Below are 144,179 nucleotides of genomic sequence, written 5' to 3'. Positions count from 1 at the left end.
ATTTTTTGGAGAATGACTGCTCAGCCGAGGGTCAGAATTCATAGGCCTAAAGTACAGTTGGGGTAGGTGTTAGCTCGGAATTGATGTCAATTCATGGGCGGGTATGAATGCATAGAGTGTAGATTTTTGACCTTTTGAATGTTGATAGATTTGTAGTGGAATTCAGAAATCTGCATTAGGCCTATCCATATTTCTCTGAATTTTTTTTGGAACAATGGCTGATCAATCTAGGTCAGAATTCCTAACCGTGAATTGATGCCAAATTCATGGGCAGAATATGGTTTATAAGGGAGGGGGTGCTACTAATAGAGTATGGGGGGCTATAATTCAGATTTCTGCATTGGGTTACAATGTACTTAACCCAAAATTTTTTCCCTGCTGATGAATCAAATTTTGGTGATGTATCAATTTTTTGTGCTAAGTACCTCGTCATTTGGTCTGCTTCCAAGTGGCCGATGACTCAGAGGCCGAAGTGAACTTTTGTTGGATGAGGACCTGGATGCCAAGCTGACCAGGCCGAGCTGGGGGAAGATTAGGTGCCAAGTTAACTGGGTCGAGCTGGGCAGGTTAGCTGACGAACTGACTGGGCCAAGGTAGGCAGGTTAGGTGACGAGCTGATCAAAGGGCCGAGCTGCCTGGTGGCGAGCCGGATTGATTGTTGGGCTTCTTAGTTCTTTAGAGACCTGCAAGGAATCAATGTCAGAGGACCCGGGGTGGCTAACCCGACGAGGTCGCTCCGATGCTTAAGTCAATACTCTCATAGTAGACTGCGAGATAAAAATCACAAAGTATGAGAGCTAGAATATGCTTACATGCCCCCCTATGCCATTGGGATTGGTGCCTTTATATAAACATTGTTTGGCGTGGGCTTCATGCACCGCATCCAAGATTTCCAAGAAGTCGTCTAAGTGGTCCGAGATTCCCTGAGGCAACCGCCATGCACATTGACAACCCTCCGGATCGTTCGACAGGTCACGCCTGGACCAGGCCGCCAGGTGGGACACCATCAACTTGGCTAAGGCAAGTTGTTGCCTAAGTGGTTCCAGGTGTCACCTAGTTGTTCCAAGGTGCCATGTTGTGACGGATCAGCCACCATCAGCACGCCATCTAAGTGTCTTGGGTTGGGTCCTTGTACTCTTTTTTGTAAAGGGGGGTATGCCAATGGAAATTATGTAAATAGTAGTATGAATATTCAGTATTTTGATGTATCATTTTGTCACTCTCCCAAAAGCTTAACGTACTCTTTGAGGGGAGGTAGGTAGTCGAGTGAGCTCATAAGCGTGTAAAGGTTAAGCACGAGATCCCCTCGACACTATACTGTGTGCTTGTGGTTACCACTGATTAATGCAATACAAGTTGCCTTTTGTCTAATTTGTGTGCCTTCTTGTTGCCTTTTGTGTGTTGTTGCTTGCATTGTAAGCTTTCTCGACCCAATCGAGCGCCGCACGAGACCTCGTCGATTAGCCCCGTGACAGTTGGTATTAGAGCTTCGTTGACGCTAGCGGTTGTCAAGCCCAACGAGTCCCTGTCGTGCCCCACAACAACACTCGCCCAATGAAGAAGCGATATATGCTAGAGGAGATCCAGGAATGGATCTCATGGGTTTATGATGAGGACGATCCTAGAGGTAGCTCTCCCAAAGACAAAGGCGTCAGCTCAAAGCCTAACAAGCATGACAAGTCAGTTGACAAGCTTCGACCATGGACAAGCACATCATAAGCTGTGAAGCAGTGGTTGGTGAAACTCGGGACCGTGTGGACGAGCTTCAACTCAACCTTGAGACCGTGGCAGTGGTTGTTGGAAGATTAGAGGACCAGTCTAGTGACAGCTCCAACAAGCCAGACAACCCACTAGAAGACCTGGTGAAGTGCCTACAGATCCAGCTCGACGACTTGAAGGGCGAGGTGACCCTTCTGAAGAGACTAATGGCCAGTACAGCCAGTGCACCTGCTGCTCCAGCCCCTCCAAAGATCAAAGTCCGTGAGCCTACCTCATATGCAGGGACCCGAGATGCCCGGGAACTTGACAACTTCTTATGGCAAATGGAACATTATTTCACCATTGCCGAACTCTTTGAGGAGGCGGCTAAGGTGCGTACTATTGTTATGTATCTTACTGATGTTGCTATGTTATGGTGGCGCAGGAGATGTGCCGATGCAGAGCGAGGATTATGCTCCATTGATACCTGGTCCGTGTTCAAGAGTGAGATAAAGTGCTAGTTCTATCCAGAGAACGTGGAGTACCAAGCCTGTCGGAAGCTCAAGAACCTAAAGCACACAGGTTCATTGCATGAGTACGTGAAGGAGTTCTCCGCACTATCGCTCGAGATCACGGACATGTCATACAAGGATTTGCTCTTCAACTTTATGGACGGCCTGCAACAACGGGCCGAGCTTGAACTCCAGAGATGAGGTGTGAAGGACCTCGCCACAGCCATGGCCGTTGCTGAACAACTGGTAGACAACAGGCAACCAAGCAAAGACGACCCCAAATCCAACTCATATCAGGGCCAAGGGAAGATAGGAGGTGATAAGAAACCTTACTAAGGGCCCAAGGGAGACTCCGAGCCAAGTAAACCCAACACTTTTAAGTTCTACAGGAGACCTGAAGGGGACTCTGGATACAGGGGTGGCCAATTTGGGAAGAGAACACCTCCCTCACCATGCTTCATCTGTGAGGGAAAACATTGGACCAAGGATTGTCCTAATCAGGGGAAGCTCAATGCCTTGCTTGCAAAGCTTAGTGATGATGAGCACAACGAGGAGGAGAAGGAACCAGAGGAGACAAGAATGGGGGCTTTACGAAGACTCAATGCAATGAAGAAGAAGGCGAGCCCGCAAGAAGCACCGAAGTTCAAGCCGAAGGGACTGATGTACATAGACATTCGCTTGAATGGTAAGCCCACAAGAGCCATGGTGGATACAGGTGCTACACACAACTTTATCTCTATGGAGGAGGCATCCCGAGTAGAACTTGCACCTACCAAGGAAGTCGGATGGTTGAAGGTTGTGAACTCTAATGCCAAACCCATACAAGGTGTAGCTCGTGGTGTGGTCTTGCAACTTGGTGACTGGGAAGGGACAATAGACCTCTCAGTCATGCCCATGGATGATTTTTAGGTTGTTCTCAGCATGGACTTCTTAACTCAAGTAAAGGCGGTGCCCATGCCCTTCCTCAACTCAATGTGCATATTAGAAGATCAGGCTCCTTGCATGGTTCTAGTTGTGCCAGAGACCAAGGCCACCCCCATGATGCTTTCAGCATTGCAACTCAAGGATGGAGTGCGGAAAGGAAAGACCACTTACCTAGCCACATTGGTGGACTCCGACCTACCTGACCAACAAACCGGGCATATCCTGCCAACAATTAAAATGGCGCTAGAAGAATTCCAAGATGTCATGCCTCCCACATTGCCGAAGAAGCTTCCCCCAAGGAGAGACGTTGATCACAAGATTGAGTTGGAGCCTGGAACCAAACCACCGGCACGCCCGCCATACAGAATGTCTCCTCCCGAATTGGCCGAGCTACGAAAGCAGTTGAGTGAGTTGTTGGATGTTGGGTTGATTCAGCCTTCTAAGGCCCCTTTTGGAGCACTGGTCCTGTTTCAAAAGAAGCATGATGGATCTCTTCGGCTCTGTATTGAATGCCGAGTTCTCAACAAGCTCACCATCAAGAACAAGTATCCCATACCTCTGGTGGCCGACCTCTTTGACCAACTTAGCAGGGCCAAGTACTTCACCAAGCTAGACCTGAGGTCGGGGTACTATCAAGTGCGTATAGCCGAAGGGGATGAACACAAAATAGCTTGTGTTACCCGATATGGGTCCTTTGAGTTTCTTGTCATGCCCTTTGGGCTCACTAATGCTTAAACCTATTCATGGGCCGGGTGGCCCGATGGGCTGGCCCGGCCCGGCCCGACCCCCAAACGGGCTTGAACAAGCTTTTTGGCCTGCGGGCTTAACCTCAAGCCAAAAAGCCCGGCCCGCATAAAATTCGAATCGGGCTCGGGCTTTGCCAAAATAGACTGGCCTGAGCCCGGCCCAGCCCGACCTATAGTTAAACCTAAGTAAACCCGGCCCGCCTATAGTTAAACCTAAGTAAAAACCCTATGTGATGTCCATTTGAATAAATTTTTTGATTTGAGAATGTTGTTGATTCACTTGTAGGCCCATTCTTCATTTAAATAGGGGAAAAACATCTAAATTAAAATAGAAAATGTCCATTTGAATAGGGAAAAATTCGAATTTCTTTTATTAGGTCGGGCTTCAGGCTCGGGCTCGAGCTTCGGGCTTTTTATCAGGGTCGGGCTCGGGCCCAAGTTGTAGGCCTGTTGGTCGGGCCGGGCTTGGGCTCGGGCCTAACATTTTTCTGTTAATAAAGAGTCAAAGCCCGGCCCGAGCCCGGCCCGGCCCGGCCCATGAACAGGTCTACTAATGCTCCAGCCACCTTTTGTACATTGATGAATAGAATATTTCATCCCTACCTTGGAGGAACATGTTGACCACCTTCGTACTGTTTTCCAGGTTTTGCGAGACAACGATCTGTTTGTTAAGAAGGAGAAATGTTCTTTCGCCATGGAAGAGGTGGCCTTCCTCGGCCATATAATTCGAGCAGGCACAATCAGCATGGATCCAGCTAAAGTTAAGGCCATTCAAGATTGGGCACCTCCCACCAGGGTCACCGAACTTCGCTCCTTCCTTGGCCTCGTGAACTACTATCAAAGATTCATCTCTGGATTCTCAGCACAAGCCATTGCCCTCATTACTGAAGAAGACTAGCACGTGGACCTGGAATGAATGTTGCCAAACAGCTTTTGATGATTTGAAGAGAGCTGTCTCGGCAGAACCTATCCTCGACTTGCCTGACCCTAGCAAGCCGTATGAGCTACACACAGATGCTTATGACTTTGCCATTGGTGGGGTCTTGATGCAAGAAGGACATCCCATCGCCTATGAGAGCTGCAAACTGAATGATACAGAGAGGAGGTACACAGTGCAAGAGAAGGAGATGACAGCCATCGTCCACTGCCTCCGCACATGGTGACACTACCTGCATGGCTCCAAGTTCGTGGTCAAGACTGACAACATAGCTACTAGTTACTTTCATTCACAAAAAGAAGCCGAGCCCTAAGCAAGCTCGATGGCAAGATTTCCTAGCGGAGTTTGACATGACTCTAGAATACAAGCCAAGGCCAATGAACAAGGTTGTTGATGCACTTAGCAGGAAGGCCAAGCTTGCAGCATTATCCACAGGTGAAGGTCCCTCTAAAAGCCAGATCAGACTGGACCTCATTGAGTGCATCAAGGAAGGACTCCAGAAGGACCCCATTGCTCAGAGTTTATTGACAGCTGCTCGTGAAGGGAAGACTAGGCGATTTTGGGTTGAAGAAGGCCTTCTTCTGAAAAAGGGAAGACGGATATTTGTACCGAGAGTTGAAGATTTGAGGAAGACTCTCGTACGTGAATGTCATGACAGCTTATGGGCAGAACACCCTAGGTGGTAGTGTACCTTGGCACTTCTACAACATGCCTACTATTGGCCTCATATGGAGGAAGATGTTCGAGAATACACAAGGACATGCCTAATTTGCCAACAAGACAAGCCTGAGCGTGCCAAGCCACTTGGACTCCTACAACCTCTTCCAATGCCCTCACAACCTTGGGAGAGTGTTTCCATGGACTTCATTAGCGGTCTTCCTAAGGTGGGAGACTATGCATCCATTATTGTTGTTGTTGATAGATTTTCCAAGTATGCCACTTTCATCCCAGCACCAAAGCACCTTTCAGCTGAAGACACGGCATACCTTTTCTTCAACCACGTTGTAAAATATTGGGGAGTCCCATAGAACATTGTTAGTGATCGGGATCCCCGATTTACTAGTGCTTTCTGGACAGAGCTATTCAAGCTTCTTGGTTCAAACTTGAACTTCTCCAGCAACAGCCATCTAGAGTCTGATGGTAGAAAGAGAGAATGAACTCTCTCCTTGAAGAGTACCTCCGCCATTTTGTATCAGCTACACAGAAGAATTGGGTTCGATTGCTGGACATTGCACAGTTCTCTGTCAACACACAGAAGAACTCCTCCACCAATCAGAGTCCTTTTGAAGTCATCACCGGCAAACTACCAAGATGTCCGTACAACATCGTCAACGACCATCAAGGGAGAAGCCCTCGAGCCTTCACTTTCACCAAGGAATGGAAAGAATGCCTTGACATCACACGAGCCTCATTAGAGAAAGCCTCCAAAAGAATGAAGAAATGGGCCGATTTGGGTAGACGACCCGAGAACTTCCAAGTAGGTGACATGGCCTTAGTAAAACTCCATACCCATTGCCTTAGGTTCTTTCGAAGAGTACACCTCGGGCTTGTGAGAAAATATGAGAGACCCTGTGAAATCCTAGCCAAAGTAGGAGCATCAGCCTACAAACTTAAACTACCTCCTTGGCTAAAAGTACACCCTGTCTTTCATGTAAGCCAACTTAAGCCCTACCATGCCGATAGCCAAGATACCTCCCGAAACCAAAGCCAACACCCACATCCATCCTACCAACCACCCAAGAACCGATCCCTTGACTCCACCCTCAACCATAGGTTGTCCCAATCCTCCCAAACATCAGAATGGGAGTACCTGATGAAGTGGAAGGGACCTGTAGAAGAAGTCACCTGGGAGCTTGCAGAAGACTTCCTTCCGTTCACAGTGAAGCTAGACGAGTACCTGAGGAAGAATCTTCGAGGACGAAAATTGAATTGAGTGGGGGAGACTGTAACAGATCAGCCACTATCATCACCATCAGCACGCCATCTAAGTGTCTTGGGTTGGGTCCTTGTACTCTTTTTTGTGAAGGGGGGTATGCCAATGGCAATTATGTAAATAGTAGTATGAATATTCATTATTTTGATGTATCATTTTGTCACTCCCCCAAAATCTTAACGTACTCTTTGAGGGGAGGTAGGTAGTCGAGTGAGCTCATAAGCATGTAAAGGTTAAGCACGAGATCCCCTCGACACTGTATTGTGTGCTTGTGCTTACCACTGATTAATGCAATACAAGCTGCCTTTTGTCTAATTTGTGTGCCTTCTTGTTGCCTTTTGTGTGTTGTTGCTTGCATTTGTAGGCTTTCTTGACCCCAATCGAGCGCCGCACGGGACCTCGTCGATTAGCCCCGTGACAATGTGTCACAATATCATTGGAGGGCCAAATCCACCCTCATCATTTGCCCCCCAATCCCGAGTTGAAAGTAACTCGGCGAAGGGAGTAGATTGCTCCTTTTGGCCTGAAATGACTAATTCGATGAGCTCGTAAGCGTCGATTCAATTCCTTAGGCTCTAGGAGCGACTTGCAATCCACTCTCCTTACCCTTGATTTTGCCCATGCCGAAGAGGTGACTGGGTCTTATGTGGTGCCAAAGTCTTTGTCAATTCGGCACTTTAGCCCTTAGGCTCTGGGAGTGACTCGTAGTCCACTCTCCTTGATCTTTGATTTTGCCCATGCCGAAGAGGCGACTAGGTCTTATGTGGTGCCGAGGTCTTTTATCAGCTCAACACCTTAGAACTACGGCTGCGCTGCATCAGCCTCGTTAGTGACGTCGGTTACCCATTCCTACAAGAAGCTACTAGGAGCTCAACCTACGGGGGCAGCACTACTGACTTTAGGTCACCAACTTGCACGGGAACCTTGGAAGGCTCGACTGGCAGGGGCGTCCATGCAGTCTGTTGGCCGCCTACTCCCGCGGAAGCCATGAAGAGCTCATCTTTGTAGAGGGTACCTCGCGAAGAGGACTAATGAGGCTTTATCCAAGTTGAAATAAAGTTGGTAGAGCTGCTTATTGTGTTGGCCATCAACTTCCTACATAGTCTTTGAGTTCATAAAAATGTAAACTAGAAAGTGAGAGCTTTTAGTTTCTAAAAGGTGAGAACTTAGCTTTCTGGAAAAGAGGACTTAGCCTTTTGGAGGATGAGAACTTGGCTTTTTGTAGCGTTTCCCACAGATGGCGCCAATTGATGAATCATTTTTTTGTGCTAAGTACCTCAGCATTTGGTTTGCTTCCAAGTGGCCGATGACTCAGAGGCCGAAGTGAACTTTTGTTGGATGAGGACCTGGATGCCGAGCTGACCAGGTCGAGCTGGGGGCAGATGAGGTGCCGAGTTAACTGGGCCGAGCTGGGCAGGTTAGGTGACGAACTAACTGGGCTGAGCTAGGCAGGTTAGGTGATGATCTGACTGGGCCGAGCTAGGCAGGTTAGGTGACGAGCTGACCAGAGGGCCGAGCTGACTAGAGGGTTGATCTGCCTATTAGTTGCCGAGCTGACTAGAGGGCCGAGCTGCCTGGTGGCGAGCCAAATTGATTGTTGAGCTTCTTAGTTCTTTAGAGACCTGGAAGGAATCAATGTCAGAGGACCCGGGGTGGCTAACCCGGTGAGGTCGTTCCGATGCTTAAGTCAATACTCTCATAGTAGACTGCGAGCTAAAAATCACAAAGTATGAGAGCTAGAATATGCTTACTTGCCCCCCTATGCCATTGGGGTTGGTGCCTTTGTATAGGCATTGTTTGGTGTGGGCTTTACGCACCGCACCCGAGATTTCCGAGAAGTCGTCTAAGTGGTCCGAGATTCCCTGAGGCAACCGCCATGCACATTGACCACCCTCCGGATCGTTTGGCACGTGGGCCAACTTCCAAGGATCGTGGGAGTGTTAGGATATGCATGCAGAATTTGTTGGCGAGCACATCTCGCAGGTCGCTAAGTCGGCGCTTGTGCCAGGCCACCAGTTCGGCGCCTGTGCCAAGTCGCCAGGTCGGCGCCTGGGCCAGGCCGCCAGGTCAGTGCCCATGCCAGGCCGCCAGTTCACGCCTGGACAAATTGGCTAAGGCAAATTGTTGCCTAAATGGTTTCGAATATCACATATTTGTTCTAAGGTGCCATGTATCACAATATCATTCGAGGGCCAAATCCGCCCTCATCACCTGCCATTCGTGATTGATCATATAACCAAGATGGAATATTTCTATATAGCAATGATTATTATATAGAAAAAAAATAGAAAACACAGACTTAGTTTTTTCCCCTCTTTTGCTTTTAATCTCAAGCACCCACTCTCTTCTTGAGCTGTTAAAATTACATGGTCACACTATTCAAGCATTCTGCATGACATGCCAGGTTTCTATTGATGCTAATAAACCATTATTGCCACTCAAATAATAAAAGATTTCAGAAACTTTCAATAGGTGTGTTTATAGGTTAGTAGTTAGTATCAAGTGGAATATAATTCTTGAGGGAGCAAAATCCTTTTCTTTAATGGATGGTCTCAATTAGCCATGTGCTGTTCTCATGGCACTTTTTCTAGAGGAAGGTGGATCCCACTTATAAGATAGTTTGACTATGTTAGCATAGAATATGATGCCAATTTTGTTTTTTTTGTTTTTTTTTTTCTGCCACCGACTCAGAATCGCAACTATTCTGACCATTTGTTTTTAAGTTGATAGGTTGACCGTTCAGGTTATTGAACGGGTCGACGGTTCGATCGCACGGGTTAATAAGTTGTTGATCAAATTAATGGCTTTTGGTTAAAGATCGGATTAAGGGTAAGATGGAACCGATTGCCTAAATAATTTTTGAGTCGAACAGTCCAACCGTTCAACTCAAGAGTGGTTTTAAAACACTACAAAAAGGTCCAGTAGTTGTTTTAAATTGAGAATTTCCTTGAGCAAATCAACCTATTTCTGCCTCATGGATGGATCTTATGGCCGAATCCAAATCTGGACAGACTGGACCTGGTCCCCAAACCAACACAGAGCTCATTTCATCCTCACATTGGGAACATCTCATGCTGGTGTTGGGAGCAAATCCGAGCACCTTATAGCTGATCCAAACTAACCAACAAAGGTATAGGTGACCCCTTGGATCAGCAGAATTGGGATATGCTCCTTACATAGGTTGCCTCACATCGACCTCACATGCACATCTTACCATGCATTGAGAACATCTTCTGTGAATAATAATATAATAAGTATGGGAGATGTTCCCAATATATGGTAGGATGTGCGAGTGAGGCGCCCTGTGTGAGTAGCATATCCGGTGTTGGATCAGCAACATGTTGAATCTCACAATCCATATTACCCTTTCTTTCACAATTAGTGTTAGTTGTTCAAGCCATGGTTTTTGAACCATCGATGACCTGGATGGTCAGACCTTTTGGCTTGGAAATTGTCCAGTCAATCGGTTTCATTTCACCCTTGAATTAGAATTTTGCACAAAATCATTGACTTGGTCAGCAATACACCGACCCGAGTGATCAAAACTGTTAATTCATTCAATCTGGACAACGGTTTGGGCCATTTTTATTTTATGAAATTACAATGAATCATCCATTTGAATCGGGCAATTGAATCATTGACTTAAAAACTGAACTGATGACCAAACCTGTTTCGATTCCAAATCGATTTTTAAAACATTAATTCAAACTTTGAATACATAAAACCTGCCTACAAGCAAGCCTAGATTGAAATTTTTCTCCACAAAAAGAAATAGTGGATAGAGGATCTTAGAGATTCTTTCTAAGCTCCAAACTAATTTTCCAAGTACCATATTTTTTGCTGATGACCCTTTTTTGTTCCTTATAGAGAGGAGGCATGAAATCAAACTTACCTAACCATAGATCGGGCCTCACATCATGTTCACCCTTCTATGTCCCTACCCCATGAACTACATATATATCATTTAGGGATATTCACTAAATGGCCTAACTAAAATCATACTATTAATTTATTAAATGGGTAAATTAGGAGCTTCATACAAAGATCTATCTATTGCTGGTGTACGTACATGGACTTAGGCGCTGAAAGCACTGAGAAATACGCATATGGCGTAATAACATAACCAAATTAAGAATTCTGCGTAGAGAAAAGCAAGAAGAATGCGCATAAAAACACCTATAAGCCCGAGCGTCGATAGCCCAATACCGAAAGGAGTTCGCGTCTCCGCCCCACCGTGCCTCGCCCCACAATTGCCTCCATACAACGTGCGATTGACACATGCGGTGGGGCGTTCCCACGTGTGGGGCTAACGGGACCTTTTAGCCCCAAAATGATATCAAATTCCCATATTCTCGCCCCCTGAACCTCAAATCATTGACCCCTGTTTTAGCTCAAGCTCGGATCTCCACGCCCCCATTTCTGGCATCGATGATTGCTCCGGTCATCAGGTAAGCTCCAATCCTCGTTTTTTGTGTGCGTGTTTGATTTTTTCATTTTAAATCAGAGAAATCCTCCTTTGATGTTTTGTTTTTCATTTCAAACTAGAGATATTTTTTACCCTCTTCCACCTCCCTCTCCGACACCGACGATCGCCAATGTTGAAGAGGGAGGTGGAAGAGGGTAAAGAATGTCTCTAATTAAAATGAAAAATACAACATCAAAGGAGGATTTCTCTGATTTAAAATGAAAAAACCAAACACCCACACAAAAAACGAGGGTTGGAGTTTACCTGATGATCGGAGTGATTTGAGGTTCAGAGGATGGGAATATGGGAGAAGCTCAGACTTTGCCCTTTTGAGATGATTTTGGGACAAAAATCCGTCCTGTTAACCCTACATGCGGGAATACCCCACCGAGTGCAACTGAACAAGTGTCACTCGCACATTTTGTGGGGCGGAGATGCGAACTCCAACGAAAGGCCTAATGCGCAAAAACCTACACATACATTCAACAAAGACTCATATCTCGCAATTTACGGTAGTGCCACAACGTTGTACCAGCATATAACATCTCCCGCTCAACAATTCAGCGCTTTTGAGATGAGTTGTGATACCACGCTACTCATTGTACAACGTAGTAATTCATCATGCTTGAGACAAACACGATTATAAGCGTAACCAACAACACTCCAATTATGCCCAAGGCTAAAAAGAGGCTCGTACTCGTGTGTGGATTCTAAAATTCTATTCATGAATCTCCCTTCCCTCAACCAACCAGTTAACATACCTATCACAACAAAAGATTTTCTTTCTTATCATATCACTTTCTATTTCTCTCTCTCTCTCTTATTCTCAGACTTTCAGACACTTGACCACCACGATCGATCATGGAGTCTACGCCACCAATAGCTATCATGTGGAGGGGAGGGATTTTATTGCCAATCCCTATATCAGCCATACAGCTTGTATTCATGGTTTTTACAACTAATAATAGTTGTTCAAAGTTTTAAGTGTTCTTTTAATATTAATATAAAACTTACTTCATTACTTAATTTGCACATTGGGTCAAAATATTATCATGAACACAATGGGATGTAAAGTGTAGGGACTCTTTTGAGTTCCAAATTAATTTGCCAATTGTAAAATTTCCTAATTGTTCAAGGATGATCACCACATGACCCAAAGACCAAAGAACCTGGTCAACAAAATGTTCCTTAATGAGTCAAGTAGAGTGTTTACCCGAGTAACCTCCCATAGTTTTTGCCACGTAGCGGGATAATGTAGTTAATCCTCCAGCCCACGTCAGCTCTATTCTTACATTTTCTTGTTGTTTCTAAATTTTGACAAGTAAATTTGGTATTTCAATAATACAATACTTAATCTTGCCCAAGATCATCAAGAAAAGGGAGGAGGGTTTATTTTGGTTGCATGGCTATTATTATTATTATTATTATTATTATTATTATTATTATTATTATTATTATTATTGTGTAATAAGAAGTCATTCACCACAACACACTTGAACGGAGAACACCTCTGCCCTAATGGTCCATTTGGTTGCTGAGAAAGGATGGGATGGGAAGGAAAAATTTATTTTCCCATTCCTATCACTCTGAATTTGGTTGTTGATACCAATTATCCCATCAAATCTGCTTCCCAATTTTTGGTTGCTGAGAAAATTTTGCAAGATGATTGGATTTATTCCACTTTGATAAATTCATGCACTCTTCAATTTCACAATACAAGATTTATTTGTTTGTAGGCTGACATGGCATAACAGTATTTGAATATTGTCACATGTCATGTTGACATGGCAAAATTAAAAACTCTTAGATATTAAAGATAATAGTAATCTTTCACTTGGAACCTGAGCCCAAATAAACTCATTAATCTGAACGCAAGCTCATTAAATTGAAGAAAATAATTATTGGCACTACAATCAATTTCATTTCAGATTTTTGGGCTGATTATCAAGTAAAATGGGCATTCAAATGGCTATCAATCAAAATGGGTGAATTGCTGATCTAATAACATATCTAGAAAAGAAATTACTTTGTTAGGACCAATACCTCATGAACAAATTTAAATTCTTGTTAGATTTGCAACAAATCACTTTCAGTTTAGCAGATCTAAATAATAAACAAGGGTTTAGAGCAAAAAAAAAAATAATAATAACAGGGGTTTAGATCTACATCGACAATAACAAGGGGTTAGCAAATGAAGAAGACAACTTCGAAGACAATGGAGCTGACCATCGCTGGAGATGAAGAAGATAACTTCGGAGTGTTCACTTGCTTCGAGATCCCCTCTATTGTTATTTTTTATAAATTAGACTACTAATTTAGTTGAAAATAGAAGTGTTCACTAGGTGGTTCAATTCGGTTGTAGATTGTTTGGCACACCAAACTGATCTAATTGGGTTGGGGAGTTGGTCACTCAAAACTGACCAACTCGAGTTGTACCAATCAATGTTTTAAAAACCAACCCAGAGACCGACCTGCTTTTGCATTTGGGTCATAGTCACTAGTTCAACCGTTTGGGTCAAATGGGTTAAACTGTTCCACTTCAGCACTTTATATATTTTAACTTTCACTTAACAAATTTTGTGCATCACATGGGTCCCCACTAGACTTGGAACCAAGGTCATGTGATGGTTTGAACAGTTCAACTAGTCGGATCAATGACGGGTTGAAAATATTGGTATTGATTTGGGTCAATTTTAAGTTTGGTTGGTCAATTCAAAAGACTTAAACTTAAACACTTCAATCTCAATACCTATACTGGATAAGAAAAGAGAAGGAGATTTAGAGATTGAAATCCAGAGAACTCTAGTTCCAAGTAGGCGACAAAAATACACAATATTTTCATAGAACAGCAAATCAAAAAACCATCAAGATCAACCTTCAGTGGTTGAAACTCACAACAAGAGAATGGACATGTGACAGAGAACAAATTGCTCAGCTCTTTACAAAATCCATGCAAGATGTTGGAGCAATTAGTGAAAACTTGACTACCCATCTCTTCTCCTTGATTCCCACCCCACCCTCTCAAACCAACAAAAAGATAGCCTCCTATAGTCTCCAACCTATGATGAAATATCCCTAGTTGTCAAGCAAATGCACCCACACAAAGCTCCAGGTCTGGATGGGTTTAAAACCTATTTTTATCAACACTTTCAAGACATTGTGGGTCATGATATACATCAAATGGTGCTTGATTTCTTTCATTATGAACATCTTCCCAAAGAAATCAACAATACAAATCTAGTGTTTATCCCAAAGAATTACGACCCTATGGACACCTCACATTTCAGACTCATTAGTCTATGTAATATCCTCTACAAAATCATCTCTAAATGGTTGGTGTCTAGAATGCAGCCAATCCTAAAAGATATCATCTCCCCTTTTCAATCTGGGTTCCTCAAGAACAGACAAATAACAAATAATATCATTTTAACCAAAGAGATACTGCATTTCATGCACAAGCAAAAAAGGGGAAGGGCATCATAGCTCTAAAATTAGACATGTCGAATGCATTTGACAGAATGGGATGGGATTTCATTATGGAAACACTCCACAAAATGGGCTTCCTGACAAAATGGACCCAGCTCATTCATTAATGTATCTCCACCCCAACTTTCTAAGTCAAGATAGGAGGAAAACGCTATAGACACTTTAAACTGCAAAGGGGTTTGAGACAAGGTGACCCTATTTCTCCATATCTATTGATTATTGGAATGGAGATTCTAACATAGTTACTAGTGTGTACTAAAAAGGAAGGTCACATAGAGGGTGCAAAGATTTGCAGAAATGGCACGAGCATCACTCATTTGCTATTTGTAGATGATTGCATTCTTTTTTGTACGGCGGAGATGTCCCAAATCAGAATCTGATGGCAAATTCTCTTCATCTTTGAAAAACTTTATGGACAAAATATCATCACACCAACCACTAGTGGACCGAGCTCTAGCTAAGGTCTCCTCATGGAACTCTAAACTCCTATCCCAAGCAAGTCACACAACTTAGATCCAATTAGTTCTTCAAGCAATCCCAATCTATTCGATGCAAACTTCAATACTAATTCAGGGGGTGCATTCAATACTGAACATGGTGATTAAAGATTTTTGGTGGCAGGCGGGTGAAAAGCAAACAAACCACACAATCCGGTGGAACAAAGCCAATCAACCAAAGCAAAGAGGTGACTTGGGTTTTAGAAAGAGTATGGACATTGATGTGGTGCGATCCAGGCACTCCTAGCTGGCGGCTGATTGGCTCCTTGTTGGCAACGAGCGGCACCTGAAAAGATGAAAGGAAGGATTCCCGGGGATTTGCCCGGTGGGAATACTCTGATGCTTAAGTTAGTACTGTGTATGGGGAGTAAAGAGAGAAATGAAAGCTAAGAGTGGAGGTCGCGCTTTATCACTATATTCGAGAGGTTAGAGGTCTCAAGAAGAAGTTTCTCCTCTGCCCTAAGGGCTTTTATAGGAGCACTCTTGCGAGATCGGGCATAACCGCCACTGGGTCCCTGCCACAGCCGTTACCTGCCAGGGCTGCGCAGGTGGCCGTTGGGACGTACTCCTTACCCGGGTGAGTGACACGTCCCCAAAGTGACAGGCACGCCTCTGCCTACTGAGAGACGTGGGCGCAGACTGTCGAAAGGACAGGGACTGCGCCATCAGTTAGGGATGTGGCTCAGTTTGACTGGTACGGCTTATTAAATAGAAGCTTCCTGAGGAATGCTCGTGCGGCCCATTCGCAAGCTACTTTGCAATGAGGTTCGAATACTTCAGAAGTACCCTTAGTAGAATTGGTCCTCGGATGACTTGCCTTGTTCGGGAGCTCGGGCGAGCTGGCTTTCTTAGCTCGCAAGTTAAAGTTTGCCTCGGAATATCCCTTGAGGTGGCTCGGGGGACCCGGAGCTCGCATTGTGGCGAGCCCCTCCTTTACCCCGCTACCATGTAGCAAGCTGCTTTATGGGCCTATCACTTAGCCGTACTGGACCACAATGTTGAGCTGTCGCTTACGCTGAGTCAACGTCCACGTGTCGCCGTTTCATAGGTCGAGTCAAATCATCCTTCATAAATTGCCCCCCACTCCTCGGGCTAAGAGTGCCGCCTTAGCGCAGGGAGTTTATGAAGCGCAATGGACTGATTTGACCGAAATTCAAACTTGATTGACTGTCTTCAATAAATGCATTTGCGGGAATCAAGAGATCTTCTGACTTCTCTGACTTTTTGGATTCCGAAAACGTGCTAAGGTGGCCTTTAATTCCAAATGTCATGCGGCTGCGACTACCTTAATCGTGGAAGATGTGCCACCAATCGCCTTCGATTTTTAGAAGGCGTGCGGTCAGGGCGCCCGCGGACCGTTGGATCTGCTTTGATCCGGGCCATCGGTTTGAGAGGGCGAGGGCTATAAATGGGGAGCCCCTCTCGTCCCTATCTCCGTCCATGCCATATTGCTTTGGACTCTGAGGTCGCGTACTTCGCCTAGTCTACTCGAGTTCCTCAGTCCGCTCTGTTCCGTCTACTCTGGTGAGTCCCAATCACCGTCAGCCATGTCTGGGTACGCATGCCATACCTACCACAGGGGCAATAGCTAAGATGATGATGCTCCCTCGAGCTCGGGGGGAGCCTGGGAGCATATCCCGGAGGCTCGGGAGGCCTCTGGCGACATGGCGTCCACTTCTAGGGGGAGGGAGCCTGATACCTTTGGCCCTTCCTTAATGACAGTGGAGAGACTCAGGTCTCTGATCCGCTACTTTCGCCTTCCTGGGGACCCGGTTTACAACCTCCCTACTGGCAACTTCCCTTGGGAGCATGGTCCCAATGACATAGTGATCTTTTAGGAACAGCTCGAGGCTGGCCTGCGTCTTCCCCTGCACCCCTTGATAGTGGAGGTGCTGAACCACTTCAACATCACTATTGACCAGCTTCACCCCAACGCTGTTCAAAACATGGTTGGGACTATATCCCTATGTCACGAGTACTGCCTCCCTTTAGACGTTGACATTTTCGCCTCTATCCTTTGTATAAAGAATGCTGCTCCTGGGGTTCCTCCAGAGATGCGCTTTTACTATCTCTCTCCCTGCCGTGGCTACATGCTCTTGTACGAGCTGCCGAATAAGATCCCCGCCTGGAAGCGAGACTACTTTGTGGTCCGTAACCCCTAGGGGTAGCCCTTCCCCACTGCTTGGAGGGGTGCCATCCAGGACCCCAGGGCCGAGCTGAACCCTGAGATTCGGAAAACGATGATGTCCTGGGCGTCGGTAGGCTTCCTTTGCTCGGACTACTTGGCCGAGGAGAAGCTCGTGCAGGCAGGCTTGAGCCCGGGTAGGTCGCGTAGTGTCTTGTGACTATTGTGTACACATGCATTTTGCTTCCTATTGGACTAATATCTTGTGGTCTTTTGGCAGCCATCATGCCTAGTGCCGATTCGCGCCGCCTTCTCTCGGGCAGCCAGAGACGCCAGGTGAAGAGGACGCGCCCCGACCGGACCCCTCCTTCGGGAAGCACTGAGTTCGGGGCTGCCGAGCCGGTCCTGCCCTCTCCTTCGCCCGAGGTTCCGATGCCCCCTCCTGAGGGGACTAGTGGGGTCAACCCTGCGGGAAGCGAGCCCTCTCTACCAGGGGAGCCCCCCTTTAACCCCCTTCAGCCCCGTCCTTACCCCCAGTTCCCAGTGGGAAACTGGGAAGGGGTAAACGATTATCTGGTAGCTCGCCGAAGGAGTCAGAAGGCAATCAATAATGACGAGATCGCTCAGTGGGGAAACATGGAGCCCGGGGATCTCTCTGCATTCGCTGCCCACTGCATGGTGGTAAGTGGCCTTTTTCCCTTTTTCCCTCTCGTTTTGCCCTTTTTCGCTGTCTTCTGATCTTCTTTTTCGTCGATAGGTAAATTCTGCCATCCATGCCATGGCTCTCCAGACACACATCCATCGTGTCGATGCCCTCGACCAACGTGCTGCCAATCAGAAGCTCCAGGTCGAGCTCGACCGGATCCGGGGTGAACTCCATCACAGTCGCAAGGGGAGCGAGTCTCAGGAGCTGCTCGTTCATGACTAGGAGGCTCAAATCGCTCGGCTTACTAAAGAGAGCGCACACTATAGGGAGGAATCGTCGAGGATGGCGGGGGAGAGGGAGCTCCTCAGGCAATAGGTGCGGGACCTGGAGTCCACTCTTCTGAATCAGACCCAAAACTTTGACCAGATGGTGGAGGCTGAGCGAGAGAAAGCAGTCTGTGATTTTAAAGACTCCCAGGAATTTCATGACCTCCAGGCGGAGTATGGCTCGGGTTCGTACCGCTTAGGGTTTAAGCTCTGCCGGTGGCTGGTTCGGAAGAAGTTCTCTGGGCTTAACCTCGACGGCATTACTATGAAGGGTCTGTCCCCCGAGACAATAAACCAAGCGGATGAAGAGGAGCCTGACTCTCTGGAGGATGAGGAGGCGGATCCTTGAGGTGGCATTTCTCTGGGCTTCTGTGGCTTCCGAGTGCCGTAAACTCGATCTTTCACCAGTTTTTCGGTTGGGCAGTTGTGCCCTATGATGATCAAACCTTTCCCGAGCTGTTTAGCTCGGTTACTACACTTGTTATTTTCCTTTATTGCATTTGTTTGTTTTTTTTTTGACAATGAAAGTCTCTCCCCTCTTATGAGTATGATGAACTCCTTTTATTTTGCTAAAGCGATCTCATCATTTGGGTTATTGAAGTTACCTACCCAAAGTAGGGCTCTTCGATAGGCGTTCTCCCTATTTGTCACGTTTAGGGCCTCCGTGGCATACCGCGAAGTGATTACTGCGTACGTCTGAACTAAGCATTGGTTGGTTATCCCTTAGTTCGACCGACGTATCGAGACGAGCTATGCTTCGTAGGGTTTGAACCCGAGCTGCTTACGCTTTTAATATTTCATACTTTGCCTTCGCCATTGAGGTAGTTGTCTTTCTTCACGCTGAGGTCTTAGTTAGCTCGGTGTTTTGGCCCTTAGGCTTAGGGAGGGACCCATAGTCCGCTCTTTGGATTCTTCCAAGCCAAAGTGGCGATTGGGGTCTTCTTGTGCTGAGGTCATGTTAGCTCGGTATTCTGGCCCTTAGGCTTTGGGAGTAGCTCGTGGCCTACTCGCTTCTTACAGATAATATTGCCTCAAATTGACAATATTCCATGCTCGAGGTACTTGTTTCCCTTCGAGGGTCTCGAGCTCGTATGTTCATTCCCCGAGCACTCGTTTCACTCAGTAAGGACCTTCCCAGTTGGACCCGAGTTTGCCAGTGTCGGGTTCAGGTACCATAACTTTACGAAGGGCCAGGTCGCCAACGCGGAGGTTCCGCTTCTTGACCCTGGCATTGTAGTACTGAGCTACTCTCTGCTGGTAGGCTGCGATCCAAATGTACGCGAGATCCCTTACTTCGTCGAGTAGGTCAAGGTTGGTGCGTAGCTCATCTTCGTTTGTTTGATCACTGTATGCTTCTAGGCGCAACGTAGGTACTTCGATCTCTGCGGGGATCACTGCATCGGTGCCGTAGGTGAGATTGAAGGGTGTTTCTCTCGTGGCGGTTTTCTCCGTGGTCCGGTAGGCCCATAGGACACTGGGTAGTTCATCTGCCCACAATCCTTTAGCTCGATCCAGCCGTGCCTTTAGTCCGCGGAGGATGGCTCTGTCCGTGACTTCTGCCTGGCCATTTGCCTGAGGGTGCGCGACTAAAGTAAAGTTCTGTTGGATCCCCATGTCTCGGCACCAGTCTTGAAATTTGATGTCCTCAAACTGTTTGCCGTTGTCGAAGATCAATACTCGAGGTAATCTGAAGCGGCATACAATGTTCTTCCAAAAGAAGTTTTGGACATTTCAGGCTGTTATTGTTACAAGGGGTTCGGCTTCTACCCACTTGGTAAAATAGTCCACTGCTACCACTAAGAACTTCCTTCCACCCGTTGCTGGTGGGAATGGCCCGAGTAGATCAATGCTCCACTGTGCAAAGGGCCACGGACTGGTGAGGTATTTGAGGTCGGCAGTGGGTTGGTGGTGAACATTGGCATGTCTCTGGCATTTATCACATTTTCTAACGAGTTCAATGGCATCTGCCTTCATCGTTGGCCAATAATACCCTTGTCAAAGCGCTTTCTGGGCGAGGGCCCTGCCCCCCAAGTGTCCGCCACACAGACCCTCATGAGGGTCGCGGAGTACGAGTTCGGCTTCGGTAGCTCGCAAGCAACGCAGGTAGGGGAGTGTGTAGGATCTCCTATATAACCGCTCGTCTATCATGACGTATTTAGCTGCTTGACGTTGCACCCTTCTGGCTGCATTGCGCTCTACAGGGAGGGTCCCGTGTAACAAGAAGCTCATGAATGGGTCAATCCAGCTCGGCTCTGCTTGAACGGCGGGAGCGACCCCCTCTGCCCCCCCCCCCCCCTGAGAATGCTAGGCCGAGACAGGTCCTCTATGTACACGGTTCTCATGGTGATGTCATTAGTGCTGGCTAACTTGGACAGGGCATCGGCCTCGATGTTCTCCGACCTAGGGATCTGTCTGATGAAGTGTGACTGGAAGTTGAGCAGGACCTCTCTGACTTTGGCTAAATAGGCGACCATGGTCGGCTCGCGTGCTTCGTACTCGCCCGTGACCTGGTTGACCATGAGCTAGGAGTCGCTGCAGATAACGATGTGCTTGGCTTTTACTTCTCTGGCTAAGGCTAGTCCGACTATCAACGTCTCGTATTCTGCTTCATTGTTAGACGCCTCGAACTCGAAGCGTAGCACGCATTCTAGTTTCATGCCGCTTGGGCCGTGCAAAACTATTCCGGCACCACAGCCCTGTTGGTTCGAGGAGCCATCTACATGAAGGATCCAGGGCTCCTCATCCCAGCTCACGGTTGGCCGAGCTAGAAGAGGTGCCACACTGGCTACTACTTCACGGGATTCGGACTCGACCGACCCGGGAGCTTCGGGCTCACCCGAGGTGGGAGCCTCGTGCTCAACCGGCCTGGGAACTTCAGAGCTGAATGTGCATTCGACTATGAAATCTGCTAAGGCTTGGGCCTTAATGGCAGTTCGCGGCTTATACTGGAAGTCGTACTCGCTGAGCTCAACGGCCCACTTCGTCAACCGACCGGAGACCTCGGGCTTAAGCAATACTTGCCTCAGAGGTTTATCGGTAAGGACGATAACAGTATGAGCTTGGAAGTATGGGCGGAGCTTCCGAGCTGCAATTATCAATGCGTATGCTAGCTTTTCCATCTCCAGGTATCTCGTTTCTGCTCCCTACAATACTTTACTAACATAATAGATGGGTCGTTGGACCCGATCTACTTCCTTTATTAGTACCGAACTGACCACCTCGTCGCTTTCCGAGAGGTAGAGTTCTAAAACATCGCCCTCATCGGGCCGGGTTAGGGTTGGCACGCTAGTAAGGTATTCCTTGAGCTCGTCGAACGCGAGTTGGCAATCCTGGGTCCATTCGAACCCTTTGCTCTTTATTGCCTTAAAGAACGGCAGACAGCGGTCCGCCGACTTAGACATGAAACGGCTTAGGGCGGCTATGCGGCCATTCAACCTCTGAACCTCCTTCGGTTTCCGGGGTGGTTTCATGTCTAAGATGGCCTTAACCTTATCCGAGTTGGCTTCAATGCCTCGCCGGTTAACGATGTATCCTAGGAACTTACCCGAGGTTACACCGAACACACACTTGTTTGGATTCAATTTCATATTGAACTTACGCAAAATTTCAAAAACAGAATGCAAGTCTTGTATTAATTCATGTGAGAATTGGGTTTTGACAACCATGTCATCTACATAGCATTCTACTTTTCTGCCGATTAACGGCGCAAACAATTTATTTACAAGCCTTTGAAAGGTTGCCCCTGCGTTTTTCAACCCGAAGGGCATAACCTTGTAACAGTACAGGCCGAATTCAGTGATGAAGGCAGTCTTTTCTTCGTCCGCCGGGTCCATCTTGATCTGGTTATAGCTCGAGTAGGCATCCAAGAAACTTAGCAACTCATGCCCTAAGGTCGCGTCTACCAAACGGTCGATTCTAGGGAGCAGGAAGCAATCTTTCGGGCAAGCCCGGTTCAGGTCGGTGTAGTCGACGCACATGCATCACTTGCCGTTGGCCTTCTTTACCAGGACGGGGTTGGCTACCCAGCTTGGGTAGTGGACTTCTCTTATGAAGTCCGCCGCGAGGAGCTTCTCGACTTCCTCGTCGACCGCTTTCCACCGTTCCGGGGCTAAGTTACGTTTCTTCTGTCTAACGGGCCTAATTACAGGACCGGTGTTCAGCTTGTGAGTTATGAGTTCGGGGTCTATACCGGGCATTTCCGTCGCGGACCATGCAAAAATATCTAAATTTTAAAGTAAAAAACTTACCAGTTCGGATCGTAGGGGCTCCTGGACGGAAGCGCCGATCTGGAGCGTCCGAGCTGGGTCTGTTGTTGAGGTTGGGACCGCGACTGTTTCTTCCGTGGGTGCGGCTCGTTCTTCGCCTTGCTCCGTGGGTCATTCCAGTTCAAGGTTATCGGCCACCTTGGTTTTCCCCTTTAGGGCGGAAACGTAGCACTTGCGGGACTCAAGCTGGTCGCCCTGCGCTACTCCCACACCGAAGTCTGTTGGGAACTTCATAGCCAAGTGGTAAGTGGAGACCACCGCCCGTAGGACATGGGTGATCGGTCGACCTACTATGGCATTGTAGGGAGAGAGGGTTGCTACCACTAGGAAAGTGTGTTCGAATCTGACCACACAAGGCTATGTGCCGATCTCTACAGGTACTATTATTTTCCCAAGGGGCCGGACTTCTTCTCCGCTGAAGCCTACCAAAGGAGTGTCTGCGGGCTTCAGGTCGCTTCTCTGCAATTGGAGTTGGTCAAATGCGGCTTTGAAGAGTATGTCGGCCGAGCTGCCCGAGTCGACGAGTATGCGCCTAACCTTGAAGTCGTTGATTCTCAGCTTTATTACGAGCGCGTCGTCGTGGGGGTAATGGACCCCTCGCGCATCGTCTTCTGTGAAGAAAATTGGCTCTTCCGTTCTCGGCCGCTTTGGGGGGTTTTGCTCCTCCCGGGTGACCTCGCGAACCGACGTCCGAGCTACCGCTGAGGTGCACCCTGCAACGATCGAACCTCCCACTATCATGTGAATGGTTCCCCGAACTGGCCTGTCCTCTGGAGGCTGTCTCTGTGGTTGTTCGGCCGGCCTGCTACTGGACTCGGGAGCGTCTTTACCGTGCTCCCCTTGCCGACCTGTTCTATTACTATTATTATTGTTATTATTATTTTGTACAAAGTTTCTCAAATATCCGCGACGGATGAGCTCCTCTATCTCGTCACGGAGGTTTTTACAACTCTCGGTACTGTGACCGTGGTCCTTGTGAAAACTGCAATACAGACTCTTATTTCTTTCATTGGGATTCCCCCTCAGACGGGGCGGCCACTTCACGTACAGGGCGTCCTTGATTGCCATCAGGATTTCGGCCCGCTTTGTGTTCAGTGGAGTGTAGTCAGCTCGGTCTGGTGCAGGAGCTCAGAACAACTGACCCGGCTTTGCACCCTGAACTATTTCCTTTTTTTCTTTGGGTGTCCTCTTGACTGGAATGTTCCCCTTCTCTCTTTCTTTTTTCGGGTGCGCCCTCACCCATCTCGTTGATCTCCTCTTCAGTGGCTATGAACTTATCCGCAAGCTTTAGAAACTCGATTATGGTCGCGGGTTGGTTGACAACCATGTGCCACTTGAACTCTTTGTGCTTTACGCCCTTCTTGGCCGCTGCTAAGCGTACGGCGGGGTCCAGGCACGGTATCTGCATACAAGCGTCGTTGAACCGCTTGATATAACTTCGGATGGACTCTCCCTCTCTTTGGGCTACGTTGAAGATGCTTTCTTCAGTCCGCGGGCACTGTTTGCTGGTGACAAAATGGGACGTGAAGTCTTGTGCGAACTGCACCAAACTTCTTATCGACCCGGGTGCCAAGTTCCGATACCACGTGCGGGCTGCTCCCCTGAAAGTAGTGGAGAAGGCCACGCACATGCATGACTCACTGGCTCGCGCCTGGTGCATCTATGACTGAAAGACGTCTACATGATCATTCGGGTCGAACAACCCGTCATACTTGTCAAGAGGGGGAAGCTTGAAATCCTTGGGCATCGGGACTACCAAGAGTTCGGAGGACAGGGGGGACGAAACCGAGAGGAGGGGAGCCTTGGCTTTGGCCGAGCCTACCTCTTCTTTGCCCATGAGCTCGGTCAAATCGCGGGTGACAGATCGGCGAGCTCGGCGGCGGCGTCTCTGCTTCTTGGTGGGCTCGGCGTTCGTGCTGCTCACCTCCGCGCTATCCAGAATGGTTTGCACCGGGAGTAGCCCGGTCTGCTGGTGATGGTTGCGGACAAAATGGGCCTGCTTAGAGTCTGTTGCCAGTATCTTGAACCGGTTTTCAAGGATCAGGGTTCCGAACTTCGACTGTCGAGGCAACATTGACCTGCCGAGCCGGGGTCCTCCCGACCTGTCCACCCGCGGCGAGATCGGGGTAGCCGGTCTCTCCCGTCTGCCGTGGGGAGTGGCCTGGTTTTTTGGGAGATTTTGGGGGGCCTCTCCTCGGCCGAAGTGCTCGCTTTGGCGGCGAGGTTTGGCCTGCTGCGAAGCCAGGTGCTGAGGCTGTTGAAGCTGGGGTTGGGGCAGCTGGGGGAACTGTTGCTGATACTGGTACTGGGAGACCTGATGCAGCACGTGTTGTTGATAGAGCTGAAGTTGTTGGAACTGTTGCATTTGGGCCTGCATGGCCTTCATGCACTGCATCAGATCCTCCAGCTGGTTCGGGCTGGCCGTTGGGGGCACGACCGAGGGTTCGGTAAACGTCATTCCGACTGTAGCGGGGAGTGGGGCGATGACAGGTGCCATTGTGAGAGGCACGTTCAAGCTGGGGATTCTGTCCGCTGAGAGGGGGACGATGAATTGTCTGATACAGACAATAGGAGACTGGGGTTGCTCCCTGGAGTTACCCATTTCCGTGCTTCGTCCGACGTTGCTAGAGGAAGCCATGAGCGCTGGGTTGTTTCAAAGAAGAAGAAGTAAATGAAAGAATTTAAAGAGGAAGGCCTTTTGAAGTGATTCCCACAGATGGCGCGATCCGGGCACTCCTAGCTGGCAGCTGACTGGCTCCTTGTTGGCAACGAGCGGCACCTGAGAAGATGAAATGAAGGATTCCCGGGGATTTGCCCGGTGGGAATACTCTGATGCTTAAGTTTGTACTGCGTATGGGGAGTAAAGAGAGAAATGAAAGATAAGAGTGGAGGTCGCGCTTTATCACTATATTCGAGAGGTTGGAGGTCTCAAGAAGAAGTTTCTCCTCTGCCCTGAGGGCTTTTATAGGAGCGCTCTTGCGAGATCGGGCATAACCGCCACTGGGTCCCTGCCACAGCCGTTACCTGCCAGGGCTGCGCAGGTGGCCGTTGGGACGTACTCCTTACCCGGGCGAGTGACACGTCCCCAAAGTGACAGGCACGCCTCCGCCTACTGAGAGACGTGGGCGCGAACTGTCGAAAGGACAGGGACTGCACCGTCAGTTAGGGACGTGGCCCAGTCTGACTGGTATGGCTTATTAAATAGAAGCTTCCTGAGGAATGCTCGTGCGGCCCATTTGCGAGCTACTTTGCAACGAGCTTCGAATACTTCAGAAGTACCCTTAGTAGAACTGGTCCTCGGATGACTTGCCTTGTTCGGGAGCTCGGGCGAGCTGGCTTTCTTAGCTCGCAAGTTAAAGTTTGCCTCGGAATATCCCTTGAGGTAGCTCGGGGGACCCGGAGCTCGCATTGTGGCGAGCCCCTCCTTTACCCCGCTACCATGTAGCGAGCTGCTTTATGGGCCTATCACTTAGCCGTACTGGACCACAATGCTGAGCTGTCGCTTACGCTGAATCAGCGTCCACATGTCACCGTTTCATAGGTCGGGTCAAATCATCCTTCATTAGACATGAACAAGGCAGTTTTTGGGAAACAAGTATGGCGACTCATCTCCTCCCCCTACACTTTATGGAGCCACTTCATGAAACAAAAATATTTCCCAAAACGAAGCCCATTTCTAACCCAAAAAAACCCACAACTTATCAATCTGGTGGCATTTGACACTCAGGATTTTGAAAGAGATCAAACCCAATATATTGTGGCAAGTCAGCACAGGGGAGAAAATATCAATCTTCTTAAATCCATGGATCCCGACCATCATAGGAGGTATACCCTACCCCAATAACCCAATCCTTGTACAAAACAACAACCAGCTTGTCTCAACATTATTAAACCCAAACACAGAACCTTGTTTGAACTCTTTGATAGCCAAACAAGTTCACACATTGTTCAAGCCATCACTACTAACACAGAATCAAACCATGACAATATCATATGGAAACCTAACACCTTGGGGATCTACTCAGTCAAGTCAGCTTACAAAACTATCAAAACCCAACAACCATCTTCCTCACAAACCCACTTCAGCTGAACATCCCCTACCGGTGTATATATAGGGATTTTGTTTAGAATTATATTATCCTTTGTGCCAAGTCAACAGAGAAACCACCCAATCCCTTATACAAGGGCGGTCTGGTGTGAAGCACATGTAGTCTTGAGTCCCGTTGAAATAAATGAAGAGGAAGATACATTTATTTATCTCCATAAAAAAAAAAAAAAGTGGTGGGACAGGTTGACATGAGTTTAAACACCTTGCTGGCAAAGGTTGCTTGTATACTATCATATGTCATCTGGAGAGTGAGGAAAGAAAGTCTTTTTTAAAAATTCTCACATCGCTCCTCCTAAGGATGTCATACCTAGAACCCAGTCAAGACCATTGCATGAGATGATGAGAATCACACAGAACTCAGCCTCTACACTACAAATTCATATGATCCAATTTCAGGTTTTGTACGTAGTAGGACAAGCTCTCATTCTGCAATATCCTGGTGCAAGCACAAGTATTGCTAAAGGAGAACCCTGCCATAGACAATTATGATGCAAAAATCAGAGCCAGGCAACCAACCATTAACAACAAGATATTTGTGTTAAAAAATCTAACATTTTGTAAGACAAAAGCCAACCAAGAAATTGGATCCAGTAGCTCCTGAGAAGATTGTAAGGCCCTAAGAATTTCACTAACAAAAGACCTATTTTATTTTAGGGTTGTCAGTGTTATTTTATATTGAACGTGTCAAAAACAGGATATACTTAAATAAAATAGTTTTGTTAATAAAATCATGGAATCTATCCAACTCCAATCTAAATCGTGAAGAAGACAAAACCCCTTATTTATAGGTATAACCGTAACACTTAATACGTGTGCGTCCTCTGGTTTTATCATGAACACGTTGGAATGACCTTACTCCGCTTGGATCATGCTGGTCCCTACCGTCTGATTTGTGAGGCCCCACCCCACAATCTCAAATCAGAGAACGTGGGCATTTACGGATGAGTTACAGTCTGAGTCACGCTTGAAACTTGTAGACTCTGTGTTTGTTTTTTTTTTGGACTCTGTCCGTGTTTAGTGTTGCGACTCACTTGCCGTGTTGGTTGGTTCAACAACTTGAACGAATTATGAATATGAATATGAATTCCCTCTCTCTCTCTCTCTCCAATAAATACAAAAAACGCGCCTCCGTCCGTCCGTCTGTCTATCACCCACCACATTTCCATAAACCGGGGGGCTTCCAATTCCAACCTGGTTTTCGCTCATACCTTTACCATCCTCATCTCTCCCTCCGCCCTACTACTCTCTCTGCAACTTCTGTTTCGGCTTCGACTTCTACGACAAAAAAGACAACATGGTAAAGTTTTCTTTTGGGTGCTCCACATCCCTAATTTCTGATCGATTGGGTCCGACTGGTCATTTTATGACTTTCCCCCGGAATCATGACTTCATTTTGCTTGCTTTGTATTTGTGTTCTATGGTATTGATGTGGGTTATTATGTTGTGCTGATAGTTTGATCTCTTCTTTTTATGCGTTGTCTTCTGGTTTTGGTTGTTAAAATTAAACTCAACTTTTTCCTGTGGGTGGAATTTCGCATAAGGATTTTCTTTTTAGGCTATTTTTAGCTTAATTTTTATTCTTTATATTGGCTTCTCTGCGTAGAATCTTATTCTTCACGTCGTTGCTGTCTGCTTGTGAATTTCATCTATTTTCGCAGATCACACTCAATTCTTGATCCCTTTGTTTCTATTTTGGATTCTTAATTTCTTATTAGGTGAATTGACATGAATAACGGCATGTATGCTGAATCTATTCGTATGATTCCTGTTTGTTGATAAGAACCCCCGCCCCTTCACCCTCCCGAAAAAATTAAATAAAATAAAATAAGATAAGATTGTATTGCTATGGTTTGCTAAGTTAACTGTTTAAAATTATGCTTCATTCTTCTGTTATTGTGAACAGTGCATAATTCCTTGATGAATTAAATAGGCATGCCTTTTAGGTATTTCTTCAAGCTTTTAGTTTTTATTCTTTAGTTGGTTCCCCTTTTAGAGGTCTGTTGGTATTCGGGAAGAAAAGGAGGTATGAGTATGACTTGGAGACACCAACAGGACTAAGTTAAACCAAACTTTAAGGATTCAAACAGGATAATTTTCTATGTATATCTAAGTCAATATGTTTGCCCAACTTTAATGCTATTGTTGTGTTCTAAGTTCAACTAGCATGGAAAAACATCTTATCTTGTCATGAGTTTTGGGCTTTTGGACCTCTGCTTTCAAACCTAGGTCGCTTCCATTATTTAGGTTCAGAGTGGACTTGTAGTCAAGGTTTTATACATCAATCGCATTATCTTGGTCCAAGCATTAAAAGGAAAATACGTTGTGGGAACATACACATGTTGTATAAATGTTATAAAAAATTCATGAACCATGAAGACATTTGGGAAACCATAAAGAAGAATGCATTAGCATCATATGAACTGTTGAAGGAGATGTGGAAACACATTTAACACTCGCTATTATAACACAATCAATAACTTTTTTTTTAGAAAACAAAGAATAAGAATATCAAATATCATAGTTGAGATTCTAGGGCTCAATATGACACATCAACATTGATTTTTTATGCTATAAAAGTAAATGCAAATGACCTACCAAGCTCATTTGTGGACCACCTGAACCTACAAGTTGGCATCTGGCACCTTGTACCTCATTGCCTTAGAATATCTAATAACCGAAGACATTTTCTGAATCGGATTAATTAGTTTTTCCGTTCATGATATACCCTATTTCTGTAACATGAAAATGATTATATGGCCAATCTAAACCATCTACCAGATATAAGACTCTTTAGATTGCCCATCTACTCACTCCAATTCCATCCCACTCCTATACCTCACCTCGTATAAGAGCTTCCCCTAAGTAGCATTAATTATCAATGACCTAAATTTTTAACTTAAAAGTTCCTATGGGGAGCAAAACACAAAACAAGAAGTACTTTGCATTAGCGAACTGGAAAATAGTATGTACGGCCAAGAATAATGGAGGTCTGGGTATTAAAAATCTTTTGATGGTAAATATGGCCAATCTTATGAACTTAGGTTGGAAGCTTTTAAAAGATAATAGTGACAATGGGTTAGAGTAGTTAAAAATAAATATATGAAACAGGAATCGTTCCTAAACCATAAAACCCAAAGGGCCTCTTGGGCTTGGAAAAAAAATCATTGAGGAAAAGGCACATCTAAGGAAAGGAATCACTTGGAAATTAGGGAATGGTGAGACTTGTAAAATCTGGAGTGGTACCTAGATTAATAAGCGGCCAATAAGGGAACAACTAGATGGTATCGAGTTCACCCATCTAGATGAAGAGGAGAAGATTAAGGACTATATGGACTGGGAAAATAGAGAATGGAACCAGAGGAAATTGGAGGAGAAAGTTCCACGTTACTTAATAAAATGGATCAAAGCAATCCATATTACCTTAAAACAGGAAGAGGATTTTTTCTTATGGGGAGAAAACCCAGATGGAAATCTGATTGTGAAGTCAGCTTACAATTTTCTAAGGGAATCTAAGGGAAGACACTAAATTGGATAATACAACCCTTAGAATTATCAAAAGCTCAAGAAAGGTGTCATGCCCGGAAAAGATTAAAATCTTTTTATGGCTCCTTATTTTAAACAAAATTCCTTAGAAACAATTGCTAGCTATGAGAGGGCTTACCACAGACATGACCTTCCCTTTATGTGGCAAAATAGAGGACCGTGACCATATTCTTATCAAATGCCATGTGTCATCTCAAGTATGGAGCTTAATGGGGACTGATATCCAAAGACAAATGAGGGATCCAAATTGGTAATTAGTAGACTGGTGGCCAGAGGTGTTAGACCACAAAATTAGTAAGGAGAATCCTTGGTTCCTTGAAAGAATAGTCTTCATGTTTTGGTTCCTCTGGAAAATTAGAAACGAAAAAAAAATGTTTTAGGAACATAACGATGGATCCTCCTACAATTGTTAAGAAAGCCTGGGAATACATGAGAGAATTCATCGATGCAAATGGGATTCCAATCTCAATGAACTCTCACAATGGCAAGGTCCTAAACTGGATCAGATGGACCCCCCTCCTAATCCAAACACCATCAAAATTAATTTTGATGCGTGAGCCAAAGAAGATGGCTGGTGTGGTTATGGTTGCATGGCCAGAAATCATCTAGGATCGATGATGATAGCAAAGATGGGGGGAAGTTGGAACAACCACCATCACTTCAGTGGAAATGTGGGCTGCACTCCAAGCCCACAAGCTTGCTGTACTGGTTGCTTCTCACCACAGATGCCTATTGATTATATTAGAAGGAGATTCACTCCTCGTGGTCAAGATCCTCCAAAATCAGGCGGAAGCTCCATGGACGTGCCAATCCGTCTTTAGAGGAATGCAAATTTCTAGCCCTCAACTGTAATGTTTTGAAAATCGTAATTGTAGAGAAAGTCTAATCGAATCGAATCATGAATCGTAAGATTATTTCTATTTTTTATAAACTTGTCAAAAAATTAAATATAGATATAACTAAAGGGTAAATATATATAGGAAATTAACTTTACCCTATTTTTAATCTATATATACCATATATGTACCTAAAATAATAGAATTTACCACTTATACAATAGTAGCCTGAGATGACATAATCAAGTTGGAGTTGAAAGTCAAACAAATCCACATATAATGACATAACCAACATATGATGGAAAATAAACTCAATTTCTAGTCTTAAATAACGTAAATAAATCATTTTCTAGTAAGGGCTTTAAAAAAATCTCCCTTGACAAAATTAGATATAAACAAAAGCATAACAAACTAGAGAACTAATTCTTAATTGAATTTATTTGAATCATATAAATCGTAAGATTTATGAACCAAATCGCAGGATTCAAGCAAAAATCGTAGAAGGATTCGGACATAAGATTTGAATCAAAACCCTTGGGATTTATGATTCAAATCTTGAATCGTATCGTAAATCGTAAGATTTTGACAACATTCAACACCCATGCCAAGATTGAATACTCACACACATGTAGGGAAGGCAACTTTGCTGCTGACTGGCTTGCGAAGAAAGGAGTAGAGAAGGAAGATGAGCTCGTGTCAAAGACCTAAGTTACTTGGTTCTCCTTGATGCTGCTGGCAGGGCTCTGCCCCGCTGGTGTTATTGCTTTCTTTGTATCAAAAAAGAAAGAAAGAAAATCCATGGTTGCATGTTTGTGAATGGTAATTTAATAGCATATGTAGTTACCTATATGGTTTTTGTGAATTATTATATCTATACTATATAAAGTAGATAGTTGCCTTGTATTCTGTGCAGGTCATAAAAGTAAAATCTAAATACCATATATCATATATGGTGAATACTTACTTGCCTTTACACTAGTAATTGCTAAATGCTAAAAAGAGAATAGAAAACAAATTATGAGTACACATGCCAAATTATTTTATTTGCTTGTCATACCTTACATGTGAATTGAATGTATGTTCTTGCAAACACAAGGCATTTTTTATTGTCCTGAAACATGATCTACCTATAGTTGTAATTAGTTCCATGAGGCTAGCATAATTGTTCACATAGTATTTAGTTAAGGAGTTTTTGCAGATAAATTTCTCAAGGGATTTACTATACAATGGGTTCAGACCAGGAAATCTAGGAAAGAATAGGAAAAGATAAATGAAATCATATACTACAATGGCAAAATTTTAATATCTGATGAATATTTCACTATATTCTGTTATATTTTTCTGAGGGATAGAAAATTAAAATTCTGTGAGGACATCTAATTTCTTAAAAATGTAGAAATTCGTTGCAAAAATTAAAACAAATACAGACTTCTATGTTCATATATTTATGAGCCTTAAGCTCCATGATGCTCTCTCGTGCATTTTAAGGTCCTAGTGCCTCATCTCACACCTCCACATTTCTAAACACTAATTTGTATGTATCTGGACATATGTGACTAGCATTTAGCAGTTGCCTGGCATCCAAACCATACCTGCCATAGATTTACATGCTTTGGGTTGTTTTATTGAAACTTTGGTTAATAACCATAGAGCATTGTTAATATGAAGTGGGTTATAAAATAAAAATGTCCATTATTTTAGTTTTGGCATTTTTGATTGCTGGTTGAGTGTTATACAGCATCTTAATCATGGTAACCAAAATGGATTTGCATTAGATGAATATTTTCTTGATCAAGCCATTATATAACCAATCCCTTACCGTTCCATGAGCTCATGGTTGTGTATGATGAATTGACTTTTGACAGACTACCTCAAGGCGCCTTGCAGACAGGAAAGTTGCCAAGTTTCAGAAAAACATCACAAAGAGGGGAGCTGTTCCTGAAACCTCAGTAAAAAAAGGATATGACTACCCGGTTGGACCAATTGTACTTGGTTTCTTTGTCTTTGTGGTCATTGGATCATGTATGCTTCTTTCTTCCTAGTCAGCATCTTTTCCATTAATATCTGAAGTCATCTTTAAATTTTTCTTTCTCAACTGTGTTTTGCATGGTCATAGAAGATCTCTTTCACTAGAGCATCATAAAATTCATATTGGGATGAGACCAAGAGATTGTAGCTTAGTAGCACTAGTGCAGAGTTTCATCCTCTCATCAGTCACAGGCGGTAAATAGCAGTTTCAGGTCATCATCATCTAGGCCTTGTTCCAACCATATAGGGTTGTCTACATGAATTCCAAAATGTCGGAAACAAGGGGTCTAAATAGGATGGCAACCCCATTAGTAGGGAAAAGAAGAAATTTTAGAAACTCTGCATGACGATTTGCCCCTTATGGTGAGGCAAGTCACAGAAACGTTAACCACTCTTGATTGAAGTGTTCAACGAGGAAAGAGTCTTTTAATTTATCTCTTGATATGGTATTATAGTAATAAATCAAATCCTAATGTAGTAGTAGATCGAACTGTCATTTATTGTTATTTTTCCCTGTTTGCTTTTCTGCTTGGATTGATATATGTGGATTTCATTTGATATCCATGCCTGTAATTCAAGTTTGGATAATTTGTGTTTTTTTTTTTGACTTAAAACATGATTACTCTTGGTTTCAACCATATTAAATAAGTTCTGAGCTTTAATGTATACCTTTATTCCATTAACATTCCTAATTGTTTACCAATGTAATACCTAACGAGTTTCAATAATTATTTGAGAAGCCTATGAATGAGGTGGAACATGTTACCGCTTATCAGTATCAAAAAAGAAATAACATGTTACTACTTACCAGTATCTTACGATGTAGCAAATAAATTGTACTTGTATCAATCTTTGTTGAGGCGGACCCATGAATTCAACTACTGATAACTCTTACCAATTCCTAGTAACAATTTTATGCCAATTTCCTTGCTGGGATAATTCACTATTGGCCTTTTTTTTTAAATGCATTCATTATTGGTCTCACTCCCCATTCTGTTTACCTTACGTATTGTCATATGATACCATTAAGAGTGATGCAACTTGTTTTGTTAAATATAGCATGCATTGCTGCATAAATGTTGTGCCCATGTTCTAAATATTTGTTTCGTGGGGTTTAGTGGAATACACATTAGTGCCTGGCACAATGTGCCCCACATGCACATCTCAGCGTACATTGGGAACATCTCCTGTACTTGTCATTGGGAGATGTTCCAAATACACGGTTGGGATGTGCTATGGGGCTTTGATGTGAATTCGATTTACTGGTATTGGTTTTGATTATTATTGTTGTTGTTTACTACCTGTGCTAGTAGGGGTCATTGCTTAGCAATGGTAAAATCTCAGGCTGACAAGTGTGAGAATGTAAGATATGAGAGCAGCAACTTTGTTTAGAAAATGCTGGTTAGGTCTCTAACCGGTCCATCACTCCATCCCTCCCAAGTACCCCAGTAGATGAGTCCAAACCAAACATTGGATAACGTCCTTGGTTGATTCCAATATATATAGTAAAACGATATTGTTTGTGGGTGTTATGAGACTACTTGAAAATGCTTGATGGATATGCGTAGTTACTGGATAGAACTGTCTATGTATTTTCATTGTGCACCCCCATTCATACTAGAGTAGGAACTTTAGTGAAAAGACTCCACACCTGCATTTCATTGCCTTGAATATGGAAATGTTATTTGTTTTTCTGTTTATTTTTTCTTAATTTACCATTAACCTGTAGCTTGTACCTCGGTACACAAACGGTAATTGAAATCTATTATAGGGATAAGCAAGTGATCAATTCTGCTTCAGAAGTATTGATTTAATTTCGTTGGTTTTATGATTTGCAGCTCTGTTTCAGATAATTAGGACAGCCACAAGTGGTGGGATGGCATGAGAAGATGGAGAGAGAGAGAGAGAGAGAGTTTGGCTGGACTGGACATGGGTATTGTGCTGTGTGAATGGCTAACCTAGAAAATGGCCGTGTTAAAGAAAGAGAAGTGTGTACTGTGTACTAGAACAGCAGTTTTGTTATTAAATAAAAATAAAATGCTATCGTCCCCCACTGGATACTGTCGTTTCCTTGCTTGGTAAAAATTCTTTTTGCTGAGTTTTAACTATTGCAAGCTTACAAGTTGATGTTGTAATAGTCCATCGCCGTTGCCTTTCCTAGAGTTTTGACCTCTGCTCTCTCTGATTCCTCGTTATCAATGCTGACTGCCAACTAAACACGCTCCGGAAAGTTGATTTTGCTACGTAAAAAAGGCTAGCTAATTAGCCTGTTCACTTTTTAGCCCAGTCTCAGCACCGTGCTACCGTTTTTATTTCCATCAACTTTATTTTTGTTCAAATTATATGGTGGTTTACATGTTTGCCGAATTGCCGCTGCCGGGAAAATAAAACCTCTCGGAAAGAAGAAAAATAATGTGGTATGTAGGTCACATGTATCATGTATGGTGTCGAGAAAACATTCCCTTGGATGCAAAGGTAGATTAGACAGTGACCAAAATGAGAGAGAGAGAGAGAGAGAAATGGTAAGGTGTACGGGCAACCAGTTGCAAGTGAACAGGAACTCCCTGTTCGTCTATCTGTCTGCCTGTCTGTGTTGCACCTGTTCGCTGTGTGGTTCAGAGCCTGATATTTCCGTATCGGTAGGGGGTGGAGTGGACAGTGGAGGGGTTTATTAATCCTAACAGAACAAAACATCTATCATCATCACCCATTTATTAGACCGGGCACCTGAAAGGCTGAAAGTGATCCACCACACTTTCTCCCCCTCTCTTGCGTTTTAATCCGTTCAGAAATCAAAACTACAAATGGAGGTTTAAGTTGGATCATATACATACACTGCAGTCAGCAGCTCAAGTTGGGGTCCTTTCTCGTTTGGGCTGGGGGTGGATCGTGCAGACTGCAGGGACAAGAATTCCCTCGTCCCGAAAAAAGAAAAGGAAAAACAAATGAGATAAAATTTCTTTTCTCTTGAGAAGAAAAGCCAAGGGAAGGGAAGCTGGACCGGACACCGGACCTGTAGACGCTAGGAAGAACATTCAACGTCAAAGACAGCTAGCTAGTTAGCTCTATATTCCGAGGGTCCCCTCCCTAGTCCCTACCACTACCACCCTCACTTGTCCCCCGGCCCTCTACATTTATTCAAAAACTCTACAAACAATACATAAATAATATATTTTGCAAATATTAATTAGAATGATGTTTGTCCGCCTAAACAATCTTCAATTCAAATCCTTATAACTACTATCATCACCAAACGCCATGAAAATCAAATCCTCTCAAGTCTTTCTCATTCATCCCATCTGGAACAAAATAACAACTAACTGCATGCTTCAAAAGACTATGAGCAAATATTCCTCTTCCTCCTTTTAGGTATTAATCCAAATCCAAATAAATGTTCTCATCATCTTAAATACTAAGATCAAGAATAAATAATACATGATAGTAGCAATGCAATGAGAGAAATGCTATGCAGGCAGCCAAGCAGAGGGACCTTTCTGGTCTTCTGCAATAACACATCAATCGGCATGCACGTTTAAAAGAAAGAATTCGGCTATGGCTTCTTCTAACCTGCTTTATGGGTTGGTAGAAAACAACAAACTAAAATAGTAACTGAAAAAACAAAACACCCTCATTCTGCTTTTAATGGCGGAGTACTTCTCAATCTCATCACTCAGTTCTCACACAACGTTCAGGTCGATCTCATGACTCACACATTCACCGGTTTGCAGAGAAACATAAGCGACGAGGCCGACGCATGGGCATCACCATCCTTCCTCGCACCCAGCCTCTCATAATAATCTATCGAGAAGAGCGACAGCGAGAGTTGCACCTCGTCTCGAGTCCAGACCCTCCCATTGCCTCCCGAGTAGTTGGCCCCCGTTCCTAGACTCAGTCTGGAGAGCCGACTCAGCACCGGGCGTAGGCAGACCATGTAGAGACGCCTATAGCCACCAAGGGCCGCCACCACCGGTCTTACATCCGGCGTAGGAGGGGATACTTGGCGGAAGCAGAGGTTCTCCCAGAGCGAATCATTGCGGCAAATGGAGCACCAGAGGCGGCAGACACAGGCAGCCACTCCCAGGGAGCGCTCATCCAGTCTCGTCAGTATCTCGATGAGGAGGTCTTGGTGGTCGTTGATGCAGAACTTGGTTTTTTTCTTTTTCTCTTCCCCCATATATTTAGCTGGGAGTTGGCTGGCGGACTAGTTCTTTCATATTTTAAATAGCAGTGGCGCTTGGAGTGAGTAGAACGAATATGATTTATGAATGAGAGAGAGAGAGAGACCGACCGTAGTGTGGTAAGTGGTAACCGATAGCATTTGAATGGGTTGCAGCTAGCGTTAATGAACCAATGAAGGGGATTTAACGAGAGAGAGAGAGAGAGAGAGAGAGAGAGAGAGACTTGCTGGGTTTCGTGGGTATCGAGAGATGAAGAGAAAGGCCAAGGAAAAAGTTCCAAAGCAAGAACTGGAACCAATGCCATGCTTTTCTTTATTGCTTTTATTCTTTTTTCTCCTCTCTTCTCGGCCTCGGGTGAAGCAGTTTTATTGTTTGTTGTTTTCGTTGTTTTTATCTTGATTGATATCTGTTTTAATTACGACGACAAAAACGAGCTTAAGTAAGTCCTGTTACGAGCCTACGATGGAAGGATGGACTGCTGCTGCTGCTTCAGACTATCAGACTATCAGAAATTCCAGAGATCTCAGTAAGAGATATTAGATGTTTACTAGTCGACACCTAAAGTTTGGGGTGGAACTGCAAGTCTGGAAGTGGTGGAACTCACACACGCATAACCCCAATTAAGAATATCTCAAACAGAGAGCTTAATTCATGCAGATTATTAACACTAACTGGGGCTAATGCTAATGGGTAATGGCTAGAGCTCTAAAGGCCTAGAGTGATGGCACTGGCCATTACAGAGTATGATCTCAACCGTTGGATTTTCTGGGGGACCAGTCGGATACCTAAGTGAATTGGGATTCTAAAGACAACATCAGGTGATGAGTCATGAGTGGTGACCCACCATCTTCATGTTCCTTTGCGTCCTACTCCATTATTAGTTATTCCTTTTGGTGGGTCTTATCTTCTTCTTACTTCAACCCCTGTTATGATGATACTCCATGACCCTCATCAACCCAAAAAATTAAAGGAATTGAAACCCGGCCTCAGCCTCAAGATGAGTGGTCACGATACCCAAACTGAGTGGGAAATTAATGGGATGACGATCGAAGAGCAGCCATAGATCTTCATTTTTCTTTTCTTCAGCATTCACCCAATTAATTGATCGTACACGAAAGCATGTGAAGCAACCAATAAATATATTCCTTCCAGCAGCTGCTTGACGCTCTAGTTCTGGCAGTGGTAGGAAAACAACCTCAATTAGTGTAGCAAGTTATTCATCAGTAGTCACTGTTAGTTGTAGGCCTAGCTTGACAGATGATTTCCCACACACAACCAAAAAAATAAAGAAGAGAATGACTATAGACTGAATAGTCATCTTCATAAAAAACGAAGAAGAAAGAAAGAAAAAAAGACTGAATGGTCATCAAATCAAAACGTGAAGATTAGTGTCTTCTTTCCAAGGAATACATATCCACTAAATTTCAGATCAGTACCCTGTACTCTGGGCCTCATTTCACTTTGTTATCCAAATTTCAAAATATGGCAACCCAGTACCTAAGCTCCCAAAATGTTCCAGTTTAGTCCGTGGCATGTGAAGAGATGCAAATGGCCTTTGGGTGTTATCCAATTTTCTTTATCAATCATCCAAATGCCCAAGTCTAAATGCTCCGGATTATACACCAATGCTTTATGCTTTGGTTCAATCTTGATTCTTGAGGAAGAAGATAATGAACAGGGTCTTACTTGGAAGGATAATTTTGATATTTTTAAAATCGTACATGTCATCACAACGATACAATAACTAATCAAATGCTCACAGCAGGGACTAAATTGGTATTAGATTGGCACATTTTAAAATTCGGGTACCAAAGTGAGACTAGGCCCAAAATACATGGTACCAATCTACAATTTCCTCCTAATTTATACTTGTTACCAAAAGATAGATAGTCCCTTGCAGCTCCACTGGGCCGGCCTGAGGTACCAAAGACTCCTTTCCTTCTGCCTCCAAACAAAATAGTATATGTGTATTACAGCCAAAGCAAGTCTGACGAGAGATGAAGAAGCATTATGGTTTATGCATATGGTCGGGTAGGACCCAATTACTTTGTCCCGTGGAATAGGAATTTGGCATGGAAAGGAAAACCCCACTCCTGCTTGGAGGCTCAGACAGAAAGCATATAAATAAAAATAACAATAATAAAAATGGGGGGTTTGAAATTGACGTTGTATCCATAAAGGAACCTGGGGTTAATGGTTATACCCCACCGACCATGCATGCATATAGTAACTACAAGAGAGAGAAAGGGAGAAACTCAGAAACTCTGTAAAGCACGTCATGAGTGGTTGTTTTGTTTGGGTTGGACTTGTTTGTTGGACATATCAGAGATGCACTGCTCCCGATTCCGATGCGTAGGAATTTGATAATAGCAAGATTACAAGAGGAACCCGCAAACTACGCCATTTCCACATTCTCTCACTCCCACCCATTATTCCTACTTTGTAGTTTCTATTGTTTGTGTTTGGTTTGTGGGTTGTGATGATCTCTCTGGTCATCTTATGATCGATTTAGTCTTGTCATCATCATCATCATCCATCTCTGTTATACCTAATTGTATCTGTTTGCCCTTCAATCAGCTCTCCATCACAGCAACTATGGGCGGGCTTCTTCCATCCGTGGTCCCTTCATTAGAGAGGAATTTTGGTGACTTCTTATAGCTAGTGGGGAAAAGAAAATACCATATTGAGTCTGCACTGTCAAAGACTGATTAGTTTGTTCTCATATGAATGGTCTCTATGATCTCTGCTTAACATGAATATCAAATTGATTGGTGGACTTTTCTCTTTTTTTATTTATTTCTGAAACACCAGTTATGAATCAAACTGCTGGTTTTTTTTTTTTTTCTCCCTGACCCATTCTTTTACCATCTCAGTGGTGTACAATATTGTCATAGATATTGGAGACAAATAATTTAAAATGTCCGTATTTTAATGTGATGTTACTAGGAAGTAAAGTCAAAACTCTCATCAAATAATGTAATTAATTATTATAATAATAGTAAGAAGCCTAGATGGTCAAACCTTCATGGCTTACTGTTCTGTTCCCATTAATTAGATATTAAATAGAAATCCAGTTCAACAAGTTGGGTTTATTAGAACACAAGATAAGCAGTAAATCTGCTGATCCAATGCATGATTGCAACTTTTAATCTTCCCTTACCTTTAGGGCATAGGCTAGAGTGTAGAGATCCCATCTCATTTTCCTCCATTCACACCTCAATTATGCATAAAAAAACCATACTTTATAGAGCACAGCAATTAGAAGAGTCAAGCAGATTTAAACAAATCATATCCTCCAACTCTAAGGAGACATTCACTTACCCATTATTTTAAAGTTGAAATGGAACAAAGAAAAAAAAAAGTAGAAAACGAAGAAACAAACAGGCGGATAAAAAGGTAAAACAGCGAAGCGAAAAAAAAAACTTGGATAAGAGACCATTAGAAGATGGTTTTTGGGTATCATCAGGAGGGACACCAAACCCTAACTGCTCTCTTAGCCAGAAATGTTTGTAGTGTTGGGTTGAGATGGGTTTATTTCATTTCGTCTCGATATTCCAACTGCGTCTTCTTCTAGTAGTATATGTATTGTTGGCTCTTGAGAGAGAAGCAGATAGCTTTTTGTGGTTTGTTGGGCTTTCCTTGTTTTATGAGAACATTTTAAGAGGAAAACTCTCTCAGTCAAAGATACAAAGTGAAGCCGACACAGAGCCAAACGCCACCTGGAATAATGATTTTCTTACAGTATCATTATCAACACAGGGTAATTAACCACTGTTCTTCAGGGTTGATGAACTTAGAAACAAGAGGGGTTACTATATGATCGATTGCACTCATATACACCACCTGACCGTTACAGTTTGAAAGGTTTCCACTCATATACCACTTGACCGGAGATGGGTCAGTGGTAGCAGTGGCCTTTGAATCAACTGTAAAGGGTTCATCAGTCCAAAGAAAACCAACACTTGAAACGATGGTACTTCTGTGGTTTATGGGTTGACCCATGAGGCCATGACCCATCATCGAAAGTTTTACCAGCTTGGCCTCTTGGTCTACAACTTGTATTCAGTCAACAGCTTTAGTCAAACAGTCAAGCTGCCCGGATCAGGGTTGGGTTGAAAAAACTGTCTTATGTAGGTGTTTGTTTCGTCTGTAGATTTTATTTTTTATGTATTAATAGACGGGATTGATGCAGAGTACTTTACAAGAATTTTGCTCAATTCCACATCGGTTACAGATTTCTAAAAAATAGATATTGGCATGTATCTTAGCTTTGTACATCGTGGTGAACTTCTTGTTTAAGTTGGCTCTACAACCACAGCTGAGACGACTTCTGAGCTTTGACTGAATCTGGATCATCAACATTTGCACAAACTTCTTTCTCAGATGTATCATCATTTGGCATTATTCATGGTTTCATCTTTTTAATAATCTTTGTAAGAATTATCTTTCGCAATTTCATTAGTTAATTTAGTATCCTATTTTCTTGTCTTCCTTTTTTTTTAATTGACAAAAGAAAAAGGCGTGCAACTTGTCTTCTGCTGGTAGAATAATTTTCCAGTCATCTTAAGACAACACGTAATAATTTTCTCTTTTGTCTATCCATATGATTTAACCAAAATAATTAATTTGATGATGTTTAGTTGGAACTTGGAATTTAAATGCATAAAACAGCATCTTGTTGAAATAAACAGATGTAAAATTGAACCGAGTACAATATCTGCATTGCAAATAAATGAAACCTATATGGCTGTGTTTGGAAACGACGAAAATAGAGTGTAAATTCCGGTTCAGGGTAAATTTGTATTCTGATTCATTTTTGCTTACGTTTGATAACATTACATTTATGTATTAACAAATGATAAAAAACATATTTTTCACTACATATTTACATCAATAATAAGATGTCAAAGTAATTTGCATTCAAGTGGGCTTTTGATAAAAAAAAGGCATATGTTTCATTAGAATTCGTATTTGTATTCATTACAGCTTAAAGTCTGTTTGGTAAGAAGATAAATTTGTGAGTGCAAAACTAACCCAATTTTACAATTTATGACGAACCTTTTTACACACTACATATTTACAGTCACACTTATTTGCACCGTTTCCAAACACAACCTAAGTGAAAATTAAGAAATCAAATAAAATAGACTCAAATCTTCAATTAATCATAAAACTTCCTCAAAATGCTTCCGAACAACTATATATGAGAAATAAAACCGTACCTTAAGACCCAAGTCCTACTTAAAACAAACCTTCTAAAATACAAATAATTAATTAACTTTCTCAAATCACATCAAATTTGGATGAACACTTGGAAAGATAAACAATCCAACAACAATACCTAAATCGTGAAGAATAATACATAATATATTTTATTTTGAACCCACAAAATCATGTCACATGAATAGTGATGATGAATCTAAGATACCCAACATCACTAAAAATAATAAAAATATCGTATTCTAATTCTAACCTGAAGAATTTGACCATCTTTGTCCTACATCATTTGGGCATGTGAATACAAATTCATCTACTATAGCAGTATACAAAATGATTTGTTTATTTAAAGTGGAATGGTGTTGAAGAGCCAAAGATAACCAGAAGAGGAAACGTTGATTTGTAGTGACAAATTAATGATTAGAGAGAAGCTCATAATTTAATTTGGCAATTAATAGATTGGATCCTGTGACTATTCTTTTTCTTTTGGGTATTACATAGCACACACATTAGAGAGAATTCAGACGTGGGGGCAGAACAGGGTGTCCCTTTTTTTATAGATGAAGGAAAAAGAAACACTAAATCTGTATTTGGTTTGAAGGAAAAAATAGGGAAAGGAAGAGAAAGTTAAGGAAACCTTTACAAACCGTGTATAGGTTTCCCTACTTTTTCCTTCGAAACAAACATAACCTAAACAGAAATCAGAGGTTCAATACAAGGAGTGCTGCCCCACCACGACTGATCCCTTACCAAATCTTTTGCTATTGAGCTAAAGTGTGAACAGTCCTATTCTCAGACCTAGAAATAAACTTAAATTAATTACAGACAAATACTGTTTCAGAGTTACAATTTGATCTAGAAAAGAAAAAGGAGTCCCAGGATTACCCTCCCTTCTTCCTCCAGCACCATAACAAAAGACTTGGATGTATGAAAGACACAAAAACTATAAGAGATTCCATTAGGTTGATGCACGCCTCCATCACAAATGAATAATGAATGACATCAAAAGGAAAGTTGTCATTCAGATCAAAACACACATGAGAACAAATATTAAGATTATTTTTCACACCAATCTCCCCTTAAACAGCTAGTTTACTATATCAAACTAACAGAAGATAGAATCAATCAATCCATATTTGATCAAGTAGAACAGGGTGTATTTGAGCATATATACAGAGAACCTGCAGTGTTCTACATGTTTGATCGATCAGATCCCTCTTTTCTGGAGTGACGCCCAAGTTTATCTCAACTAAACTATGGATGGAGTCATAATTTAATGGGTAGAGTTGAACAACATTTCAAAACTTGCTTAGTGATCATTTCAATATACGAACCCCATCTTTATTTAGAAGGGGATTAAATCTTACGTCCATTATTGCACCAGCTTGGTAGTATAATTATTTCTTTCAGTCCGTTTTTAATTTAGAGATCAAGAAAACAGTTCAGTTTGAAAGGTAAGATAAGTACAACCATTTTCACTTAAATCAGCCCAACCAAATATAAAATCAAAACGCCTAAATGGTACTTATGTGATGGTGTCTCTTGGGAAAACAGCCACATTACCAAATACCCTAAGGTATCTTTATATCTATACTATATAATGTGGATATAATTCTTGTTCATCCTTGAGTGTTTAAAACACACAAATGCTAGAGAATTCCGATTAGCTGAAAGCAAGGCTGTTCAGTGGGCTGTGAACCAATGATAATGTTTCACACCAATAATAAATTGACGGGTCTCACTGTAAAAAGTATGGGTGCATGCTATGTAATTTTATTATCGTCACGCATCAGCATGCGTGGAACATTATCATTGGCTCCACAGCCTGCTAAACAGCTAGTTATCACCTTCAGCTAATCCTTGCTCAATGTTATAACCTTCTAGTCCACAGTTGACATATGTCCTTGATTTCAAATAAAAGCACATGACATCTCCCACAAAAATGGGGCCTAGAATTGAAGATACCCGACCAGACCACGGTACTAATAAGGGCAACTTAGTGCCGGACCACAATCAGCTGTGAGCTGTCCGTCGTGAAAAAGGCATGGAAGGAATAAAGTTGTTAGATATGTATTTGGCCTTGTTTTCTTATGCTAAGAGAGTACGAGTGGCTCCGCCAATGGCTTTGAATTTGAATAAAGTTGCGTGGTCTACGTTCAACCTTTTAACTGAGGAAGAGTTTGGATATGTGAAACTGGGATTTTTGTTAAAGCAGATGGTTTTCTGTCAGTTTTGCCAACGAATAGACGATTAAGTTCCAATTTGGCAGAAAAACTTTGGCTGTTGGGGGCCAACAGCCAATGCTTTGAGAGCTATTTTTGGCAAAAAGTCATTCTTCTACTAAGGTTATGATTAGTGATTAAGTGGTTTGAAAAATAAGCATTTGCTGCTTATTAACAACCTATTAAGCTCTTTGGTGACTCATTTGTCAAATCACTTATTGGGACAACGATGTTTGGTAAACTATTTTTTTCACAACAAACTTATTTTAGTTTAAATGACAAATTTAGCCCTTATTTCACCCACACATAAACAATGGTCTTCACATATTATATCATACATTTCAAAGAAACTCGCCACATCACCACATTGCGATACATGAGAATCCAAGTGGGCCCACACATGCTATATAATAATAATAATAATAATAATAATAATAATAACAACATCAACTATTCATATTAATAATAAAAAATAAATTGAAGAACAACAATCACAAATGTGCAAAATAATTTTAGCAATTATTCCTCAATTCGGATTATGCAAAATGTAATCACATAACAAATTATTCATATTAAAAATCAAGAAAAAAAATCAGATTATGCAAAATAAATAACATCAAAAAATTCAGCAACCTCATATTTCAGCACATTATTAGCATAATTTTCAACAAAAAAATTACCAAAAAAATACTACTTATTCATACACATCATCACACAAGCAATGCACATAAAATGCTCACAATATTTCAGTTTTTATCTCTAAAATTTGAAAAAAAAAAGATTTCAACACTATATTACACCAAAAAATCGAAAGTACACTAGAAACGATGGAGGGTTTTCATTTGGGATGACTTACCTTCAATCAGCGGCGACTGTATGGTGATTTCTCACCGTTAAACCCCTTTGAAACCCGGATCTAAGAACAAAAAAGCCAGAAGCTTTCCAGACGTTAAAACCGTCCCAAAACCATGTGGAGTCGAGATTAGGAAGGAGAAAAAGGTTAAAAGTGGTAAACTGACCTAATCACCAGCCGGTTTCTTTGTCATGCCGGTGGTTGTCGGTCGCCAATAAGCCTGGTGTACCACTTCTGGGTTGTCTTCTTTTCAAATGAAAGGAGGAAGAGGGTTTTCTCCTTGTGGGGGCATTATTGGCATTACATAAAATAGGTAGGTATTATATAGATTGTCCCATAAAAATCGAACAAGCACTTCTTCAACAAGTGCTTAAAAAAGCCACTTGAGTGCTTCCTTTTAGAATAAATACTTATTCCCGACTTTTTTGCCAAATAGGAATAAGTGCTTATTTATCACTTAATGTGTCATCCCAACACTTCTTATAAATACTTATAGAAATAAGCACTTAATAGAAGTGAAATCAAATAGGGCCTTAGTGAGTAAATTAATTTCTTACCTGAAAAAAAGCTATTAAAATTAATAAGGCAAATTGTCCAATGAACAAGTTTTTAAAAAACAAAAGGGTCTAAGGCTAAATATGGTAAACTCACTAAACAAAAAGAAATAGGTAAATACACCTACTTGGGAAATACTTATCCAAGTTAGGGGTGCAAATAGATCAAATCATGATCCAATCCGATTCAAAGTCTTATCCTATTTTGTAGGATTCGGATATCTCCATTTTGGATTTTCAGATCGAATTGAATAATAAGATCCACTTTTCAATATAACTCTATGCCTTGTCAAATGTTTCCAAACCATAAATTCCCTTTTCTTTATTTGTAGGACAATTTATACTTTTCATTAATATTAATAAAAAAGTATTTGTGATCATGCTCTTCTGACCAAAGATCAAGATCATTAAAATTGAGCTTCAAATCTAATCAAGATCATTAAACTAAACATATGGTCAATTAGGTAAAAAAACTTATTGAGGGTGGACATGTAAAAACTAAATATATGGCCAACAAGTCTCCCAAGAAATACTGGAAGGACATGTAAAAAACTTATGGAATATTCAATCCCCATTAACAATGAGATTTATTGAGGGTGGTAACTTGGAGTTTATTTTCAAAAATCTTGAAGACAAAAAGAAGGCTCTCGAAGAAGGGCCTTGGTTCTACAGATCTAGCTGGTTACTATTGGATGAATGGTCTGACTCATTTACAGGGGTAACAAAGAAGGTATGGAAACGTGTATGGTTATAAATTCACATGATCCCTAAAGGTATGGTGGAAGATAGTCATGTTTGTTTCTTAGCCCAATATGCAGGAAAAGTGGTACCAAAACAGGAGAAGATAAGAACAAGGCATCTGGAACGTGGGCTTTATGTCAGGAAAAAGGTAGTCATAGATCTTCAACATCCCATGTATATAGGAAGATTTATTATCTATAGTGGAAAACCAATGTGTCTCCGGCTTTGCTATGAACAGCAACCAAGAACATGTGCCAACTACAGTCTAGTGGGATATGTATGGACCAATTGTAAACATCTTAACACCTCTGTACAAGATTACAAATCACTTGGAAAGTCACCCCATCAATAACCCAGGAGAATGGTTAAGAGCATATCACCGGCCAGATAAGCCATACAATATTTCTAACTTCAGTCCAGTGTTTCAAGCACCAAGTACTTATAAAATCCATCACAGTGATCAGGGTTCTAATGAAGATTCGGAAGATGAAGCGGGTGGTCGGAAATGTAATTGTATTGAACACCCAACACCTCTACAGTCAATGATTCACAACTTGATAACTCAGTGTCAAGCAATAGAGTCAACTCAGCCTCAAAAAGAAAGCAACAATCACCCAACACGTGGTAAATCCTCAACTCTACATAAACACCATGCAGAAGACAATCCTATTACTTCCATACAATCCCAACACTTGGAAGCCAACCCTATCCCATCTCCCGCTACACGGAATCAACATGCATTAGTCCTTCTGAAGCTCACTCACATCTGGCTCCAAAGAAGAGTCCCTTGGTAAACCCCAACCACCCTCAAATAATCATGGCATCCCATGCACAACCCACAAGCCAATTTTTACAAGATGGATATAAGCAATATTACATTACAAAAATTGGGGGAACAGGGGTCCTTGACATGCGCACCATGAAACATAAATGGGGTAGACCTTTTGGTATCGCTATAAATGAGAGCCAACAAAATTTAATCACAATTCAAAATAGACAATTTGTTAACTATCTCACAGATCCCATTCAAGCATCTCAAACACAACCAACAGAAGTACTAGAAGAAAAAGGTTCAGGAAAGATGAATGTAAATGATTTGTACGTCCAATGGCATCTGGACAGCTAAATGAACCAAGAGCTCGCAACTTCTAAGGCAGTAAATCAAATGGCAGAGTTGTAGTGGGTAATCTCTATGCTAATTGATAACAAAAGTCGTTCAATTCCCACATCCTCTAGTTCCTCAGACCCATGCGAAGGTACACCAATATTTACCACATTCTAATATATTTGTTTTACTTCTCTATTCTTGTTTAATTTTAATCACCCGACTTGTGTATATCTGTTCTAGAATAACCACAATAATATTGGCCTGGAACATCAAAGGGATGAATAATCCTAAATCAGTAAGGAACCTACAAGCTCTATGTCGAAAGGAAAAACCTGACATTCTTTTCCTTAGTGAAACCCATCTCTCCCAATCTAGGACTAAAAACCTAGCAAAAAAAATGCAAATACAATAACCACAATGGTAAAAAATCCCTAGGTAAATTAGGAGGTTTGTTCTGTGGATGGAAGGACAACATATTGATAACGGTCCATGACACCCAACGAAATTGTATACATCTTACAATGGGTAATTACTCTATTCATAAACAATGGGGCATTATCTTCTTCTATGGACATCCACAAAAACACAAACGAAAGGAAATATGGGATACTCTGAAGAACAAAATGAATTCTATAGACAAACCCTAGATACTCATGGGAGATATCAATGGTATTTACCCACCCCATGACCACAAAAACTATCAAGGAAGCCCACCCCAAACCTTAAAATATATGAAACAGTTCATAAATATCTTTCAGCTGGTGGACTTAGATTTTGTGGGACCCCCATTCACTTGGACAAATGGCCAACATGGGACTCATAAAATATTAAAAAGAATTGACAGGGCTCTAGTTACACCCTCCTGGTTACAGATCTAATCCACAAACAATTCTCTACCACTTACCCATAGTCTCCTTAGACCATGGTTCTATTAAACTATCCACTCTTCCTATAAATGCTCAAAAGAAATCATAATTTCATTATCAACCTTTTTGGACAGACCACCCAGACTGCAAACACATAATTGTTGAAGCTTGGAAATCTTGTAAACAAGCATTAAAGGCATGGAATAAATCTTCTTTTGGGTATATACAACACCACCTCCAAACCCTTGCTCAATAAATTGCCAATCTGCAACTCAAACTTTTATCATCCAGGGAAGAACAACAACTAACAGATTTGAAAAGACAGTACCAATATTGGCTACAAAAGAAAGAACAACTCTAGAAGTTAAAATCTAGAGAACTTTGGCTTCAAGAAGGAGATAGGAAGACAGTTTTTCCACCACATGGAAAACCACAAAAACATCAAGAATGATATAGCTTGGATCAAAAAGCCAGATGGAGAGTGGACATCAAACACACAACAAATAGCTAAGGTTCTCAAGCATTCTATGGAGGTAATTAGTGGAGTACAAGAAGATTTCAATCCAAGCTCACTCTCCAATATTCCCCTTCCTTGTATCTCACATGAGCAATCACAAATTCTCATGCACCATCCCACAATGGAAGAGATAACTACAGTAGTTCAGCAAATGAACCCACATAAAGCCTCAGGCCCAAATGGGTTCACTACTCATTTCTATAAAAAAAAAAAAAAATAGGATATTGTGGGTAAGGACATTTATGAACTCGTCACAAATTTTTATTACACTAGGAAGTTGCCAAAATGTATCAATATTACCAACTTAGTATTTGTTCCAAAAGATAACTCACTAGTGGATGTATCCAGCTATCAATCCATCAGTCTGTGTAATGTCAGCTACAAGATCATCTCCAAGTGGTTAGTCATGAGAATGCAGCTGATTTTATAGGACATGATCTCCCCTCACCAATCAAGTTTTCTAAAGAATCGAAAAATCACAAACAACATCTTGCTAACAAAAGAGATCCTATATCAGATGAAATCACGAAAAAAAAAGGGAAGGGTGCAATAGCTTTAAAACTAGACATGTCGAAAGCTTTTAACCGAATGGGAAGGAATTTCATCATAGGGGTACTAAGAGCCATGAACTTTCCAGAGAAGTGTAATCTTTTATACCAATGTGTATCTACTTCAAGGTTCTTAGTCAAGTTGGGAGGGGAAATATATGAATCTTTTCAGCTCAATAAGGGGTTACAGCAAGGAGATCCACTCTCTCCGTACCTCTTCGTAATAGGTATGGAGGTCCTTTCCCAATTACTGCTAAAAGCCTCAACGCATAACCAACTCCAGGGAATTTCTCTAAGGATAGAATCCCCATCACACATCTTTTATTTGCAGATAACTGCATCTTGTTCTATCGAGCTGATCTAAAACAAATAAAAGAGCTCAACAAAACCCTCCAACACTTTGAATCCCTCTTAGGATAGAAATCCAATCCAGGAAAATCCTCAGTAGCATTCAATGTTAGTGTGCTGAGACACCATAGAAAAATCATCAATCATGTGCTCAAAGTGAAGCAACGATTAGTTGGGACCAAATATCTGGGAGTGAGGTTGTATTCACATGATAGAGAGGCTACCACACAAAAGGACCTTCAACAAAAAATCTTATCAAAGCTAAAAGCTTGGAGCTCAAACCTACTATCCCAAGCCGGTAGAACCACCCTTCTAAAGTCAGTACTCCAGTCCGTTCCACTATATCAAATGTCATCATCAACTATACTCCCTCAAAAATTCCATAATTCTTTGGACAAATGTGCCCATGATTTCTGGTAGAACCTAGGCCACAATCAAACAAGACACACCATTTCATGGAACAAATTATGTCTCCCCAAAGTTTGTGGTGGATTCAGTTTCAAACAAAGTGCTTTTATGAACAAAGCATTATTTAGTAGGCAGATCTGATGACTGGTTGCATTCCTAAACAGTTTGTGGATCTTTCAAATAAAACAGAAATGTTATCCCAAAACAGGCCTATTTTCAACAAGAAAAAAAAAAAAAAAAAAAAAAAAAGAATAGCTCCCCATGGTGGCGACAAACCCAGAAGCTACTACCAATCCTCAAACCGAATATCATGTGGATGATTAAAGATGGGGTTAATATATCAGTTTTTTAGGACTCTTGGATGGAAGGGTACCAAAATCAGCACAAAATGAATATCATGGATCACAAGTTAAGGTGTGTGACTTATTAAGGCCAGGAGGAGAATGGATCCTATCATCTATACAACAACATGTAAATCAGCAATCCATACCTCATATATTAGCCATCACTCCAAACAGAGAACTAGAAAAAGATACAACTATCTGGAAGTTGACAAAATCAAGAAAATACACAATCAGTTCAGTGTATCATTTCCTCTCCACAGAAGTGAACTCATCATCTTCAACTTTTTTTTACTATAAACCATTGTGGAAGCTTAAAATCCCTTACCGTTTCCGATTGTTTATTTGGAAAATTTTATGGGAAAGGCTGCCAACTAAGGACAAAAGTCATCACTGGCTATCCCCATCAGATTTAACTTGTACCTTGTGCTCAAGTGAAACAAAATATTTACATCACCTATTTTTCCACTATCACTTCACTAGAACAATTTGGTGCTCAACCTAGGTAGGACTAAATCCAAACAAAATAACCGACCAGCCAGCCCATATAATTCTTTTGGATGGTATCAAAAGCTCAAGTTATCGTATTCAATAAACAGAAGTATTTGAACTCTTTGGAAGAGGGTGTGTTTTATTCTATCTCATCTGGAATGCTAGAAACAAAAAATATTTTGAAAATCTCACATACACCCCTCATGAATTACTAGAAGAGTGGAGAACTTATCAAAAGTTAGATCGGCAACAGTACTTGAGAAGTACTACTGATGTTCAATGTCCAGACAATCCCCCCAGAGGAGTGGCTACACTACAAATTGATGGTTCATATGATCCTTTAACAGGAAGTGCAAGACAAGCTTTCATCTTCCAACAATCGCCAAGAGATAAAGCCATCTTTGAAGGAAAACCATGTTGGGCCATCAGTTCTTATGATGCTGAATTAAGGGCTTTAATCGCTAGTTTAGAGGCAACTTCAAATCAAGTAGTAGATATGGTAGCAGTTTACAGTGACTCTAAGCAACTTATATCCTTTTTGCAGAATATGTCCAAACCTAGCTTCTGTATTGAAAGTCTCCATCAGCTGCGGATTGCAAAACTTTTGAATGCTTTCACTAAGCCTTTTTTGATGTATGTAAATAGATCTAACAACCAAGCTGCTCACACTTTAGTGTATATAGCTTATAAAGCAGCTTATATCCTTTTTGCAGAATATGTCCAAACCTATCTTCTGGATTGAAAGTCTCCATCAGCTGCGGATTGCAAAACTTTTGAATGCTTTCACTAAGCTTTATATATATATATATATATGTAAATAGGTCTAACAACCAAGCTGCTCACTCTTTAGCATATGTAGCTTGTAAAGCAGCTTATATCCTTTTTGCAGAATATGTCCATGCTTTCACTAAGCTTTTTTTTATGTATTTAAATAAATCTAACAAACAAGCTGCTCACACTTTAGCGTATGTAGCTTGTAAAGCGGCACTATCAATGGCATCTAATCCAGACAGTAACTTGTATGTAAATATTAGCCCTATAAATGAATGAGAATCTGCCTCTTTTAAAAAAATCAATGCAAATATCTAATCCATCAAAATGGTTTCTAAGTCAGTGAATTAATTTCAGCCATCATGTATGCATCAATATTTCAATCAATTTATACCATCCAAATAAAAAGCTAAGAAGGAAAGAATCTATGCAATCAAAATGGAGAGCAATATTTAATTATGACCATCCAAGTATGCACAACTATTTCAATTGATCTCAGCCATTGAATTAATGCATGAAGTTTTCTGAAAATATCCCGGTTATGTAAGTGATAAAATAGACAAAATTTAGATAGTAAAAATCCATTAAAATGATGTATCAAGCTAACTCTAGAATGTATTAAATTGCACCAAAAAATTCTGGTACATGAGATTAATCCACCGTTCAAGGGTACCGCTTATCCTAAGATTTTTTTTGGTTGATTTGGTACATTATATGGATGGACTTGATGTATTGAAATTTTGGTATATTAATTGGATAATTGAAATTGGTAGGATAGATTACATGAAATTTAGGTACACCAACACCATTTGAATGGTTGGTATTCATTAATTAGTTTTAGGATTTACTCGATACTTTACTTCACATAGCCTAGATTTTCTTATTCTAGAGATTTTCATGCGTTACTTAGTATGGCTGAGAGCCTGAGATTAACTGAAATCTCTGTGCATCACTTACAATGATTGAGATTGATCCATTGGTCTTCAAATGATATTATATTTTCTTCTCTTGCAAGGGAAGGTGGCCCTTCCTTTCACGGTTTTAAAAACCGGATTAGACATGGAACTGTTTTGGGGACTGGTTCTCAGGTTGAATGGTCAGACTGTCCAGTTTGAATGGATAGCCCATTCGAATATAAATATATAAATATATATATAATTAAAATAAAACAGCTAAAATTTATTGTCCAGGTAAATGAGTCAACGGTTCGACCACCTAGATCAACAGATCATGACCTTATCAACGGTTTTTGGCCCAAGAGCGGTTTTAGGTTGAACCAAAACCAGTTTACTGACCAGTTCCCAGGTCAACCGGTTCGGTCCAGTTTTCAAAACCATGCTTCCTGATATACACGATAGAGGATTTCCTCCCCACAAAAACCCTGCTGGCACTCTCAAAGTACTGATATGCAACCACAGATCGAGAATCTCCCTATGAATTTAGCACAGACGAGACGTATGGGAGATATTCCCAATATTGCATGCAGAGTTTATTGGTAGATTGCGATTACTAATACACGTATTTCGCTTCAGTAATTACTGCCGTAAGAACTGCTTTTGGATAATATAGTATTGTACTGCTATAAATCTTTTTAGTGGAACCAAGAAACGTCAAGACCTCTTGAATGCAATGCATAGCCCCACACCCCTCCCACTAGTAGCCCTCTCCCCCCTATAAACCACATCCTGCCCGTGAATTTGGCATCAATTCACGGTCAGGATGCATTCCCCCTGTACTATGGGGCTATAAAATTCTGATCTGGGCTGATTGATCATTCTCCCTAAAAGATATTTTACGACAATTGAAAGACAACAACTTCTAATTGCACCACCACCACCACCACCATCGAACCTAAAATAGCAAACTGCAAGTCATCGGTACTTGAGTCCTCACAAAATGAGAACCCTAGTACAATTATCACCATTTCGTCATCATCAAGCTACTCAATTCGGTTAGATAGAGCCTCCTCCCATCGGCCACATAAATATCATTTACTTGCCAAAGGTAGAACTTGACCTGCCAGTATACTCACCAACTAGCTTTGCAAACAAAGAGGACTTGTTCTCCAACAATTTGGTTGGGGAATCATATTCCATGACAAGGCCTGTTCAAGATTACCCATTTTGAGAATCAATCACATTTCAAAACAAAGGGAAGAAATGATTGGGTATAATAATGACATTCTATTGAACTAACCGTGATCGAGAAGTAGGACCCTGTCACTGTCAAGAACAGATGTTATCCGATGTGCAATTGTTACGACTGTACAGTCTGAAAAGTGCTGCCTAAGTGTGTGCTGAATCAAGTTATCAGTTGCAGTATCCACTGATGCAGTAGCTTCATCAAGCACCAAAACTTTACTCTTCTTAAGTAGTACTCGTCCTAGGCAGACCAGCTGCCTTTGGCCCATACTCCAATTCTCTCCATTCTCAGTCACTGCAACATTCATACAAACATTAGAAGCATAGTTAAGTCTACAGGTAAACGCTGAGTATTTTATTAAGTAAATAGGTATCCAAAATGATTAACAGAGGTTTTGCTCAGTTATGTGGTAAAATGAAGTTATCAGGCAACTTAGACATTGCAGTGAGAGATTAGATTAATGTTTGAATAACAAACCTGCAGAATTAAGCTTCCCTTCCTTCTTCCTTACTTCTTCTCCTAGTTGGCACCTATCTAGAGCCTGAAACAATAGACCTGTGTATCAGCATCCACCCATGCACCATTGTTTAAATCTAATCCAAGATGATTAAAGAGGAACAATCAGGATAGAAGATTCGTAGTTAAGAAAGAGAACCAGGGCACACATATGCAATTATTGAAATATGCAAGGCTCTGAGCTAGGGATCTACTATGAACTTGACTTTGTCAATGACTAACCATCCAAATGCAAAAGATAGCAAATGGTCCAGAGAAATCTACACTAGCCAAACAGTAAGGATTGTGTGACCAGGATAATCTTATCAGAGATCTCATAATTAGATACTTGTGGAAATCTAATAGCATGTCTTCCATACAAATGTGCTATGAAGGATAGTTTTTCCAGAAGATCTAGATTGAATATTATCATCAAAATGAAACAAACCCACCTCCCAAATCTGATCGTCTGTGTACTCTTCAAGTGGGTCCAGATTGCTTTGCACTGTCCCCTCAAACATGGTCGGATCTTGTGGAATGATGCTTAATCTTGAACGCAAGTCATGCAGTCCAATTGTAGATATGTTGATATGATCTATAAAAATCTGTCCAGATGTAGGTTCCACAATGCGAAAGAGTGCCTGGATGAGAGTTGACTTGCCACTGCCTGTTCTCCCAACAATGCCAGTCTTCATTCCTCCAGGAAATGTACACGTGATACCTTGCAAGACAAGTGGTAGGTGTGGAGCATAACGCACCTACATCCACAATCACCACCATTTAACCATGTATGTTAATGAGGAGTAAAGAAGCCATTCATGGACCCAGACATAGTGTGATCAAGTATTAGACAAAAAGTTATATTTGGAGTAGGACATATAACTCAATGGAAAGTTGGCTGGTATGTGACTTCAAAAATCCTGAGTACCTCCACATTCATGCTTACACGGCTATACCAAAATATCATGGTACCAAACACTTCAACTGATAACTCTTGTAACACAGTATATCTTATCATAAGAAATTGCAGCAATTAAGGCTTCATTAAATATGGATGCAAAGACTGTTGCAAGAAAACAATCTTAGGAATAAAGTAAGAATCGTGATATTAGCATGTTAAAAAGCCAATTCATACCTTACCTGCTGTTGGACTTTCAAATATCAATAGTTGTGTATAAGTTATCGATATCAGTATTTGTACCCTATCTATACATAGAAATATAAACAAACATTAAATAATTCCAATTAAGTCATTGGATTTATTTGGTATCATAGGTTAAAATTTGATCAGTTTTCATGATTCTGTCCATCTGACTGATAAATTTCCCCATTTTTATTAAATAAGACATCTTCCTGTTAGCTCCATGATCATAAGAATTTGACAAAAGTTTTAAATGCCAGCTGTGAACCTGACAGAACCCTCCTTTATTCGGGCTTGGGATCGGCAGTGTAAGACAAGCTCACACTGGAAGAGTTCATGATGATGATCTTCCTGTTAGCTATAGCAGTAATGTGAAAGTTGAGTAAAATAAAACTTTACATTACCTGCAGGTCGCAAATGCCAACTTCTCCATATGATGGCCAATCCCTATCTGGCCGATTTGTTTCTATAACAAGAGGAGGTTCACTGGGGATAGACATGTACTGAAGTATTCTCTCAACAGATATAATTTTGTTCTCAAGATTACAGAGATTCCATATGACCCAGGCTTGTATCATGTTCAAATTCAGTCCATATGTCACTGTCAAACCAGCAATGCCTAAAAGAAGAAATAGAAGTAATGAGATTCATTGTTTGTGTAGTTGGTCATTTATAGCCATTCAGATGTGACACATGGGATCACAAATGGAACCAATATTACCTGGATCAATCACTCCTTCTGGCACAGAAATTAAGAAAATCAAAGAGAAGGCAAATGTGATGGATGACAACATATCCAGGCGGAAACATAGCCACTCCATTGCTGCAGCAACATGGAATTTGGGCCGGGAATATGCATCAATCAGCTTAAGATTTGTGTCCATGAATCTCAATTCCTGATCAAAACCCCTGATTGTTGTTGATCCTGAGATTGATTCAGAAAAATATTGTATAACTGGAGCTTTGCATACACCAACCAGCCTTGCTAATTCACGTGCTGTAGATATGTAGTAATGCTGCAACATAATGACTCTAAGTGAGGCATACAATGCAAAATAAATAAAAAAATAAAAAAAGGACGATCTTTATCAAGGGTTTATTCCAGCACTGGATCAAGGTTGTTCCATCTGGAGTGCAATAAAGTGACAGTAGACTGCAGGAAACAGGTGTGTTACATGATGTAGAAGGCCTTAATCACCCTACCAACACCTCATTGGCAGAAGGAAAAAAGGCTTGATGAGGAAACTTTCATAACTACACATTTCTAAAATGAAAAGCAAGTTAATTGTGACAGATTTGATAGGAGTAGGACAGCCTGATTTGCTAGGAATACTATAAAAATGGAAAGCTAGAAGTGTAGTTATAGGATTCATATGGGTGGTTATGCTTGATATGAAATGTTGAACATTGGAAAAATAAAGAACTGCTCCATCAGCAATGTCAATTGTCAGCACTCAGCAGCAAAATTTGAAACATCAGTATAAGAAGATAGCTCCTAGTCCTACAGCAATAGGGATTGGGCATAACATGTAAGCATAATTATAGATTGAAATTTTCACTGGACTGGCAAGTTTGACCGGAAGAGAATGTCACTATGTCAGTCATCTTGTGTGTTTTCAAATATTTTGTTAAGGAATCCTGACTCATCTCTAATTGCAGACCTAAGTACAAGAATAATATGATTTGTTACTTCAAGTCTTGGAAAGAAGAGAAGCCATAAGCATTACCTGATACCAAATGCAGGTCGCAATTACAGGAATAAATATGATGAAAACCTGCCATGCTACCTGAGACATTACTGCAATAATTCCCACCAATTGTATAATTGAGAAGGCAAATGACCCAATTTGATATGGAATATTCAAATCAACAGCACTTTGATCTGTAGAAGCCTGTGAAAGAGAAGGTACACCACTTCAGAAAAATACAAAACCATATTATCATTCAAATAACCTATCAGGAGCTTAGTTGGATCCAGAAAATGTGTATATGAGAATTTCCTCTTACCCTATTAAGGATGCGTCCACTCGGAGTAGAATCAAAGAATGACATGGGAGCACGAAAAATGCATAAATGCATCTTATTGAAAAGTAGTGTGGCTGTCTTATATCCAGCTGTTACAATAAGCATGGCTCTAACAAGAACACAAACAGAACTCCCAAAGGCCAAAGCAACAAAGACAAAAAGAAGAGTTGAACCCCCAACTGGGGGTTGCACATCCTTTGACACAGGAGCTGCCCAGGCCATCCAGTAATTGCTAGCAATTTGAAGGAGCTGAAAAAGTATCTGTGCTAGCAAAATCAAAGGCACAAGAGCTCCTTTATACGCTGTGGTGATATATTTCCAGTAGACCGAAAAACCAACTCTGCCCTTCTCTCTCTCTTCTTCCTGAACAAGCTGTCCTTTTCCCCCAGTCATTTCATCCTTCTTAACATTTTGCTCTTCTTCTTTGTCAGTATACTTCTTCCCACTTTGCATATCACTATATTCCTCATTATTACCTGACGTCTCGGAAGCTGGCTCTGTCTGCATAGAATCAAGGGATGACAAAGCTGTCTTGTGTGCACCCACCAGTTCCATGAAGTCTGTTCCCAAAGTGAGAATTTCATCATATTTTCCTGCTTGTGTAATTCTTCCATCTCTCATAACCTGAAAAATAAGAGAGGGTAAAACAACCCTTCAAATTGAAAAATTGAAATCAAAGTTAAGGAAGAAACAAGATGAAAAATCCTCACCAGGACAAGATCAGCAGAAGGTAAGAACTCTACTTGATGGGTAACATAAATCACTGTCTTTGAACTCAAAAGCCCGAGTATACATTCCTATCATACAGAGGATGGATTAATATCTAAATTTTTGGTCATGAGATGCCCACTTACTCAAAAGAAGCAAATCTATGTAGTAGTAGTAGTAGTTTGTAGACAATCAGTCAAAGGACGGAATGACATAAAATTCATGTAAGGGGAAGAAGAATTCAACATGATATGCATATAACTATATTCTGCTTATGAATATTGTTATATATGGTCCAGAATATAGCAGCTCAAAGTGAAATGTAAGTGATACAAATACAGCCATGAAATTAGGAACCACAGAAAATTTACCTTGAAGAGATGTGTTCCTGTATGAGCATCCACGGCACTAAAAGGATCGTCAAATAGATAAACGTCAGCATCCTGGTACAAAGCACGTGCAATCTGTATCCTTTGCTTCTGTCCACCACTCAAGTTGATTCCCCTCTCCCCTATAACTGTCTGATCCCCGAATGACAGAATTTCCAGGTCCTTCTTCAACGAACAAACTTCAAGGACTCTCTCATACTTCTCTCTGTCCATTTCCTTTCCAAACAATATATTCTCTTCTATCTTACCACTCTGTATCCAAGGCGACTGAGCAACATAAGCCTTTGTCCCACACAACTTGACAGTCCCAGATACCTTTGGCACTTCCCCCAAAATGCAGGAGAGCAAACTTGACTTTCCTGAACCAACGGTACCACAAACAGCTACCCTCATGCCATGGTAGACTTTGAAATTTAGATCTTTAATTGTAGGGGTGGGGGAAGAGAGATCCCAGGAGAAACTCGCATTGCTCATCTGGATGGCAACCTCAGAACTATTTCTTGGAACCTTCTCTATTAAATCAGGCTGCAAATCATCAAGACAGATGAACGAAGCAATTCTGTCTAGAGAAACTTTAGTTTGAACGACCATGGAAATTGTGTCTGGGAGATTATAAATGGGCTCTTGCAATATCCTGAATGTTGCAAGTGCAGATAGAATCTTCCCTGACTCCAGTGGGATCCCCATGAGCATACAGGACCCAAATGTGACCACAGCCACGAATGTTGGGGCACCCCAGAAGACAAAGGATGTCATGGCTGATGTATAAACAAACTTCTTCAACCATCCTGTCTCATTCTTCCTAAGCTCAACTACCTTAGACAAGAATTTCATCTCCCATCCCTGAAGCTTTAGAATTCTCATGTTCCTCAGAATCTCGGATGTTGTCTTCATCCTCTTATCTTTTGACTCCATTAATTTACCCTGAAATTTCTTTTGCAGTGTTCCCAAGGGAATATTGGCCAACATCACAAGTACAGTGGCCACAAGGGCTGCAATTGAAGCAAGGCCAAGACTCTTGTACAAGATAATTAAGGCTAGAGATACTTGAACAGGGACCATCCATAAGTCGTGCATGTACCAGCTAAAGTCCCCTACCCGCTCAGCATCAACAGCCATGAAATTGATTATCTCCCCACTAGTGTGACTCTGTCTAGAGTGACTTGAGAGCGTAAGACCCTTCTTGTAAATCATTGCAACCAGTGCAGCTTGAGCCCTAATCCCAACCTGTTGCACCCTAAAGAACCAATGTCTCTGTGAGGGGCACTCTATGAGCTTTGCAACAAGGAAGGCAGAGACCAAAGCATACCCTTCATTTCTGAATTCTCGACGGCCATTTAGGTATTGCACGAAGGTGTCAATAAGGTATGGACCGACATAAGAAGAAAACGTGTATAAAAGTGCAAACAAACCCGTCCAAAGGATTTCCTTCCACGCTGAGAACAACAATGCTTTGACCAGCTTGAGTGTGGTTACCTCACCAGGACAACTATTATCAGATTCAAGTTTGTTTCTGAAAATCGGGTAGACCACATTAACACTATCGTTCCCTGCAAGCTGCGGAACATCCTCAAGATCTAAGGTTTTCTTGTTACCAACAGCAAGCAAAGGGCCCATCCAAGAGAAAGTAAGGATACTAATAAGGTTAGCATTGGAGTAAGGGGTAATGTTTTCAGTTCCAATACCATTGTTTGACCTATCAATACTATTGCTTCTGTTAGCACTGCCGTTTAAAAGAGGCTCTTGAAGAAGGGTCTCTTCTCCAACCTTCCTCCCTAAAAAACTTACACAAGAAAGGAAGAAACCAGCAAGAACTGACACAATGTCCGAAACCCAGAACTGCGTCGGCAAGGATGGACTTTTTCTACAGTAAGCAAGGTCTACGATAAGGTTAGAACAAGACATAAGGGAATAGAAAACCCACCAAATTCTGAGTAGGACGGGAAACTTCTGGATAGTTGAGTGAGAAAATTGGAAGTGCAAGTAAGCTGAAATGGCAAGCCAAGTAATTGTTTTGAGAACTAAATCCGATAGGGTCACAAGTTTTTCATCAGACCAACCATTTCTATACCAATAAAAGTAGTTTAAAACAGAGAGAGTAAGATTAAACAGAGATAGGCCGAAACAAGAGAAAAGGGTGAGCTTATAATATAAAAAGTTTCCGTTAATGAACCTTTTCTTTGATTCTTCAGGGATAGTGGTCTTGAGCCTCCTGCAAGCCCAAAACACGAATAAAACAAGTACCAAAACAAGGTGTGATGAAGCAGAAACCAAACCTCGAAAGATGGGTTTGAGAAGAAAATCACTAGCGGAGTGCATTATCAGTGTAGAAGAATGTGAGAAGAAGATAGACATATCGGGCCCTGATTCGTCAAAAACACTCCTGCTAGCAGTTGTTCTTCACTTAGGTTTGTTTTCGAGTCTATTTAGCGAAGAGCCGATTTGTGATTTGTATATATAGAGAGAAGGAAACCAGAGAAAGTTGTGGTAATAGAGTTGATAGACTATGGAGAGAGAGAGAGAGTCAATGACAGCTTGTTTGGCTATAGAATACGTGGTGCGCAAGACTTCAGTTGGAGAGGAGACGGAGAGAGCGAAGGTGGGAGGCCGAGAAAGAGAAAGGATGGTTCATGGTTACTTGGTTAGATGGATTAAAAATTTAAAATAAATAAAGGATGTCATGGCTCTCCCCATCTCCAAGGAATAATTAATTTACCTATATACCAAAAAAACGAATAAAAACACAGGAAAATTGGAGACATATACTGATATACATACAGAAACCGAATCTCCTCAAACCATGGTTCATGGTTACTTGGTTAGATGAGGAGTGATCTGATTGGTATTTTATGAAGTGTCGGACTCTATCAACGACTTTACCGGTTTATGCGGGACCCACGCCTCTGATATTTGTTTGTATTTTGTAATGGTCCCATCTTACATCTTCGAAAGGAAACTCGCAGGCTTATGGTCCATTTATCAAACATCTCGTATGCATTCGCAAACATGTAAAACGACATCATACGATTCTTAATGAGAATGGAGACACAGGTATTACAGAACAAAGGAACAAAAGTAGTGGAGCTACCTTGACTTGGCTGCAAATCTTCTGTAGTGCTTGCATAAATGAGACAAACTTGACGAATAGTTTATGGTTTACCCCAAAAAGAAACAAGCGAGTGGTGGGGTTTATTTGGACTTCTTATGGGAAGGAGTGGAGTTAGGTCCCCTCCTGCCCTCCAATCTCCATCACTGCTCGGGGAAACTCCATTCCTTCCATTGAAAGGTTGTCTACCGCTGTCCGCTGCCGCTGCTGCTCAGAGAAACTCGACGCTATTGGAAGGAGTGGAGGTGCACTGCTCATGGGGTGGGGACAGGGGACAGAGTAGGAGCAGGAAGCAGAGTGCAGATGAGCAGGGAGTGGCGGAGAGACTGTGGGTACATGGATTTGATCCCGCGCCTCTCTAGTGAGTCGTGACCATTGGAATTTGGAAGTAGTGTGTATACACTACAGGGTTAAGAGCCCAAGTTTCGGTACTGCATGACTGTCGTTTTACATTTTAGCCAGTGGAATATTCGCTAGTGATGAATCAGAGAGGTTGTCAATTCAATTGTGATACTTGGATTCATTTCATGATCTATGGCATTGGCTATGGCACCCAATCAGAGCAGTCCTCAACGTGGTTATATTTAACCCGGTTTTTTCTTTTTGCATGATTTTTCAATGTTTTCGAACCGTCCCGGTCAGACCGTTTGGATTGGAAATCATGTAAGCAATTGATTTCGTTTCAATCCGGTTTTTGGTTAAAAGTCGTTGACTCGTTGATCCAAACGATCAAACCATCGACCCATTCCACTTGGATAATAACTTTTGGCCATTTTTATTTTAATTATTATTTATGTATTCTTAAAATTAAAACAGGCTGTGTTCATTGGAACCGGATGATCTGCTAACTGCTGCTGCTCAGCTCGTTGATAAAAGAATTGAGGTGGACAATGAACCTGCAGTATCCCTGCTCAGTCACAAAATTTGTTGCCACCGTGGTCGCAAGATTTGTATGAAAAGGTGCCCCTGTGGCCCTGTTTAAGCTTTATGATGACAAATTAATCATGAAGATCCAAGGTGGTTGTTGGTTGAAGCAAAGACCTAGCATTGAAATTTTTCCTGTTTTGATCGGGATTTTGGGAGAAATGGATTTGGCCATTGGCATCGGCCCTTACCTTACATACTTCTCAGTCATGTATTTGGAACATTTCCTCATGATATTCACAATGCACGGTGAGTTATGCACATGGGGCACTGATCTGAATTGAATTCATTTGCTTTTCATGGTTCATAAACAAAAGCAGAAAAGTGTCGACATTGTGGACTTTTCCATTACTTGATCAGAAAGTTTTGCCTTTTAGACTTTTCTTGATAAGAAAGTTTTGCCTTTTAACCACCCACAGGTCCACTTTGGGTAACTTTGACGACGACGACGACTACGTATGTATGATGTGGACTATGGTATGCTTCCAAGAATAAGATGTAAATGGAGCCATCAATTAGACTTCGGAGCCCAATAATGAATTATTTATGCAGAGTAATGTTTGAGTAGCACATTACTACATTTATTTGATTGAGAAACAGATCGTTCAGCCTTCATTCATTTCTTCTTTGTCCCTCCCTTTTAATACATTTCACACTCATAGTGACACCACCAGCCACGACAAATCACATTGTAGATTAGGTACTGCAGATAGTGATATCTCGCGAGGCATGAGATTTTATATCCCCCAGCCAATCCGGACTCATGGAAACGTTATAATGAAGTCACTGGCGGAGCACGGGAAAATCCTAAATCTATCAATTAAATAAATGAAAATTTCACCAAATTCAGTAATTATCATAAATTATGGTTATTTTAATGAAATTTACTGTTAATTTACAGATTTTTAATTTATAGTTAACGAAAATGTGTTTGTTAATTAACAATGAATTAAAATTAAGGTAAATTTATGTTTAACCCCCTCTTCTATTAATTAAATTACTCAGCCATTGGCTCAGGACCCAATTCACTGCCCAAGCTTGGCAAAAATGAGAGACCGACCATACATGAGCCCTATCAACAAAGAAAATAACCTTTTTCTCGAGTTGGGTGAGCCAATTCAAATGCAACCCAACCATTATTTTATTAATGGGTAACATTATCAACCTTTAATTGGCGTTTAATTTAATGAAAATAAATTTTAAAACTAATAGATTTGTATAATCATCTGAAGTTACTTTTCACGGTCATATAGAAAATTCCAATTTTTTTCAAGAATGGCCATTGATTAATGAGTCATGGCTTTTTTTGTCAAAATTAATTATTATTTATATATTAATTAATTATTAGTTGTAGTTCAATGCCCTACTTTACGCTAATAGCATTGTTCTTTCTTGAACCTTCTGACATTGTTGCATGATTGCATCTACACTACATGATGAAAATGTCAAAGTTACCAAATCATTTGAATGGTAAATAGGCTTTTAAATTAATTATTCCCTATTACATTGACCATAAAGTTCATAAAATTTGTATTGCTTTTTTTTCTATAATTGTAATATATCTTATTGAAATTTATATATATATATATATATATATATATGATAAGATTGAACTTAGTTTGGGCTCCAGCTGGGCTTATCTGAGAAAGCCCGCAGCTGAGCATGTCAGCTTAAAATTTTGTCCAAACCTAATAAAAAACAGACATATGAGACCAACCCGTTAGCCTACCCGGCCAATGAGCAAGTCTATTGCCGCCCAAATTCCACAAACATATCTTTTCTCGACAAAGCTAGTCATCTAACAATATGTTAAAATATTTGATGCCTCGCCTCATTCAAAAACGTGTTTTTGTGCATTAACTCTGATTTATGGCCAATTTAAACCCGAATGTCCTTTCTTCTTCACCCGACATCACATATGGCTCAATCCGAATACATTTAGTTATTGTATTACCGGCTAGATCAATCATAAAATGGTTGGCGCTTGGAGTGGACCACTAAGGGAGATCACAAACCTCTCCACCTGAGTCAGAATACATGAGAACGAGAACTAACCAACAACAAAAACCCCAAGTATGAATGCAAAAACGCAGGCCGAGATGATCCAAGAGTTCTCAAGCAAGAGCTTAAGCAGCGAGCGGCGGGTCTCCAGTCACTCGACCCTCCTTTTATAAAGCACTCCAATGAATGTGATCTTTTCCATCCAACAGTCACAATCACATCTCTTCGGTTTTGCATGCCAACGAGAACCAAGATGATCCCAACCTATCGTTCCTCTCCGAGCTAGATGCTCCCGCAAGCCTTGAATCGTCCGTCACCTTTACTCACGAACAAAAGCACGAGACTCACACCCAAGCAATGAATACATCGAAAGTGATGTAACCAAATCCACCCATGCAATCATATGAGGACACATGGCACGCCCGCAAGGATAGTATCTTCATCATGCAAGCCTTTGGGGCATCATCTTTTCATCCTCAAGTTAATGCAAAGCCTTAATAACAAGCGTTACAATCTCAGCTTTTCATCCTCTAGTTCATTTATGGCTATGGCTGAGTAACACTTAACCATGTGGTCAACACCTTAATACTCTCACTCTTAGTGGCGTCCGACATGCAGAGTTATTACCAAGAGCTCAATACACATACGTACACTAACAGTATGGACTCAGTGTCTCAAATAACACTTTTACACTTTTTAACTCACTTAATTGCTCTTGCATTCCAACCACTTCGGTTTCCTTTAATCTTTTGTTGACTTGACAATCGAATTCTTCACCCCCCTAAGACCACACCCCAAGGCCCTAACGTTTTTTGTACTTGTAGGCAGGACCCTCAGCCTCTCATCACCTCAAGAATTCCAACTTTAACCTTCAAGTTGTCTTTGATAGTAGGATTGTTAATTGGACTGGATCCGGTCAAATCCAATGTGAGTCCATTACAAATGGGCCTGGTCCAATCCAGTCCAATGAATATTTTGAACCGGTCTAGAGACTGTCCAATCTGTTCAAATTCATGTTAATTTAGATTAGTTTCAACTCAAACCTGGTCCATTGACACCTATGTTCTTATCTTCTATCAATGGATCAGATAGTGGCTCAATCCAATATAAATTCAATTATGGACTGATCAGGTCCAATCCAATATTTCATATTGATCCGTTCAGTCCATCCAAATTCAATGTCTTATTAGTCCATTCAATCCATCCAAATAGATTTTGATTTGGACAGAATCCAACCCAAAATCGATCCGTTGACACCCCTAATTGATAGCATCAAAATCCCAAATAAAATAATTTAAAATTAGCATTAATGCTCCTATCGTAATCAATATGACCCGAACATAAATAATCACCGTAGTCGAATCCAATCATAAGACCAATGGCCTTGCCACGAATTATAACTTCACTGTAACAGAAATCCTAACTAGGATTCCGTGACCTTTAATTTTTAAAAACAGACTTTTACATGGGAATGCCATGCTTTAACTACAAAAGAGACGATCAACGCAACTTTTTCAAAACCTATATAAAGATCAAACTAGAAGGCTCTCGACTCCCTACTTTCCCCAATGTATACTATTATAAAAAGTACAAATGAAGGTGTGACTTTTATTGAATACAATATTTGTACTTGTGTATTTAGTATATTTCTAATTATGAAGATTAAAAATATAATTTTAATTAATGCTGTTCATCTTATTTAATCTCCTTTCATTAAGTCTTATATTTAAGGTATTAACTGACATTCTCTCTTATTAAATCATATATTTAAGTTATTTTTTTCACTAATAAATGCTACTAATTAGATCAATGTCTAATACTTTTAAAATGTAAACCCATATATTTTAAAACTTACTCCAAAAATCCTAATGATGACTAAGCAATTCAACCATCCGAATCAAATTGGTCAACCTAAGAAGTCATAGTCAAATAATAAAATCTTTAAACAAAAATAATTATAGAAAATTACAAAAAATATAGAAAAAAATCAACACATTTATGATATTTTTCTTAATCAAATTAAAAAAAATAAGTGTAATAAACAAGAATTATGTTTGTTGATGATGAAAATTAAATATATAATCCAAAACTAACCAAAAATAAAATTATTTTCTTGTTTGCCGTAGATCAAAAATTCAACTTTTTGGCCAAATGTGTCAAACTTTAACGTCATAATTAAATAATAAAAATTAATAAAACATAAAAAAGACAAATGAAAAAATACACAAGTTTTACAAAAAAGCATTTGGGCACATGTATAATATCATATATTTATCATATTAAACAAAAAAAAGTTTATATAACAGAATTATATTTACACATAAAAATAAAAAATTAGAAAAAAAAATATGAACACATCTATACTTGGCAATTGGGTTGGGTGGGTCAGGTTCGAGTTGGGTCAAGTTACTTCGGGTTGATTTCGGGTTGTTTTAATTTTGGGTTGGGTTGTCAAATGCTAGACCCTAACCCTAAATATTCAGGTTAGAGTTGACCCATGGGTCAATTTGGGTCATCCCAAAAAATAATTGGAATTTAAAAAAATAAAGAAAATTTACATGAAAAATGTCAATTAAAAAAAAAAATTAACCTTAAAATTTCAAATATAAAATAAAAAACTTGAACATTTAACAATTTAAAGAGTAAAGAATAAAAAGTAAAGACTAAATAGAAAAAATTAAAGAGTGGAAACTTCTAACAATGCATAAATAATCCCAATTAGACTTAACAATCAAATAAGCAGGTTGACCCATGACCCAACCCAGTTTTTTCGAGTCGGGTCATTTTCGCATTCGGGTAGCTAAATATGAGACCCTAACCCTATTTTTCCGGGTTGGGTTGGATCGGGTTCACGGGTTGGGTCAAATTTTTGCCAAGTCTAAGCACATCTAGTATTCTATATTTACACTAATACTAAAAATGTGAACAAAATTGTAAAACTCTCTTTTGGCTAAAATACACTTTGAATTTAACCCCTATTTAATTATGAGGTTTAAAATGTAATTTGAACTACTGTTTCACTCATTTAATTCCCTCTCTTTAAATCTTACATTTTTTTTGATAAATAAACAAAAAATATATACTAAGAATATAAAACATTATAAACAGAAGAATCTACCAATCATGTAAGCCTATCAATGATACCCAAAAATTTACAACCCAATACGAGGCATTTATGAAATTGGATTTGAATTTTGCAATCTTCTTCAAATTAATAATGTAGATCTATGGATTATCTATCATATCCATAAAGCTATTACAACTTCTTCAATAATTATTTTTTATATTTTTATATTTTTAGCATTAAAAATAATTAATAATTAATTATATTTTATGATTTAATCACAAGGATTAATTATGTTATAGGTCTATGGTTAATCCTATAAAGCAATTGAAATTTCTTCTCAAATAATTATTTTTTTGAATATATTATATAAGATTTATTTATTTTTTATAATTTTTAAAAACAAAAAATAAATCATAATTATTAATTACATTTGCATTTAGAAATTGTGCAAATGCATGTTTTATGATTGGATAAGATAGTTAGGCTCTCCCATCCCTTAAAACTTAAGAATCATAGTTTATAAATTATAATTAAGCATAATTTTTTAATGAAATTATAATTGACTACAAGGTAATTTTTTTCATAAAACCATTAAAATATATTAATTTAATGTACACACACCTAATTAAAGCCTTATATTTAGTGTTATTGATGTATTTTTATAACTTATTGAAGTATTTATAGTGTTTTCATGCATCTATGTGTATCTTAATTTTTCTAGAATACACACGTGTATTTAAAGCATATCCTAATACATCTCTTAAAATTACCTTTCAAATACAGTTGATGTTTCCAAGAGATTGGGAAATTGCTAAATGTATCCATTGTGATTAATGAAAGATTGAATTTTATGATTAAAGATTATAAGAATAGATACGTGATATCCACATCATCAAAAGGAAGCCTTTACTCCCCAGGAATATGACCATCATGGCATCATCTAACACATGTTTCCAAGTAGCCACAAGGAAGAAGAATTAAGTGGAAAACAGGAATTTCAAGGTCCCAACCAAGAAGACTACAAACAATGAACAAATTTGATGTGAATTGAGATCTGCTCCTCACATAGTGCGCCTCACACCAACCTCACAGCCACATCCCACCCTGTATTGGGAACATCTTCCCATGAATAATACATTGAAGGACTGGAGATGTTCTCGATGTGCAGCCAGGACATGCTGTGAGGTCAGTGTGAGGAGCAGATCAGGACTCTTCAGTATCCTCTTGGGTAATTTACACAAAAAAAAATCCACATACTTAGAAGATCTTAACCCTGCGCAATGGTGCTCTGTCAAAGATCATTTTCTAACCATTCAAAATAATGTAAGAAACTAGACAACTGCAATGTTCATCAGGTTGATTTTTTATGAGCCAAATTGATGCAATGAATTATTGGCCTCTATCCAATATATGTATCTATATGTTGCAAATTCTCAACAAGGTCTGCAGCAATAGAGCCCACATCTAATTGATATCAGACATCTATAGATCATTATGAATGATATAGTTTTCAAATACAAAAATATATATTTAGCAGAAAGGAAGCCTTCAACAAAACACAAAAGAATTGGGGGGAAACAGAAATAAGAAATGGCAACTGAACTAAAACCTGATGCCAAGTTTCCCATTCAGAAAAGCCTATGATGCATTGGCTTTCCATTGGTGCATTTGTTCTCATCTGATCTGCGAGCTGCAAGAGCAGCAGTACTCCCCAAACGTGGCCTCTGGCAATATTCAGAACTCTTTGACAGTTTCTCGCCCTGAAACCCTACAGCATTCTCTTCCCAGACCTGTATATCGCTCTCAAAAGTTTCTTCAGGTGGTGAATTGTAGCCCCTCATCTCAAATTCCTTTAAGAGAATAATTTATTTATTAAACATCAGGATTTCCAAATAATAAAAAAAAAACTACAGGGGTTATTGAATCCCCATAACTACAAAATAAAAAACTAGAAACATGACAGACTGAAAAATAAAGAAGATTCCAAAGTTTAGGGGCATGTGTACCTTGGATTTCATCATGGAATAATAAGGTGTCAAGCAAGGATTCAAATCCTTGAGCAACATGTCATCTGGACTACCAGGGGTTATTGAATCCCCAGAACTATATTCCTGTGCAGTCTCTCACAAAATTAGAGACAAAATATACAAATAACTCCAGATGACATTAGAACTTTCAGGCTCAAATTATATTTCCCACGTAGTTAAAAGGAAAAAAAAAAGAAGAAAAAAAAACGATGATTCAATTGTAATAGAAAATAAAGGAACTCCAGAATTAAGCCATAAACACTCTAAGTGTATTATAATGGTGCATGTTTGAACTTTGAATTGTTACTAGTTCACAGTTTTAAGTGCTCAATGCATAATGATATAGCCAGATGATTCAGACTTTTGTCCCATGACAACCTAATCCATCACATTCTATCGGTTGATCATAAAGTAGTATACTAAATTTAGGTATTGATTGTGTTAAATTCATTATCCATTTAGGCCACTTTTTCAACGCAATATATCTTTGTTGAGTTTTGGCTTTGAGCATGAATTCAAAAGCAAGTAAGCATTTATTAACAAGAATGAGTTTCTCCAATCCTCCCATGCAAAAAATAGCTAGCGCATATTCAGCAATATTAGCAGCAATGGTTTAATTAAATGTAAAAGTTTCAGGTATCAGCTTGAATTGCAGCTTGCTTACCAAAGAATTAGCCGCTTGTTGATCATATGATGGCGTTTTTGGAGAGTTGACATGACCTTCAAAACATGCCCTAGCTGCAAATTTATCTGCTTTCACCTGTTTAATGAATGCATATGTTAAAATTTGAAGCCTAAAGGCCCTAAACCAATAAAGGAAACAAAAACGCTGCAGGCCTTTCACAACAATAAAAAATAAGTAAAAAAATGCATTTCTTTGAGGATGGAATCAAATTCACATTTTATAACTTCTGGACACGGTCCAGGTTTGAACATGACAAATTAACAGTGTGTAAGTCCGGGTTTGGGCATAGTAGATTCATGCTAGTAGAGGAGGTTCCCAGATTGTGCTATGCGGAAATATGTACTTCATCTATCATAGTGGTTTCTCATCTACACTCGGTGCTCAATAGCATCAGCTATTTCTGTTGGGAGAAGTCTTTTTACACCTTTGACAAAAGGGAATGAAGTTCTACGAGTGGGGTAAGCAAAAGGAACAGTTTGACAAAGCAAAACTAAGCGTGCATTTCCAAATCATGGTATCCCAGAGTTTTTCCCTCAGGGGCAAGCTACAAGCAATTGATTCTGCCGTGTGTTTGCAAATGAAAACAATCCCATAGAATTAAACAATCAAATATTCCGGTCCTAGTTGGAAAGGTGTCTTGGAAAATAAAAACCTGAAAAACTTTTGAGCTGCAGAATATGATGTTATGATATTTGTGCAATTCGTATCATAAGGATATACCTCCGCAAGATCCTCTGCAAGAATTTGGAGCTGCCCTGTAAGAGAAGTGACTTGTCTTTGGAGAGTTGGGATGAGTTGTTTTGCCTGTTTCAGCTCTGAGCCCTGCTTCTCCAGGAGTTCCTGAAGTTGGGAATTCATAACATCTGGGAATAAAATGGCACTCTTTAAGGACTTTATCTCTTCCCTTTGCTTCAAGCACAAGTCTTTCAACTTTTCAACCTGCGGAAGCGCAGGAACAGACATGAAGTATCAGAGAATCTTCAGTTCTGAAGCTTAACAAATGCATGTTCAAAACTTTCATGAAACCAAAAAAAAAGGCATCTAAACCAGTTTTTGTGATTTTAAGGTCGATAACACTAACAGTATAAACTAATGAATCCAATTCCGATGGTATCTTCTACCAAAAGGAAAAAACAAGGGCAAAACTCAAAATAAAAAAGAGCCTGATAATAACGAGAATCTCTGGGTCTATAATGCTGTAATTTGGGATCACATTGGAAATTCTGGGGTACAGTTGCAGCTAAAAGGAAAAATGATTAAATGCTGTCATTTGTAAATTAAACAAAAAATTGAAAGATAAATCTCATACAGGCATGAAGTTTCTTTCTCATAGGATAAAAGCTCGAAATAAGTGATAAAAAAAAAATAGGAACAGAAATACACAGGAAGAAAATTACCTCTCTATTTTTCTCCTCTAGCATCAATTTGAGCTCCGAGATCTCCATCTCATACTCCTTATTCTGTGTCAGTAGTTCTCTCTCGCTCCTAAGCACCATGGCTAATGTCCTGGTATTTGACTTGACCTCCGTCAATGCCTTTGCCTCAATTCGATGTGTTGCTGAAGAACCTTTCTGGAACAATTTCCTGGGAAGAGCAGAAAAGGTTGAGCCTTTAGCTCCCGTCTTCTTCAGATCCTCCGCAATAAAATCAGCTGGAATAATCAGTTGCGTTTTATTGGATCCCGTCTTGGGCATTGATCTCTTCTCCATGAACTTCTTTACCATAGCACTCAAGTTCTGCTCGTTCTTGACCTTAGGCAGAGCTAGATCAGAACACTTTGTCTTAGAAAGAATGCGAGAGGAATTTTCCGCCATGGAAACGGGATCGGGCGATCCACGTCGGTTGCCTGAGCCGGCGATTAGGCGTTTGAGAGCAGAACGATTCTTGCTGGGGTTCTTGAGCTCGGACGACGAGGAGGGATCAGAGACTTGAGAAGACGCTGAAGATCGAGAATCCAATGAGGGATAACGAGAGGAGTGCTTGATAGAGGCCATGTTCGAGAATGAGGAACAGAGAGTAGTAAGGGGGTTTCAAAACGAGGGTTCAGATTTGAGAGAGATCATAGATTTGGAAGAAGAGCAGAATACGAAGTTATGAATGAAATGGAAAAGATTTAGAGGATTAGGATAGGAAGAGGCTGAGGGTCTCCGTGAGTCCCGTTAACAGCCCTCAAGAGGAGGCTCAGGTGATGCCTATGAGCCATAAAGACTTGGCAGAGAAGAACTCATTGCAGCTGTCTCTTCTGTTGGCGCCGTCTCCATTCAAATTTTCGCATTAAGCGCCCGACTAGCGTTGTCTTTTCGTTTCCCTTATTGGCCTTACATTCCGCATTTGAATACAGATCGCCAGTTATACAAATCCATCCTTCAGCACACATCTAGAATCTTTGCCCATTTCACATAATCACATTGTTCCAGATATAGGCAGTAAGATGGATTTGTACGTACCCCACTAGCCAGTAGCCACTACCCTACCCGGGGTAAATAATTAAAAATTATTTTATAGTTAATCTAATTAATCATTCAATATATAAAATTAGTTAAATAATAATCTTTTTAAATAATTAAAAATAAAAGTAAATATTAATAAAATAAACCTTAAAATACTAATTCTTAATTAATAATTAATTAGATGATTATAAAATTATTTTAGTTATAGTAAAATATAAAATAATACAAATGTTACTAATTAATTAATAATTATTATTAGGGTGATTTTCTCACTATTTTCCCTCTTGCAACCAAACAATGAAACATAAAAAATTTTCACCCCATTTTTTCTTTCCCATCTTTTTCTGTTTCCCACCATATTTTCCCGTTATCGTTCACTAGTCCCTACTATCATATTATTTCTGGCGCTGGCACAGGCATTATTATATGGATGATATACAGGAGCAAGACATTCCAGGAGACAACAAGACGCTCCCACTGAACAAACATCACGGTACAATCATGGTTATTCTTCATTATTAACCTGATGGGATCAAATTCGATTGTGTATTGATTGTATTATTCAATTCCGATCTAAATCTGAAAGATCTGAATTCAATTTGGTGTATGAAACATACTTCCCTTGCAGGTGGTTTTTGCTTATTTTGGTTTAGTTCATTGAGAAGATTCAAAATTTAATTACCACAGGATTTTAAGCAAATGGTAATGGGTGATGTTGCCTAGGGATAGTAAATAATAAATAGGTAGGTTCTACTTAAAATCTAATGGAACCGACCCTGGATTGGCCTTGAACCAATTCTATATATCCACAGGCTTTGATCAATTTATTACTGACTCGTGGATTTTGGTTTCATAAAAGACTAAAGTCTAAGAGTAAGTAAGAATATTTGCCATAATGATGCAAACTGGTTGAGCTGTTTAATTCGGACAATTGAACCACTGACCCAAAAACTGGTGGTCACGATGGTTCCATTTTCGGGTCAATTTATAAAACCTTGGTTGGCTCCAATGATCCATCAACATATAGCTTCACCTCGAATTGTATAGACAAATCTTGTTGAGGAACCTTTATTAACTATTGGGAATTGAGGTTATTGTATTATCTTCCAGGGGTTTGCTTTCTCTCCATGAAAAAACTTTCCTATTCCTTATATCCCATATGGCACATAAGATAGAAGCAAGCATGAACGTGTAGTGATAATACTATAGCCCATCACAACAATTGTGTTCTCTCCACCACTCTAAAATGTTAAAGAGATCAATGCCCCCCAAAGAGCTTGGGGTTTACCCTGATTTGAGCTTATAACCAAACTACTCTTGTTAGAGAGCAATCTAGAAAGAGATGATATGGGTTTCTGGTGAACCATTGCAAAAGGAACAACTTATGTCAATTGACTGCCTTAGGTGCCACATGTTTGTCTTACGCTTTATTTTCTTTCTTCATGAACTTCATATGAAGAGTTGGCATCGAAAATGGGCATTTAGGGTCTATTTGGTTCAAAGTCAAAATCAAAATTGGAACTGGAATTGGAATCAGAATGGTCTATTCCCATAATCTATTTGGTTTAGACAAGAATGGTAATGAAAATTAGAATCAACATGAATAGGATATCATTCCCAATGGAGGGGGAAGGGATGGCCATTCTCTCAAATGGGGGAATGCCATTCCACTATGAATGGGAATGGAAACCCGATTCCGCCCAACCAAAAAATTGGAGCCATTCTGATTCCGATTCCAAACCCCTAATCCCACGAACCAAATGAGACCTTAAATTTCCAAATTCTTAACCATTTGATGGTGTGGTTTCCCATTTCATTTTGTTAGATCAAGAGCTAGTATGCTGATTTTATTGAAAAAGTGTCATTTTGAATCTCTTTCCACAAGAGATTGTTTTCTTTATGGCGTAGGATTGGCATGTTGTTGATTGCCGCAACACTCTCGACCTTAGAAGTACTATTTTAGCTTGTCAATATCCCATGACTGATTTGGTTTGAGGAAATTTTCTATCGTCCTTTTGTTTGATGGGAATGTCATTTGATGCTTTAGCCCGAGTTTATGATTGATCAACCATGGGATCCAAGGGCCTTCTGGAATGTCTATTTCCTTCTCATTCCCAAGGGTCTAACAAAAAATTTTTATTAACACTTCTTTTAGCTTTAGAGTTGCTTTCCACCATGGTGAGTGACTTGGGACTGCCTTTCTTTGGAAAAAAGCTTTTATTATTCCCCAAGTATTTATCTTTTATATGTTGAACCCACATGTTGTTGCTACGGGTGAGAAGCCTCCACATTTGCTTCACAAAAAGAGATTTATTTACTTCTCTTGTGCATCTAAAATCGAGACCTCCCAAGTGTTTTGGTTTGCAAATGCTCTCCCAACTAATGATGTGATTTCCTTTCCCACTATTTCCACCAGAAATTCTTTTGTAATTTCTCCATTTATTTGTGTATTTTATTTGATAGAGTGTCCATCATAAATGCAGTATTGGGGAATGACTTGAGCTATCTTCTAGCTTATGAGAGGGCCCGGGCCTGCCCAGCCTTTCATTCTTTTTTTTTTCTATTTTTTCAACCATCTCTTTATGACCTTCTAGCTTGTGAGAGGGCTCATGCCTGATCGCAAACACTTGTCATTTAGGCTCATAGCATTTATTTTGAGATACTTGCTAACAAGTCTCTGATGCAGTCTAGGGGTGATTTTGCTAAAGGGGATACTTGGTTTGCTATAATTTATTTTCTAACCCGGACATCCCTTCAAAAGTCGATATGAGTCTCTTCAAACTTTGAAGATGGTTCAAACCAGCCTTGCTAAAGACAATACAATCTTCTACAAAAAGTAGATGAGTTAGCATTTTCCCATTCATTAATACTTCGATCTCTTGAATTTAATTTCTCTCCATAACTTTTAGAAGCATGGTTGGAAAAACATTCATTCCTATGATAAAGAGATATGGTGAGAGCGGGTCTCTTTGTTGGAGTCCTCGATGGGACTGAAAATGTTCTTCTACTTCTCCATTCAATTTGACGAAGATCGTATGTGTTGAAATGCATTGTTCAATTAGGTTGCACCATTTGGTTGGGAAATTCATTCTATTCAACACAACCAAGATATAACTGCAACTCATTCTATCAAAAGTTTTTTCCATATCAAGTTTAATGGCTACCCACTTTTTCTTCATTTTTTTCTTGCTCATATGGTGAAAAAACTTGTACTTTAAAGAGGATGTTGTCAATTATGTACCTTCCACAAATCCTGCTTGGTTGGGTAGAATTATTTTGGGTATGAAGGGTTTTGCTCACAAGGGCCTTTGCTATTATTTTGTAGAAAACAATGCAAAGGATAATGGGCCTAAAATGCTATTTTTTTAGCTTGGTTTTTGGTATAAATGTGAGAAGTTTTTCGCTCCTGAGAAAGCTTTTTTCACTAGCTTGCAAACATCATTGTCTACCACATTCCAATATTTTTGGTAAAAGTAGGATACGAAGCCATCAAAGCCTGGTGCCTTATGGGGTGCCATGGAGCTGACTGCTACTATAATATCTTCATTATTGGGAACACCAATGAGAGTTAAACCCTTTTCTTCTGAGATTGTTGGTAGTTCTATGTCTTCAAGAAGACAATGGCTCCTGTTCTCTTCTCTTTCACTACTCTCCAAGAAATGATTTTTTAGAGCTTTTATTTTTTTTCTTCTCCATTATTCGATTCCCCTCCTCATTTTTCAACCACTTTATATGTGCCCATCATCTCCTACTTTTTGTTTGGGGATGAAAAAACTTGGTGTTTTTTATCTCTTTCCTTTAACCACAACTTTATGGATTTTAACCTCTAGAGTTGTTCTTCCCTATGCAACCATTTTTCATGTTGACTCTCTAGGGGTGTTCTTTTTTCGGATTTTGAGATGGGGGAAAGTTGGTCAATGGGATTTTGGTTCCCATTGACCAAGAATCCCATGTTCATTTTTTAGATTTGTGGGACCAGGGAAAGTTTATTTTCCGGGTAAGTGATACCCATCTCCAAGGTGGGTAAATAACTTGCTCACTTAGGGGGAAAGTTGCAGACACTTGAATGGGACAAAAATGTCATTTTTAATAATGGATTTTTTGTGGCTAAAATGGCCATTGCCTTTAACCACAAATTTATGGATTTTAACCTCCAGAGTTGTTCTTCCCTATGCAACCATTTTTCATGTTGACTCTCTAGGGGTGTTTTTTTTTCAGATTTTGAGATGGGGGAAAGTTGGTCAATGGGATTTCGATTCCCATTGACCAAGAAACCCATGTTCATTTTTTAGATTTGTGGGACCAGGAAAAGTTTATTTTCTGGGTAAGTGGTACCCATCTCCAAGGTGGGTAAATAACTTGCTCACTTAGGGGGAAAGTTGCAGACACTTGAATGGGACAAAAATGTCATTTTTAATAATTGATCTTTTGTGGATAAAATGGCCATCGCCTTATTTACATGAGAAATAAAATATCCAAATAAATGTTTCCAAGGAAAAACTTACCCAGGTAACTACATTTACCCAGGTAAATAACTTACCAAAAAGCGAACAGGGCCTCTAAGTCTTCTATTTCCTCATGATCTCTTAGGTTTGTGGTTCCACTTGTAGTTCATTGTTGGCTTCCTCAATATCAACTATGTTCTTGTAATTTGTTTTATTCCAAGCTCTCAACTTGGATTTGAGGTTTTTGAGCATTGTTATTGTTCGAAAGGCAAATAAACCTTGCAACTCAAGACCCAGGAATTTTTAATTATTTTGGCACATTCCTCATGCTTTGACCAAAAGGGAAGGAAATGGAATTGTTTTGGGGTTGGTTTCCAAGAGCAGGGGATTGTGATTGGATTTCAAATTTGGTAGGTGTTTAACCGTTACTTCTCCACGTGGAATTGTGGAGATGTTTTCCAAAACACAGGTGCAAGTGTTATGATGTTGGTGTGAGTGACAATTCAATGAGGATGAATATAGATTCACCCCTTTAATAGTTTAAAAAAATGGTCATTGTTTGAATGAACAAAATACCTATATCCTTTAATTTACAAAAAAGAAAGGGAGAAAAATATCAATTGCATGTTTACTCTAATCTATTTACACCTTATTTGAAGGAGGCCACTTCATATATGACCAAAATCCCCAATATTAAGATCATTTACAAAAGATCCATTTCTAGATAAGAATGTGTTAAATCCCTGATACATAGAAAAATAAATAAGTTGTCTGAAGTCAAGAAACTAGAGGTGTAAAGTGAATTGTGCTATGTTGGAATGTCACAATTTTGTGGATCATTTGTGCCTTAGCGGTTTGTGTCTTAGGCATGCCAGTTTGACTTGAAAACCCTAAATGGTCAAGCTTGGCATTACCCACGACATGTGCCCAAGCAGGCCCATGGTGCGGGGTCTGGGCTAAGCTGGGCAATGTCTTTTTCTTGTTATATATATATATATATATATATATATATATATATATTTGCTAAGTAAAGTCTAAGGATGATACAAACTTTGGGAAAAAATTTAACAAGTAAGAAAAATACAAAATACAAAGTAGACAACAAATTGAAGAGAAAATTTCAATTTTTTTTATTTCATTTGAATTTAATGAATACAATGTTCCACCTCCATCTATGTAACTTTGATCTACATCATTAGCTTTTAGTAAAACATTGTGAGAAGTGTCATGTCCTTCTTGATCTTGTAGTTATTTTCAGCATCCAACCAAATCCATCAAGCATATACACATCCCCAGACTTTCATCGTTCATGCAACTTCTCCTGTTGTCTAGTACCCTAGTACCTACACTAAAACAATACTCTAATGGAACTATAGACACCAGAGGGTTTAGTAGAAATAATATTTTATATAAATTGCAATTTGCCAATCATCATCGACTATAAAATCATGAAATATTTTTTTATTATAAAAATTAGTAAGAATATATTTGTATGAAATACAACACTCTAATATAGAATAAGTATAATTCCACCTATATTGAGCATTTAATACAAAATTTCTATAGTTTAGACTGTATTTTTTACATAAATATTTAAAATTTTGTTTTCTTGTACCATAACTTTTAATATATATAACACAATTTCTAATTTTGGAAATATGATGAGAAATAATATTTAAAGCATCTTGAACACATAATTTAAGATGCAATATGCACATCTAATATGATATAATTTACCATTTAAACATGATTTTAATTAAGGTTTTAAAATATTTACTGTAGAATCTTACTATCATTATTAAAACTAATAAAAAAACCTTTATTTTAATTTTCATAAGTATGTATAGTATTTAATGATTAATATACTTGCAACAATTGTTGGGCCAGTATGTGTCCATTCAAGTCTTGTAAAACTTAAAATTATTTTTTGCAAAAGCCAATGTCCATCAATAAAATGCCTTGTAACGTAAATATAACTTATATTATATTTGAAAGTTTAAATATTAAATATAAATGCAAATTTAGAATTAAGAGTTGACAACGTAGAAATTAAATATTGTTTATATGAATAACTAATTTTTAAAGCATCTACTCTAATTGTATTGTCATAAACTTTTGAAATCAAAGATTTATTGATTGTTGTAAAAATCTTTATAGTCTAGAGTTTTCAGCTAATAAAAATAATTGTTCAACATGTACAATATATTTAGCTAATAATTGTCTCATTTTGTTGTGTGAATTTTGAAAATTACCAAAAAACCCATGCCTAATTTGTAATTGAATTTGACTATCATCATTTTTTTGAATGGCCATATGTTTAGTCAAATGGCTAGTTCTACCCTTGCTATTATGACTATAGCCACTCTTGCATATCATGCAAACAACTTTTCTTCCCTTCTCCTCAAGAGTGTCAATAGTAAGCATTTCCAAACTAGGCTAGACAGCTTAGACTTTTTTCTTCCCTGTAGTAGTAATACTAGGGGTGGCTTCAACAACATCAACCATAGAACCATTAACACCTATATTGGTGTTGTCGTATTGTGACTTTACATCCTTAAAGACAAACATGTTGGGAAAAGGATTTTGAGAGGAACTGACAATTTTTAAAAATTATAATATTAAAACCCTAAAAAATTAAAATTAATTGCAACTTACTCGGTCCGATGGTCTAAAGTCCCAATTTGATTTCAATTGATGAAGATTTTAGGCCTCCCAAATTAATAACTTGAGATATTTAAGAAAGCGTGTATAAGAAGTATGAGAATGATGGAGGTAAAGTTTATTTATAGGAATTGGAATTAATTCAATTAACCAAAAAGCCCTTTTAAACTAGCCATTTTAGAGTTATTACGAGGGTCCATAAAGTTAATTATTACTTTAAAGTACCCCCTAAATTAGATGTTATATATATGTCAGGGGGTTTTTTCCCCAAGCTAGCTGTTTATAGTTGTTGGGGAGTATTTATGTAAAAAACCCACCAAAAAGCAAAAAATAGTCATTGGAGGCTCTCCAATGACTATATTTTAGCAGGTCAGAGCAACTTGTCTTGGGTTGTGTCAACAGGTCATGTCGTGCTGGGCCACAAGCTTGTGCTAGCATGACCCACCTTTTTTTTGTCTTACTATGCTGACCCATGGGCCTTAAAACCAAGCCCAACACAACCCATGGGTATGAGTTTGAGGCACACCCATCTTTACATCTCTAAAAAAACACCAAAATCCAAAGTTGTCTTGTATAGACAAAAGTAGCAGCACTACAAGAAACTCAAAAGCTTGATTCCAAGAGGAGGGTTTGGTTGAATGGGTGTTAAAACTTGTTTTAAGTCATTTGGCTCTATAAGTTAACAACATTTAAGCTAAGGTGGCATTTGATTGCACTTTTCAAATGTCTGAATCTGAAAAAGTTGCTTTCGAGACGCCACCAAGCGTTTGCTATGCCTTCTTATTAGAGATTTGAAATTGGATTTCAAATCTTAATTTCTAAGAGATAGAGCGGTTGCTAAATGGTTCATATGTAAATTAGAGGTATATAAAAGACATAAATGCCCTTAAAAAAATTAATATTACATGTTTTTATCCTTCATGTAACTCGTATCGAACATACACTCTCTCTGTCTCTCTCACTGCGAGTTTGCAACCTAACGAAGCTCCATCGCCGCTACACACACTCTCTCTCTTCTGTATTCCCGCCACTGCCGTTGCAACTTACAACGGCGGCGGTTCCTTCTCTCTCTCTCGCTCCCCTGCCTTCCCATCGAAACCTACACCCAAAGGATTGTGTCTTATCTCCCAGCTCTCGGTTGCAATCGTTAGACACTATTGTCGCTCAAAGAAGTCATTCTCTGAACATAAAACAAAGCAGATTGAGCTCTTCCCTACAACAACGAATTAATGAATTTAGGCCTAAATCTCTTCAGAATGATCGGAACCTAATGGGAGACAGAGAGCCGACAAAGAACCAACCAGCTTCTATGAACTCCCATCGTCAGTCCATGTCTATAAACATTTCTTTGTTGGTTATTTAGAAATCAAATAGGCCTTTGCTGGTTTTAATGATTGTCATCTTTCATGGTTTTCCTGGTTTTACTGTTCATTTTGTTTATTCTTTTTACTGAAGTTTAAAATTAGTTGAATAGAAAGGTTAGAAAGTTTTGAATTCTTTGCATATCATTCTCCTTCTATCAACTGTTAGACTGAACTTTTATATGCTATATTAGCCATGGCTACAACTCGTAATAGCATCTGAGTTACTCTAATGTTAATCTAAATTAGTCTAATATTTTAGTATCAGGTTAGCTTTAGTTTTGTGATTTGAGTTGCGTAGCTATTGGGTTTGGCTTACTGAGATTATTGGCTATTTGATAACAATGAATTGTGATTTCAGAGAGCCTCCCATTTCCGGGAGTTTGCCTACTATGAATGATCCGACTACCGAGTTTGGACGAGGGGGCAAAGTGGTCCAATTAATAATTAATTATTTCATTAATTTTTAAACATTATTTTAATTTTTATTTGTGTAAAATTTTAATTATTAATTATTTTAATATTTTTTATAGTCATTAATTATTATTTTTTTAATAATTTCATTTAATAATTTATTATTTATTATTTGTATTGTTTCAATATTATTTTGAGGTTGAAAAATATTTTTTTTATGAGATAATACAAATTGAATTCAACATTTCCAAATAGTATGTTTTAGGGGTAAAATAGTAAAATCAATGAATTTCATATGGTAAAGGGTTGATCGAACACAAACAAACTTTTGGATTCAGAGCCTCTAAAAAGTAGAAAAGCATCTATGCCCATTTTTCAGATTTCAGACACTTTTAATATATTTTTAACTTTTCATACTTCTGATTTCAAATTTTATCAAACGCCATTTAATTCTCAAGGAGTACAAATACTAATATATAATGTAAAACTTGTATTTTGTTTTATTTTATATGTATTTATATTTACATACTTATATTTGTATTCTTTCTAAATTGAGCCAAGTGACATGGTGGCAATTATAAATAGAAACCATTTTTTTAAAGCTAATGGAAGAGGTTTTAGTAAATACTCCAGAATAGAGGAAAGAGTTCAACTATGATAGGGAAAAGATATGATATCCGAAAATAGTAGCTAGCAATTAGCAAACACGAGCAAGTGAGTTCAATTTCAATTTCGTGCTCTAGCAAAGAAAAAAAGGAAATTGTTTAAAACTCACAATAAGTTTTCAACATTTCTCTTAAACTTACCACAACTTTTCAAAATGTTTAAAACTCACCATGTTAGTAAGTTTTTATTTTCCAAAACTCACATTCCGTTAGGACCGTTAATGCTTCTTAATAGAGGTGTCCATGTTAGCATAAATAACATTTTTCATGACCAAATTACCCTTGAATAGTGAGTTAGAGGAAAAATGGTTTTTTTCGGTTTTCAATTTTTCTAGTTTCTTTTTTTGCATTTTTAGTGTTTTATTATAATTTTCAATGTTTTTTATAATTTCTGTTTTTTACATTTTTCTATTTTCTACGATCATAAATTTTTATTTGCAATTTCGGTGTTTTTTCTGTAATTTTTGGTGTTTCTTCTACATTTTTTATTTTTTGATTTTGTTTTTCAATTTCTATAGTTTCTATACTTTAAAAATAATTTTTTAATTTTATTTGCAATTTCTATAATTTTTTATAATTTTTATGTATTTTATATTTGATTTTTTTCTTTTTTCATTTTTAAATATTAAAATAATAATATATTAATACCCATTAATTTATTTTATATATATTTTATATTTTTCTATGAAGGTTAAAAATGAGAGCAGATTTGCTCGTCATATCGGGCGCTTCATAGGCACCGCACACACATATCCTTCTATAGATTGGGAACATCTTCCGTACTTATTAGTTATTACTCATGTGAGATGCTCCTAATGGACGGTGGATGCGTCTGTGAAGCGCCCATTTATGAGATGCAGATCCCGGATCAAAATAATAATATATTAACACCCGTTAGTCTGTTTAACGTCAAGTTAACATTAACACGGTGACTTTAGACATTTTGAGTTGAAGAGAAATGCTGGAAACTCATGGTTTCTGCTCGATAACAATTCGAGATGGATGCATGTCGCTGCTCGATAACTGGGGAAATCTAGGGTTTCTTTCTGCTACACTCGTCTGTTTTACTCTTTCACTCACTGCTAAGTGACAACACATCCATTCCCCCCCCTTATTTGCCCTAACGAAGTCATCTCTCTCTCTGTTGAGCTATCTCGCCAGTTAAGAAATAGATGGGACGCTATCGGGGGGTTCCAAATTCAGCAGACGAGGATCCGGGTCAAAGGTATGCAGCCTTATATCCGTTTTTTTTGTTCTTTTTTATTTTTTTGGTTAAGTACCTATTAATTTGCTGGAATTTCGAGCTGATTTTCAGTGAAGTCTCTGCTTCAAAGTTTATTGCTTTCTCTGTTTGGTTAAATCAGCTTTGCATGGCATATATTTTTATAAGTTCCTTTCGATTATGTCCTTAGTGTTGTCTAATTATGTTTCGAAGCTGTTATGGTGTCTACTTTTACTATGGTGTATGTAGCCAGTTCTTTTTTGAAATGTCTAACTCTGTTCTGCATCTGACTCCCATAAACTACGATTCAGTGATTGATTATATGGTGCAATTTATTTTCAATGCAGTTTCGAGAGTTTTGGTTTTATTCATTACACTTCGTACTTGTCATAATTTTGTATATTATTTTCTTGGCAGTTGTGGAGCAAAGACACTGATTTGTAGCTACCTGTTGTGGTTTATATGCAAAAACAGACCTGCACTTCTTAGATTGTAGAGCATAATTTTAAATTATAGGCATAAATCCCAGGAAAATCTATGTATACTAAGATTACGTTTTCCTATTGCCGATAAAAAAGGATTACATCTTCCTGTTATGCTATGCATTCATATTGGTATTTTCATTTATATAGCTTATCTGCAATTTCTTTAGATGGTTGCCCAGTTGCTCCATTGCTTTCTAATCTATATTTTCTCATTAAAGGACCGAGTTATCTATTGTGGATGCATATGGTATTGCATTTTAATTCTCAAGTCTTCTTTTTTACTGTATAGCATTGAACAATCAAATCCTTGAGTTACATATATTTTAAGTGGGTCCTCAGTCTGAAATGAATCATCTTATATCTCTTTAGTAGGTCAAAGAGAAAAAAAACTGCTTCAAGTGGAGAACATTTAGATTCTGTGACTACAGGTACGTTTATCAGTAATATATCTATAAATAGAAAAGAATTCATGTCATTGTTAGTTGTGTGTGGATATAGTTGACTATGATAAGTAGGCTCTAAAGCAACTATGCACTCCGGATATCTTTATCAGAACTACAATATGAAAACCTAGATACATTGCATGGTTCTAATGATCTAGCCAAGTTGGTTTTCTGCATTTTTTTTTCCTTTTTTCTTTCAATTAGTAGGCTTTCACATGTGTCACTACTGTGAAGTGGTACATGCCATCCTTGGCGTGTTATGGCTTTGGTGTACCATCTTTTTTCTCTACCCAGTTATGCAATTTGTGCACTTTTAAAGATATTTTAACAGAAGCTAATGTTTGGTAATTGTAACTTAGCACTTGAAATTGTTCATTCAATCTATTGCTTATTTAGTTACTTGTCAACCTTTTCCAATAATAATTGCAAGTTTTACTGAGACAGTTCAAGGAACAAATGAAGGAAAAAGGGCTTTATACCACTGCAATTATTGCAATAAAGATATTTCTGGGAAGATTCGTATCAAGTGTGTAAAGTGTCCTGATTTTGACCTATGCGTTGAGTGCTTCTCTGTTGGGGCTGAGGTTACACCTCACAAGAGCAATCATCCTTACAGGGTTATGGTTAGTCACATGACTCATAAAACTCTTCCTTCCCATCTTTTTCTTAAATACCTCACTGGCTTCTATATTTTTGGCATGATCTTGCATGGTTTATTGAGTAGCTATCCATCATTTTTTGGTTGGCAAGCTGGGATAGAACATGAAGTTATGGATTTTCATTGTTGCGGTGTCATGATTGTCCATTTTAACTTGTGTGTTTCCACTGGATAAATCCATTTACTTTCTTAGGGAGTTAGTTTCCTGCTTTCTACTAGTTAGGGGCCTTTGGTAACAGCTGAAATGGTTGAACTGAATGACTTATTGCTTTATCTTACAGTGGATAAAATAATTAAAAATAAAATATGTGAGGTATAGTAAGCAATCCAGCTTCAGCTTCAGCCATTAAGGGGCTAACAACCTCCTAATAATTTGTTCTTTTTTTGATAGTTTAATAACTTATTCGCTAAAGGACAAGCAATAAATCATTCAGTTCAGCTACTTAAGCTGTTATCAAACATCCCCAAAATGCTACTCTATTACACTTTGGGTAAATGTGAAGTGGTTGTATTTGAAACTTTGAACTTTGAACCTTGAGTACACTCCAATTCACACGCACCTTACAAACTTAGAAAGTAGGCATACTCATAAAAAAAAATTAAAAAACACCTTAGCAAGTGGGCATCTACAGTTTGGATGTTATTGCCAGTAGATATGCCTATTTTAGGGAGACTGGGTGGTTGTTAGTCTGAACTCTGATGCTTCTGAAGTCTAATAAGATTTTATTGAAAGAAGAACTTTATTTTTTAAATGTTTGAACAGTACACTTTTGAAATCTGATTAGACTATAATGTTGCACTGTCTTCTTTTTGAAGATGGTGTGATGGATATTCTTGCCATTACAAAAGTTTTAGAAGGTTAAATCAGTGAAGGATTCTGTGTACAACTAATAAGTGACAAGTGGTTAATTGGTGATTGAATCACTTGGTTACAACAATAAAGTTTCAGAGAAAATTGGTTCTTCTATCAGAGGCATAACTAAACACTGAAAGGCAAATAGCCACTTATCTAATTAGCTTCAGATGTAAGTGGCAATGTTTCAGACTTCCAAATGCCACTTAAAAATCATAGTTGCAAACATGTTTTCACCTTTCATGTAGACCAATTGGAATTCAGTTACCTAACAACCATGCATTTTTCCTAAAAGAAATTGCTTTTACCGGACAAATTTGTTCTTTCTTTCTCTCTCTCTCTCTCTGAGGCCAGAAAACCAAGACTGCAGAAGCTTGGGTGTTTTGAAACAATATAATGTTGCTTTGAGTTTCCACAGTAATCTGATGTCTAAAAAAGTTTTTACTGGTTATGCCTGTCTGTAGTGAGATCAGTAAATGAAAGCAGCAGCATTTTTGACTTTTGAGCTCCAGACATTCCATTCTTTTAGGGGTCTTTACGCATTTTTTCAATGTTTTAGGGAGATACCGTCTTGATGGATGAGTGGTAAAACTAGAAGGGACAGGGTCAGAAAGGAGGTAATGTGAAGGAACCTAGGAGTCGCTTCAATAGGTTTTAAAATGAGAGAAATTAGGCTGAGATGGTTTGGTCATGTGCATAAAACATCATCTACAGAACCTGTTAGGAAAAAGTGATCTGTTACAAGTTGAGTGGGAAGGGCTTAGATTCCATAGGAAGCTTCAGAACCTAAAAGAGAAAATCAAGGAGTGGAATCTTAATAAGTTTGGGAGATTAGAAGAGAGGAAGATAAATTTGATAAGTAGAATTGAAGAAATAAATAAAAAGGAACTTATAAAAAAAAAAAGAAATAAATAAAAAGGAGGAGTCAGGGTTGGTGGAAGCAGGGGATAAGGAAGAGAGATTTAATTTGAGAAGAGAGTTGGAAACTACACTCCTAAGAGAGGAAATGATGTGGAAGCAGAAATCAAGAGTGCATTGGATCAAAGAAGGGGATGGGAACACAAAATACTTTGACATGATTGCGAACGGAAGGAAAAGGAAGAATCTGATCTCTATATTAGAATTGGAGGATGGCATAATAACTAATCATGATGAAATTGCAAAGGCCTTGGTGGATCATTTTAAATCGATTTTCAGAAGGCTTCTATCAGTAAGATGGAAGTTAGAAGGATTAGACTGGCCAGTTTTAGAAGGTACTGTAAGCAGTAACTTGGAAAAAGAATTTGAGGTGGATGAGGTAAGGAAGCAATCTTTTCTATGGACCACTCTAAAGCACCAGGGCCCAATGGATTCTCTATGGCTTTCTACCAGGATTGTTGGGAGTGGATTAAGGGCGATCTTATGCGAGTCTTTGAGGAATTTTATCACAGAGGGATTGTTAGCAGGGGGTAAATGCTACTTTTGTCACACTGATCCCAAAGAAATCTGGTGCTTGCCATCCCAAGGATTTCAGGCCAATCAGCTTGGTAACAAGTCAGTACAAAATCCTAGCCAAGGTTCTCTCTCTTCTGTTAAAAAAGGCCCTCCCGTCAATAATCTCTCAATTCCAAGGTGCTTTCATCCAAGATAGACAAATTTCAGACCAAATACTCATTTCCAATGAATGTGTGGAGGATTTCAAGAAATCAGGTAAGAAGGGTATTGTGTGCAAGTTGGATCTAGAGAAAGCCTACGATTTTGTGGATTGGGAGTTCCTGATTGACAGTACGGATTTGGAGTAAGATGGTGCAAATGGATTAAGGGTTGTCTAAAATCTTGCCACTTCTCAGTTCTAGTAAATGGTGTAGTCAAGGATTTCTTTGGGGCCCAAAGAGGAGTGAGACAAGGGGACCCACTTTCTCCCTTTCCTATTCACAATTCTAGTAAAGATGCTTAGTAGACTGATTTTGAGGGCGGATGAGAGGGGTCTTTTAAAGGGTGGAGAATAGGATGGGAAAGAGTGGTGGTAACTCACCTACAATTTGTGGATGACATCAGTATCTTTTGTGAGAGTGGAGGCGAGTTAGATGCAAGAAACCTAAAGGTGCTGGTGAATCTATTTGAAAAAGTGACAAATCTAAAGGTGAACCTCAATAAAAGTGTGGTGGCGGGGATCAACTTAGCTCTAGGGAGCTAGGCTGTTTACGGAGTGATTGCCCGCTAAGGTATCTAGGTCTTCCCCTTGGGGCAAATCGTAGAAACCTTGAGTTTTGGAACCCAGTAGTGGAAAGGTTTGAAAGGAAGTTGGCGGTGTGGAAAAGGAACTACATTTCTTTTGGGGGTAGGATTACTCTCATTAAGTCAACCTTAGCAAATCTTTCGGTGTATTACCTCTCGGTGTATTGCATGCCTCAGGCTATTGAGAAGAAGTTGGAGAGGATAACGAGGGACTTCTTGTGGGAACCGGGTGATAAGAAGAAAGATCGTTTAGTAAAATGGGAACTAGTGAATAGGAGGAAGGAGTATGGAGGCTTGGGATTAGGAGATTGAAGGAAAGGAATAAGGCGTTACTAGGAAAATGGTTATGGAGATTCCCTTGCAAGACGGACAGGTTGTGGCTAGCATACATGGGCTCTTAGAGAGAATGGTTGGGATGCTGGAGTATCTTGTAGAGCTTCTAGCGCATCACCATGGAAAGCAATTCACAAACTCCTTCCACTGCTGCTCAGTCATGTTAGGTTTGATCTCAATTCAGGTAACAAAATTAACTTTTGGGAAGATGTGTGGGTGGGTAACTCTCCTTTGAAGACACTGTTCCCCTCAATTTATGCCCTTTCCTCTCTTAAGAACAGACCGGTTGCTGATTTCTTAACCCCTTCTTCCTCCCAGTTTGGTTTTGCTTGGAATTTGTGGCTTCGTAGAGAGTTTCTGAGATGGGTTTGGTGTCCTCTCTCCTTCAGCTGCTAGATGGGGTGTTTCTTGATGCCTCCAAACAAGATACTAGGCTTTGGACCCCTCACCCCTCTGGAGCCTTCAGTTGTGCTTCCTTTTTCAAAAGTCAAAACCTTGTCTACTTCTGCTCAACCTGGGGTACTATTTCCAGTCCAAGAAGTTTGGTGTCGCCCCATTCCCCCCGAAAATGAGTGCTTTTTGTTGGGAGGTCTACCATGGTGCAATTAACACCTGTGATCTGATGCAGAGGAAGAGGCTTGGCTGGTGTCTTTCTTCTAATTGGTGTTGTTTGTGCGAGTCAAGTGGTGAAACTGCTTTTCATATTTTTGTCTCCTGTCCTGTTGTTAGCTGTATTTGGGACTGGTTTTTCTCTCTCTTTGGATGCAGGTGGGATACCCTGATGAGTTTGGAAAGGCTATTCGACTCCTCCACTTCTAGATGGACAAAAAGAAGAGGTAGAATGCTATGGAGATGCACTTGGGCAGCAGTGCTTTGGGTGATATGGGAGGAAAGAAATCTGAGAATCTTTGAAGAAAAGCAAAGATGCAAGAAAGTGCTGATAGAAGGGATCATGATAAAGGTGATTTTGTGGGTAAAACCTGTGGGATTGTTCTCAGATTTTACTGTGGATGATATCTTCAGAAATTTGAGGACAGTAGCTTCCTCTTCATCAACTAAAAAGAATGTTTTGAGAGAGTGGGATTCCCCTGATTCTGTCTTCCTCAAATTAAACTTTGATGGAAGTAGTTTTGGCAACCCAGGAATATCTGGAATTGGAGGGGTGATAAGAAATGATAAAGGGGCTGTTGTGAGGATGTTCTCAGGTCCTATTGGAAGGGGAGACTCCACTACAGCTGAACTAAAGGCAGTGGTTTTTGGGATACAAAAGGCTATGGAGTTGGGAGTGAGAAAACTGGTTGTGGAAGGCGATTCCAAAGTGGTCATAAGCTGGTTAAAGCAAAATGAAAAGACTCCCTGGCTCTATATAAATGAAATTAAGAAGTTTAAATGCTTTTCCAAGGACATGCAGTTGTTAATACAGTGGACTCCAAGAGCGGCAAATGGCTTTGCAGATCAGCTAGCAAAACAGGGGGTTAACAGGGAACATTGTTTCTGGGCTCAGTTGTAAGGCTGGATAATTAAAAGTCGATAGTTGGCAAACTCTAAATTCTAGTGCGGTAGCTGAGGCTATTCATTTCTGTAATCTTTCTAAATTTATAATGAAATCTTTTTTACTGATAAAAAAATGTCAATTAAGAAAGCAACAATGTAATGATATGCAGCTATGATGTGGGTAGATAAGCAAGTTATGTGTAGTACTTTAAGTGAACAATAATAAGCATAGCAATATAAAGTCAAATACAATAAAAGCAAATTGGATTCTTATAGATTTTAGAACTGAGCCTGAAGTAGAACTCTTCTTGAAACTGTTCTGTTACAGTAATAATGGCGTCAAGTTGGCCTCTCAATCAAGCTACAGCTCAAATAAGAGAGAAAGAACCATAAGTCCTTCTTGGACCCCCTTCCTGCTGGTTATATAAAGTTGAACTTTGATGTCAGTAGCATTGGGAATCCAGGATTCCAGGGCAATCAGGTATTGGGGGGATTTTCAGAAATGAAGGGATTACTATAGCCCTTTTCTCCGGCCCAATCGAAGAGTGTGACTCTCTTAGGGCCGAGATTTCAGCACCCCTGAAAGGGCTCCAAAGAGCAAGAGACCTGGACATTAGGAGGCTGATTATTGAAGGAGATTCGGAGGTCGTGGTAAGCTGGTTAAAGGAAGATAAGCCTGGATTATGGAAATATAGCAATGAGAGAAAAAATTTAATTGGTCGGCAAAGGATATTGAAGTAGAATACAATTGGGTTAAAAGAACTGCAAATTCTTTTGTTGACGGGCTAGCTAAGCAAGGGGTGAATAGGGATTCTATGTTTTGGGCTTCTTTCTAATTCTGCATTTTTTCTGTGCTTGTGGGGGAGTTAAGACAATTTACCTCACTCTGTTTGTAATTCTTTCTTAGTTGAATTCAATGAATTTTTGTTATTGATCCCTACAAAAACAGCCCCCTTCTCTTTTATACGATTCAATGGCTTGTTGGGGAAGCCAACTAAAATAATTACACATAAGACCCTTTAATGTCCCCTAATCACAAAGAACTCCTTAACCTTACAAACAAAAGTAACTTCAAACAATCCCCAAAAGATAATTTTTGCTACAAAAAGCACCCAAGGAATCATCCTAGATGTAGATTTTCTGTCCAGTTGATTTCTCCTGAACTAAAATGGCTCTTGTGTACGATCTTTAACAAATATTTTTACTTATCAATAAAAAATTGTTCTTGGTTATAAAGATGGAGGAGGAAAGGTTTGTAGAAACTGCAAGATGGAGGAAAGCATTGAAGATTGAAGCAAAAGACTTCATCTTCGAAGAAATAAGGATCAGAGGTTTGCAGAGTTTGAAGACTAGGGAGGCAAAGAGAGCCACTGTACTGCTGGAAGGTCTTGAAGTGATTGGTTGGATGCAGAAGTTTGTTCTGGGAGCAAGTTCTAAAGGTAAACACGTGAACTATATGGAATTCAACTTAGATGGAAGACTTCAAGTCCACCAAAGGATTGGAGGGGTATTGCACAGATGATACTAAAGAATTGAACCTGCCAAAGCCGATGGTGATTACACCTTATGAATCTCGCTCGTAAAGCTCTCTGATTGATTTGGGTGAAGTTGAAGTAGAGATATCAGCTTTAAATATGCACTCAGAGTTTGGTGCTGTCACAGTCTTGAAATGGTGTCCTCTCTCTAATACCAAAAGTTTTGAGATTGAGGATAATGTAACAGTCACTTGGGTTGCCCTTCAATCTGTGATGCAAGACTAGATGGTGTCTTTGGTTACGATCTTCATTCAGTTGTATTGAATCTAGGCGGAGTTAAATCCAGTGACATTCCAAGGAAGATAGAGGTTGTTTTAGATGGGTTAGCATACCCTGTTTGGCTTGCTACTTCCATTGAAGCTCATCTATGGAAGGAGGGGCGAAAGGAGGAAGATGAAGAGACAGAACATGCCTGTTTACGTGGGGTGCAAGGCAGAGAAGTTACTACAAAAGAGGCTAAATCAACTGAAGAAACCAAGAAAGAAGAGAAAAAAGAGAATAATAAGACTTGGGGAAAGGTTGCATGGCAGGGTAGGCAGAGGAATGGCAGATCCTATGTTCAGATGGTGACAGGAGGCTTAAATGGAGACAGGCACATGCAAGAGTTTCAAAATTCAAAAGGAGTTGAGCAAAGGTCGGTTAGAGATCAGGTTTCAAACCACTTTTGTGAGCTGGTGCAGTCTGGTCTAGTGAACCGAGGTCGATCACATGAAGATTTAAGTGATCACATGATTGTTAAAGAGGTTGGGGGTCAGGGCCCAGGTCCATCTGAAAACAACGGGCCTTTAGTTTTGATCGGGCAAGATGTATTAAAAGGGGTGGACCCAAGCATAAACAGGCCACGTGCATCTTTAAGAGGGCACAAGACCAAGGGAAAAGGGGAGATAATGGACACAAAAGATGGTCTATCATTGTCCCCTTTGAGCAAGACAAGCCTGCCACTGCTCGCAAGGAAAAATTCCAGTTTCAGTGGAACAGAAAATCTGAACTGGGCATGGGTTTCAACCTCTAAGAAAAAGGTAACTCCCCGAAACGATGCAATCCAAGGTTTAAGAAGAACCCGATGACAGTGGAGACAGGGTGCTCCTTCATTCCGGAGACGGTAAACCAGATTGTTACGGACCCTTTTGAAGGCTGTGCAACGGAGGACGAAAGTAGTTCGGATTCAGACTTTGAAGACTCCTCAAGTATTAGAAGCGTGGAACTTACAAAAACTAAATCACTTAGTGTTGATGAAAGCTTCCACAGAGCTATTATTTTTGGAAAGTGATGACTTGGAACTTACAGATTTAGCCCATAAGAAGCCATCTCAAGTTCTTTTCTTACCTAAGGAAGTGGAGAATTCCGCAGATTTTATACAGGAGAGGCAGGGGATATTGGTTCCCAAATCTGCTCCCAGTCCGCTAGAGCAGCCCGGCATTGATAGAAGATTAGAGGAACAGGTCGCATCTTGGTTACTGATCACAGAGTCGTCAATCAGGGGACAACTCTTTAAGGTAGATTCTGATGCCAGGATTAATATAGTATTCTGAACATAATGGGAACCCGCAATCACCTCTTTTAGAAAGATTAGCCGTGACTGTGTCCACTCTTGTTGGTTTTTCAGCATCATTGCCCTCTTCCCACAACCTTTCAGGTAATTTTGTCAATTCGTTGTTTGGTACTGTTGTGGGTTTTGTGCCTGGAACAGGTACCTTAGCAGCTCAACTTGAAGCAGCGGCTGTGGATGGGGAGTATTTAATTGGGGATATGGAGGGTAAAGAATAAGAGGAAGAGGTGTGGAAAAGGAAAATCCAAGAAGAGGAGTTAGAGAAGATTTGGGATCAGATTTGTGTGTATTTGGGGGAGTACAAGAAAAAGAGGAATTGGTAGGAAAGTATGAATCTCAAGAAGGTTCAATAAAGACGGCGGTTCAGAGCAGCAAAAAAGTTGGAGATGAATCAATCTTGGAAAAGCTGCAGAATGAGGAACTAGAGAGGATTTGGGGATAGATTTGTGCTCTCCTTGAGGAGTATAGGCAAACAGAGGAATCATTGGAGGAAAACCAAGGAATATTGGAGAAGTAAAACATATCAAAATTAGCCTTAAGAAAATATGGAATAGTTAACAACCAAAGGAAGAAGAAAAGATCAGAGGTGGAGAGGTTGATATCAGACATAAAAGGAGATTCGGAATTTAGCGGAAGAGGGGAGAGAAGGAAAGCCTCCAAGTAGGGGCTTGATCAAAAGGGGATGCCAAATCTTTGTCTCCATGAAAATCATCAGTAATGTGAGGGGGGCTCAGGAGTGCTAGGAAAAGAAGGCTAATTAAAGACCTCCTTAGAAGGGAAAGGCCAGATATTGTGATGTTATAGGAGACCAAATTAGCTGGAATTGATAGAAGATGCGCAAGAAGCATATGGAGATCTAGAGGAATAAGTTGGGTTTCTGCACCTTCTTGGGGGGCTTCGGGGGGTATTGCCACCTTTTGGAGAGAGGATGCTGTGGGGGTTTTGGAGGAGCTAATAGGTAACTTCTCAGTGTCGTTAAAATTCAGGATGGTAGAGGATGGATTTACTTGGGCACTAACTGATGTGTATAGTCTGATCGGCCTGTAATCCTTTGGATGGCTTGCATCACTTTCTTGGGTACTAAAGCAATGAAAGTGGAATTTAGACTGGGGTTGATCACTCCTTTGGTATGGAATTCATCGAATACCAACAATATGTCCTCCTTTAGTATTTCCTCCTGAAGAATATAATCCTCTAACTGTTTCCGCAATCTCCATCTTTGTTCCTAATCCTCTACAGTTAGGCAACCTCTCCCTTCTTTGCTGTCCAAGTCTTCAATCTGTGTGATCACATTCTGCTTCCTTTCCTCCAATCTCCCAAACTCCAGTAGGTTCCATTCCTTGATTCTCCCTTTCAGATATTGGAGCTTTTTGTGAAACTGCATCCCATACCACACCACTGTTAGATTGCTCTCTAACCACCACCCTTCAACCTTCTTAATAAACCCTGGGTGCTCTAACCACATGTTCTCAAATCTAAATGGAGTGGGACCCGCATTTCTCACCTCCTCCTTACAAAGTACAATAGGCCAATGATCAGAGGTCACCCTCGGGAGTGCTCTAGAGTTTAGATTCCCTCAATGTTCTTCTAGGTCATTCGAAAATAAGAATCTGTCCAGCTTAGAGCAAATTGGGTTTGGTTTGGATATTGGACCATGTATAACACCTTTGTGACAATGGAATTTCTTTTAATTCAAAAGCCTTGATGAATTGGTTAAGCCTTCTCATACTTGTGGTGCTCCTCTGCCTAGGACTGTTAGTTTCTGCCAGAAATCTTGTTACATTGAAGTCACCTCCTAAGCACCATGGCCCATCCCACAGACCCCTTATGTCTGCCAACTCTTCCCATAATAATCTTCTTTCTCTGTAATCATTTGGTCCATACACATTGGTTAATACCCACCCAAATCCGTTTTCTACTTGCCTAAATTTCAAGGGGACTGTAAATTGTCCTATCAGTTTCTCTAGACCTTCCACTACCTCATTCTTCCACATTGTCACCACACCCCCTGCTGATCCCCATGAAGGTAAACCGCCCAACTAATCCCCTTACTCCACACACTCCTTGCCCATTTGATATCAAATTCTGCTCTTTTAGTTTCCTGTAGTAGTACCATATCGGGATCCATTTTCTTGATGGCCTTTTTTATTATTGCTCTCTTTCTTGCACTACCCAGTCCCCTCACATTCCAACTAATAATCCTCATTATTTTTTTTTGCTAATCCACCCCTCACACCTATGTGTTAGACAATGATGCCCTTAGTTTCAATTAGATTGATGTACTTATTGACATTTATTGTAAATGAATAAAGTGCATAGTTGATTCATTTTATTTTGGTATGTTTCTGTGTAATACCCTTAAACTGGACACTAATTAGACTTGTGTTAATTTAGAATCTTCACAGCCGTTGGATAGACCTGTGAAGGTTTATCCTGCCAAGGCTAATACTAATGTGCTGCCAAGAAGGTTGGGTGGCTTGTCTCAGTTGCCAGGGTAAGACCCAAAGCATATGTAGTGTGGGTTTTCTTGAAGCCCTGAACTAGACCAAATTCTAGTATTGCCCTGGACCTTGGAGACAGATGGGCAAAATTGGAATGTTACACCTGACCCCTAGATTCGATTATGGTACTGCACTAGGTGTCGAATTGGGCTATCTTTGATATGCCAATCAGTTAGATCCTTAACCGGGTCAAAACCTGGGTATGTTGGGGCAGTCCAAGAATTCACCTAAGTGGGTGATCATAATGACAGGATCAGCCCCTTTGTCGGACAAAGTGAATGATCAGGGAATGCACTCTCTCTAATAGAAACCTAAACTGCCAGCAGTTGATTTCAAAGTGTTGAGATTTGTTTTGCAAAATATATTTATATAGAGATATACATATATATTATGGTTTCACAAAATGTTTGCAAAATGTTTTAATTCCCGAGATCCATGTGAGTAGAGAGTGCAACACTGTACTTTGCAGCCGAGTGAGAGGTCCTCTCTCGTCGGGCAGTGTTTGATCATTATGGGCTAAGAGGTTAAGTGTAAGGCCACTGAGGGTTATACCGAATGGGCTAATTTTGCATCTGCCCACAGTCCTTGGGCCTTCATAAGGTGGCTGGACCCAAGGACCATTTAGTGTAAATGTTGGGCCCATTAAGAGCCCATATTGATGGACTCAGGGTTTCATTGTGTTCTGCAGTGAATTTGGCCAGGCTTTGTAACAAAGGCTGGGCTGAGCCCATGTGGCTGATGTGTAGATTAATGCTAGGGTCCCACGCCATACACAGAGAGCCAAACTAGCCAGCATTTAAAGGGTAAAGTGAGCACTGTGACTTAATGGGCCTAAGGCCCATTTCGAATTGGGCTTAAGTGATTTAATTAAATGGGCAAATTTGGGTTTATAACCTGATTAGGATTAGCAGTTGGATAAGATAAGTCTTATCCAACTTGAGAGTCCAGATCCAAATATTAGATTTGGATCAAGAAACTCATTCCTAATTGGATTAGGAAGCTGATCTAGAGAAGGTTATAAATAAGGGGGCGAATTCTACAGAAAGATAATTTCTTCTCTACAATCTTTTTCTTCCTCTGCTCTTGCCGCCCTACCTAGTTCGATGTCCACCACTTGGAGTGATCAAGAACTGTTCTTGATATTGTTTCTTGGTGAAGAAACAATATGAAGTCGTGCTCAGACAACCCTATACGATTCTTGCTGAAGAATCACAGGTTCTTGCTGAAGAACCCTCCTTGCTGATCCTGCCTCAACATTCGCTGTCTCATCTTCAGTGGAGGTGGATTTGGTAACCTCTTTGAGCGTGAACACCTATGTTGGGAGGAGCTTTTGCGTAGATTCCGTATCATGTATTCTCTCCCTAATCATGGTTTCAGATTTGGTCTGGTTTGTTTTAAGAACGAACCTTGAAAAATGCAGTTTTTCCAAATCAGGGAATAGGATTCCCGGATGGGAGAAATAAATTTTTGAAATTTCGCCCAACCTCCCTGCATGGTTCGGCCATCCATATGATGGATCTCCCATCCCTTCCCTATGACCCTCACTTACTTCCTCTCCTCCTAACCCCTCTAGCTCTAGAGCTTTTAACTCCTGCCACTTCCTTCACCATGCTTCCAACTTCAGTCATTTTCTTCCTTTTTGACTTCTTCTTTCTTTTTTTGTAGGAATACTTTTAGCTCATTTGGATCTTTCAGTTTACACCCCAGTTTCTCTATGAGTGCTGCCATAGAGTCCTCACTTGCCAGCTCTTTTTTGCCTAACTTTCTAGTTTTCTCTTCCTGGCCAAAGTCCCCACCTCTGCCTTCTTCCTCCTGGCTGCTCCCCATCCAAGTCTCTTCTACCCCTTCCTTCGGATAGTTATTCTCCTCCACCTCAATTATCATGTTCTCACTGTCTCCTAGAGTTCTGTTGCTACTAATTACTTCCACCTCTCTTTCTACCTCCCTTTCTAAATCCTCCCTAACTCTGCAACTATTACTTGCCACTCCTCCACCTACCCAGGCTGCAGCCTCTGAATTGGGAATGGAATCTGGCACACAGGACACAGAGCAACCATTGCTACCAAAAACTGAATGGACACTGTTACCTGGGTTTAGCTGGAAAGGAATATGGGAGCTGGATTTGGAAGCAGCTGGATCCTGAAAGATTGTGTGATTGTCAGCTAACTCCATGGCTCAGGTCTGAGGTGTTAGCCTTCCTGTCTCTTTCGTTATACAGTGGTCCCTCTCTGTACCCACCTGTTTGTCCCTCACTGCTGCGTTTCTGCTTTGCTTCAGGGGAGTCGTAGACACTTCCTTACTAATCTCCTGCCCATTGTCAAGCTTTGGTAAGGGAACTTCTAAGGACAATTCATAATCTTCGCCCCCAACAATGTTCTCCTGGTGTAGAGACCGTTCTGATTCAGATCCTTCTCCTGTATCTTCTGAAAACAAGGTACCAAGATTCAATCTTGCTGCCAAATCTGCCTCTGATAGCTTGTCTATCTCAGTACTGCCTATACTGGACTGATCATCCGAGTCCTCTTCCAAATCTGGGTCTTCCAGCTTACAATTTACCCAGCCCTCGTCGACTCCCTCCTTTTCCTCACTGCACTCCCTTACATACCTGGGTTTGGATGGTCTTGTGCTGAGTAGCTTCCCCTTGAGAGATCAGGCACCGATCTAGGGACCCATTGCAGAGGCCCAACTGTTCTCTCTTTTTGCCTGGTTGAAACAGAGCCTCCATCGCAGGTTCTCTTCGAAGAAGAAGATAGACGCATTTTAGTGTCTGTAATCCCCTTCAATTTGTCCTGGGCCACGTGCTCACTTAAACACTCACGTGGCCCCAGGACCGAAGCCTTGGTCGACCCAACCGCACCTCCTACCGGTTCAGATGCTCCGGCCCGCATTAAAGCTTTAGTTGGTCTAGCCCTCTCCTTAACCACATCAGCAAAAGAGGCTCGAGCCCCACAACTTCGAGAGATTTCAAAAATTTTTAAATTCTTTTCTTTAAATGGCTTACGTGACTCTTGGTTTTTCATTTGCACCTTTTCAACTTCCTCCTTGGGTCTCTGCCTCTCTACCTCTAGTCCTGCCAACACCTGTCTGCCACATGTGACCCAACCCGCCACGTCACCTTCATCTTCAACCTTGGTGCTTCGTCCCCATAGCTCCACCTCCATCTCTGAAACCAGCCATATCCAGTACAAACCTTCACCAACAAGAACTTCGAATACCTTTGGGATCAATTCTGGTTCCACCCCTTTAATCCTCACCTCCACTACTCGAAGATCCTGTATTTTGCATTCCTCCAGCACTCCACCCAGCATCTTTACTATGTTTTCCAGGATTGATCTATTCCATAGATGGAATGGGAGTCCAAACATTTTTAGCGTTAATCTCCCTCTGAATGGCTTCACCTCATTACACAAAGGCTTCCATTTCTGAACATAAACCAGCCCTTCTTCCCATTCGAAAGTTGTGTACCCTCTGTCAACCCCATCTTCGAAACTTAGTATTGCCTTCCGGTTTGAAAATGGCTTCAAAGTAACCTCCGAATCTAGCTGCAAATTATTCACCCCAGCTTTCAACAGCTTCCTCCAATCCTGTACATCCTTACTGGTAGTAACCACCATTTTCTTCTCCCATTCGTCCTGTTCAGCCTCAACCCAGACTTTTAGTCCCCTGTTTGGAAATGCTACTGCCTTTCCGCAGCTGAATGGTTTCTGCTTTAGGGCCTGAATCGAGGACTCAGGGATACTCTTAGTGCTGCTCTGTTCTTGTTTGTATTCTATTTGCAGATGATTATCAACCGCAACAAGGAATTTCTGCAACTCCACCGCAAATATCATCCAGCCTTGTGTTTGCTTCCCTTCAGGTAAGCAGACCATTTTCTTCCGGTCGCCTAAGTATTCTGTGATGGTAATGAACCATCCTTTCTTATTACATGGTCCACACTAAGGCAGCTCTTACACGTCTCCACAACAACCTTCCCCTCTTCTTTGGCCAATTAAAGAATGTAGAGGCAAGCGAACTGTGCAAATTTGGTAGAGGGATCCACGTACACCCAAACAAAGAAAAGAACCAGTCCCAAATGGAATCCCAAATGGAAGAGACAAATGGGCAGGAGATTAATAAGTGATAGCAAGACTCTCCATTGGCCTTACAAAGAACACATCGATGTGGGGATCAGCACCAGCTTTGCACCCAACTGCCATGGCCAGAATCTAAATTATAAAATGACAAAAATACCCCTGGATTCAAATTGACTACAAAGCTACCCAAAACAACTATTTGGGGTCCTGCTACAAAAACAAACAAATTCAAAACATACTTACATCATTTTTTTTTCTTTTTCTTTATTCTTCCTTTTTCTTTTACTTTTTCAGGCTCATCAAGCTAAGTGAAGGAACAGTGATTTATATTCCCAATTCCCATGCATTTTATTTTTATGGAAATATTTATGTACTATTTTCTCCTTTTTAACAGGTAGTAAAAGGAAAAGTGAACAAAAGAAAAAGAGAATGTCGTCCCTGTTTTTTCTTATACTGAATTACCAAAATAAGCATTTGGAGGAGGTGAAGAAAAGAAGAGTAAAGGAAGAGCATAGAATAAATGGAGAACTTTGCAATATATTTTTTAAACAAAATATGCCAAAAATCCAGAAAAAGAAAAGAACCAGTTTTTCTTAAAAGAATGAAAACTGAAAATCCCATTGTTTTATCAACTGAAAAGTGAAAACTTGTTATTTTTCAAAAGAATCCTGCTGTTTGTACAAAGAAGAAAGTGTCAATTTTGATAAAAAAAGAAAAAAAAAGGAAAAATGATTGGTTTATGCCTTGTTCCTCCTGTTATCTTCATGACAAAAGGAAAAGGAAAAAGAAGAGGGGTTAGCAGTGACCAAGTCAGGTTTTAGATCCCCCAAGCCCTAACACCTAAAAGAGAAGAAGGCCTTTTATCAGGAAAAAAGATATCTATGTGGATTTCGTTCCTTTGGCTCAGTTTGGAAGGAGTGTAAATACAAATATGTACAGTGCAAATAAAGGTTTAGAATTAGAAATACAAAATACAAGGATTTGTACCATACATATTTGTATTTACACTCTTTTCAAACTAAGCCTTTAGATTCATGTTCTCTGGTTGAGATGACAAACTGATGAAGGGAAATTTGGCCCGGCCTCGCGATCGCCCGACACGTGGCAAAGGCAAGCAGCTCGGGACAGTAGAGCACCCAAAGCAAACATCGGAAGCAAGTCCAAACTCACTACCGAGCCCGAACTCCAGACCGCCGTACTTAGTTCGAGCTCCCTACTAGGAGCCCGAGCTCCCTGTCAAAAGTCTGAGCTCCCCAAGTCCGAGCTCGGCACTAGGAGCCCGAGCTCCCTAAAACCCGAGCTCCCTGTCAAGAGCGAGCTCCCTATTGAGAACCCGAGCTCCCTGCAAGGAGCACGAACTATACTGGGCCCCAAGCCTCACAAAGCTGGCCCGAGCTGACCTGTGACAGCTCGGAACACTCCAAACCGAACTCAAAGCACCTCGCTCGCCACTCCAACACTTCACTTCCAAAGCACCAGGCCAGCCAAACATACCCGACACCAAGGACGTCTTTATCCAAGGGCGACGTACTTGACTGATTTGGGATCTGACGCCTGACAGCCGCATTTCAAACGGCATCCTGCCACCGCCACCTGCAACCGTCGTCACTGGCCGCAGAGATGGCTCCGACAAAAGGAACAGTGGCGGTTCTGTCCGACCAGAGGAAATGACACCCGAACTGGCAGGAGTTCAGAAGTAATCATGCCCGACCTGACGGAGGCCTGGAAGTGAGTGCGCGAGGTGGTTATAAAAGGCTTCTACCCCCCAGGGACGAGGTATGCGAACTCTCGCGCTATCTGGTTATTCTTGCCTCTAAAGGATTCTAACTTGAGCTTCGGAGCCCTTACACCGGGTTCTCCCCGGAGCTTCTCTTCTCCCATTTCAGGTTCCTGTTACTCACTCCAGAGGCAAGATCGTCAACAGCTAAGACCGGCCAGATCGTGCATCATCAATTGGCGCCGTTTGTGGGAAACGCTTCAAAAGGCCTCCCTCCAAAACTTTCATACCCTTTCCTTCTTCTCTGAAAAACTCATTACTTATGGCCTCATCCAGCAACGCCGGACGCGGCACAGAGACAAACACCACCGGGGAACAGCTCCAAGTTCCCGTGGTGTGTGTGGGGCAGTTCACCATCCCCCTCACGGTGGATGGAATCCCCAACCTGACTACGCCACAAACAGTGGCACCTATAAGCCTGCCCTCCGCGAACATCTCCTTCCCTCTTCCCATCGAGACTACCTTCTCTGAACCGACCGCCGTCCCCCTGGCAGCTAGCCAGAATCGGTTGGACGACTTAATGCAATGCATGCGGGCAATGCAAGCCCAGATGCAGCAGTTCCAGCAACACCAGCTTCACCAACACCAAGTGTTGCACAACCTCTCCCAATACCACTATCAGCAGTAGTTTCCCCAACTGACACCGAACCAACCACCGCTTCCACCTCGCCACCCAGCCCCGAAGCCAGTAAAGGCCTCTCCGCAGGATGGGCGCCTTCACCAAGGAAAGGCCTCCAGGCCCCAGAATCCCCCAAACAGCCAGGCCTCGTCCCTAGGCCGGAGAGAAAGAAAAGTCATCCCCGCCTCGCGGCTCGCAGGCGGATCAGGAACCTCGCCCGCGAGGTCAGCACCTCGGGTCTCAAAACCGGAGTCCCCACTGGTGGGAAACCGATTCGGCGCACTGACAGCAGCGGACTACCAGAACTCCGAGCCCATCGAGCTCGGCAACACGGAGGCCAGCAGCGCGAGCACAAGGCCCACTCAGCGGCGGAGACGCCGTCGAAGTCGACGAACCGCCACCCGCGTCTTATCTGAGCTCAGAGGCAAAGGCGAGGCGAGCTCGGACGAGGTAAGAATCGCCCCGATCCTCTCAGTTCCTTCCCCCCTCGCCTTAGAACTCCTGGCAGTCCCCTTGCCTAAAGATTTCAAGCTCCCGCCCCTAGACAAGTACGACGGATCCTTCGACCCCAACGACCACGTGGACGCTTTCCAGTCCCAAATGCACCTCGCCAGGGCCAGCGAATCATGCATGTGCGTGGCCTTCACCACCACCCTCAAGGGGGTAGCCCGCACTTGGTACAGGAACCTGGCCCCCGGATCGATAAAGTGTTGGGCACAGTTCGTGCAGGTCTTCACTGCACACTTTGTTACTAGCAAACGGTGCCCCAGAGCAGAGGAGAGCATCTTCGGAGTAGTCCAAAGGGAAGGAGAACCCATACGGGGCTACATCAAACGATTCAACGAGGCATGCTTACAGATACCTCGGTTGGACCCCGCGGTACAGCTCGCTGTAGCGAAAAGAGGGGTGACGCACAAGGAATTCAAGTGGCACATGGTAGCTAATCAGAACGCGACCGTGGTCGAGTTCCTCAAGCTCGCGGACAAGTTCATGAGGACGGAGGAGGAAATCAACCAAAGAACCGAGGGCGGAAACGAGAAAAGAAAGAGGGACGGCGAGCCCTCTAGCTCGGCCGACCGAAAAAACCCGGCCCGGGACCCGAAACCGAACCAGTCACTCCGAGCTCCCCTCCCAGCTCGGACGGATTACACGCCACTGAACACGAGGCGGACCGAGATCCTAATGACGATCAAGGACGCCCCCTTCGTGAAATGGCCACCTCGCCTAAAGGGAAATCCGAACGAAAGGAACAAGAATTTGTATTGTAGTTTCCATAGGGAGCACGGTCACAGTACCGAGCTATGTAATAACCTCCGAGACGAGAAAGAGGGGCTCATCCGTCGCGGATACTTAAGAAACTTTGTACAGCACAACAATAACAGCAATAAAGCGGATCAACCGGGCGAACACTTAAAAGACGCCTCGGAGACTAGCAGCAGGCCTGCCGAACCAATGCAGCGACTGCCCCCGGCAGAAAGGCCAGTTCGGGGAACCATCCATGTAATTGTGGGAGGTTCAGTAGTGGCGGGGTGCACATCAGCAGCAGCTCGAACCTCAGTCAGCGAAGCGGTCCTCGAGGAGCGGAACACCCCGAAGAGGCCGAAGACCGAAGAGCCGATCCTTTTCACAGAAGACGACGCGCGGGGAGTTCGCTACCCTCACGACGACGCACTCGTCATTAAACTCCGGATCAGCGACTTCGAAGTTAGGCGCGTACTCGTAGATTCGGGCAGCTCGGCGGACATCCTATTCAAGTCGGCATTTGATCAGCTACAGCTGCCAAGGAGCGAACTAAAACCTGCGAGCACTCCCCTGGTGGGCTTCAGTGGGGAGGAAGTCAGGCCCCTTGGGAAGATAACGGTGTCCGTGGAAGTCGGCACATGGCCTTGTGTGGTCAGACTTAGCCACGATTTTCTGGTGATCGCGACCCCCTCCCCATACAACGCCATAATAGGACGGCCAATCACGCATATCCTGCGGGCGGTGGTCTCTACCTATTATTTGGCAATGAAGTTCCCTACGGACTTCGGTGTGGGGGTAGTGCGGGGCGACCAGCTCGAGTCCCGCAAGTGCTACGTCGCCGCCCTAAAGGGCAAGTCCAAGCTGGCCGGCGACCTCGACCTGGAGCGGCCTACGGAGCAAAGCGAAGAACGGGCCTCGCCGACAGAAGAGACAGTCGCGATCCCGACCTCACCTACGGACCCATCCCGCGCACTCCAGATAGGTGCTTCTGTCAAGGAACCCCTACGGGCCGAACTGGTAAGTTTTTTACTCCAAAATTTAGATATTTTTGCATGGTCCGCGGCCGAAATGCCCGGTATTGACCCTAGTCTTATAACTCACAAACTTAACACTGATCCTTTAGTCAGACCCGTTAGACAGAAGAAACGGAACTTAGCCCCGGAGCGCTGGAAAGCGGTCGACGAGGAAGTCGAAAAGCTCCTCACGGCAGACTTCATAAGGGAAGTCCATTACCCGAGCTGGGTGGCCAACCCTGTGCTGGTGAAAAAGGCGAACGGCAAGTGGTGCATGTGCGTCGACTACACTGACCTGAACCGAGCTTGCCCGAAAGATTGCTTCCCCCTTCCTAGGATCGACCGTCTAGTGGACGCGACCTCGGGACACGAATTGCTAAGTTTCCTGGATGCCTACTCAGGCTACAACCAAGTCCGGATGGACCAGTCCGACGAGGAAAAAACCAGCTTCGTAACCGAATTCGGTATATACTGTTACAAGGTCATGCCCTTCGGGTTAAAAAACGCCGGGGCGACCTTCCAAAGACTTGTAAATAAGCTGTTTCAGCCCCTGATCGGCACAAAGATAGAGTGCTATGTAGACGACATGGTCGTCAAAACACGGTTTTCACAAGAATTAATACAAGACTTAGATTCTGTCTTCCAAATCCTGCGTCGGTATAACATGAAATTAAACCCCAACAAATGCGTCTTCGGCGTCACCTCGGGCAAGTTCCTGGGCTACGTTGTCAATCGACGTGGCATCGAGGCCAACCCAGACAAAATACAAGCCATCCTAGATATGAGACCACCTCGGAAAATAAAAGAAGTCCAAAGGCTGAACGGCCGCATAGCCGCCCTAAGCCGCTTCATGTCCAAATCGGCAGACCGCTGCCTACCCTTCTTCAAAGCGATCAAAGGCCAAGGGTTCGAGTGGACCCAAGACTGTCAGCTCGCGTTTGACGAGCTAAAAGGCTACCTCGCCAAAGTACCAACCTTAGCTCGGCCCGAGGAAGGCGAAGTCTTGGAGCTGTACCTCTCGGCCAGCGACGAGGTAGTCAGTTCGGTACTAGTAAAGGAGGCAGACCGGGTCCAACGACCCATATATTATGTTAGCAAAATCTTGCAGGGAGCAGAGACAAGGTACCCGCAGATAGAAAAGCTAGCGTATGCTCTGGTGATAGCAGCACGGAAACTCCGCCCGTACTTCCAGGCCCACACCGTCATCGTCCTGACCGACAAACCTCTGAGGCAAGTCTTACTCAAACCCGAGGTTTCCGGCCGGCTGACGAAGTGGTCCATCGAGCTCAGCGAGTACGATCTCCAGTATAAGCCAAGAACTGCCATCAAGGCCCAAGCCTTGGCAGATTTTATCGCAGAATGCACGTTTAGCCTCGAAGCCCCTGAGCCGGTAGAGCCCGAGATCCCCAGTTCGGGCGAACTCGGAGCTCCCGAGCCAAACGAGTCCGAACCCCGCGAAGTAGCAGCCAGTATGGCATCCCTCCTGGTTAGACCAAGCGCGAACTGGGAGGAGGAGCCCTGGATCCTTCACGTAGATGGCTCCTCGAACCAACAAGGCAGCGGGGCTGGAATAGTGCTACGCGGCCCGGGCGGAACAAAACTGGAATACGCACTACGCTTTGAGTTCGCGGCGTCCAACAACGAGGCAGAATACGAGGCACTGATAGCCGGGCTAAACCTAGCGTGCAAGGTCGGAGCAAAGCACGTGGTTATCTGCAGTGATTCCCAGCTCGTGGTCAACCAAGTTACAGGCGAGTACGAAGCACGCGAACTCACTATGATTGCGTACTTGGCAAAAGTAAAGGAAGCTCTGCTCAACTTCCGATCACACTTCATCAAGCAAATCCCGAGGTCAGAGAACGCTGCGGCCGACGCCCTGTCCCGATTGGCTAGCACGAGCCACAACGCCAGGAGAACCGTGTACGTAGAGGACTTACCTCGGCCCAGCATTCTCGGTGGGGCAGAAGAGGTCGCTCCCGTCACCGAAGCAGAGCCGAGCTGGATCGACCCACTCGCGAGCTTCCTGTTAGACGGAACACTCCCCGCGGACCGCAACACAGCCAAGAGGGTGCAGCGCCAGGCAGCCAAATACGTCATGATAGACGAACGGTTGTACCGACGATCCTACATGCTCCCCTATCTGCGATGCTTGCGCTCAGCCGAAGCCGAGCTGGTACTCCGCGACATCCACGAAGGCTTGTGTGGTGGACACCTGGGAGGCAGAGCCCTTGCCCAAAAGGCACTTCGACAAGGATACTACTGGCCAATGATGAAGGCAGAGGCAATCGAGCTCGTCAGAAAATGCGGCAAGTGTCAGAAGCACGCCAGCATCCACCATCAGCCCGCTGCCGACCTCAAATACCTCACCAGTCCATGGCCCTTCGCCCAATGGGGCATCGACCTCCTGGGGCCATTCCCACCAGCGACAGGCGGGAGGAAATTCCTAGTGGTGGCAGTAGATTATTTCACAAAGTGGATAGAAGCCGAACCCCTGGCAGTAGTTACAGCCCGAAACATACAAAACTTCTTTTGGAAGAACATCGTATGTCGCTTCGGGCTACCTCGGGTACTGATCTCCGACAATGGCAAACAGTTCGAAGTCATCAAGTTCCAAGAATGGTGCCAAAGTATGGGAATTAGTCAGAACTTCACATCGGTCGCACACCCGCAGGCAAATGGCCAAACAGAAGTAATGAACAGAGCCATCCTCCGCGGACTAAAAACGCGATTGGACCGGGCCAAAGGTTTGTGGGAAGACGAACTACCAAGTGTTTTATGGGCACACCGAACCACGGAAAAGACCGCCACGGGTGAGACCCCCTTTAAGCTCACCTATGGCACCGAAGCAGTGATCCCGGCGGAAATCGAAGTGCCTACGTTACGACTGGAAGCGTACGACGAACGGACAAATGAGGGCGAGTTGCGCACCAACCTCGACCTACTGGACGAAGTGAGAGACCTCGCGCACATCCGAATTGCGGCTTACCAACAAAAGGTAGCTCGGTACTACAACGCGCGAGTAAAAAAGAGGAACTTCCGCGTCGGCGACCTGGTTCTCCGTAAGGTCATGGTGCCCGAAACCGGCGTAGGGAAACTAGGACCGAACTGGGAAGGACCCTACAGAATAACGAAAACACTTGGTGGGGGAACGTACGAGCTCGGAACCCTAGAAGGGAAACAAGTACCCCGAGCATGGAACGTTGTCAACTTGAGAAGGTACTATCTATAGGCCACCAAAGCAAGTACGCCGAAGTCATTTCATTAAACAAACTGACGGACCGAAATGGTCAGTTCGGCAAAAAATATAAGCTCGAAGACACCAGTACACGAACAAAAAGACGTTTCATTTCAAAACAGATGTGTACATTTCATTTCATTACATTTTACAAGCCTGGAGCTACTTCATCGTTATCAGAAGCCTCTCCGACAACGCCCGAAGGACCTGCCTCCCCCTCAGAGTCCGGTTCGGCATCCGCGGCATTAGCCATCTCCGGAGTGATGCGCGAAGTGGATATGGCGCTGGTATCGAGGTCGGGGTACGTATTCCGGATCATCCACCGACTCAGCTTGAAACCCCTCCTGTAGGAGTCTACCATCAGGTCATCGAAATCCGGCGAAGCAATGTAGTCGCTAACAGCCTTCTTCTTCGCGTCTTCGATGCCCTGAGAGAAGATTTGAGTCCTCTCCCTGATATCCTCCTGAAGATATTCAACCCGGTGTTCCAAGTCCAGCTTCATTTCCGCCATGCGCTGCACCACCACCCCCATGGCCTCGGCATCCCTCTGAGACCTCGCCTGCCTAGACCGCGCACGGCGAGCAGCAGCATCAGCAGCGCGAGCATTCTCCTCGGCAGTCCGGGCATTCTCCTCGGCAGCCCGAGCAGCCTCCTCGACAGCTCGCGCCTGCCGCGAGCATTTCTCCACCTGGTTCGCCAAGGCGTGAATAGAGGAGTTCACCTGTCAAAGGAAAAGGAGATCAGAGAAACGAATGAAAAAATAGAAGTTAAGCTCGGAGGCAGGCCACTTACCACCATGGCATGAGTAACGGCACGGCAGGCCACTTGGTGCAGAGGGAGCTCGGTCCACGCCGCGACTTCCTCAGGAAACGTCGCCTCCCTACTCCGTTGAAGAGCATGCACGGGCGACAGCACGCTCCTGAAGTCCTCCGGGGCCTCCGAGCCCGACGGCCCAGCTCGCATATGAGCGGACTCGAAATAAGCGGGAGCCCCCGTGTGTGTGGTTTCAGCATAAGGAGCCCCCGCCGGCCCCTGCATGGGAGGAACCATCTCGGGCTCCTCTGCCGGACAGTCCGGCACCTTGGGCTCCGCAGCTCGGGATGGCTCGGCGCGAGCTCGCTTGGCCACCCGCTTTCTCCTCTTCATCCCCTCGAATAAGTGCGCACCTCGTGACCCTCGTGAATCCATTGTACCTGCGAAAAGGAGTTCGGCATCAGTAAGACGTAAGCGAAGAACAAGACAAGATCACTAGGGAAAGAACCTACCCGAACTCAGGCCCGCAGCAATAAGCTTGGCCTCCGTCAGATACCATTGGCAATCCAGCCCAAGCCGCGCCCATTGCCGAAGGCCCTCCGCCGTCTCCTCATCAAGTGTGACGCCGGAATCAGGAGCGGCCACCCCCCAGCCGGTCTGAAACGGCCACCCCATCGCACTTCGCACCCCGAAATAGTCCCGCTTCCATGCCGGGACCTTATTGGGGAGTCCGTGTAAGAGCTTGAAGCCCGGGCAAGGGGACAGGTAGTATGCCCGCCTACGCCCAGGGAGGGGACCCACTTGCTTTTTCAACATCAAGATAGAAGAAAAAATCTCCAGATCCAGAGGGAAGTTCTCGTCGCAAAATAAAGAGATCGTTCCCACTAAGTTCCTAATAGAGTTCGGGTGAAGCTGGCCAACCGTCACACCGAAGTGATTTAGGACCTCGACAACAAGAGGGTGGAAGGGCAGTCGCAGCCCCGCGGCAAGCTGCTCCCGGAAAATCACCATCTCATCGGGGCCATGTTCCCAAGGAAAGCTCCCCGTTGGGATAAAATAACCATACTCACTGGCAAATTATAGTAGTCTACGAGGGTTTGAAGTTCGTCAAGCGTCACGGTCGAAGGGCCGAACTGATCTACAACCTGGCCGCGACGGGAGGTGGATGCCGACCTACCCGAAGCACCTCGGGTGGTAGGCCCAACCCCTCCCTCAGGACCTACATCGGGCTCGCTCGAACTACCTTGGGACGCAAACTAGTTCGTGGAACCCACGTCAGACCCGCTTGAAAAGTCTGAACCATCCAAACCAGACATCGCGAAACGGAACGGGACTCCAAAAAAAATACTCACCCGGGAAGAAGACAAGCAAGACCTGAGACGCGAGCTGAAAAGCCTGGACGCGAGCTGAAAAGCCTGGACGCAAGCAGAAAAGCCTGGACGCGAGCTGAAAAGCCTGGACGCGAGCTGAAACTTAAGGCACGAGCTGAAACTTAAGACGCGAGCTCAAGATATACGACAATAGCAAGGACGCCCCCCCCCTGTGCACTATTTATATCCACAGCGTACGGAAAGCGACGGCCCAGATCAAAGCCAATCCAACGGCCCACAACCGCGCTAAGGCGCACGTCTTCCAAAAACCAATCGGCGCACGTCTTTTAGAGACTGACGGAACGTCGCGCACGTCTTGTCAGAGGACAGGTGTCGGCACGCGTCTTCCCGAAACTGACGGAGCAACGGCGCACGTCCCCTCGCAATAAAAGCGTCTGCAGCGTAACTCTCGAATAACTGACATCACGACTTCCGAACGCGCGCCCTTTTTTGAAAATCAATTTGGAGCGAGCGCGCTCAGTACGGACCAAAACCCTCCCACTACCTTGCAAACTCCCTGCGCCAAGACGGAACCGTTGTCACAGGGAGTGGGGGGCAATTGATGAAGGGAAATTTGGCCCGGCCTTGCGATCGCCCGACACGTGGCAAAGGCAAGCAGCTCGGGACAGTAGAGCACCCAAAGCAAACATCGGAAGCAAGTCCAAACTCACTACCGAGCCCGAACTCCAGACCGCCGTACTTAGTCCGAGCTCCCTACTAGGAGCCCGAGCTCCCTGTCAAGAGCGAGCTCCCTATTGAGAACCCGAGCTCCCTGCAAGGAGCACGAACTATACTGGGCCCCAAGCCTCACAAAGCTGGCCCGAGCTGACCCGTGACAGCTCGGAACACTCCAAACCGAACTCAAAGCACCTCGCTCGCCACTCCAACACTTCACTTCCAAAGCACCAGGCCAGCCAAACATACCCGACACCAAGGACGTCTTTATCCAAGGGCGACGTACTTGACTGATTTGGGATCTGACGCCTGACAGCCGCATTTCAAACGGCATCCTGCCACCGCCACCTGCAACCGTCGTCACTGGCCGCAGAGACGGCTCCGACAAAAGGAACAGTGGCAGTTCTGTCCGACCAGAGGAAATGACACCCGAATTGGCAGGTGTTCAAAAGTAATCATGCCCGACCTGACGGAGGCCTGGAAGTGAGTGCGCGAGGTGGTTATAAAAGGCTTCTACCCCCCAGGGACGAGGTATGCGAACTCTCGCGCTATCTGGTTATTCTTGCCTCTAAAGGATTCTAACTTGAGCTTCGGAGCCCTTACACCGGGTTCTCCCGGAGCTTCTCTTCTCCCATTTCAGGTTCCTGTTACTCACTCTAGAGGCAAGATCGTCAACAGCTAAGACCGGCCAGATTGTGCATCATCACAAACCATGGAGGTTTAAGACTGATCCTACCTTCGTTGATCCGCCAGTCGCTACCAAGTGACTATTATTTGTGTTGAATGGTCCCTCAAGCAGAAAAGAAAGCAATGTTCTAACTCTACAATATTAGATACAATCCCCTCTATCCATCAGGTGCTGTTGGTAAAGTAGAACAGAACTCAACAAAACTCAGCCTTAATCCCAACTATTTGGGGTCAACTGTTTTTACATTCAGCCTTGAAAAGAGGAAGAGAAGAAAGGTTTGAAAGAAATGGGCGGCACACACTTACCGGCCCCCAAATTATCTTTTATATTAGGGCATTAAGAAGGAAAATACAATGACAAATCTGCCCCTGATTAGTAGGCAGTAAGAAACATAAGAAAATACAATATAAACCCACGCCCATGAGGCCCAGTAAGGAGGAAACAGAGATAACTAGCATAATATAAACATAAGAGGGCCCAAGCCCATAGTGTTAGGCTCCACAACAAACTACACAAATCATGTCCTGCCATTGTGCTCTATCAAGGACCATGCTTTCTACTTTGTCATAAAGTAGAGAAAGCCAATAAAAAAGAAAAAAGAGAGCCAAAAAAGCTTTACCATTAGATATTGGGGATGGTAAAAACAAACCATAGTTAGTATATGCATTGGAACTTGAGCTTCGTATATGCATGCACTTGATCCAGAGGCATATATTTTGGCCTCATGCTGGACCAGATGCATACGCCTCGTATGCACAGGGCACACCACCTATAGGCCTTGATGCCTTGATGCCCTGCGTCGTGGTGCAGTTAAAGGCATGTACCTTGTACACGTTAAAACAAAATGTGCTATAATTCAATGATTTTAAACCTAATCTATGTATCCCATTTTGGTGGGATGGTATAACCTTATAAGATACAATTTACAAGTTTTATAGTGCATAATTGTTTTTCTAATATTTTGTAGAGACCCTGCTTCACCAAAGCTTTCTTTTTACCTGTTTGTTTTCTTTTTTGTTAGGATATGGCATATCTTTTTACATGTTTTATTCAATATGTATTTTCACATTTCCATGTAGAAAATATTGTCTACATCATTTTGTTACTATTGTATTTAAATGTAATAATTATACTTTAGAATATTTTAATATTTTTATCTATGTATTTTCTTCAAACAGGATAATTTGTCTTTCCCACTGATTTGTCCAGATTGGAATGCAGACGAAGAGATATTACTACTAGAGGTATTTTATTTTTGTACTATGACTTAGAACTGCTTGCAAGTTGTTTTTTGCCAATTACACATGGTTACATTTGGTTTTTGGGGGATTAATGCTGTATGGGAGTTTACACCTTTTAAATTTGTATTGTATCCTATGTTTAGGGAATTGAAATGTATGGACTGGGTAACTGGGCAGAAGTTGCAGAACATGTTGGTACAAAGAGCAAGGCACAATGTATTGACCACTATACAACTGTGTACATGAATTCTCCATGCTTTCCTCTCCCGGTATAACATTAATTTTATCTGATCAATTATCTCTTTGATTGGCATCTTCACATTAGAACTTATTTGTGTCAATTTTTTATTACTTTTTTGTAGGACATGTCTCATGTTGTTGGAAAGAATAGAAAAGAGCTTCTTGCTATGGCTAAAGGGCATGGTGAGGGCAAGAAAGGTTGGTGATGTTGCCTTCCTCTTACTTTCAGATAATTTATTAGAGACTGCCTTCAGTTTGGGGCAATAGGACCTATGCTTGTGCACAAGGACCCTCTTCACCTGTCACATTTGATATCATTGGTTACTTGTAATTGATAAATTATACAAAGAGGTTTTTGCTATATTATTTCCTCACCTGTAATTGTGTTGGACAACCATTTGATATCATTGGTTACTTGGATTCTAGACATGACCATTGTTTTGTCCCTATTATATCAGTGTCAATTTGAGGCAAGTAAAATACAGGAGCTTGATAATATGCAAATTGAACAAAAATTGACTATGTTGGACATTGTATCATATCCATGCTTTAGAAAAATGCAGGTGCTTTGCAAAAATTATATCAAACTTCCTAAAGTCACTTTGGCTGTATCCAATACATGTTTCAATGTCCTTGTTACATAGACAAAAATAAATCTTGTTGATCATCATAACCATGGCTGTAGTGTTGGTTGACAAGTTTCTTATTGCCAGTAATATCTACAGGCATGACTCATTAAAAAGTTTCTTATTGCCAGTAATATCTGTGGGTATGTAGAATATAGCTAGTTGGATAGCATATGTGCAACTTGTGCAAGGAATAATTCCTCTGGATCTTACCTGCCATAAATAGTTTATGAATTTGAAACATGTTGAACTAAAAATAGTGTAGGAAAAAGACTATGAGCAACTATTGTAGAATTACTGGAGCTGCTATCTTCTAGTCTGTTTGGTAAGAAATGAATGCCCAACTGTTCAAGGAAGAGGCTGGAGCTGCTGTCTTATAGTCTATTTGGTAAGAAATGAATGGCCAACTATTCAAGGAAGAGGCCCATCCTAAAGAACACTGGATTGAGAATATCATGATAAAGGTGATTCGTTGGGTTAAAATTCTACCAAACTTCCACCCCTCTCAACGGATGATCTTTTAAGAGGTTGGCAATTTATTGCCTCTTGCTCTCTGTTTAAATCATATATCAAGCCTCTCCTCTTGGTCCCCTCCCTTTCAAGGTGGCATTAAACTGAATTTGATGGGTGTAGTCTTGGAAATCCAGACCAATCAGGTATAGGGGGATGTTTTTAGACACCATGATGGTACAGTTGCAACAATTTGTTCAAGAACGCTAGGTCATGGAACTCTATTAGAGCGGAATTATTGGCTGTATTCCATAGCCTAAGAGTAGGAAGAGTGCAAAACTACAACCAGGTGGAGGTGGAAAGGGACTCAAAAAACATTATAGGTTAGCTCAAGAACAAGTGTGAATGACTATAATGGGAGTACTGGCATATAATGAGAGATTTGGATATCCATTAGTTTTTGATGGGTTTGCCCTTTCTATGGAGTATATGGTGAAAGAAATGCTAGGTTTTTTCGAGAACAAGGAGAAGAGGCTAAGGGTGCTACTGACATGATGGAAGATTTAAGCAAATTGTTGATTTTCACTTTCTGCTTCTATGTAAATCATAAAGGGCATATACTAATATGTTTCTATGGTTGCTATATTCTGCTGGCTTTGATTAAATGCCATGTGATAGTGATCATCTGACATAACTTTTCATTGTTGAGTGCCCTTGTCAAAATTTGTACTCCCTGAACATGGGCTTATGAATTCTTACATTCATTTGATTGCTGCAGGATTTCCTATGTTTGGGGAACCTATGATAAAAGAAGAGTCTTCATTCTCTCCTTCAAGAATAAAGTATATATTGCCCTTTTTGGCGTGTCTGTTCTTTAATTTGTTTATGGAAAATTCTTTCATCCTAATTTCTTTGGGTGTGCTTGAGCAGGATGGAAGATTTAAGCAAAGAAGCTTCAACAGGCATATCCCCATCTAGCCTAACTGCAGGTAATATGATAGATAGTCTTCATCAGGTGCTCAGTGTTTCTGATTTATGAGGTTGTTTGTTGAAATAATTCAGATAGATCTAGCCATAACAATTGTACTACTATTCGTTTGTCTTCATCAGATATAGATTCTGGTGTTGGTTCTAGCAAGACAAATCCTTCATCAACAGATGCAGTTAAGAAAGCATCAAGCGTGGCTCAGGTCAAGGACAATCATGATCCTATTAAATTGGAAGGTGTGATTTCTAGGGCATCTTTTTCACCTGTATTGCAAGTGAGATTGATGTAGGATTGATGTGATCCAAGGCTAGACTGTTAACAACTTTTGAGGGAAAAGTAAAAAGAAAATATTGTTTTCAAAGGTTTAGGGACTGGAGTAGGAATGTAGATGAGGGGTTTATCTTGTTTTGAGTGCTGTTTGATTTGATCTGAAACTATTTTAGAGTTGAAATTCCTGCAAATGCAAAAGTTTTTAGAGAGAACAAAAAAAATTCTCTAATTTGAGATTGAAATGGAATTTCTTCAAATTGTTTCAAGTGTTGGGGGTAGAAAACTAGAGAAGAGGATTGAATATGGAGGGGTTGTGGTTTGGCACAAAGGAAAAGAGTTCCTGAATTTGAGAACTTTTGAAAACTAAAGGCTATTAATGGGATGACAAGGGACCTAAAATTATGAGGGTGGCTGAATCGAACTTGGATTTCACCAAGATCTGACAAGGATGATTCAGAGTTAGAAATCTCTCTTTCTAGAAAAGGTGTGTGAAGGTTGAGGATGGGAGTAAATTGAGAAGAGATTCCCTGGATCAATCCTATCCTTTATTTGGTGTGAAATAATTAATAATGGGTTTTGATGGTTCTCTCCCAGGTTTTTGGTGTCTGTTGGTGGTTGAACCGAGAGAACTTGCAAAAGAAAACAAGAGAAAAAAAAACCTAGGAATCACTTCTAGGGCTCCTAAAGTCATTCCAGGGCTTTGAGATTCACTCACCAAAAGTCATAGTAGGAAATAATCTCCAAATCTATTAGCTATCATTTTGTAACTTTACACATAACTATCTAGGGCCAACCAAACTCCTTCCTAAACTAAGGAAACTCAAAATCAGGAATCTGCCACCCAAACTCCAACTCAAAGAAAGCTAAATAACTCTTAAACCACTTAACCAATGACTGAAATTTTAAACACAGCTAATAATCAGACTAATAGGCTTGACCCACATAGAATCTATAAAAAGACAAAATTTTCTCTATTACCTAAAATGCAAAGTACATAAAACTCATACCTGTTCATTTGGCACCTGCCATAGAGAGTTTACATTTATCCCTTTGGAATAGCTGGTAATAGTTCAGATGCTAAATTTCTTTGGTTTGAGCCAGGTTTATATGCAGTCATGGCTTCAAAATGACCAGATTAACCAGTAGTGGTGACACTGATAGTAACCTGTAGAGGACAATTATGTTGCCTCAATAAATAATGCAAGGAACTAATGGCAGTATGGCACATTATATTGTAATTAAACCTTTATGATCACTAATAACTTTTTAATGATATATTAATAGAGTAGGAACCATATAATAATATTGGGAGTTTGGGACAGGATCCTAACTGTTTAATGGAAGGAACTAATGTCACATTTTCTTGTAATTAAACTTTTATGATCACTAATAACTTATTAATGCTAATATTACTATAGTAGGAACCATATGATGGCTAATATTGGGACAGGTTCCCAACTGTTTAAAATGAGAATTTACTTACCATTTGCAGTAGAAGGTATAAAGCCAGTCTTTCTAATTCTAAGTTTTCTTAGATTCTCATGATATCATGGTTGTTATTTTCCTTGCTTATGGGGTAAAATTCTGAATTATGAGTTGATGTGAAACATGAAACTTTTGGCATATCTTGTCTTGTGTTGAGGGGCCATTCTACAATTTTCTATGGGGTGGGAAGTGTTCAAGTTCTTCATCTGGAATGTGGTATGAAGCATGGTTTTTTCACTCTCTTTTTGTCTTTTATTTTTTGAACTTCTAATCCCAATTCTCGTAGAATGCCAAACTTCTTTGTCGTTCAATGCCTGTATTTTTTGGTTAATTTTTTTTTTCAGTCAATTTGTGCTTGATTTAACTCCCAAAATCTTTATAATACTTTTCAAAGGAAGGAATTGCAAACAAGTAGTTCTATTAATATGTTGACAGTGTCTTGCAAGGTGCCAACCAGTTGGTAAGGTCTTCTGTTCGTTGTAGCAGAGACTTGGGATCGAATCCTGCCACCTGGGTTGGGGGATGGGCTACCCCTCCATTGTGTAGCCCTTCAGAAGATATAAAAAAAATGACAGTGTCTTAACCAATTCTACCTAGTCCTGTCGATCAGTTGGCCTAGCCAATAATGTTCCTGTTCAACAAATGAGCTGTCTCTTGATAATAGCTATTACTCTATTTTCTATAATTCTGGTTCTTGTAAGTCATAACTTTGGTTGCTACAGTAGTAACTTCTCTCTGGCATATGAAAGAGTTCTCATTCATTTTTGCTATATATTACCAGCAGATTCTCGAGTGGACAGGAGTGTTGGAGGGAAGAAACCTAAAACTTCAGTGGATGAGGGACCTTCTATTATTGAGTTGAGTGGCTATAATCCCAAGAGACAGGAGTTTGATCCTGAATATGATAATGATGCTGAGCAATCTCTAGCAGAAATGGAATTCAAGGATAGTGATACTGAAGCTGAGCGTGAACTTAAGCTGCGAGTTTTGCATATCTATTTAAAAAGGTGTTTACTGTTATCTTTGTTGCTTATAAGCATTGACTGTGCATACATTTATATTTGAACATGAGTGGTTGAGTAATCACGTGACACTGAAATACATTAGCATGGAACAGAATAATTAGACACTAAATAGATTTAAAGTTGTCAAAATCTTACAAATAATGACATGAAGGGTTTCTATTTCAAAATTTTTGTCTGAATGGAAAAATCTTATGATTACTGCTTGATCCTACAATTTGGTTCATAAATCCTATGATTTATATGATTCATGCAATTTAAATCAATTCAATTGATTTCTGATGTTAATTCTGTGAGAATTTGAAGGCTTATATAAGGAAAATCTCAAAGCTGAACTCTGGAATACTTTGAATGTTTAATTCTTATATTGATTTCTGATGTAGTTCTTTTTTGGGTCTCTCTTGTAAGTGGTGGGGAGACCCCTTGTCACCAAATCATTGTATCTTTACTGTTTTCTGAATAAAAAATTTTCTTTATTGATCTCCAAAAAAAAGTCAATTCAATTGATACCTACTTCTCTATTTTGTCATTCTCTTGTTTCTTTTGATTCTTTTTTTCAAGGGGATTTTGTTTTAAGAACCTTAATAGAATCTGATTTGTTTAGGTTACCGACCTATTTTGAGACCTCACTAAATTGATTTCTATCCTATGTTGGTTAAACAACTTTCAAATTAAACTTGGATTAAAAATGAGGTAAAATCAGTTATATCTATTTTTTTTTAATTTTTTTTGGCAAATTTATTTGAAAAGAGAAACAACCTTATGAGTAATGATAGGATTGATGATTTGATTTGATTCAACATTTTCTATGATTTACAATATGCTTTTGATTGACAGAAATTGTTTTTTATTAGTTGGATTCTATATCACTTGGACTTCCAAATGGATGGACTCTGTGTTGAAAATGTTGTCTCACCAATTGTAGCATGCCATCTGACTTTTGACTTTTCCATGGATTCTGGTGCCATTTTCTTTATTTCATTCCTTATTTGCACTACATAAATGAACATCTTACATTATGAATTCTATCTTTTCCAGCAGAAGATTTCTAGACCATAAAGATAATATCATTAGAGAAATGCTGGTAAAACTTGAGCAGCCACCCCTTGGATCCTCAAGGGCTTTTTTGTCAATACAGCTGAAAAAAGGACAAATGTATGAGGGCATTTCGCTAGATAAAAATTCCCGCTATTCCATTCTTCTCCCAGGTTTATTGACAAAAAAGCCCTTTAATGGGTTTTGAATTGCTAAGTGTTCCCATAGTAATACTTAGTCATGCTCTTTTGTATATGCAAATGATATATCCTAGGACATTGCCTTATTTTCTTTCCCAGTGTAATGTTTGTTAATATGCTTTTTTTTTTATGTATATATGCTTGTTAGTATGTGAAAGTAATTGTGATGTATGCAAGATATCTACTGAGATAGTACTAATGTTGGTTGTGAATTAGTTGGCTCTCAACTCTCAAGCCAAAACCAGAGAGGGATCTTAGATCCAAAAAGGGATCAAAAGCTATTATTATTATTATTAATTTTTTTGCTGTGGTTCAAATATATTCAAAAGCTTCTTTTCAGGCTTGATGAGAGGAAGCGTAGGAAAGATTTCATACTGGAAAGGAAATTACTTTATCCTAACCCTTTGGAGAAGGAACTATCACCTGAAGAGAAGGAAATTTATCAGCAGTACAAGGTTTTCATGCGCTTTATTTCCAAAGAAGAGTACGAGGAGTTGATTAAGACTGTAATTGAGGAACATCGAGTACGAAAAAGAATTCAAGATCTTCAGGTATGATGGTGAATGGCTGACAACTGATATGTATCCCCCCATCTCCCCAGGGCTATACTATTTCTGTATGTGAAGTTTGAGCATCATGCGGTAACAGTTCCTTGAAATCAAGGTTCAACACCCGCTTTTTGTTGTCACAGAAATCTGTGGTATTTTTACTTGAACCTCTTAGTTGACCCTAGTAGACTCCCTACAAGTGGCATGCACGTTGATACACATTTGGGTTATGGAATTTGCAACATTACAAGTCCAAATAAGGAATTATGCCTGCATTGTCAACCTTGAGACTTTGGCATTTGAACCACCTCATTAATAAGGGCATTCTATTTTCTGAGATCTGGTTGTATAGAAATGCTTGTAAATGTGCATACTATTTCCTATTCATCAGTTTGTTGTAGGGCCTCCCTTTTACTTTTCAGATTTGCATGAACAAAATGACATCCAAAGTATGCTGTTTTCTTTCTTGTTACCGATAAATTACATACAGAGTATGTTATTATAGATTGCAGGAATATGACTTCATTTCTGGTTTTCCTGAGTTGGTGTACTAGATTTTTTGGGTAATGTATACTAGTCTACTAGATATCTCATATCAATGTTTTTCTTACTAATGAGATAAACATTAGAGACACAAAAAAAGTATTTTTTTGTTGTACTGCTGGGCCTGGAGTCCTGTCTTACCACCCCTCATTTAGCAACTCAGGGTCCATTTGGTTCACAGTTGGAATCGGAATGGTCTATTCCCCTGCCTGTTTGGTTCAGATGGGAATTGGAATTGGATGGAATGGATTCTTATTCTGGGGGGTGGGGGGGAATTGCCATTCCCTCAAATGGGGGAATGCCATTCCACCAAGAATGGGAATCAGATTCCAATTCTGCGCAACCAAACAGTTGGACCGTTCCAATTCCAATTCCAGACCCCTATTCCTGTGAACCAAACAGACCCTCAGTAGCTTGGTTATCTCATGTGAATCGTGGATACTAATATGTGATTCTGAATCTGTTTTGGCATGCACCTGAGTAGGTTTATACACTTGGGTATTGCTATTGTGTATGATGCCTAGGATGACACCTGAGTTTAGATTGCAAGAAGGGTATGGACTCTGAGGTGGGTTTTTGCTGCTTAGGGTTCCAATGCTTCCTAGCTGAAGATGCTTTTAATGGTTGTTTCACCCAAATGGAAAGAAACAAATTGCAGTAAGGAATAAATGAAGAAAGAAAAACAATGTACCTATCAAAAAAAGAAAGAAAACCAAAGAGAAGGGAGGATAATGGGTACTCAAACTATCCAAAACCTCCCTGGGAATGGAATATCACCAAAGCTAGGATGGATAATAGAATCTTACCATCAAGGAGAAGAGTGGCTCTTCTCAGCTACAACAAAGTTGTAGAGCTTAGAGTCTTAGACTTCAGAATATTCATTAAAAGAGAAATGAAAGGGTACAATGCCCTTTATAACAAAAAAGCTAGATTATCTTGCAAAGAAAGAAACAAAGATTACAAAATATACCCAAAATATCCTAATCTTATGTCTTTGAAACCTGCCTCAAAATATTCTACTTCTAGTATATTCTTCCCTGGGCCTGCTGGAGTGGACTTGGCGTGGGCTTGCATAAGGTCCATGAGTTGAGCATCCAGATAGGCTTGTGAGTAAAATGAACTAGGATATGCAAAATGGGCCTAGAATATTGGGTGTGTAAATAGAGAGAAAATCCACCTTTAGTTATGGACACAAAGGTATTAATGAAGTTGTATGGACATGGGCATAAGGCTCACTGGTAGTTGAATCAATCTAACTGCATGAGAAACTGTACACTAAGCTCTTATCCAGATTATAATGTAAACTTTATTTCCACCACACCAACATAAAGGGCCCAAAAGATTATGTCAAAGCTTCCAGTGCCCCTATTTCTTTTCCTTGTTAGAAGTCTTCTGAACTCATGATTGTGTGCTTACACGTAAAAAAAATAATGCAGGAAGCTCGAGCTGCAGGCAGCCATACATCAGCTGATGCAGATAAATATATTGAACAGAAGAGGAAAAAGGTAGCTGAAGAAAGTGCCCATAGAGCAAAAGAAGGTGCTTTGGCTGGTCCAAGTGGTAAAGTACTCCAAAAGACAAATCGGCCCAAAGGAGAACCTGATGGCAGCCCTTGTGGAGGTGTGAAAGGCTCAATGGAATTGGAGAGAGGTGGCAAAGATTTGTTCACTTCAATCTCCTCGGACGAATGGGATATTACTTGTTTTCCTGGATCAGAGCTACTTTCTGAACCTGTGAGTATGCCCTTAGTTTCCAGTAGTTGGATGCCAGATAAGGTTCCTTCAGGTCAGAGCTTCTTTACTAGTGGAGAGGGGTGGATGTCATCTTTCTCTTGAAAGGTCCTGGTATAAAAACAAGCTCAATGCCAACATGGTGGTGGTAGTTTGGTGGAGCCACGTCTCAGATTAGTAGCCATAATACCAGACCATTTGGACTATCCTCGATTGTATATATCAATGGCATTAATTGTAGGTTGGTTTTCCTAGATCACTTACAAGTGTTCTTGGAACCCAGACCACACTGTCCAGATGAATTGTTTGGACCATGAGATGGTCACAAAAATGATTTAGGCCAACTTGTGATAGTTCTTTTTTCTTGGGTCAAGGTTGGATGAACCCCTTTATACACAAAAAAAAGGAGAGAGAAAAAGCTGCTTGAAAATGGGCAACAACTTTGTAGATTGATTTCTTTACCTTTTAGAATCAGATTTTTTTTTTGGTTAAATTTCATTCATTTTGTCCTCCATTAGTTCAATGGTTCAGATGTTCAGCTGAATGGATGTCACTGGACTGTTGATTGCATTTCTGAACTGTTAGGCATCCACTTTGGTTTACCCCAACAGTGAATGAGGTAATGTCATGATGATTTCTTTTCATCTGCTTTCAGTACCTGGGGTCCCCTCTGGAGTCGATAGTGGACCAATCAGTCCAATCCTGAGATTTTTTTTACTGGGTTATTACTTGATCTGGATGGCAAAAACTAATTGGTTTATCCAATAGTGATCTTTATCTCGTGTTATAATTGGCCAAGCAGTACGGTAGTCTGGTTGCATTTAACTTGCCATTTTGTTTCTTTTCCTTAATTGATTTCTCCCTTTAGCTGCATGCATTTAGTTTATTTGTAACATTAGATTGCTGAGTTGGCAGTTATTCTTTGGCAGGACCTACGACTGTGCCGTGAAATCAAGTTACTTCCTTCGCATTATCTCAAAATGTTGGAGATCATCTCCGTGGAGATTCACAGAAGTAACATCACCCAGAAATCTGATGCTTATCGCTTCTTTAAGGTTGAATCAAGAAAAGTTGATAGAGTTTATGATGCCCTTGTAAGAAAAGGTCTAGCTCAACCGCATCCTTGATGATATTCTCGTTCTCTCTTTCTTTCTTTCTTTCTTTTCGGTAAATTCGTTCTTTCATTTCTTGGAATGTAAGATTAATGTGAACTGGTTATATACAAGCAAAGTTCATAGAGTTAATGAATAATCTTCTTCGGTCTTGTCCTGCCAATATGATTAAATCATTCGTTTGCAGTCCTAATTCCATCGTAGATATGCATATCAATTCACTAAACCCAGTTGGAATCCTTGGAGTGAGGCACCTTGGGGATCAGAATCAGATCGTTGGTCCACCAAGCTAAAGGCACAATAGCAATTTCCTTATTCTGCCAGTCCAACTAGTAGTTCATTCAATTTAAACCCTCTCGAGGAAAATGAAACATACATGATGCAAATTAACTAATTTGTCCAACGGATTCAACTTCATATGGAACCCACACGATAAACTGACCTAGCTAGCTATAGTATCTAATATTTAAATGAAAGAAAAGTGCACGGTTTGGAGTCTTGTATTTTGCTGGCTCACTGATGCGGGAAACTTTGGTTGTTGGGGGCCAACAGCCTATATGCTGTCGAGTGTTTTGGGGCTGGACACATTCACTAATTCATGCCCATGTCTATGTTCATGGTCAAAAGGAAATCTGGGCAATTATTATTTTACCCCCACTTTCATGGTAGCATGGCATTCTCAAGAATGTTCTCAACGAGATCGGCTTCCATCAGGGCAAACCTGTGGCCACACTGTTCTAACAGCCTTTTACAATCTTGCATTGGGAATATTTCCCCATGAAATAAAACACATAAGTAAGGAGATATTTTCAATGCAAGGCAGTAAAAACTGCTCGAACGAGCTTTGCCTTGATTGAAGCTGAACTCGTTCTCAACAGCATAGGCTGTTGGCCTCCAACACCCAAAGTTTTTTCTACTGATGCTGACATCCTGGCAGAAAACTGGTGAAAACACACTCCTCAACAGTCAAGAGTAGTGTTTCCAATCCATCCATGATTTTGATGGTCAAACAGTTCAACCCATCACTCAAAAGCCAAGAGGGTTTAGTACAGGCGTACAGTTCTATATATACTATTATAAAAGGTGTAAATTGTTCTCTGCGGTTTTTGGAATTTTTTTTGACTAAAACATCTCTTTTTTTTGAATTTGATCCCTCTCTATTGTGAGAGTGGAAATTGTAATTTGAATATTATTTTTTAATGCATTTCATTACCTCATTAAGTCCCATATTCAAGGCTTTTTATCAAAAAAAAAAGTCCCATATTCAAGGCATTAACTATCATTCTCTCTCATTGAATTTTACACTTGAGGTATTTTTGTATATCATCATTAAATTCTATCAATTAAATCAATGAGCACTGATATTAATAATATAAAACCTATATTTTAAAATCAACTAAAAATAAAACTATTTTTTTCTAGGTGGTAGATTAGTAATTATACCGTTTTTGGGTCAAACAAATGAACCCATGATACCATAATTAAATATTAAATATTTAAAAATAGATAAAATATATATCAATCTCGCTCATTGAATTTTACACTTGAGGTATTTTTGTATATCATCATTAAATTCCATCAATTAAATCAATGAACACTGATATTAATAATATAAAACCTATATTTTAAAATGAACTAAAAATAAAACTATTTTTTTCTAGGTGGTAGATTAGTAATTATACCATTTTTGGGTCAAACAAATGAACCCATGATACCATAATTAAATATTAAATATTAAATATTAAAAAAAATAGATAAATTATATAAATAAAAAATAAAAAAATTTAGGAGCATCTTTAATAATATGTATTTGTCATATTAAACAAAAACAGGTATGAATGTGTGATAAATAATAAGTATTTTTATTAATGACAGAAATGAAATGCAATATTTAAAACTGATCCATAAATGTGACCATTTTCCTTCTTGAGTGGTGGGTCAATGGTTCAACCATTCAGATTAATGGATCAACAAGTGATTTTATGGTAAAATAATATATTTTAAAAAAATAGAAAAATAGAAAAATAAAAAATACATAAAAAAAGAAAAGTGTAGACACATTTTTAACATTATATATTAATTCATATTAAAAAGATAAATGTGATCAAGGTTCAAAATATTGATACGCCGGTAGGGGCGTATCGGGCGTTTCGATACTTGTTTTTTTATTGTTTTTTTTTTAATTTTTTTCAAAACTGGTTCAGGGGAGCCGGTCTAGGACCCCTCCATCCCCTGAACCAGTCAGACCCCCGATACACCCATTGTAGGGGCGTATCGGAAGGGTCCTGGAACGATACGTATCGGCCGATACGGGCCGATACGTAACAATACTTTGAACCTTGAATGTGATAAACAAGAATTATTGTTAGTAATGATATAATGAAATACTAAATTCAAAATGAAATGGGTCAAATTTCCAAGCCAAATAGGTCAATGCATGATGTTATAATTGAATAATAAAATTTAAAAATGTAGAAATACAAAAAATTAGTAGAAAACATGGCAAGATCTAACATTACATAGCCATCATATTAAATAATAAATAAGAATTATTTTTATTGAAGGTGGAAATGGAATAAAAAATTAAAATTGTCTTGAAAATACAAAGTTTTCCATTCAAGGAATGGTTCAAGAATTAAATAGTCTAGGTAACCCATGATGTCATAATTAAATAATAAAAAATAAAAAATAGATAGAAGTCCTAAAATCTATAAAACAGAAAAAGTTTATAGAAAACATTAAAAGAAAATCTAGACGTATCTTTGATATTGTTATTATTATTACAATAATTATTATCTAAAGTTGTCATGTGCAGCACATGTACACACTTACTAGTACCTTTAAAAAGTATAAGGTGCCTTTGAATTTTGGGAATTTCTTGTGATGACCAAAATACCCTTATTTGTTAATTTGCTCCCATTTTATTGTGAGGTCAAAATTGTAAGGAGGAATTTTGTTTATGATGCATTTTTTATGCATTATATCATCCATTTATTATGCATTAGAATTAACAACTAATATGGAAAAGTGATGTTCATGTATCTTGTTTTCTTTTTTTTTTTTTTTATTAATTTTTATGCTGTTCATGTATCTTGTTGTTTTTGCAAGTAAGCTACTTCTATTTGATAAATCTTTCCCCTTTTATGATGAGGGCAAAACCTTCATTGCCTTAGATTGCTTGACATATTGGCCTCATTTTCAAGTGGCATCAGACCATAAATTCATGTGGCCTATAAATTGAAGTCGATGACTCGCATCATTAAATCTCAATGTTTTCTTGTGATAGTATCCGCGACATAATCTCTATAAAAAGCAAGGGAATAGTAGGGGTTTTGATGCTTAAAAGATTGTACTGAAATATTTTATTTTTCTATTGTATGGAAAAGCTCTCTCCAACCTCTTATTATTTCCTCTTGCTCCTCATTCTTTTATATGTTTTAATTGTTGGATGGGTGCTCGATCTCTCATCTCTCAGAATATGACTTGAAAGAGAAGTTTCATTTGCAGTCTTGTGGGAGGGGGGGTCTAAGCATGTTTAATGTCCTCTCAGTGGATCAAAATATAGTACCATTAGACATCTTTTTAATGGTAATACCATTAAATTAGTTTCTGGAAAAAAATTGAAACCTCTCCTTGGTTCCAGTAATACCAGACCTGCTTGGAATTGCTCAATACTTAAGCTTATGACACTTCTTGCTTTCTTGTATTATATTTCAATTAAGAAAAAGCTCATAAACACTAATCCTGTATGACTTTCTTCTATTTTCTAATGGAGGTTCCATTTCTTTGTAATTAAAATGAAATTTTGGTTTTAAAACAAAAAGCTTCAAAGAAAGAAATTTTGGTTGCATCTAAAATAGCCATCGAAAACCTAATCACTCAACTTTTTCTTAATACTTTAGAGTTTAGAGTATGGTTTCTTAATTCATTTCTTGCCAAATTTTTGTTTGGAGTCCATAGTTAATTACTTATATTACTTCTTGTTGCAACAAAAGAAAATAAAACTTTTCCTTGGTTAGATATCAAATTCAATATGACACGCATCTATATATAACCAGGACCCAACATATCCCACAGATTGTCCATTCGGGTAAAGTAGCATACTGAAATCTTGGGAGTGTCCTCAAAATGGGTACACAACCAGGCTTTACTGCTTTTAACATCTGTATTAGGGCTCAGTTTAGAAAGAGTATATATACAAATATAAACTGAAAGAATATAAATACAAATTTGTAGAGTACAAAGTCTTGCATTTTATATTTCTAAACCTGCATTTGCACTATTTGTATTTTTTTTTTTTTGTAAAGAAAGATTTCATTAAAAGAAGAAACAAGCTACAACCAAAAGACAAAAAAGAAAACAAATCAAGTAAACAGAAAAGAAACAAGCTAATAACAACCACTGCTAACAGAAGAAAAGTCTCTGAGAAGATAATCTGAAAAACAAAAGGGCACCGCCCAGCAGGATTTAAAGGAGGATGAATAACCAAGCTTTGCTGCAGCATTAGCAGCACTGTTCATACTTCTTGGACACCATTGGAAACTGTAATTCCTTCTAATCAACTGCCATCTCTTTAATGTCGTGGCAACAAAATAGAATGTCTGGACAGATATCAGCATTACAGTCACAAAAAAGCCTGATGAGATTTGCACAGTCTGATTCAAAGATTGTATTTGAAAAGCCCATCTGATCTGCAAAAGGCACTGCTTCCCATAGCTTCAGCTATAAGAGGCGATGAGGCTTTTAGAGACCCAAAACAAGCACCCCAGCACACTCCACTGTGATCACACAAAAGGAATCCGAAGGAAGCTTTATTCTTGGAGACAAAACCAGCATCACAGTTCATCTTAAGGAAACCTTGATCTGGAGGCTTTCATAAGAGCTCACCAATCTTCACCATCGGCTTGGAACAGCATTCCAATTTCTGCTACCAATGAAGATATTTCTCTGCTATTGACCTGTGGATTTTTGACAAAACAGCATAGGAACTTACCTCTTCATTTTCAAAATAAAACAAATTCCTATCTTTCCATATTTCCCATAAAATAAAATTATCACCATATTTTCTAAGGAATTTATATTTCCAATTCTTACTGGAGAGAAAATATTTTTTAGCCACTCCCCGAAGGAATTAAAAAATCTTCCCTGTTCTGGGTTAATGTCTAAGCCTGAGCCCAGCTATATACATCTGGCTTTATCACAAAGGAGTAAGGCATGTAAAATGTTTCTAGTTCTTTTCCACATCTTCCACAGATTTCTGAGTCTGCTAGCCTTCTACAGAAAAGATATCTTCTAACAGATAATCCTTCAACACAACACCTCCACACAAAGTGTTTGAGCTTAGGCTCAATTGGAAGGTTCTAAATTTGATTCCAGAAGATTTTCCCAGTATTTAGGGAGATCTGGAATGAGGATTCAGTATCCTTAAGAGACTTTGCTATGAAGTAGGCAGATCTAGCTGAGAAGATGCCATTTTTGCTTCCAACCCAGACTAACTTTTTTGGCCGTGGGTTAGAGGGGAGGTCCAGGTCCAAATTTTTGGGCTATGGGTTATGTAAAGAGAGCATTGATTTTCCTTTCATCCCACTTTCTGTTGGCTTGATCAATCAGATCAGCCACCTTCAGTTTAGAGGAACTAGCAGTTCTAGGCCCCATTGGTTTCATTTCTTCTAGGCCAGGAATCCATGAGTCATCCCATATATTAACTTCTGTGACATTTCCAATTTTCCATAGAATTCCTTTTTTGAGGACTTCCCTTTCAGACAGAATGCTTTCTAGCTCCAAGAGTGAGTGCTTCTCAGTGTTGCTTGAAGGAAATGGGAGTTTTGAAATTATTTTGCTGTGAGAAGCTTGGTCCAATGACTGGTGGAATCTGAACACAGCCGCCAAGCAAGCTTTGCCAGCAAAGCTAGGTTAAAGGATAGAGGATCTCTAAAACCTAGCCCTCTATTTGATTTGTTTTTACTGATTTGATCCCACCTGACCCATCTTGTTTTCCTTTTTCCTTCATAATCCCCCCACCAAAAGGTTTTTTGGCTCTTAACCAAGGGATTACAAATTGATTTAGGAAGTAGGAAGTAGGACACGCAATACGCAGGAATTGTTGTAAGCACTGATTTAAGGAGCACACTTCCTTAAGGAACCCCTCCAACTTTTGGATCTATTAGAGATTCTTTCAGTTAAATATTCAAAGACCTCAGATTTTTTCTTTCCAATAAGAGGATGGGCTCCCAAGTAAATTGAAGGCTTTTCCACTTTTTTGATATGCAAACAAATGGACACTAGTTTCTTCAGTTTAGGATGCATATTTTTACTAATAAAAACTTCAGTTTTTTGGTAGTTCACCTGTTGTCCAAAGGCTTTCTCAAAGAGAGATGGCTTCCAATGGTGAGCTTGCTTCTTTAAGATCAGCCTTAGAGAAAATGTAGCTATCATCTACAAAAAATAAATGAAAAATTGTTGGAGATCTTCTACAAATTTTGATTCCCGAGATTTTTTTCCTAGCCCTTTTTTGGTTTAAAAGGGCAAATAATACATCAGAGCATAGAAGGAAGAGATAAGGTGATAGGGGCCAGGTCCCCTTGTCTTAGCCCCCTCTGAGGATAAAACTTTTTGTTGGGAAACCACTCACTTGAATTTGATAGGACACTGTTGTCACGCACTTCATAACCCAAGAAATCTACTTTTCCCTAAAACCCAAATTTTCCATGGTAGATTTCAGGAAAGCCCATTCCACCCTGTCAAAGGCCTTGCTCATGTCCAACTCGATAGCCATGAAACCATTTCTTGCTTTAGTGTGAGACATAAAGTGCATTACCCCACGGGCAATTGAAATGTTATCTGTTATAGTCCTATTTGGTATAAAAGCACTGATTATCAGGTACTATTTCATCTAGAATTGGGTTTAGTATGTTGGTTAGGATTTTGGCAATGATTTTATACACTGTATTGCACAAACTAATCAGCCTAAAATGAAAGGCTTCTTCTGGATTCTTTATTTTGGAATTAGGGCTATAAAGGTGGAGTTCATGGTTCCATTTAAAATGCCATCATTAAAGAAAGATATCACTTCTTTTACCACATCCTCTTTGGTGCTTTTCTAGGAGTCATTTGGAAAAGGGCTTCCTTAATCTCCTCTTCAGTCACCTATTTTTGGAGATCTTCATTATTTTGCTCACTGATTTTGCAATTAACTACTTCTAAGGCTAGGGATATCTCTGTAGGTGAGGAGGTGGTAAAAATTGCATTGAAGTGGTTCACTAGGATATTCTTGATTTGATCTTGTCCTTCCATCCGCTTATCATTCTCATTTTTGAATTTTAAAATTCAGTCACCATTCTCATTTTGCATTTGTATTCTTTGCAAACTGAGCTTAATTACTCCCGGAGAGCTCTAAAAAAAGGATACAAAACCAGTGTGTTTTTACACACACTTACGCAGAAAGCTTTAAGACTTATCAGTCTACGTACTGCAATATTGACACTATAAAAACCTAGAACACACAATGGGGTGGACACACTCAAAACTCAAATTCTTTGTAGAAGAGTCATTTCCCCTTGTTAATGAAGATGGTAAAGCTTTCACCAACTGTTTTCTTCCTCTTGATCCTCTTTTAATTTAACTTGCCCAAGGTCTATAGGTAGTGTTCCAAACCAAACTTCAATTTCTTGTGCTTGTATAGTGTAGGATAATTAAGGTCTAAGAGCAATGCTACAACTAATGTGTCAAAATAAGATAAACTAGAGCTTTTTCACCCGGGTGGCAAGGCAGTCTGCTGCTCATATATGTATCCCATCAGATAGTGTTTGTGACGATATCCTTGTTGATCTCATACATTTTTCATATAATGTACACCAATGAAAAGCAAGGATATGAATACAATTTCTCTCAAAATATAATCTCTCTCTCTCAAAATAGATTCTTGGGTGTGCTATCTTATAGCTCTTAGAATAGGGTTTATTGAACAGGAAGTTTCATGTAGTCACCATTAAAGATTAAAGAGTTATTGGTGCGGCCAGTAGTCCTCTAATGGAGAGAAACTTACAAAGGATTACCGTCCGCAATTACACTAAATTTCTGGTTTTGTAACCCAAGGCACAATGACCTTAACCTTCAAAACTGCCTGTTACAAGGCTTGATCTAGTATCCTTAAATATATAAAAGAATCTGTTGATTTGGTCAAAATTTATTGAAGTCGAACGTCTAACCTATTGAACAGCTCAAGTGTTAAACCCAGTCTGTAGTAGTTCATACCACTACTTTATTATACCAGCTTTTATTATTAACCTCTCTCTCTTTCTCTCTCCTTAATTTACTTTTAGGTTTAACTACTTAATTGACTATTTGGTTAGATAAATTATAAATTTTAGTACCCGAAAGACATGATACTAAAAAGAGCTTTGATGAGTGAATTTTGATAAATACCACATGATTGATTACCAGTTTAAACCAGTTGATTGGTTACAAGCTCAGATACTATAGTTGAACCCTATTCAGATTTGTCTATTTAATTGTTGGTTAGTTTAATTTTTATAATCAAATCCGTCGAACCCTATTAATATTTGTCTGTTTTATTGTTGGTTAGTTTTAGTTTTTATAATCAAATCCTATTAATATAAAGGGTTTGACTATGATACCATAAAAACTTACAACCAATAAACCATTATCATAATAGTAATAACCAATCAGGTGGAGAAATTAACCAACTGAATCACCATGGTTGACATGTGACCCATAGATTGGGTTAAAGGGTTCAACAATTTAAAAATGATTGAGCTAATTAAGCAGGTGTTGATGAAGCAATTACCAAGTAGGTGAAATGGTCACTTCACTTGGCATGGAGTCAAATCAACATAACCATAGGCTCTCTATGATGAGGTCAGTGGACCTCATGCACCCTTCCCTGTCCCCACCCCTTAACCCCCACCTGTAATGTTCAATATCTTATGTGAATGTATTTTCATATAGGGGTCAACATGGGCCAGGCTAGGCTTTGCACTTGTGATAAAAAAGGCTATAACCTGAACTTGGGCCCAGACTGATTCCGAGCCTATAGCTTTGCTGTATATAATATTTTATTTTATATTATATGTCATAATATGTGTATATAATTTATTTTATACATTATATAATATAAAATGTTATATATAATATGTATTATGAATGTGATATTATAATATTCATATATAAAGTATAACATAAAATAAAAAATAAACATATGTATAAATAACAAATATATAAATGTGTGGGCCCAGTCGGGCTAGGCGCTTCCTAGGGCTGATTTTATTTTATTTTTTATTGATAAAAGTATTTTTTATTAAAGGGAAAAAGAAAATTGATTATAACCACTTAAACGGACTAAAAAAAAGGAAAAAAAGGAATGAGCCAAAGTTTGACATTCACTTCCAAGGACTCAACCAATTTCCCACAATCCCATCACTCCCCATGCTTAGCAACTATCAAACTAACAAGAGACCCTCCTTCAAGCACTGAACACACTAGGCATTTTCATGTATTGATGGGTAAAGATTGAGGTAAACAGGATATGTCCAAATCAATGGATAGAAAACATTGATTCCAACTTCCAACTCCACTTCTGACATGAAAGATCAAAGACTCTACCAAGAATTAGTGAGAACATCTTAACTGTGCATCGGTCAAGAGACCCTTTTCATTATTTAAGCAACCACTTCCATCAATTTCCATTTCTTTATATAAACTTGTACCAGAAATGAGGAAAAAAAAGGATATGTATATTCTCAGATATTTATAAATATGGAAAACAGAGCATGGAAACTAATTCAACAAGAATAATTGTAATTTGTTACACGTTAACGTAACTAATTAAATCCATAATCTTCTTCTTGTTTAAGACTCCCCCCTTCAAGTTGGAGCGACTGGGGAATTGTATTCTGGTAAGTCCTGGTTCAATGGTTCTCATATTACCCTTTCCGGGTGAAGTTCAGTAGGTTGTTGATCTGGAGTAGGTCAGCCAGTCCATGACGTTCCGAGATTTATTATGTTGGAAATCAATCATCTCACCTTAATCCCCCTTCGTTGCCTCCTGTGACTTTAGTCTGCATATCTCATAATCTCAATGGAGGAAGCTTCTCTCTATATTCCGGGTTCGGCAAATGGATATCCATCATCGGAGAGAGGTGACAATCAGGTCAAGAATTTTTTGTGTTTCGGGAAAGTGTTGGGGGTGACGTTAGACGATCTTTGAGTTCAAGTCCAAAGCAAACAACGCGGCCCAATCGAAGCGTCCAACCCCGGTTAACAGTTCCAATTCATAAGCCAAGAACAAATCTTTGAGTTGCAGCTCGGATTGGTCATTTGGTAGCTTGGATTACTTCCCAGGTAGGAGGAAATCAAAATGTCTTGATTTCTTCTACGATGTAAAAGCAACAAAGCAATCCAGTGGCTTGAAAGATTTTAGGAGTTTGAGAAGTGTAAGAGGAAGAGGCAAATGAGGCAGAGGAAGATCTGTAGCCTTAGCGTAGCTTTGATGGGGGAACTCAGCTCTTCGTCTTTATTCCAAGCCTTTTAGTGTTTTTCTCGAGGGACTTTGGTGTTTTCTAGGTTGTGAGTCGAGGCTTTGTTTGCTCTCCTCTTGTAGTGTTTTGTTTTGGCATTGTGAGGTTAGGTCTGCATTTCTTTTCTGGCTTAGGCACATCTTCTATACCCCTTTTTGTTCTTGTTGGATTTTAATTTCATTAGAGATTAAATTCAATGGGGTTTGATTGGTCAATTACATGAAAAATTACATTTCACACATGTCTTGAAATAGCTTCTTTTCTTACTAAAAATAGTTTTTACCTTGTCCCACATTGGAAAATTACAAGTTTTGTTTTGAGTTTTTTAATAGGAGTTGATTTACACTCCTTAAATAAAGAGAGGAGAGTATGGAGGCTTGCGACCGCGCAATGCGTGTGCGGCGCAATGAGGCGCACTTTGCTCGCTTCTAAAGTATCTAATAACGGAACATATAGTAGAACTTCACTTACGTGAACATAGCAGTGGTGCCACTTTTCATGAGAGCTTGAGTTTTCTTTCGAGATTGTTCATGAGATCAGGAGAGAAGCATGTGGCCACACCTATGTAATTAATCAATCAAAGCGGGGGATTGTTGGATTTTAAATTAAATCCAATGGGGTTTGATTGGTTAATTACATGAAAAATTACACCTGCACACATGTCTTGAAAATAACTTCTTTTCTTACTAAAAACAGTTTTTACCTTGTCCCACGTTGGAAAATTACAAGTTTTGTTTTGGGTTTTTTAATAGGAGCTGATTTACACTCTTTAGATAAAGAGAGGAGAGTATGGAGGCTTGCTATCGTGCAACGTGTGCGCGTGTGTGTGGTGCAATGAGGCACTTTAGGGGCGCACTTTGCTCGCACCCGCATGGCTCGTAAAGGGCGGTTTTGTCTTTTGGTGCAATGTTGACCGTTGATGTGATCAACGACCACGATTTGAATGGGTGTAATCAAGAGACACAATTCAAAGTTAACAATCATTAATTGTTAACTGCCTTTTAAACAGTCACTATTTGAAATTGTGACTGTTCAAGGTGGCTTCTCTGAACTAAGCATTTGTACACACACAAAACAATTTTCGAAAATCACTTTCTCTCTCTCAGTTTGGTTTGCAATTATCTCATAGAAGGTTTCTTCGGAGACTCTTCAACTTTGCTGGTTGTAGATGCTCGCCCAAGGCTCTGTTGTATCCTGGGAACGGATTTGCCTGTAACCCAATAGCAAATTCAGTGAAACTGAGTGGGGGCAAATAACATTCTAAAGACAGTGTCTTCAGACGCGCTTCAGAGCTTCTCCTCTAAGTCTCAATGACCTTATTTCCCAATAGTTCCTTGTTTTTTTTAATAAAATATACCTTACCTTTTTCAAAAGAAGTTTGAAATCATAGTTTGCAAAAAATAGTATGCCTTGTTCAAGTGAACTTTTCAAATACCTTAAAACATCTAAGTGTTGTTGATGAGGGTCATCATGAATTGGCTGAGGATGTGAATGGCATAACTTATTTCAAGTCCTATAATATTCAAATTAATGAGGAATAGCCTCCAATATTGGGCTAGATGAGATCACGGTGGGCCTGAATCAATACTGAGGTGGTGCTGCTATATGATAGGAAATGAATTGGGTTTGTTGCCCAACATGCTAGAATCTTTACAAATACCCAAAGTATATTTGCATTGGCTAAAAAAAATGTTAGAAGAAAATTGAGATACTTCTATCTCAAGAAAGTAGCGTAGATGCCCGAGGTCCTTTATGGGAAAATAATGACGAAGATAATCCTTGAGAGCAGAGATGTGTGTTGGATCATTTCTGACAATAACCAAGCCATCAACATAAGTAAATACAACAAGGAAGCTGTTGGGCTTGACCATGGTGAAAAGTGTGTGATCTGTTAATTGTTGTACAATAACCAAGTGCGAGAGGTCTGTTTGAGGCCATAAATGAATCTATTAAGATGATAGACCCTATTATCACCTTCTTGTAATAGTCTAGGCGAAGGTAACAATAAAATTTCCTTAGTGAGGGTTCCATACAAGAAGGCATTATCCACATTCATCTAATGTAACTCCCTGTTGCGAGTAGTGACAAGAGCAAGCAAGTAACGGACGGTAAGTAGCTTGGCCATCGAGGATTCAGGGCATATGTTTCATTGTAATCTATACCTTTAGCCACTGGATGGGCTTTGCATTGTTCTACTGATCCATCAGGTTTGTATTTGACTTTATAAACCCAATGACATCTAATAGGTGTTTTGCCAAGTGGGAAGTCTATTAGAGTCCAAGTATTAGTTTTATTGAGAGCAGCTAACTCAAAAGCCATAGCTTGTTGCCAACAATAATGTTGTTGGGCTTGGGAAAAAGATTTGGGCTTTATTGGTATATTTAAATGGACCGAGAGAGATGTATGGTTTGCCAATGTGATAAGAAAATTGGAAATGGAATGTTGGGTGCTACATGGTTTGATGGTGGCGACAAACGTAATCAGTCAATCAAGGAGGTGGGCGAGAGAATCAAACTGGACAATTTGGTTGCATCGGCATTGGGCTAGGATCATCAGATGAATTAATAGTAGTGGGTTGACTTTCCATAATAGGATCATATGTAGGTGAGTCTATAGCATTGACCAAAAGACTTGATTCCATAAGAATAAGATGAGATCTTTATGCCAAGATGTCACCATTAATAGGTTAAGGACCGTCAACAACATCAATTATCTGTAATGGCATTATTAGTTTAGAGAGAGAAGCATGGACAACATGTTCATTGGTAAAGGGAAATTCATTCTCGAAAAATATTACATCCCAACTAAAAGAAAATTGCCTTGAATCAAAATCGTACACATGGTATCCCTTTTGGACACAGGGATATCTTACAAGTATACATTTGTCTAATCGGGGAACAAACTTGTCACATCCTTTACTTAATGTGCTTGCCTATTAGAGACACATAAACACCCTCAAATGAATATAATTGAGTTGCTTGTGAAATAATAGTTCAAATGGTGTTTTGCCTTCAAGAACCAAGATCGTCAAGTAATTTATAAGATATGATGCTATTAAAATAAACACTCTCAAAAAAAAAAAATGGTAGTTGAGCCTAAAAACGTAAGGCTCATGTAACTTTAAGGGCCCAAAAAGAAACTTAGAATCATTGTCTGAATTCACACATGTGATACAAATATTAAATTGGACCATCACACAAAACATCACAAAGAAATAATGAGATTTAGGCTTACATTTCATCAAGTATACCCAAGTTGCTATTGTGTAATCATCAACCATAGTCAAGAAATATCAAGCACTAGAATGTGAAGGGGTGTGATAATCCCTCTTAAATATTACAGTGAACAATAGAAAATATAATGTCTGACCTATGTGCATGTAAAGGAAAAAGTGACCTAGTCTATTTTGCCTTTAGACAGGCATCACGACAGAAAGTTTATCATAAAGCAACATGCCATAGTTGGGAGTCATCCAATCGAGAAGAATGTAAAGCAATTGAATTAGATGATGATACTAGAGAAAAATGGGCCAATACACACCTTTAATTAAGGCACTTAATACGTCATTAAATGTTATTTAAGTCAAATAACTTGTTAAAATCATAAAGGATAAGTAACAAGTTTTGAACCCTAGTCATTTGCTTACGACAATATTTAATTAACCACTATGCCAACCTTAATTGTCCATCATAACAACATGTTTTTTTATGCTTAAAGTAATCTTTCTTGCCTTGGTGGATGTTTCCCAACAAATGTTAAAATTTGATTATTAAAATTTATATAATAATAAGATGAACGCAAATTATACTTATTTATTAAAAATTAAGGTATATATTAACTTGTATACATAATAAATATTATCTAAATCTATATATAATAAATATTAACTAATAAATGGCTTCAAAAAATAGTAACTAATAAATATTAGTATATATACACACACACACATACATTTTAGTTCTATTATTTTTCAACAGTTACTAATTATATTCTGATACTTTATATAAATCATTAAAGAATGGTTTTTATGTTTAAATAAATTAGTTATAACCACATAAAGTTCATTTTTATTGTTTTTCATATTTTTTAGGGATTTTTTTTGGATTTTCTAGTGTATTAATGTGTATCTTGATTTTTCGTCCATATCTATGTGTTTCCAAAGTGTATTTCGATATGTCTCTTAAAATTACCTTTTTGATACAACTTATATTTTTGATACTTTGAACCTTGGGCCATTTGGAAATTTTATCAGTTTCAATGATGAAGTGTCTTTAACCAAGGGGGAAAAGGACCTAGTACCATGCGATATGAGGTCTTAGTATCTAATAACCTTGTGGTGGAAGAAATTGTAGCTACAAAATTGACAAATGAAAATTATTTCTCACTATTAAGAAGATTCAAGAGCGATTGATATTGCTCTATTGTTAGGAATTGTGAAACTAAAGAGCCAACATGTGATGAAGTTGCACTAGAAGATTTTCTTGGTTGCTAGAAGTTCATTTAAGTCTCCCCCTTACTTCCTAGTTTGGCAAATAACTGACTAACTTGTAACAATGGTTCTTGGTATGACCTTGTTTCTTGTGGTGATCACAATGAAATTTAGCCTGATATTTGGTATTTTTTGCAGAGCCCTATGGACCGCTAGTTACATATCAAACATCAAGATATCAAATTTTGTATTTTCTTAGATATTTATAGATACATAAAACAAAGCATCGAAACTAACTCAACAATAACAATTGTAATTTTCGGTGTTGTATTTCTAGTCAGAAGCCTCAAAATCCTCTTTCATATTTAACTTCACTACACCATCATCTCTTCAATCTTTATTATGATCATCACCAAAACTTCTCTTATCTTCTTTATCAACCCATGGTCACTTCCTTGACTTTGCCCATTTGACATTATCCACCTAGGCACCTATCCCAATTGAACTAGCTAATTCCCGCTTATCCTCTTCAACTATTTTAAGCTTGAAAGTATATGGAACTTCTCGATCAAACATTGCATAATTGCCTGATTCAACCCTTGGTAATGTTTGAAGGATCTAAGAACTTTGTGCCTAGACTTACAACTACTGATGTTGTAGACAACATATCAGGCTTTGCCTTAATGTCGATCCTCGGTTCCCCAACCAGTCCCTATAGCTTCTTAGATCTTTTCTCTAGAAGGTTGAGAATACATCTTCACCTGAGATCATAAAGAAAGTTATTTTATTTTTTTTTATTCCTGATGTTAGAAACCAAAATAAAAACTTAAAACATTAAAGTTGAAAAAAAATGTACTAGGAAAGTAAACTTGTAGACTACCATCTCCATAGTTAACTCTAGTTACCACTCTTTCTCATTAGTCATCACTTCATTATGTCTCAAGAGGAGCTCCAACCTCAAAAGAACCATTTGTAGGGTTCTTAGAGGGAGGATAGGGCCATATTGTAGGGTAGCCTAAGCATCTCATTCAAAGTTTATCAGGTGTTGCTACCCAGGAGGTAGGAACCCATTCCTACAGATTAAAAATAAATGTTATCAACCTATTTCTACAAGAACGGTTCAAATAGTAATATAAAACAAGATTTATCCTTCATAGAGCACCACTGACATTATCCCTTTAACCACTAAACACCTCTTGGAGGTCCAAACTAGGAAGAACAAAAATACTACCCTAAGTCTCAAGCATTTCATGCATTAACCAATTTTTTGGTCATGAAACGATTTTAGTTAATCCATTCAACTTTGTCCTCTTTAATGGAAGTTCAGGGCCTAGCATTTAATATAGGATACAAATGAGAAATCTTTATCAAGTTTATAAATATGACAATTATGGAATAGGACAAGGACTCATATGCCCATATCTTGTGTATATACAATTGCATTACAAAAAATCGTAAAAACAAATCAAGACAAAAGAAATAGTTTTAAGGTTCCAATGCATACCTCAAGATTACCACACCATCCTCATACTAAACATCATTCATTATATTAGACATTCAATTGCTTTCGAGACACCTTCGGGATTGTACACCTGAATTGGCAGCTCTTGATGCCACTATCTTGACATAGAAGTTCTGTCTTTCCATTGGCCTTAAAGGAAAGAGAATGGTAGGTTTGGGGTCTAACATGCTTGATGGCAAGATATCTCTTACTTGATAATCTAAACTTTAAGTTCTGGTACATTAGTTTATATATTGCGATTGCTCTTTCCTGAACTAAATCTTTAATACCAAAATGGTTTGTTAGAAACCTTTGGCACCCTCTGCAACTTTTAGTTTTCTTGGCATCTTGCTTTGCATTACCCCCTTGGCTAAACTCTTCTTCTTCTCAAGACACATTGTGGCACTTGAGGTTTTACTTGAGGAGAGGATTGAGGTCTAACTTGACAATTGTTTGATGAAAATAACTTTATAATTTATTGAGATCAAAGGGTATGCTTCTATTCCTTTTGAACTGCTTAGATCACAGATAGATTTTGTCTGAATAATATTGTGGAAGAAAGTGTTGATTTCTAAATTGTTGGGACCATCAATACACTCTGCACAGATGACTTGAGTAGGTGTAATAAAAACTTTTCTGAAGTGTTGATTTCATAGAACTACACCCTTAACTTCTTGGTTATGGTGAAACCATCCCACTCAAACCTTCTTCCGTCCCTTTTTGTCTTCATGCATATCTTCCAAATATGCAAGATAGTTATGGTCCTCTTTAGCCATGACAAGGACAAATGAATGATTTAGAATTTGAGTGTTACTAAAATTTGAAAGGTGGAAAATATGGGAACATGTATAGGCTTATAGCTATGGTGGTTCCATTCCTATAAAATGTTGGGTAATTCTTAAGTTGTTCATCACAGGTCCAAGCAACACCAGACCATAAAATATTAGACTCCCTTCCCTTTATCTTCCTTGCAATCTAGCCTTGAGATGAAAATAGGTGTATAAAATCATGAATAGCAATAATAATGAAGGGCGTCAAGGGAATATAAAAAATTGACCACAAATAGATACCGTGTGATCAGTAGACACATCCTCATGGCATCAATCCTATTTACTACAAAATCAAGAGATCCAATAGCTTGTGTTGAACCTTTTGGTGGTGGTTTTGTTAGTAAAAATTTAATTGTTGAAAGATCCTTAATAGCAATAAAGCAAAGGTTGGTGATGTGAATGTGTATTTTCTATTTCCTTTCTTTTCTTTAGCCTAGGGGGTTCTTGCATTGGTACATGTATGTTTTTGCATACATAATCACATAGAATGATTGGACAATGTATAAGCCAAATGGTTGTTGATACATTACCATTAGGCCATGTATATACGTGTAACTTAAAGATGGCCAAGTGCCACATAATAATTGACTTACAAAGGAAAAAAATAGAAGTTTTCTTCAGTAAAGGGTAGGGGTGATCATGGATCAGGCCGGGCTTTACACTTATGATAAGGGCTATAGCTTAGGCTCAGACCCGGCTTGGCCTAGGGTTCTGGTCCTAAAATATAAGCCCTAGCCCAAGTCTACATGGGCCTGGGCTAGGCTTGATTTTGGGCCAATGTCTTTCATATATAAAACATGACATATCTATAATATTTTATATTAAATGACATAGCATGCATATAAAATTATTTTATACTTTATATAATATAAAATATAAAATATTATATATAATATAAATTATACATGCCATGTTATAATATTTATATATAAAATATATAATCTAATGTAAAATAACGTGTATACATATGTATACATTATACACAAACTGTGTAAGTTTAAATGTATGCGGGCCGGCCTGAGCCCGGGCCGAGCTTGAAGTATTAAGCCCAAGCCCGACTCTAAAATTTGTGGACCTGATGTGGGTCTGGGCCCAGGTTGGACCTAAACACAAAACTCAGGCCTAAGTCCGGAATTTCTGGGTCGGGCTGAGCTAGGCTGAAATGATCACCCCTAATAAAGGGCATCAATTATTACTATAATTGGCCTTAATATGTAATGTCTCATGGATAACCTAAATGGATGAAGAGCTGATGTTGGACAAAAATTAAACTCCAAAACTTGGATAGATTCTTAAGGGGAACATCTTTGCATAACATATCATTTTTCTCTTTCTCCTTGAATATTTATGTTCCTATGTAATAATTATAAACTTTTACATTTATTTATGCTTTTTTATCTACATATATTTTGTTATAATCCTTAAAATGTAGACTTTTTTTTATTGTAGATATCTTTTTTGGGCATCTACCTAAGTACATGTTATCTCATCCTATCAGGCGAGACACCAAGATTCTAATTGTATCAAACAAAAACTGTTTTCAGGCTTAAGCTCTAATATGAAATAAGGTTAGAAACTAGTACCACATAATGAAATGGTAATCTTTCAGTCTTATAGGAAGAAATCTCAAACAGAAAATGAGAATTCTGCATCAACTCAATGGAGTCTTAATCTAGTGGATTGGTCAAGTATATATTTGTTATAGGGAGGAGTGAGAGACTCACTGAAGAAGCTACAAGCCATAGGATTTGACTTCAGAATTAGCATAACATTTGAGTTTTCTCAACATGGTTGAACATTTACGGTTTCCACCAAGTTTGATTTCAAAGAGGGAAACCAATCGATCAAGATTGTTGGAGGCTTGAGGTATTAGGGAACATTTTCAGTTTCTTGAATGGTTACGACTATAAGTTTGGGTTGAAGAGAAGAGGGTGGATTTAATAGTGTGGCACTATAGTAGTATTTGGTCATTTCTATGTGAGTTGACTGAGGGTGAAATAGGCTCACCTAGAGGACATGACATTGAGGTAGTCACTCAATTGACCCATTATAGGTTTCATGCTATGATGACCCAAATTTGTTTTCAATGTCAACCATGGTTATAATCAAAGGGCCAAAGTTAAATGAAAATAGAATCCTTCTTTCACCCTATTGTCCTTTTATGTTGCATGCCCAAGAAGATGTGGTACTCATATTTAACGATTTTGATGGATGTAATTGTGGGCCAACCTTAAGGATTGATGAGGTTATATATATGGGTTATGATATTTGTGTGCTCCATACTTTTCAATATTGTTGATTAGTTATTCCATGACTACTAATGAAAGTGACCATTTTGATTTAATAAAGTACCATATTTAGATGAAGGAAATAAGTGGGATTCCAAGCATAAGAGAGATGGACTTGGAACAACCATTCTACTATTTGTTACAATTTCTCAAAAAAGTAAAAAAGGAAACCTCTATTCAAATTGGTGTCTACCATATTAATTGCTTTCATCAAAATTTGAACTTTCATTCAAAGGTTGCCAACTTAGGGCCTCAAAACCATATGTGTCTTGCAAATGTGCTCTCCTTGTTCGTTTCTTGGATTCTATTAGGGAAGAAAGTTTATCAATAGGATTATAATTCCCATTGACAAACTCTCATATATTCTTTTTGAGGATTTAGGTGGGACCCATGGTAAAGATGCTTTCCTCGAGTATCACTTACTTGGGAAGTGTTACCCTTGACTTGGGAAAGTTGAGCTTTCTGAGTGGAGAGTAAATTCTCAAAATACAATCAGTTAAAAATATCCATGGTTAAGGCTCGAGGGTTTTTGCTCTACTTGCAAGCTCAATGTGGCCGCCTCTGATCCTCCCATTACCAGTGTTGCTGATTCTCTCCTTTCAAGCTCATTGCCATTGTTTTAATTAGTTGTCGCCAGTGATCTTTCCAGTCATTATCGTTGCTCGATCTACTAGTTTCCATTGTTGTTACTCCCACTCCTTGTATGCATACGAACGGTAAGAACTTCTTAAACCTTGATCTTTTTGCTTGGATTTAATATGATAACAAAAAAAAAAACAATGCCATAGCCCCCATTGCTACTACTCCCACTAATCAATTGCCCCAGGGTTGCATCTTACACACAAAAAATACAATGTTTCAACTAGTCCATATGCTAGCAACACCTCCACTCAATCTAGTAGGAACCATAAAAGACCCACCTCACTCCCCACCCTAAAAATTTGTAATGTATATAGAGCATACAAAGAAAACCAAAACAACCCAATGTAAATAAGACTCCCTCTCTCTAAAGAAAACAACTAAGCAACTCATGAACAAAGGTTTAAGCATCTCTTCTTCTCCTTGTCTTTCCTTTCTTGATGTCTAGAAAAATTTTCTTTCTAGACAAGTATACAATATATATGATACATTTTCCATAAGACCATATGCATTTGTTATCTTAGTATGATAAGGCCAATAGGTTTTATGTTGTGTAAGTTATCTTAAGATGAACTAAATGCATCTATCCTGTATTCACTCAGAGATTTCACTAATTTATAAGATATGGAGAAAAGAAAAGAAAATGCATATGCAAGAATACTTCAATTCCAGAACTTTGTTTACCTTAACCATCTCAATATGCTCCATTCCATTTAGTAATGACTTATAATAGTAGGCTTTGAAAGCTCCCCATGCTAGGGTAATGGTGCAGCAAAAGCCCTCTCCA

The 144,179-nt window shown here is 40.2% G+C and overlaps 4 protein-coding genes and 1 pseudogene across 12 annotated transcripts; 2 read left to right on the top strand and 3 right to left on the bottom strand.

The window, feature by feature from the left end:
- The first annotated feature begins 27,756 nt into the window (after positions 1–27,756).
- Positions 27,757–35,128, top strand: LOC104594223 (uncharacterized). The gene is made up of 3 exons (XM_010254428.3): positions 27,757–27,965; positions 32,913–33,069; positions 34,914–35,128. Exons 1-3 carry the CDS (start codon positions 27,963–27,965, stop codon positions 34,958–34,960), a joined length of 207 nt encoding a protein of 68 aa, XP_010252730.1. The 5' UTR covers positions 27,757–27,962; the 3' UTR covers positions 34,961–35,128.
- Positions 35,129–36,415: 1,287 nt separating this feature from the next.
- On the bottom strand, positions 36,416–37,589 carry LOC104594429 (F-box protein SNE pseudogene; annotated as a pseudogene).
- Positions 37,590–53,774: 16,185 nt separating this feature from the next.
- Positions 53,775–62,673, bottom strand: LOC104594225 (ABC transporter C family member 3-like). Of its 2 annotated transcripts, XM_010254430.3 has the most exons (11): positions 62,228–62,673; positions 59,122–60,696; positions 58,753–58,839; positions 58,025–58,666; positions 57,745–57,909; positions 56,739–57,033; positions 56,422–56,636; positions 55,329–55,634; positions 54,859–54,922; positions 54,436–54,675; positions 53,775–54,343 (listed from the first exon to the last, which is right to left on the bottom strand). In XM_010254430.3, exons 1-11 carry the CDS (start codon positions 62,261–62,263, stop codon positions 54,231–54,233), a joined length of 3,738 nt encoding a protein of 1,245 aa, XP_010252732.1. In that variant the 5' UTR covers positions 62,264–62,673; the 3' UTR covers positions 53,775–54,230. The 2 variants fall into 2 exon arrangements, with proteins under 2 accessions (XP_010252732.1, XP_010252731.1); XM_010254429.2 differs by lacking the exon at positions 62,228–62,673 and having other exon boundaries at positions 59,122–61,680.
- A 7,030-nt stretch (positions 62,674–69,703) lies between these two features.
- Positions 69,704–73,180, bottom strand: LOC104594226 (structural maintenance of chromosomes protein). The gene is made up of 5 exons (XM_010254432.3): positions 72,347–73,180; positions 71,670–71,888; positions 70,929–71,024; positions 70,244–70,348; positions 69,704–70,087 (listed from the first exon to the last, which is right to left on the bottom strand). The coding sequence occupies exons 1-5, from the start codon at positions 72,941–72,943 to the stop codon at positions 69,866–69,868; spliced, it is 1,239 nt and encodes a 412-aa protein (XP_010252734.1). The 5' UTR covers positions 72,944–73,180; the 3' UTR covers positions 69,704–69,865.
- Positions 73,181–83,861: 10,681 nt separating this feature from the next.
- Positions 83,862–123,333, top strand: ADA2B (ADA2 2B). 8 transcript variants are annotated; one of them, XM_010254440.3, is made up of 13 exons: positions 83,862–84,170; positions 85,025–85,080; positions 85,540–85,718; positions 112,859–112,924; positions 113,065–113,190; positions 113,284–113,359; positions 115,016–115,079; positions 115,168–115,226; positions 115,348–115,461; positions 117,765–117,987; positions 119,578–119,788; positions 121,765–122,061; positions 122,988–123,333. In XM_010254440.3, exons 1-13 carry the CDS (start codon positions 84,118–84,120, stop codon positions 123,183–123,185), a joined length of 1,722 nt encoding a protein of 573 aa, XP_010252742.1. In that variant the 5' UTR covers positions 83,862–84,117; the 3' UTR covers positions 123,186–123,333. The 8 variants fall into 8 exon arrangements, with proteins under 8 accessions (XP_010252742.1, XP_010252737.1, XP_010252736.1 ...); XM_010254435.3 differs by having other exon boundaries at positions 85,022–85,080; XM_010254434.3 differs by having other exon boundaries at positions 85,022–85,080; positions 117,762–117,987.
- The last annotated feature ends 20,846 nt before the right edge of the window (positions 123,334–144,179 follow it).

The sequence above is a fragment of the Nelumbo nucifera genome, chromosome 1 (genome assembly GCF_055504915.1).
Source record: "Nelumbo nucifera cultivar China Antique chromosome 1, China Antique-T2T, whole genome shotgun sequence".
NCBI classification, from domain to species: Eukaryota; Viridiplantae; Streptophyta; class Magnoliopsida; order Proteales; family Nelumbonaceae; genus Nelumbo; species Nelumbo nucifera.
The sequence above is the reverse complement of the archived record's forward strand: the minus strand, read 5'-3'. Positions and strand labels throughout refer to the sequence as shown.

Coding starts and splice junctions, on each gene's coding strand:
- LOC104594223 (XM_010254428.3), top strand. Junction 33,070..34,913: donor CTTTGTGGTCATTGGATCAT/GTATGCTTCTTT, acceptor TATGATTTGCAG/CTCTGTTTCAGATAATTAGG.
- LOC104594225 (XM_010254429.2), bottom strand. CDS start 61,494: ATGTCTATCTTCTTCTCACATTCTTCTACACTGATAATGCACTCCGCT. Junction 56,637..56,738: donor AGAAGGAGTGATTGATCCAG/GTAATATTGGTT, acceptor TTCTTCTTTTAG/GCATTGCTGGTTTGACAGTG. Junction 55,635..56,421: donor TTGGCATTTGCGACCTGCAG/GTAATGTAAAGT, acceptor TTGTGGATGTAG/GTGCGTTATGCTCCACACCT.
- LOC104594226 (XM_010254432.3), bottom strand. CDS start 72,943: ATGGCCTCTATCAAGCACTCCTCTCGTTATCCCTCATTGGATTCTCGA. Junction 71,025..71,669: donor TTGCAGAGGATCTTGCGGAG/GTATATCCTTAT, acceptor TTCATTAAACAG/GTGAAAGCAGATAAATTTGC. Junction 70,349..70,928: donor AACAAGCGGCTAATTCTTTG/GTAAGCAAGCTG, acceptor GAGACTGCACAG/GAATATAGTTCTGGGGATTC.
- ADA2B (XM_010254434.3), top strand. CDS start 84,118: ATGGGACGCTATCGGGGGGTTCCAAATTCAGCAGACGAGGATCCGGGT. Junction 112,925..113,064: donor AAGAGATATTACTACTAGAG/GTATTTTATTTT, acceptor TCCTATGTTTAG/GGAATTGAAATGTATGGACT. Junction 119,789..121,764: donor AAAGAATTCAAGATCTTCAG/GTATGATGGTGA, acceptor AAAATAATGCAG/GAAGCTCGAGCTGCAGGCAG.